Raw genomic sequence first — 113,567 nt, forward strand, 5'->3', positions numbered from 1 at the left:
CGAAAAATCAAAACCAGATCAGAGCTAGACTTGCTCTAAGGGACTCATTAATGGCATGTTTGACAGTGGGAGAAGGAAGAGATGGGGAGAAGGGATCCGATGTTTGGTAGTGGGAGAAGGAAGGGGGAGAACGAGAGCAAAGGACAGCCGAGACCCCTCTTAAGGATCTTCGCAAACACCTCCAACATTCAGTTGATTCGGTGGATAAGAAGACTGAATTAGCCCTCCAAACTCCTCAACTTTTTTGGTATTCCAATACAACGATTTAACGAGGGCAACAAGTAATTTATCACGTTATTCACCAAACTCTTATTTACACATATTATCTAGTACTTTACTCAAACCAGATGAAGCATAAGCTAGTTCTCCCTTCTTAACAGATCCTATACAATGTCTACCTCTTATACAATAAAATTATGGGTACACCATTTGGTATACACCAAATGCACATCGTGTTGTGCGGCACCCATCTCGGAGTCCCATACAAATAATCGGAACCGCTCGATTTATATAAAATGTATTTTTAAGGATCCTTATATATAATCAACTCAATCAGATATCGTTAAGAACTTAACCAATTCTTTACTCAAATACACTTCGATTATTTGTATGAAATTCCAAAATGAGTCTCATACAATGCGGTATGCTTTTGGAGACCAAATGACGTACCCATAGATGAAATTCCGAAGTGAGTCTCATACAATATGGTATGCATTTGGTGACCAAATGTTGGACCCATTGAATGACTCGCCTCTTGTATCCGCGAACGAGCCATTAAAGGACTTTTTTTTTGGGCCATATTTTATAGTTAGCGAAGTTAGTGGGGAGTCAATTAACGAGGGGGCTCAAAGACTATTCATAGTCCTAAAATCCCAAACTTCGCCTCTCGTGAGACTCGAACCTTGGTCTCTACAAAGGACATCAGCAAACCATCTCACCAAATAAAGTTAAAAGGACTTGTACTGGTACCGTTATCGTATAATTACGGAGTCTACCATCCACGTCAACTAAAACATTCACCTCTCTCTCTCTCTCTCTCTCTCTCTCTCTCTCCAAATTAACGAAGACACTCAACGAGGCCAGATCTACGATTAAGTAAAATAAAAACCCTCCCATCTCTCGCGCTCTCTATCTCTCTCTCTCTCTCTCTCTCTCTCACATGTCTACGAGCCTGTAAATTGGTCTCCCTCTCTCTCTCTCTCTCTCTCTCTCTCTCTCTCTCTCTAGATACGCCTGCGTCCCTTGCTCCCCTCGTGGCGATTTCACATGTGGTAGTCTACCCAATCCGATCCACCGTTTCGCTTCACAGATCTGAGGTACGCTTGTGTATTGTTAAACGAAACGTTTGATTTCTCTAGATCCCCGATCAACGCGAGTTGCCTTGGCGTTACCGCGATTTATTACTCTCCTCGTGTCGCGCGATCTGCTCCGAGCGCTTTCCTTTCGTCGAATCGGTGAGGTTTTGAGTGTGAGAATTGTGTCGACTTTGCTGTTTATTAGTGATTGTTTTGCGTGCAGAGTTCGCGAAAATGTTGACGAAATTCGAGACGAAGAGTAATAGAGTGAAGGGACTGAGTTTCCACAGTAAGAGGCCGTGGATCCTCGCGAGCCTTCACAGCGGCGTGATCCAGCTATGGGATTACCGGATGGGGACTCTCATCGACAGATTCGACGAGCACGATGGTCCCGTCCGTGGCGTTCACTTCCACAAATCTCAGCCGCTTTTTGTGTCTGGAGGTACTGATTTATTGAATGCCATTGTCGATTTGAGTCCCTATTTACGCTATGCTTTGATGCCCATAATCTTAAGCGGGAATGGAAATCGAACTTTGGAAATTTAGGAATCAAATGTTTGGAATCTTGGGATTGATTAGGAATGTTATCTTGGAAATATGTTATTGTGAGGAACTCAGGGAGAGTGGGTCTCACCGTATCGGATTCCTACTTAGTTTTGGAATTCGGAGATATTGATTTATTGAAGCCAATTCAATTTTAGTCCTTCTTTACGCTAACGCCTGTAATCTTAGGTGGGAATGGCAGTCGAACTACTAGGAATTGAACTTTCGAAATTTAGGAATCAAATGTTTGGGATCTTTGGATTAATTAGTAATCTTATCTAGGAAATTTATTACTGTGGAGGGAGGGAGAGTATCCGATTCCTACTTAGTTTTGGAATGTGATTCAGCATTGGAAAAGCCATCTGGCAAATCGCAGTCTGTCCCAAGTGCAGGGATCTTGGGGATACGAAATCACATTCTAATTCCCTCTCAAGGTTCATGCCATCCAACTGAAGCTTAGACTTTGTTTGGATTCCTGCTTGGACGCCTGTAATCTTATGTGGGAATGGAAATCTAACAAATAAGAATCGAACTTTGGAAACTTAGGAATCATGTGTATGGAATCTTTGAATTAAATAAGAATCTTATATAGGATATATATTATTGTGAGGGAGGGTGGGCATCGGATTCCTACTTAGTTTTTGAAAGTGAATAGGATTGGATAAGCCATCTGGCAAATTGCGGTTTGTTCGAAGTGCAGGGATCATGGGGATTGGAAATCACATTCTAATCCGTTCTCATGGTTCCTACCATCCAAATGAAACTAAGACTCAGTTTGGATAGATCTGAAGTTCATATAAAGGGATTTGACAGAATTATTTAACAAGAATAGCTCAATTGATTGGGACACAAGGCTCAGTTTGGTTTTTTTAACAAGAATAGCTCAAACACTGTTTTGATTACTTTTGTATTGATTCAACATTGAATTCGGGAGGTTTATCGTCGTGGATTTGAAATGACCATATGCTAGGAGTCTTTCTACAAGGATTGTAGCTACAAAAGGAACCATATAAAGTGCATCACTGTATGTCTAGACCAGTTGCGACTCTACTGTCTACCAATAGTTAAACCTCTAATTGTTTCATCCAAACCGGATATCAAATCCTCGCTTTATAAGTTTTCATTATCGAAATTGAACCTTGCTAACCATATGCAAATAGGCTGCTTTGCATTTTAAATTGTTCCTGCACTATACACCAGGTGATTTGGTCTGGCCTTATTTGTTGCTATCATAACGTGTCCAAATGCATATCTTCAGGCCTGTTGGTTGGGATTTTCCATGGATCTATGATGACTGGTTTGTGTAATGCATTCATGCCTAGATTTCACATTGGATATCCCAAACTGTCCTCCTTATGCCCCAAATTCTAAATGTGGACTATGCTGCATAGGTGTCTGTGATTCAGACCTCTTATCTGACTTTGTTTTTGAAATTTCTACTCTCTTAACAGCATGTGTTCAGTCTAAGAAAATTTTGTGTTGCGGGAATATGAAGACAGTAGATGTATGAAAATTCTGTTTAATATTCTTACTGAGGTAGTCTGGCTCTTATGTTACTTCTTTGATGTGCTTTTGTGATAGTGAGCTTCAGTGTTGGCAGTTCTGTCCATGGAATTGGAGGTTTTAAATTTTTTTTTGAAGTTCTTGACTAGCGTACCATTTGAAACTGAACTATTCATTAAAATTTGAATCCCCTTTTATAAGGTAAAAATAAGATGGGCATGTTGCTTCTGTGGAGAGTTTTGTTTGTGGCGGTATGCCAGTATGTGCCTGATTTTGTAATGTTGCTTGTGCAGGAGATGATTACAAGATTAAGGTTTGGAACTACAAGTTGCATAGATGTCTCTTTACTCTTCTTGGACACCTTGATTACATTCGTACAGTGCAGTTTCACCATGAGTATCCGTGGATTGTTAGTTCAAGTGATGATCAGACTATCAGAGTCTGGAATTGGCAATCTCGTACTTGTATATCTGTTTTGACCGGTCACAACCACTACGTAATGTGTGCTACATTCCATCCTAGGGAAGACCTTATTGTGTCAGCCTCGCTTGATCAGACTGTCCGCGTCTGGGATATTGGTTCACTGAAGAAGAAGACTGCATCCCCTGCTGATGACATTCTGCGGTTGAGTCAGATGAATGCTGATCTTTTTGGTGGGGTAGATGCTGTTGTTAAATATGTCTTGGAAGGTCACGACCGGGGAGTCAACTGGGCTGCGTTTCACCCGACTTTGCCCTTGATTGTGTCCGGAGCAGATGATCGTCAAGTGAAGCTGTGGCGTATGAATGGTAATATCCTGATCTTTTCTTATGCTTTCTTTCTTGTAGTCCATGAGGTAGTTATTGGTGTTTCTCCGGATATTCTGCTCAAATGTGTAGGATGATCACTGCTTGTTGAACCCAAGTTATTGTTGAGTCTCAAGATAGTTCTCATTTTGGGAGCCTGGAATGGTTCCACCTGGTTTCAAATTGTTGGGTCGTAGGACGCAATACACATATTGTTTTATACTAGGAACGGGGATAGGAATATGATACGCCACGTATCCTAATTTGTGGTACGATAGAGGTAGGCTTCTATGGTTAAGTTATGATTTACTTCTTTGAATGGCAAAACATTCATTGAGCAAAATGTCTTATTTTAACAGTTTATAAAGACAAACTCTGCTCTCCCTAGATTTGAGTTTGTTATGTAACTTATGTTTGATTTCCTGGGTAAACTTTCCGGGATTGTTTTGGGTTGCTAAAAATTCACTGTACTGGAACGAAGGTAGACCATGTTTCAGAACGTGCACTTCAATTCATAATTTGCTAGGGTATTAACCATATTATCATATTAAGTGACTGATTTCAATTCACTCAGTCAAAATTTAAACTTCCAGGGATGATCTTGTGCACTATAAGGTTATGCATTTATCTGAGCAATTACTACTGTTGAGGCATGCTATTCTTTTTTTCCAGAGACAAAGGCTTGGGAAGTGGACACACTGAGGGGTCACATGAATAATGTGTCATGTGTCATGTTTCATGCCAAACAGGACATAATTGTTTCGAACTCAGAAGACAAGAGCATTCGTGTTTGGGATGCAACAAAGCGAACAGGTGTTCAAACTTTCCGCCGGGAGCATGATCGATTTTGGATTCTTGCAGCTCACCCTGAGATGAATCTCCTTGCTGCCGGTCACGATAGTGGTATGATCGTGTTTAAGTTAGAAAGAGAAAGGCCTGCGTTCTCCGTAAGTGGCGATTCCATGTTCTATGCCAAAGACCGCTTTTTGCGGTTTTACGAGTTCCCAACGCAGAAGGATACCCAAGTGATCCCAATTCGACGCCCTGGTTCTATGAGCCTAAATCAAGGTCCTCGCACTCTTTCATATAGTCCTACGGAAGGTGCTGTTCTTATCTGCTCTGATGTTGATGGTGGCTCTTATGAGCTTTATGTTGTGCCTAAAGACAGTATTAGCAGGGGTGAAATAGTGCAAGAGGCAAAAAGGGGTATGGGAGGATCAGCTGTCTTTGTGGCTCGAAACAGGTTTGCTGTTCTTGAAAAAAGCAGCAACCAAGTGTTAGTCAAGAATCTTAAAAACGAGATTGTTAAGAAGAGCAGTCTCCCTATCGCTGCTGATGCAATCTTTTACGCCGGGACAGGGAACTTGCTCTGTCGAGCAGAGGATAAGGTGGTTATATTTGACCTTCAGCAGAGAATGGTTCTCGGTGAACTTCCGACTCCTTTTGTTAAGTATGTTGTTTGGTCGAATGATATGGAGAGTGTAGCCTTGCTCAGTAAACATGCTATAGTTATTGCTAGTAAGAGACTTGTGCATCAGTGCACTCTTCATGAGACCATTCGCGTGAAAAGTGGAGCCTGGGACGACAATGGGGTGTTTATTTACACAACTCTGAATCACATCAAGTACTGCCTCCCGAATGGAGATAGTGGAATTATAAGGACCCTTGATGTCCCAATATACATCACAAGAGTTTTGGGATCCAAGATATATTGCTTGGACCGGGACGGAAAGAACAGGGTGATTGCTATTGATGCAACCGAGTATGTCTTTAAGCTTTCTTTAATGAAGAAGAAATACGACCATGTTATGAGCATGATAAGGAATTCTCAACTCTGTGGGCAAGCAATGATTGCTTATTTGCAACAGAAGGGATTTCCCGAAGTCGCTCTTCATTTTGTGAAAGATGAGAGAACCCGCTTCAATCTAGCTCTAGAAAGTGGAAACATACAAACCGCGGTTGCTTCAGCTAAGGAAATCGACGAGAAGGATCACTGGTATAGATTGGGAGTGGAGGCTCTTCGCCAAGGAAATGCTGGAATTGTTGAGTATGCCTACCAGAAAACAAAGAATTTTGAAAGGTTATCTTTTCTGTACCTCATTACTGGAAACATGGATAAACTGTCCAAAATGCTCAAAATTGCTGAAGTCAAGGGTGATGTCATGGGTCAGTTCCATAACGCTTTGTATCTTGGTGATGTTAGAGAACGCGTAAAGATTTTGGAAAATACTGGGCATTTACCACTTGCTTATGTAACTGCTTCAGTCCACGGCCTATCTGATGTTTCTGAGCGGCTAGCATTGGAGTTGGGAGATAATGCTCCTCAATTGCCAAAGGGGAAAGCACCACCCTCTCTTCTGATGCCTCCCACCCCTGTCTTGTCTAGCGGAGATTGGCCTCTCTTGAGAGTAATGAGAGGGATATTCGAAGGTGCGCTTGATAACATCGGACGTGGGGCCCCTGAGGAAGACGAAGAGGCTGCAGATGCTGATTGGGGTGAAGAAATTGAAATGTTAGATGCGGACGAATTACAAAATGGGGATATTGGAGTGGTTTTAGAGGATGGGGAGGTTCCAGAGGGAGAAAATGAGGAAGAGGGAGGATGGGATCTTGAGGATTTGGAGCTTCCTCCTGAGGCAGATACTCCAAAGACTTCTGTCAATACGCGCTCATCAGTTTTCGTGGCCCCCACTCCTGGAATGCCCGTAAGCCAGATCTGGACCCAGAAATCTTCGCTCGCTGCCGAACATGCGGCAGCTGGAAATTTCGATACGGCAATGCGGTTGCTTAGCCGACAACTGGGAATTAAAAACTTTGCTCCTTTGAGACCCATGTTTCTCGATCTTCACACCGGAAGCCATACCTTTCTGCATGCCTTTTCTAATGCTTCAGTGTTGTCCCTTGCTATTGAGAGGGGATGGAGCGAGTCTTCTAGCCCTAATGTGAGGGGCCCACCGGCGCTCGTGTTTAGCTTCTCTCAGTTGGAGGAGAAACTCAAGGCAGCTTATAAATCGACGACTGCTGGGAAATTCACGGAGGCTCTTCGACTTTTCCTGAATATTCTCCACACCATTCCATTTGTTGTAGTGGAATCGAGACGGGATGTTGATGAAGTTAAGGATTTGGTAGTCATTGTGAGAGAGTACGTTTTGGGTCTGCAAATGGAGGTGAAGAGGAAGGAAATGAAAGAGGATCCTATTCGCCAACAGGAGTTAGCTGCATATTTCACACACTGCAACCTTCAAACCCCTCACTTAAGGCTAGCTTTGCAGAACGCAATGTCTGTTTGCTTTAAGGCTAAGAACCTTAATACAGCTGCTAATTTCGCCAGGCGGCTGCTGGAGACCAATCCGACCAATGAGAACCAAGCGAGGCAGGCCCGCCAAGTGCTGCAGCAGGCTGAGAAGAACATGAAGGATGTGGCTCAGCTGAACTACGATTTCAGAAACCCATTTGTGATTTGTGGAGCCACGTATGTGCCGATTTACCGTGGACAAAAGGATGTCTCGTGCCCCTATTGCGGGTCCCGGTTTGTTCCGAGCCAGGAAGGGCAGCTTTGTGCTGTTTGTGATCTTGCAGTGATTGGGGCAGATGCTTCGGGCCTACTCTCTTCTCCTTCCCAGATAAGATGATCTAGTCAGTGAACCAACAGCATTTTTGTAATCATCATTCCGGTGGTGGGGATGTTCTTGTCCATCGTCAGGCGGTGGGGATGTTCGTGTTGAACTTTCATCTCTTTGGCAAAAGGTAAGAAATATTGACCCAAGAGTTTTAAGTTTCCGTCGAACTGTTTTTTTGGGCTATCGTTAGTTTTTTTCTTTCTCCTTCTCTGCTTTATAAAGTTGATTATTAATTTCCATGTAATAAACCAAATGAGAATTTTGGCTGGGGCTATTCTTGTTAGTTGTTCATAGACAAGAATGGCCGAGGGTCTTCCGCGAAGTAGACGTTGGTCATAGCTAAGACAGCTGCTTCTATTTTGATATGATACGCAAATGTAGTGCTGCAAATTTGCTCATATTGCCGTGATGATTTGGTATCAATTTGTTCGTATTACCAGAACAACTCTGACGTTATTGTGTTTGCTCGTATTTTTTCCTGCTATGGAATTTCATGGCAATGTTGTTGCGTACGGAAAGTTCCAAAGTTCGGTAACAAATTTGAAGTGGACACTGCATTGTGATGAAAATAACTCGAAACAATAGGCATTAGATGCTGAATGATGGTTTCGTTTCAAAATAGTATGTTTTCTTTTTGCTGAATATCTGTGACTAACCCTTGCTTTTTGGGTTTAGTGAACGTTGGTATTACGTATTGGTAAAAGAAAGGTCCATCTTGCTTATCAAGTTACAATATGATCTTCTGCACGTTGGGAACTTGTTTTATGCCATTTCTCATGACGTGTATCGTCACAAGCTTAGTCACATAATCCTTCAAAATGCACAGTCTGTGCACTGCGCTCTCGCAGATTGTAGTAGTTTGAGATGTAATTCAAAGGCATGCTCGCAAACCTGTTCACGCACCCACACGTGAATGATGTAACTTATGTCATGAGAATGTTTATATAGGAGTATACATTATGGCTGGTTTGCAATATTTGCAAAATTGCAGCGGTTTTAACTCATAGGTGAGAGTGCTTTAAGGTCTTGATGACAAGCAGTTTCGGATGCCCATAGATTATGGTTGGTGAGAAAGGATGGGAAATGAAAGAAAATAGATTTCTCTCTCCATTTATTTGGATAGTTACAGGACATGGTAAATAAATAACAAAGGTGTATCTATATTGGTTCATTTTGTTTCTCACCAACAAAGCAAAATTTTTTTTTTTTCCCCTCACCAAAATTATCACTTCTGGTTAGAAACCACCAGGCACCATCCTTTCTTTTCTCTCCCTCCTCCGCAATCCGAAGGGCTTGTCAAGAAGAATATCTAGGCGTATTTAGAGATTTCAAATATGAAATTCGCACTCTTTTGGTCGGGGACGAATGCAGAAGTTCAAGGTCGGGTAGGCGAACATTCAAGAAGGTTTGTAACATATCGAAGGCGATATTATTGTTTGGCTAATAAAAATTGTAACAATACTTTCAAAAAGATTGTCGATGAACCTATTCAATTACTGAAATATAATCATCTATGATAGTAAATACATACTCCAATCTTGTGCAGCCCTATCCATCTATTTTGAACACTAAGATAAATACACTACTATAACAATCGATAACATTGGGCAGGCGAATTTACGTAATTCCAAAATTTTTGAGAGAAGAACTACTGCCCCTTGGCCCGTCCTAGCTTGCTTTGGTTCGAAGATTGAATCTAAGTGCGGAAGTGTAGCTTGTATTTGGGAAATGAGTTACTCGTTGAAAGAAAAGCAGCAGCTAAAATCACCAGAAGCTTAGGGATTTTATTATTAAGTGAAAACAGGTCAGTGTCTAAACCAAAAGCCCTAAACTGGTAAGAAATTTAGAAAGTCTCTCTTAAATGGACATTATTCCAATGAAGTTCATCTTTAAACCACCCGCTAAAGCTCAATTCACCAGCAGTGTTACGTTCACTGCTCTATTTCACCACTCAATATGTCACCGTTCGTCTCGGTAATCAATAGTCCGGAAGAGTTAGACTCTTCCCTGAAAGAGTTTTTTAAAATTTAAACCGTCCAAAACACTTTTGGATGGTGAAATTAAGAGCGTTGGGGGAGCGGTACATAATATCCTTGTTATAACACTGATTTTTCTCACTCTCACCTAAAACCTCTTTTCGTATTTTGGTTTTTTTTGTTACTATCATTCACCTAGAAGCTTGGTACATAATTTTTGCATAAACTAGTTGGCTCTAGAGCTGATGGACGATCTAAGAAATTCGAGTTCGAGCTCTTGCTTGCTCCTTAAAGCTTTATTCAAGAGCCGTTTGGATAACGTTCTGAAGCTCGTTAAGTATTGAAATCAAATTTAAACAAGGTATTACTCTTACTTAACTAGTTCATCTTCTGATATTCAAAAAGATCAAAATACTTGAGACCAGTTCAAACAATTCAGTTCTTAGCTCGTTCATCAGCTAAATTGGCTCTATTGTATTACAAGTTAATCAGGACAGCAGTCCAGGTATTCTCAATTATCAAAAGGTGTTTTTAATAGTACTTGGATTTTGTTGACAGACTCCTCGCGGGAAAGAATATCTCAATCATCAAAATGTGTTTTTAATAGTTAGATTTTGTTGAAAGACTCCTTGCTAGTGAGATTACCTAGACAGCTTTTCTTCCTGTGTAGAGTTTTTAAAAAAATAAATTTGAACAATTAATTGCTAAAATGAACGGACGAGATGAGACTGTAAAGACTTCTCTATAGTCCAATTGCAGAGAAGCCGGATCCATGAATAAAATGGCACCGCCAGTTATTTTTTGGATTGCAAGGAACAATTGTTTGTATATTTTTTCTTCCAATATGATATACATTGTGGAGTTAGCGGAAAACTTATTGTGAGATGTCGAACTTGAACCCTAAACCTCCCTCTCGAAAGTCAGTGGGTACAACCAGATGGGCTTAAAGGCTAGAGCCATGCGTTTGTGTATTTAGGTACACCTCATCTGGGCCTTCATGATAATGAACGATTTAGATTTTATCTCCTCTGAATGGCTATGTTTTATGGGTTTGAACTTTTTAAGAGAAATGAAAAATCCGAATATTTGCGGATAAAAAAAGAAAAAAGAAAATTCTGAATATTCCACGCGACGTTTCCATAAGATAAGCAGAACGAAAATGACCCCGGCACGAAACGAGCGCGCACACGGGGAGAGAGAGAGAGAGAGAGAGAGAGAGAGAGAGAAGGCCGAAACCGAAGTCAGATTCATCAGAAATGGAGAAAATCCTGGCAAGAGTGATGACAAACAAGAAATTGGGGGCTCCAACAACGACAACGACGACAATGGCCAGTCCTGCTTTGCTCGAAGCCGTTTTCGATTATTCCCAAACGGCCCACAACAACGACTTATCCTCCTGGGAAGTCGTCAACCCCTCCTCCTCCTCCGACATTGAAACCTTCTCCTTCGACTCCGACTCCGACTCCGACGAAGAAGATGAAAACACCTACGCGTTGGATTCTACGTCATCCGAACAAGACCTCATCGATCATCATCAAAGTATCGAATCTACCGATGTAAGAGTCGTGTCGATCGATGAACCGAGCGGATACGACGATTACAACGATTACGGTAACGGAAATTACGATTGCGACGTCAATGAAGACGAGGAGGATTATGATCACGACGATGATTATGACGATGAGTTGGTGCCGAGGAGTTTCAGCGACCGATTCGGCAAGCAGAGGTTGATGAAATTGGGGAAAAGGGCTTGTAACCCTAAAATGAGCAACCCTAAGAAACTGCCTTGCTATTTCTACAATCGACCCGGTGGGGTCCACGCTGCCAGGGATGGTGTCGCTTGGAAGCGTAAGGTCGGAAGAAAGAACGAGGCGTGATCGAAGGACGTCCGAGAGGGAGTAATCGGGGGTAATTCCGGTAAATTATCTGTGTGAATAAACCTGATCTGATTTATGTCTGTTTAGTTTAGGTTCTTGGTCTTTTCTAGTATGTCGTACTCTCTCCGTTCCAAACTCTTTGTCCGGTCTGAATTTGGATTTGGTGTATTGGGTTATTGCATATATGAACATGTCTATCTATTATGAAATTGGGGAAAAGGGCTTGTAACCCAAAAAGGAGCAACCCTATTAAATTGCCTTGCTATTTCCATAATCGGCCTGGTAAGGTCCACGCTGCCAACAACGTCGTGGCTTGGAAGTGTAAGATCGGAAGAAACAGAGAGGTGTAATTGAAGAAAATGTGAGAGGGAGTAATCGATGGTTATTTCGGTAAATGATCTCTGTGAATAAGGGTGAAATGATTTAGTGGGTCTGCAACTCTCTATAGGTGTTGCCGTATTGGTTAGTTTAGGTTTAATTTGGGTTCTTAGCCTCTTCTAGCATGTCGTACTTGAAATGTTCTAAATTTGGATATGGTATATTGGGTTATGCATATATTGGGTTTTGCTTTGATTTGCAATATGGAACCCTATCGGTTAGTTTAGGTTTAGTTATGTTTCGTAGTCTCTTTCTATTAAGTCATATTTGGATTTGGTGAAAATCAGCAGAAGAGAGTAAGGTAAATGGGGGGCATAGAATTATACTGCTAAAAGTCACTTCAAGCACTGGCGTAGCATTGAGCCACTGCTTGCTCATGTGTCTCGTGCAGTTCGGGGACACTTTAGTCAGCCGCCGGCGCCGGACAGTTCTCCCTAGAATCGAAGAATTTTGAAAGTTGGTAAAGACCTGCTCCTTGTTTCAGTCAGCCTACGGGGTATTAGCAGAGCAGTTGTCATTCTTGCCCCAGGGCAGCATATTGGGCATAATGGCAATGAAATCATAAATTTTATCTCAATGTTCTAGAAGGAACAATAGAAGAAAAGGCTGCCCAGCTACGATCTATGACCATATTATGATAACTTTTCGTATTTCGCTTGACTTCCAATGTGGGACCCTTTCTTGTTGGAAGGATGTTGAAGTATTTGTAGTGGGCATTGGAAACCGTTTCTTAGCTAGCTATAATCGTGGATTATTTGCTCCTCTATTTCAATGTTATCCTCTCTCATTCCTTGCTCGAATTTTATGATTCTTGGTGCTCGTTAGTGTACGATGGTTCCATGTTTGATTTCCAATGTGTAACCGTTTCTTTGTTAAAAGTATGTTGGGTTATTTGTATTGGCATCATAGTTGTCAGAATCGTACGATTCACGATTCGTATCGTACGATTCAATACGATTCGGTGGGTAATCGATACGAATAGGCTGCCGAATCGGAAATAGCTGAGAATCGTAAGTGAATCGGTGATTTACGATTCGTATCGTACGATTCGGTGGGTAATCGATACGAATAGGTTGCCGAATCGGAAATAACTGAGAATCGTAAGTGAATCAGTGAATCATTCGATTCACTTAAAATTTCCGAAATTCATTTTTTACTCTTGTTTTGCTTCTTTTGTTGTTTAAAAAGGGTTCAAATATTTTTTTAAGGTCTGGTATTGTTATATGTCATTTTTTGTCTATGTTATATGGATAGATAATAAGAAAAAGAGATTTATTTCGAGAGTGAATCGAAAATGAGGAAGATAAATGGAATATAACAACCCTATAGACCTTTTAAGGGTTTGTTTTGTACTTATAACTCTTTCGTACAAAAAGAACCATAAGTAGGCTTTACGAATCATCATCTCTTGGTAGTTGCAACAGAGGCAACTTACCTAATATTCCACGTTATTATCAAATCATCATTTAGAAGAAAGTATTTATTGATTTAGGCCTAAATATCTTTCATTTGTAGTATATATTGTTGATACTCTAATCAATAACCATAGGTTTCTATGCATTATAGAAGTCATGACCGAATCAAAGCGATTCACGATTCAAAAAATGACCATTTCGATTCTCGATTTGATTCACGATTTGACAACTATGATTGGCATAGGAAATCATTTCCAAACTATAAATATTGTAGATAATTTTGCTCTTCTATTCCTAATTTCATTGTCTTTGCTCATTTGTTACTCTAATTTTTGATATAATGTGTTCTTTCGTGGATAGTGGTTTTATGTTTCTCATTTTCTTTCAATGTTCATTGCATTATGTCTTCAATGGCTTCACCCCTGGAGCCTATACGAAGTCATTGTGTTCCATCGCATGTTCTGGAAGTTGGGGCTCAAAAAGGCTTGCAAAAACTACAAGCCTTTTTCTATGTTTTTGTCCTCGTTTGTGGTTTTGTGCAAAATGGTGAAGTGATGGGTTAATCTTCAGATGGGGGGGTCCAACATGTAGATTGGTTCATACTTGATGCTAACTGTAACTTTTCTAATGCTGCTTCTACTTGAAGAAACACTATTCTTAGGAATATGAAGTGCATAGATTTTCGCTGCAAAAGGGTTTTAGTTTGGAGAGGAAAATTTTGGAATGGAAGTTGGGGCTCAGAAATCCAGAGAGAACTATGCACCATTTTCTTGCTTCCTTGCATCTTCATTAATCATTGTCCCTATTCCGTCCTCTCTTTTGTTTTGGGAAGAATGTTTTAGTTGTGGGTAGTGTGCTGAATTTCTATATGCTGCTACTGCTACATGAAACACTTGTTTCAAGAGTAAGGACAATGACATGCTAAACGCGGCTATAAGGACAATGACATGCTAAGAGCATCCGCAATGGTAATAATCAAAACCAATAATCAAAATGTGCCACGTCAGCATTTGATTATCCATTTAGTTCATAATCAAACTTAACAACCTCTACCTCCACATTGGTTATTTTTGCATCCCTAACCAAAAAAAACCCCGCCAAAAAACCCCCCACAATACAAAATGCACATTTGTCCAATCACAAACGAATTTCAATTACGCACCCGACCACACCAAATTATTCGTCTCGATGAGACGATTCCAATATGAGTGTTTTTGAGTTTTGAGTTTGGTTATTAAGTTTGGTTATTGAGTTTTGGTTATTGATAAAAGTTGTTAAGTTTGGTTATGGAATGAGTGAAATTTGATTATTTACTAAAAGACTTGTAACTTTGCTTATTACAATGTGGGGTGTTTTTTGAACATTGTTGTTAAGTTTGATTATCCAAACTCATTTGCTTATTACAATGTGGATGCTCTAAACGCGGCTATCTTTTCTGTCAGAGGTGTTTATTATTCTTGGTTACTCCTATCATTCATATAATCAAGATGATGCTGTGAACAGAGGAGGCAAACCCCGCACTATGGAGACAAATTGTCTTTGATTTGGGAGCTTGTCTTGGAGTTTGGAAGCAATGGTTTCATGTGAAATTCTGATTACGGTAGAAAATATTCAATTTGCTAGCAGAATAGGCCTGAAAATATACATTTCCTAGCATGGCTTGGGTTTGGTTCAAAAGTGCTGCATAGGTGATTGAAATTATGGACTGAAGAAAGTTTGTGGTTTGGCTGAGTTTGACGTCTATTCTGTTCGGGGGAGAATAGCGGCCTTAGATGTTGCCTTGTTTTTGCAATCTACGTAGTACAGTTACGTGCATAAAGCACATATTTTATATCGGTTCACTATTTTTGCAATCTACATAGTACAGAGGGGGAGAAATTGTAGATGACTTTAACCACTTCTGAGAAAGGTTCATGGAAATCAGCATCCCAAATTGGATAAGTAAGAATCTGAGACTCTGAATCTTGAATTTGTTTCGAGTCATCTATTATATCATGTGCTGCTAAACATTAGGATCTGCCGGAACTCATGTATTGCGCTGAAATGTCTCCATAAGACGTAGTGGTTGTTGCCTTTTCTGGTTCCCCTTTTTCTACAACGCTGGAGAAGTTTAACAAATTAATGTCTTACATTTCATCTTACCTCCCTTGAGTCACTATGTTTCATCTTAACCGCAAGGAAAATAGTTTACTTTTATCTGCAACTGCCAAGTGTGGCTTTCGTTGCATTCTCCTGCTTTAGTTGAGATGATAACTGGTATTTTTGCTTGGTTGCATTTATACATCAGAAAAGTAGTATGGTCGTCTTCTAGCCTTATTGTTCTATTGGAATCTTTGCACCATCCCTTCTGTTTCCTCAAAGTGTTGGATCAAACTTCAATCATGTCACGAGGTTGCAATGGCAGAGAACAGCCCCCTGCACTCCAGCGCCTTACGATCTGTAATACGGATCATTTACCCAATAAATTTTCCAGTTGTGACTTGTGATTGCATTAAGAGGTTATGTGGGTGAATCCACAACTTTTTTTTAAGGGCCTTACATATTTCGTTTCTTGATTTTGGAAACCCCTGAGTTTCGTTTCCTGTTCTTCGGCATTTGTACGCAAAGTTCTAAACCGACGGATGTGGCAAATAGCTTTACATTCTATGACCGTTGTTGGCAAATGCAGGGAGGAAGAGGTAAGTATCGTTTCTTCGAAGAAGAATTCCCTCTTCTTCCACTCCACTGTCTGAACTTTGTTGTCTTCTTCGGCATTTTCACACAGTTCTAATCAGACGGATGTAATAAATAGCTTCTGATAAACCATGGAAGTTCATGTTTGCACTTTATTGTCATGGTTGATATTACAGAGTGCCTATGATGGATATATTGCTAGTATGTATGACGTTGCACCTAAAGTAGCTAGCATGTTTTCCTAGTTAAAAAGGCAGCGAATGGTAGGAACACCACCTGTCAAGCGGCCGATCCGGCCGTTCATCTTGACAATCGACGGTTCGGATCTTGACAAAGCAATGGATGGTTTAGATATGTATGCATTCAGATTCAATCCGAGTTGTCCGTGCTAAGATGAATAGCCGGATGCTGATCGGCACCTGCTCGGCAGGGGGGATGCTTGGCAGCATCCCCGGGTTCAAAAACCCACAAGCCAGGGGAATAAATTCCCGGAGGAAAACTAATACGATGGAAGTGTGATTTTGAAAGTTCCAGCCATGAAGCCAAGAATATGTGGGGGGGAATACTTTTGGTTTCTCTGATGAGTTGCTTGGTTGATCACAATCGTGCATATCTAATGCTTGTACAATACTCCTTGTACTGTTTTCACCTCCCACAAATAGCTAGGGCACATAATGGACAGAGAGAGGAGTATCGTGGCTCAAACCCAGATTCTGTTAGGGACAGCACAAGTGCCGCCGCCATCAGGGAGATCAGAGCTTTGGTGCTAGGACACATAATGTGAAAACGCAATTCATTTGTGGGTTGTTTGATAGGCGGACTTCTACAGTAGCGGATAATTTTCTCATAGAGCATCCACGCCGCATGCCAAAAATGGCAAAATTTCTTGCTATTCCTCTAAAATAGCAAAAGAAATGGCAAATGGGGTGCTACACCCACAAATAAAAAATTCTCTGAAATTTGGCAAATGCCAATTCCTCTGTCGTATCGAAAATGTTAAGGTACATGAAATTCATCCATGAAAATATCCAATAAAGTATAATTGACTGTTCAAATTTTTAAAAAATGTTAAAATACATGAAATCTATCCATAGAAATATTTGACAAAAAAGAATAGACGATATTCTAAACTGTTCATTCTCCTTTGCCAGACGTTTTCATGGAACCCCTACCAAACCTCTATAGACCTAATTGTCCCGGGAGTACTAGTGGGTAATTATGGTAAAAATTCTGAATGTTGCAAAAAAGGAAGAGAACTCGAAGTTTAACTCTATTGGTTCTGGTACCTACGTAAGACACTGGTACTCCAAGCACGTGGTGTTGGGCAATCATTTCATTTTCTTCAGTCAGCCGGCCCCCTTTAGCTATTCTTACTGCCAAAGCAAAGGAAGGGGTCCCAAAAGCTGCAGCTTCCTCCTTGCAAGCCGGAGGAGCAGAAGATGTTGCACTGCACTACACTCAACTTGGGGGGCCCGATGGGGCAACCAGGGTGTATTTAACGACGGAGTCAGGATTTTTGATAAATAAAGTTAAAAATTTAAACTATGTGTGATTTATTTTTTTAGTTGTTAATTGAAAGAAACAATTAGGATTAACAAATTAATCAAAAAGTAGATACTCCTTCAGTTTTTTTTTAAAGTTCAGTATTTTATTTTGGGCTATTCCTTAATAAGTGTCCATTTTGTAAAGTTAGTGGGTAAAAGTTGATATATTTTCTATTTTGCCCCTAAAAGTAGATTCCATTTTAAAAAGTTAGTGAGTAAAAATGTAATGATGATGTCTCTATAGAGGGTAAATAAGAAAAGTAGAGGTAAAAATTGATGTGAAAAGTGTAATGATGATGTTTTCTTAATAAATTAAAGTTACGAAGCGGGATATTTAAAAAGAAACAGAGGGAGTATATATTAATAACAAAATGTAGCTTCGATTTACAATTGACCTTGACGACTTTTCATACTTTAGAAACGATGGATGATAGCCTCGTTTATAATGGTTTCAAAAACCCTTGATTTACTTTGAGGAACGAACAAACTAGCGTTACATTTGAGAATTTTGTGGGTGGAGAACAAATTAGCACTACTTTTGAAAATTTTGTAGGTGGAGATTCTACTTTAACTCTTTTTTTTCCCAAGTACAAAACCCTCTATATGGGTTGGGGAAAAATAAATTTTAAAGTGTGGTCAAATTAGTAAAAATAGAGTCAGCTACTCACCTTTGTCTCCATGTCCCTCCGCCTATAATGTATTGTGAAGGAAGGTGGACCCAAAACTTGGGTCCAACGATTTGATTGAAATTATTCGTTGATTTTGATGGGCTCATTAATTTATGCATACTTAAAGGGCTGGATTGATGGTCACAACATGAGATTTTGGAGTTTATTCCTTTTTAAAATTTTATATTCGAAATCTCTCAGGTGCTATTAACTCTTTTAAAATCAGTCCAGGGGAAGCTTTGCCTTGAAGTGCTATAAATTGGATTCCTTGCAAGTGGACAATGGAATTGAATTCGAAAGACTAATCGAAATGCGCATAAACAGGTCTGAATACCTAAGTTATCAAGAAACACTAACTACGAATAAGTGATTCAAGCAAAGAAGACTACGATACAATTATCTAGCGATTTGGTTTAAAAAAATAAAAAATTACACTAATAGCTTGCTCTTCGCACGATAAATCGTACCATTTATGTACGATTGGAGCAGAAGATGGTCTACTGCAAGCCGGAGGAGTCGTGTCGATATCTCAGGACCCGGGATGCTGCAAGCAATTCTCCGTAGAGCGCTCTGTAGGGAGCATTCGCACTGTTCATCTCAGTAATCAATGATTCGGGTTGAAAACAAACTCCTCCAAAGAAAAGTTAGGAAATAGTTCGTTTTAATCCGAATCACTGAAAAAACTTTTGAACGGTCCAGATGTACTCTACAGCGCTCTATAAGAGAACTCCTCTGCAGCATCCTCCTGGATTCTTCCTTATCACTAATGATCAGTAACTCCTAATGCTACCTGTAGAACAACAGCAGGCCGGGTTCCCCCAATCCCACTAGACCATTAGGATGGAATTTTAATATGCAAAGAATTTTTCAGCTTTAAACTGTTTTTATGTCAAGAGATCATGGATTGGGGACGGTGTTCTGTAATGGTGTGCGCAGCATCGCGCTGTGCACTTTTAAGCCGTCGGATTGTGCATCCAACGGCTTGGATCTCATCTCGGCAATGAACGACTCTCAATCGTCGGTTGTCGAGATGAGATTCGAACCGTCGAATACACGATCCGATAGTTCGGAATTGTACAACACAATACTGTGCATCCCACTAGACAGCACAAACCCGAAGTCCAATCGATCTGTGAGAAACAGTCAAAGAGAGACAAACGAATAGTACGGGTCCAATCTTTTCCCATCCAACCTTTTTTTTTTTTTGCCTTTTACACTGTTTCAATGCTGTCTGATTCAATTGCTTCGATCAACAAGGAGAACCTTGAAGCCGTTCAAAAAAAGACAAAGAGAACCTTGAAATTTTCTACACTTTTTTCTTTTCCTTGGTTGTGTCGTCGTACGTAATGGTAATTCCACTTTCTTTCTTCGTCTTCATCATTCCGGCAGGATTTATTTCACAAGAAAGTATACCGTGAAAAAATTAAAGTTGAAGTTGTGAATCCCACAATATTCTAACGTGACTGAACGGGACCTATATCTCATATATACGTACTGAAAATCCAAGCAGCTTACCTGTTTCGACTAACCCTGAAATAATCAAACGGACATACCCAACAGCCCGGCCAATAATTTTCTTTGCTAATTAACAGTAAGAGTCGAGCGCGCCATGGGGAAGTGATGATTCCGGTGAGGTCGTCAGAAGATGAAGGAAACCGTTGGCCTATCCGTTGAGGTCGTCGGAAGACGAAGGTGGTCTTTTCTTGGCCGCCGCCTGAGGTTGCGAGTCCACTGAGGTCGTTTATGACAAAGGCGGGTGTTTTGGTCACCGCCGGAGGTGGTCCGATGGTGTTGCGGCGAGTCCGGAGGATGTTTGACAGCGGTGGAGGCGCGGTGCGGTCGAGGAGCTGCATCGGTTGGGGGTTTGAGCTAGTTGGGTGTTGGCTGTTTTGTTGACTAATACGTAGTATTTCATTTCGAAGAGGAACAAGATTACAAGAATGGTTGAATAAACCCAAAAGGGTTGTCGCAGCGGTTAATCGAGTTGCTTTGGCCGGACTTATCACCTCGAGATTGCAGGATCGATTTCCTTTGACGACAGTTTTTTTTTGGAGCCATCTCATCTCACACAAATGCGTGAAAAGGGTTGGAAAGATTAATCACTCTTCATTACCAAAAATAAATAAATTCGGATGGTTTCTTTTCTTTCGTTCTTTTTTCTTCCATTCAACTTTTGTTAGATTCCTCATCCCCTTTTTCCTTATTCTGTGCATCCTTATTGAATTTCTTTTATAAAATACTTTTGTCGATAAAAAAAAAATAGACGAGCGCGAGTTTTGGAAAGCAAGAGTCAACCTGTGGGGTTTTCGTTTCCTCACTCTTTATTTGATGGATCATGCTATAATTAGCAGAGGTCGTTTTTTTCACGGAGGTTCCGTGAATAAGTTGTTTACAAAATGGCGTGATCACATGCACTTGTCCATTTCCACAATCAATGGTTGAGATTCGCTTTCAATTCTTATCGGTAAGAATTGATTTTCAATCTGGACTGTCCAAAAACACTTTGAACTGTCGCGGTTGGGCTCCATAACTTAATCTTTACGGAAACAACCGTCCTGTAATTAGTAACTTAATCTTATGAACAATTGTTAATGTGAGATTAATGCCATTAGAATAAAGAACACTAATTTCAAAATATTTTTCACACCTCTTGTTAATTCTCTCCCCTGATGATATCCTTTGCTTAACTTCTTTTGACGTCACTCAACTGATAAGCTTTTTTCTTTGTCTTTTTTCACACTTTATACATCAACGAGGGCTAGCGAGATGTTAGTATGTTAGTCAACATGGAATTGAAAGGCTGTTCATAGCTTTGAACCCCAAACCCGTCCCTCGTGGGGCTCGAACTCTGACCTTCACTGAGGAAAATGAGACAACCAACTGAGCTAGCTAGCTTGGTTTCTCACTGATAAGTTGATAACCGAACCCAGTTTTGTTATCAATTTGCAACACATTTTAATTACGTGTATTTATTAAAGGTTTACATTTCCCTTGTGTAATTAGTTCATGAATTCAGCAGCGGGCGAGTGGACGGTGGTACTAAATCCCTGGATTAATTGAAGTGCGTGCGTAAACTGACCTGAACACCTAAGTTACCACGAAAAAAAAATGACGAAGTAATCGAAATCCTGTATGGAAAATTCATTCAGCATAATGTGACACTTGCCTTTAAGTGATTTATGGTAATTTTTTTAGTAAGAAACAAAAAATAAATAAAAATCTACCAAAGGCCATATGAATCTATATAGTATATATACAGTATCCTACAAAACCCCACAGCTCAACATGCAGTGGCAGACAAATGGGCGTCTGTTAAAGCATCCCACTCCAAATTAATTGGCAAAGAGTGGAGAGGCCGTCCAGGCTCATATAACCGATGTGGGACAAATTCCAACACTCTCTCGCACGTATGACCCCTGACTCACGTGTAGAGATCAACAAAAGATCCGGAACACACAGATCACAATGAAACAGAGTGCAACTACGGCAAAAACAAAAGGAAAAAAGCTCCTAAAATCTAGCTCTGATACCTGGTTAAAGCATCCAACTCCAAACCAATTGGCAAACAGTGGAGAAGCCGCCGAGACTCGTATACTAGTTTTGGAAGAGATAATTAACCGATGTGGGACAAACTCCAACGGCACCAAAGGATGCCCACCCCTGAACAACTCTAGATATTTTAATTAATTATACTAGTTTTTCAAATTATTTTGGGAAAAATTTAGGTGATATACCTGCAAGTCCCTTTTTTTTTTTTTTTTTTTTTTTAGAACTAAATTCTAAGTTACCAACTGGTTTTTACCGGCGGGAATAAATTAAATGATGGCTTTATACATACACTAAACCAATGAAATTACTGGTAATTTCACGTTCCATAGCTTTAGTACTCTTTTCCTCAAATTGTACTCAGTATTAAATATTAATTTCCAATTAAAGAATAAAGTATTTAGGGACATAAATTTTAAAAATCTTTTGCATCAATTTAGAGAGCTTGTTAAAGCTTATATACATTTTGAAAGTTGCACTTTTGTTGAATTTATATATATATATACATACATACAGTTCTTTTCATATCCGGTCGTCCGGATTTTATTTGGTCCGGATTTGGGGGCCCCCCCACTGTTGTGGGAAATAAAATAGAAAGAAAAAAGACCTCAGCCTCCCTCCAGTCCCATTCGTTCCACAACTAGAGAGAGAAAGAGAAAAAGGGAGGGCGACCCCAGCCTTCCTCCTGCCCCATTCGTTCCACAACCAGAGAGAGAGAAAGAGAAAAAGGGAGGGCAACTGTGTACGAACGGCCCGATCGTAGACGACGAACGTAAGGTCTCTCTTTCTCTCTCGTTCTCTCTCTCACTCTCTCTCTCTCCCGGTTCTCTGTGATTTTCAAAACCCTAACCGTGATTGTAGAGGCTAATTTCTGTGATTTGTACATAGAGGCGACGATATACGAGTGACCCAAGTGAAGACGAAGAAGAACGACCCAAGCTAAGGTGTCTCCCTCTCTGCCTCTCGTTCTCTTTCTCTCTCTCTCGTTTTCTATGATTGTCGAAACTCTAATTCTGATTTTAGGGCTAATTTCTGTGATTTGTACACAGAGGTGACGATATACGAGCGAAGATATACGAAAATCCAAAGCCGAGATCAGCTCTAAGGTCTCTCTCTCGTTGTTGTTGTCAGTAAATTTTTTGCATTTTTTCGGATATACGAGCGAATGATTCTGTTTTGGTGATATGGGAAAAAAAAAAAGTTTCTGGAGATGTCCTTACTGATGTTGGAAGTTGGAACAGTTTCTTATGAATCAAAGATGATAATTTGTGCTAGGGCAATTAAACTGGTTACTATTTGTACTAGTTGAAAACAAAACGATTATTTGGAATAGTTTTTGTGTGCCACTTATGCTAATTTTTTTTTTTTTTTTGGTAATCTTTGAGATAATGTCTGCAATTGGCTGCCATTGGTAGGTTATCCATAAGTAGCTTAGAAATTGATAGAATGGAAGAACAAGATCGAACCAATATTGATCCAACCCCCTTGTTTAGAGCACCACCACCGAGGTATCTCTTTCCCTCTCTCAAAAATTTGTTGCATATTATAGCATAAAGGGAGACACATAGACTGGTATTTGTTGTAATTGTTTGTTTGCATGTTAGTAATTGCTTTGTATTTTGATTTTTAGAATGCAATCTTTGGATGACATAGCAGTATCACCGTCACCATCCTAACCGTGTCAATCATCTGTGAATTCTTGTCAAGAATTTTATACTCCTCAAGTTAAAAATGAAGTGATACCGAAAATTGACCAACAATTTCTCAAATTAGACGATGTTTGGAAATTTTACAACGAATATGCTAGACAAGCTGGATTTAGTGTCCGAATCAATTCTAGTAGGTTGGGTGAGAATGGTAAAGTAATGAGGAAGGAGTACGTTTGTTTTAAAAAAGGGGAGAGAAAAAATTCTAAGGCCACTATACGCCGTCGGGGTTTAACTAGAGAAAAATGTGGTGCAAAACTTGCTGTCGTAAGAAAAGGTGAAGTGTTTGTTGTATCAAAATTTGTCGAGGGTCATAACCATGAGCTTTCAACGCCAAGAAATGTGCATTTGTTAAAATCTCATCGCCGAGTATCAGCCGCACAAAAAGCTTTAACGCAATAATTATCTGCTGTTAATATGCCAACTTGCCAACAAATGAATATTTTTGAGTTGCAAGCGGGGGTATTGAAAATGTTGAATTTTTAGCACGAGATCTTTACAATGATAAAAGAGATAGGAAGAATGTAGTACATGGTCATGATGCAAACATTTTGTATGAACATTTCGAGATGGAACAACAAAAGAATCTGGGCTTTAGGTTCACATTTGAGAGAGATGATAAGGATAGAATGACTCATTGTTTTTGGGCGGATGCGACATCTAGAAAGTCATATCAATATTTTGGGGACGTGGTAGTGTTTGATACTACGTACTACACAAACAAATATTTCTTGATATTTGCACCTATATTGGGGGTCAACCACCACAGGCAGACAACACTTCTTGGGTGTGCATTCTTGAGTGATGAAAAAACTGATTCGTTTATGTGGCTCTTCAATGAATGGTTAAAAGCGATGCCAGGTGGACCACCCAAAATGATCATAACTGATCAAGATCCGGCAATGACAAGAGCAATTACTTCTGCTCTTCCAAATACGTTTCATCGATATTGTATTTGGCACATTGTGAGCAAATTTTCTGAAAAATTGGGTGCACTGTCATATAAGGAACATTATGATGAGTTGAAGAATTGTATATGAAATTCTGAAACAACTGGAGAGTTCGATGCAAGATGGGCAACTATTGTAGGAAACTCTAAGTTGTCTAATAATAAATGGTTGCAGGACATGTATGAAATTCGTGATAGATGGGTTCCCGCATATACGAACCACATGTTTTCTGTCCACATGACTAGTAGTCAACGGGCTGAAATTTCTCATTCGTTTTTCAAGAGATATGTGTCCAAAAAAAATTCAATGATGGATTTTGTGACGCGATTCAATAGGGCACTTGCCAAAATCCGACATAATGAATTGAATTTGGACCATAAAGATGTAAATGAGAAGCCTCTCTTGAAAACCTCGTGGGCAATGGAAAAGAAAATGAGTGAAATATATACACGGAGCATATTTGAGAGGTTTCAAGAGGAGATCTTTCAAATTAATGCGTATATGGTTACGTTCATACGCGAGAATGAACATTGGTGTTTGTGGAATGTTCAGAGAGAAGAAACAGAAGGTGCGAGAACCTGTGAGATTTCGGTGGATAAGTCATCCAACCTTGTGAGTTATAGCTGTAAGTTGTTTGAATTTGATGGAATTCCATGTCGGCACCTGTTGGCGTACCTTTTTAGAATGCAAATTAGGGAACTCCCTAGTGAATACATCTTGCATAGGTGGACGAAAACAGCAAAAGCGGGCAGGGTGATGGATGACTTAGGTAGTGGTGTGAAAGAAATATGTAACAGTTCATTTCTTGTGAGGCGACAAGGTCTCTTCCAACTTGCTTGTACAGTTATCGATGATGCTGTATTAGATGAAGAAGAAAGTGAAGTTGTGCGAGATGCTTTGAAATCTAGTCAAATGAAGATTGCATTGATGAGGAGTTCTCGCCAAGATGGTTCAACGAATTGTATCCAAGTGCCGCCTTCTCTCGGAAGCCAACATAGTTTGAAAGAACCACTTTAAGTTAGGGCAAAGGGTTGTGGTAAGCGTTTGAAAGGAGGAAAAGAGAAGGCCGTCAACAAGATGAGAAAATGTAATGGTTGTGGGTTAACGGAATAATCGCATGACAAAAGGAATTGTTCAAAACTTATGAACATGTAAGTGAATGTTAATTTGTACTATGAATTTCATTGTTTATACATGGAATACATCTTAATTGTTGTCTTATTTTATTAGGTCTTCACAAGATGTTAGGTTGAGTGATGACGAGGATGATGACAAGGATGACGTTGACGATGAGTGTAAGTGTTTGTGATACAACTACGTTTAATTGTTTACTTGTTCTTGTCTTTTGTTTCGTCCATTCATGTTAGTATTTTTTTTGGGTTGCAGGATGGATTAGTGATTGAAGGAACAGATGACACCGTTGTCCGATTACGAGTAATGTGAGAGAATGTTTGATAAGAGTAATGCAGGACACTATAATTTTGTTGATTTTTGTAAATTCTCATGCTTGTCTGTGAAGTACATTTGGTTCGCGGGAATTGATTATCAAGGTCTTATGTTTCCCTGCCATTTTGAATGTAGTTATTTTGTTGTGACGAAAGAGGCTATAGACATGTAAAAGTGTTTTACCAATTTGTTTTAAAATGTGATTTGTCATTAGCAGTGGAAGGTTAGCTTATTATTGATTTTTAAATTTGGTTTCGGAAACATCTCAAAACAGATGGAAGACAGATGGAAACTTTATTTGTGTTTGTGTGTATAGAATTTTTTTTGAACAGATTTCGAGATTCTAGCTTATAGAAGAAGTTATTTTTTTTAGTCTAAAGTGTGATTTTATTAGTAGGGTCATGAGTGCCAGCGTGCAATATCAGATTCATGAGTGCCAGCGTGCAATATCAGTCTACAGTGTGATTTTTTTAGTCTAAAGTGTGATTTTACTAGCTTATACAAGAAGTTAGGAATTTGTAAATTTGGTTTCGGAAACATCTCAAAACAGTTAGGCGTTTGTAAAACATTTTTAGAAATTCTTAATTGCCAACGTGCAATATCAGCCTGCAAGAAATGCCTACTCAATAAGTGAGTTGCAATTCTAATTCAATGTCCAGGTTCTAATTCCATTTTCAGGTTCATCAAAATGTACATTTGGAAGGCCCACGAAATGTAATACTGTGGCTGCAGTGGTTTCTATTGCCATAGAGTAACATGGTAAAAAATGGACACTAGACACAAGCACTTGTACAGTTAGCTAACAGATACCAACTTAGTTCAGTCCAATACAAATTGACAACTAAAGTTTCAAACAATATGAAAACATACAACTCAATATCTGCCATGACATCCTACCGGTTACAACAATTACCAACAAATAGAAATTACATTCACTTAAGAAGTGCAATGATAGCCACTACGAAGGCTAATCCACTTAAGAATTGAAATACAAACAGCATTTGCTTTAAATTAGCCACGGTGACTTCAATGGCGTCAAGGCGTGCATCATTCTTGACCAGTTTCACATCTGCTGCAACATGTGGGTTGGGTTGGTGACACTCAATTGGATAGCACCACTCCCACATCTTGCATTTACCTTTATCCTTTGAATCCTTTGGACACATGTGGTAGAGCCTTCCAGGATTCTTTTCTGACTCTGAAATGTGCACAGCAGCTCTCAATCCACACCAACATGTCTTGTTTCAAATGTAGGGTGACGAGATTGAATGGTACTCCTGTTGCTTGAACTGGACATGACTATTTTAACACAATTACTGCACACACTCACACAATGTATACACACACTCACACTCACACAATGTCTACACACACTCATACAAATGTCCAACACAACTATAAACTAGAAGTAACTCATTACAAATTTAGAGAGTTTTGGCTCAAAATATTTTCATCATAGCTAAATAAAGTGAGTCAAATAAACGAAATGTTCAAGACATCACATTTTTAAGGCACTAAGGCGACAACATTAGTTGCCAATTGACCATCTAATGTTTCCAAGCCTTAGTACACATTGCCTGTTAATATATCGTCATAGCCAACAAATAGGGCAAACCAATCTAGAAATAGGAACAAACTCTCTCAACGGCTCAGAAAATTTTCATCATAGCCAATTAAAGTGGCTTAGATAAATGAAATGTTCACGACACCACATTTTTAAGGCACTAAGGTGGCACCATTACTTGCCAATTGACTATCTAATGTTTCCAAGCCTTAGTACACATTATATATACAGTTCTTTTCAGATCCAGTCGTCCGGATTTGAGGCCCCCCATTGCTGTGGAAAATTAAATAGAAAGAAAAAAGATCCCTCCAGCCCCATTCGTTCCACAACCAGAGAGAGAAAGATAAAAAAGGAGGGCGACTGTGTACGAATGGGCGACAATGTCCAACACAGTTACAAGTAACTCATATAACAAATTTAGATAGGCGATTTTGGCTCAGAAAATTTTCATCATAGCCAAATAAGGTAGCTCAGATTAATAAAATATTCAAAACACCACATTTTTAAGGCACTAAGGCGGCAACATTAGTTGCCAATTGACCATCTAATGTTTCCAGGCCTACGTACACATTGCATGTTAATTTATCGTCATAGCCAACAAATAGGAGCAAACAAATCCGAAAATAGAGGCAAATTCTCCCAACGGCTCAGAAAATTTTCATCATAGCCAACAAATTGGGGCAAACTCATACAAAATCCGATCCGAACCATAGCAAAATCCAACCGACTGAACCTGAAAACAACTGATATACAGATCACAGTTCAAAATCATACACTGATAACACCAAATAAACACCACTTCAAAATTATTTGGCCAAAATCAGCATAAGTTACACACAAAAACCAGTCCAAATAGCAACTTATCATAAGAAAATCCAACGATTCAAACACAAATCCGGACCATAAATGCCCCAAATCGGGTATCATACATACAACCCCAAAATACTGTTAGGGTTTCGAAAATCAATCAATTAGTAGAAATCAGCCTTCCCGATATCCAAAGAAATCACCACACAAACAAATCACAGAAATCAGGCCCTGTTCTTCATTTAGGGTTTCGAAAATCGAAGATCTTCTTTTAGGGTTTCGAAAATCATAGAAAACGAGCGAGAGAGAGAGACCTTAGGGCTGATCGTAGCTCTGATTGTTCGTCGTCGGCCATCCCGAGATCGATCGAAACCACACAAAAAATCACACAAATGAGTTCGAAAATCAGTGAGAACCGGGAGAGAGAGAACCGAGAGAGAGAGAGAGAGACAGAAAGAGAGAAAGAGAGACCTTACGTTCATTGTCTACGATCTGGCCGTTCGTACACAGTCGCCCTCCCTTTTTCTCTTTCTCTCTCTGGTTGTGGAATGAATGGGGCTGGAGGGAGGCTGGGGTCTTTTTTCTTTCTATTTTATTTCCCACAGCAGTGGGGAGCCCCCAAATCCGGACCAAATAAAATCCGAACGACCGGATATGAAAAGAACTGTATATATATATATGTGTGTGTGTGTGTGTGTGTGGAACGGTTCAAGAGACACCTAAAAAAAGACTCCAAATCTCAATCTCATAGTTTTCGATTAAATTTTTATGATCAAATTTCAAAATGTTTTTCTTCCATTGGAAGAGCTCATAGTCGGGGATTTGGTATCACGAAAGTGTGGCCGAGGCACATGATGCAAAAAAAAAAGTTTTTAAAAATATGCACGAAGGTTCTTTATTTCTTGATTCAAAGGATGGCATAACTTTAATTTTTTTTTAAAAACGACTAAGAATTATGAAAGTGAAAGTTATGGGGTATTTCGTATTGGGAAACCCGTTGTGCGTGTTGTATAACAAATTCTGGCTATCCATATGTGTTTTTGGACGGTCTAAATTTTGAAAAAATTATTCGCGCAAATAGTTTATTTATTTCCTGAGTAAATTTGGACCATACATTATAACAATAGACAAATAGCGATCGGTTGTGCTAAAGAATTTGCACAAAACCATTGTGCGTGTAGCATTTTGGTCAGGAAAAATGGTGGAATATTAACCACAGCAACAGCAGCAGTACATGTCCGTACAGGCATGACGTACCATTTTATCTCTTTCAAAAAAGGAGAGAATTCGCCTATTATTGGTGTAATGTAAAGCTGTTTCTCAGAACAAAAAAAGGCTCAAACACTCCACCAGCCAAAACATTAGTGAGAGAAGAAGAACATCAACAACAAAACCAATCTTCAAATCATCACTACCACAAAAAACCCAACAACAAAAAAACCAATTCCCACCATTTCCTTTTCTTTTTTTGTTGGATCTTTCCCAAAATCGTCTGTTTCACCGAGCCTCTCTCTGGGACAGTCCCCAAATCGTTGTGCCTTTTGCGCTGGTCGGAACTTGCCCGACAATGAATTTCGCTACGGTATAGGACCGTTATAGTTACGGCCGCTGTTCAGTCGCCGGCTCCCCTATCATCAGGTTCCAAACTTCGAAGAATGAACCCATATGACAAATGGTATGATACATCAACATCAACAGGAATAAGCAGCAGCAGCTCAAGATCGAGCAGTAATAGGTGTCAAGACTGTGGAAACCAAGCAAAGAAAGAGTGTGTGTTTGTGAGGTGCAGGAGTTGCTGTAGGAACCGAGGGTATCAGTGCCAAACCCATGTCAGGAGCACTTGGGTTCCTGTTTCCCAACGCCCTCAGTCTTCCAGGCTTCAACAACAGCAACAGTATTTGGATCCACAGGAGGAGCAGCTTCAAGAACCAGTACCAAACCCTAAAAGGTTCAGAGAAGGCCCCAACCCCTCCTCATCATCAGGTAAGAGAGAGAGAGAGAGAGAGAGATGAGAGAGATGAGATGAGATGTTGCTTGGCTCATATCAAAACAATACTGCCATTTGGGTGTGAAGAAATATCTATTTAAAGAAAACCCAAAACCCTAGCTAGCTAGCTAGCTGCTGCTGCTGCTGATTGTTTTTATCTACTGTGAATTAGCTGGTGTTTTTAATTTATTAATTATTCTAGAAAATACCCATTTTCTCATTTCAGGTCCAGCTTTGTTATTTTTGCTTAGTTAGTTGATATACCTGAAGGCAGATGTAGCTTAGCGCAAAGGGGAAGTTAGTATTTTTCTTAAGGTGAAATTATCCATTTTCTCATTTCAACTTCAGATTTGTTATTTTGCTTAGCAATATTTACCTAAAGAAAAATATTATTTGGCCCAATTGGGATGACCGACAGCATTTTTTTTTTCTCAACGAGAAACTAACCATTTTCTCATTTCAAATTCATCTTTCTTATTTTGCTAAAGCTAAATTTACCCAGAAAATGATATGGTTTAGTACTATTTTAAGAATAAACTACCCATTTTCTTATTTCAATTTAACCTGCTTAGGTAAATTTATCCAAAAATAAAAACAGTTGGGAAGGCAGATTTTAAAAGTGCAAAGGAAATTTGTGGGATAAAAAAAGAGTGACCATGGTCCAGATTTAAAACGATCTAGTGACTAGTGAGGATAAATTTCAACGAATCTGAACCACGCACTAATTTTCCTGTCATTTTTTTCCTTTTGTCTATTTAGTATTGCTCAAACAAGATATTGTTTAGCTTCAAATATGTGATTATAGTTCTATTCGTAATTCTTTCAGGGCAGGAAATGGGGAATTTTCCTACTGAATTGGAAACGCCGGCAATATTCCGGTGTGTTCGAGTCAGCTCACATGATGATGCAGTCGATCAATATGCATATCAAACGTCTGTCAAAATTGGAGGCCATGTATTCAAGGGAATTCTCTACGATCAAGGCCTTGAGGAAAGTTCATCTCAATTACCTAATTTCAGATCTGATATTTCTACTACCGATTTAATCCCTACTTTAACCGAGCCTTCCGCTAATGAACAATGGGATTAATCTCATAGAAATTAATCAAAGTACACGTAAGTCATTTTGGTACGCAATACTTCCCCTATACCCTAAATCTTGAAACAACATTTGTTTCCTCCCTCTCTAACAAGCTCCTCTCTCTCTCTAACCTTGTCATGGTGCAAGAAAGGGAGAGAGAAAGTAGAATAGGAGAGGGAGTAATTAACATTAATTGCAGTCCGAATTCCAATGAAAAGAATTATTTGATCTGGTCGGTGCATTTTAATACATGGTTTTGTGTTTTTTTTTAAAATATTTATTTTTGTTCTTTTTCTAGTGGGTTCTTTATCAACTTCCAAGCTACTTTTTCTCCCGATTTTCCGATTCTTGCCGGCCAATCTCTATCTAGGTGCATGGATGGGCAATTTTGTGTATTTTCGTGGTTATTTAATTTTTATTTGAGTATCATTGGCTTCACAAATAAATATTCATGACCAAATTCAAAATTTGGAGAATGAAATATTTTGAATCCTAAGAAAAAATAAAATGAAACGATTGGAAATGCAGAATAAGGTGGACTTTGTGCAGTATCGTGCAATTTTTTAAAATTGTGTTACAATTTTCTTGGCTCTAACTTGATGCGTACATTTTTTCCTACGTGCATATATGTGATCGGGTCGTGTCCTTTCACGTTTTTAGTCGGTTTATTATGTTAAAGTTTTTTTCTTAAGTTTCATCAAACTATATCTCTACCACATGAAAATGGACATCAAAATATTTAATTTCAACTCAACCCCTTTCTTTGAATTCTCAAAATAAACGTTGTTTATTGAATCTTTTTTTTTTTCTTACTAGCTAGATTGACTCAAAAATATTGCACAATAGAACATCGTCTTAACTTCAATCGTGAGTCAAGATCAAGATCGAATTAGTACATTAACCCAAAAAGTCCATCTTGATGTGGGCACATATATATTACTTTATTTATGCTACAAAAATCCTTGGTGAAAATAACATAGCAATCTCTGTGTTAAATAGTTTTTTTTTTTTGGTAATCGAGGTGTCCGGGTCAACTTACGCGCACTTCGACTAAATTCTCGGGAGAGACTAACACATTAACCCACCGCTATGACCCTCACTTAAATGCCATGTTGCGGGCACAGATTTGCCCTTACCACTGGGACAACCCATATGGGTGGGTCTGTGTAAAATGTTGGGAAAATTTCGGCATATATAGAAAATCCAGAGAATAATTTCATTGATAATGTAACAATTAAATAAATCGAAACAAAATAAAAATACAAAACAGATTGAAACAGTCGAGATACAAACTGAATTTCTAGAATAGCAAACCGAGTCCTGTGTGATACCACAGTCTCCTTAAGAAAGATTCGCCACCTACCGTGGGTGTTGTAGGGTCTTGTTTGGTGTTTTCCTCCCAGGGTTGGCTCGGCTAAACCGTAAGCCGTCGACACACCACCGTCGACCGCCTTGGCGAACTGACTACCGCATGTCTTCTCTCTCAAATAACAATATGCTGGAATTGAAGGATGTAAGTATACTTGAATTTCCTTATGCTTTCTCCCAAAACGTGAGCCTCATTTTACAGAGTGAAGGAGGTATTAGAGGGCTGCCATCAATTGCTGTTATGAATCTGCTATTTGAATGAGGGAGGTTACAAGAGTGAATAGCCATCATGGATAGAGGTTACGGGAGCTACGAAATCCACACATCAATATGTCTATTAATTGTGGTGCGTTTAGATACAATGAACCCGAAACGTGCACGATTGCCTCAAGAAACTCTCTGGTAGACCCGATTCATTCATCTGAAATTCCGTAAAAATTTCCAACATAAAATAGGTTAAACATACCTAATTCTAGGTTTGGGTTACATGGGTTTGACCCGAACATCATGGCATCCTTTGTGAGAGATGTGTAATTTCGTATCAGGTTCAAAAAGTGATTTCAACCTAGCTAGGTCATCATATTCATGCCAAAAATTCTCCATCCAATAAGCGACATCTCTCTGTCAATTAATTCCCCTACATAGACAGGCGTACTGCAAACACACATGTACAACTTAGAACAATAAATACATGCAACACATATATAGTACTACAACTTTGCGGGTGTTTAATTTTACTAACCAACAAGTTGTGGACCACAATCCGAGAGGTCGTCTCAATTGGTTAAGGCTTGGGGTTTGCTCCCCCAAGTCTCCGGTTTGAGACCCCTAAGGGCCACCCCATGGGCTCCCATAATTAAGAACGCCCCATAGGCTGGTGTGGGGCCGTAGAGACTTAGTTCCGTGGTGCACGCAAGCTGTCCTGAGGACACTCTGCGTTATCAAAAAAAAAAGTTGTGGACCACAATTTTTTGGTTTTGTCCTTATTTAAATTTTTTTTGAGTTTGTTAATTTTGTGGCAAACTTTTATGTATTATTGATTCGTCTCGACGGAAGCAATTGAAAAAAGTAAAAAATTATGACTGTTATACATGTATCTTTTGAAATATCCAAGAATGTGAGACCCCATATTCAGCTAGGAAGTCCCACATTGGTGGGTTTACTAAAGTTGAAATAGTATATAAGTGATTCCCACCATCTACTGTAAAAACTTAAGATTAACCTTTTAAGCCACGTGATTGGACGAATAGTTAGCTAGGGCGGGTTGTTACATAGAAAACACAGAAGAAGAGGCCTTTGACCTAGCGGCATTAGGGGGCGCACCTCCTCTTTTGAGGTGCTAATCTAACTACTGTCATTAGGGGGGCGCACCTCCTCTTTTGAGGTGCTAATCTAACTACTATAATAATATTGACTTTGCAGATGGAAAAAAAACATTCACCTCACGTGCATCCGTTTATGTGGTCTTTCGCATAGTTTCCTTTCGGATTTATGATGTGACTTTTTTTGTCAAATCTGTAATCGCAAAGCGTGGTAATTTATTATTTTACAAACGTGAGATGGAATTGAATAACCTCGCTCTGATTCCATGTAGAAACTTATATCCAACCAAAAGTTTTAAATTGGACAAATCCCCACATCATGTTATAAGATGTTCAATCATGCATTCCATATATATCCAATGTAGAGCTTATAATATACAAAACACAATCTTGATCATGAACTTTTTATTTGATGTGATGAGCTTTAGCTTTCTGTGATTGAAGCATTTAAATTCTATCAAAGCTATTTAATTAATTATATATAAGAAAAATATTTGAAGGGAATCACTGCACACCATAAAGATAAAGAAGAACCTAAGCCCCCTCTACATTTGGTTAATTATTTTATAGTTAGGGCAAAAAAGATTCATTGGGTGGGCATCTTGTGATTTTGCAGTTGATAGCGACCCTAACCAGAAAAGTGAAACACAAAGCTTAAGTTTAATCTTAGATTTTATTCTAAAGGACACTCACATGCACTCCAAACAAAGGAAAAAGATTGATACTCTCTCTCTCTCTATTTATTGCAACCATGGAATATATGCATGGTACGATATTATACAAAAAAAAAAAAAAAAATTGGGTACCAAATCTTCGTATAGGATAATTTTTTTTTTTTGAACAGGAAAAGAAAGTTTTCATTAATCGGAAAGATGCAAAGATGAAAACAGTACAATAATTCATTCCCTAAAAGTAATTCGTATAGGATAAAAAGGGAAATGCTACAGTACACACTCTCGTACCATATGCACCCGTATAATCAAATCATTGAGAAACGTAACCAAATCATTGAGAGACATAACCAAATCATTGAGAGACGTAACCAAACACTTCCTTCAATTGTTATGCTTATTTTGTAAAATGTTACGCCTCTCAATAGTTTGATTAAGCTTCTCAATGATTTGCTTATATGGGTGCATATGATATGAGGGTGTCCCGTAGAATTATTGTGTGGGAGCGTTTGGTGGAAATATGTACTCCCTCCGTCCCTTTTTAAGTGTCATGCTTTGTAACTCCAACTTATTAAAAAGATATCATCATTATACCTTTCACATCAATTTTTTCCTCCACTTTCCTTACTTACCCATCATCATCACACTTTTACTCACTAACTTTTCAAAATGAAATCTACTTTTAGAGACAAAATAGACAATGCACCAACTTTTACCAACTAACTTTATAAAATGAACATTTATTAAGGGACAACCCAAAATGAAATACTGTCCTTTAAATAAGGGATGGAGGGAGTATTAATTAGATTATAGCTGAAGATTCCGCATTTTAGATTTTATATTATATATTTAGTAGAAGCACATATATGTTTACTGTAATGATTAAGTTGTAGTAAAAAAAAAATTTTTTTGGTAATAAATGAAAGTGCAATATTGGAAACGGAATCAAGAGTTTACATCGCTTGGGTACTCAGCCGCAATCAAATCCAAAAATAAAAAACACAACTAGGAATAACACCATAATAATGTAGGTCTTTGCCACCATGATACTTCGGTCGTTCGCCAATGCATCTGCGCACTTATTTTCTTCCTTTTTGCCTTATAGTTTCGTATCTCCAAGTCATTATTCTAGATTAGTTACGGATACGGGGTTCTGTTTGCAGATTATTTTGACAAAGTAAAAAGTTTTTTTTTTTTAAAAGTAAAACGTTAATTGGGCATTGTGGCTTTTGTTCTTTAATTCTTTTAATGTTAATGAAGTAAAAAAGCTTATAACTTTGACTTGTTTTAGTTGTTAGGTTGAACAAGAATCAATTAAGCACCGTAACTCTAAGGGGTTGGTCGAGCCATAATTAACGAGTGGGAGCATGATATCAAGTAACGGGTTTTATCACCGCCAAGCTTGCATGTTCGATTTTTATCGCCAGCAAAAAAAAAAAAAAAAAACTCTCAAAGCCACTTGAAATTTGTCCGGTCGTTGACATATATCAAAACTTTGGATTTAGTTGAAGTGCAAGTAAACTTATTCTGGCAGCTGATTCTAGAAAACAAAAAAAAACAAGAATAGACCAATGCAAGAATCCTCATAGTGCTCTCCACGCCACTAACTCTCCTAGCTAATTCTAGATGAATTCCTCATTTAGCCATTTTAAAATCTCCTTCTTAAGGAATGGGATACTTAATTTTAACGGGTTTTATCATCCCAAGTTTGCATGTTCGACTTTCATCGCCCGCAAAAAAATTCGCTGAGCGACCGGAGATTTGTCCGGTCATTGACTTCAAGATTCTAGGTTTAGTTGAAGTGTACTTACAAAAATTTGTTTAGACAAACAGAAATTTGTTTAGACAACTAATTGTGAAAAACAAAAAAAAAAATTAAAGACAAGAATCGACCATTGCAAGAATCCTCATACTACTCTCTACACCACTCACTCTCCTAGGCGAAATTATACAATACTTCGAGAGTACCACCACTGAATAATTATACAATACCCCGGACTATTGAATAATTACTCGTCTCCTAGCTAATTCTAGATGACTTCCTCATTTAGCCATTTTAAAATCTCCTCCTTATACTTTTTATGGAAGGGTTCCAAGCATTTTGTAGGTGGGAAAGAGATACGAAAGGGGCATTTTAATTAACTAATTGATCTCACTTTTCTAATACTAAATAATTTCTTCTTCAAAGATTAATTAATAAATTCGTATTGATGTTTGTTTATTAGTATGTTAGAACTTGATTTAAGAAGTAAGAACCTTAACACGTACGCAATGAGCTTTGGAGAAAAATCTGAGAGGGGGGGCGGGGGGGTGGGGGCGGGGGCCGGGGGGTGGTTGCATCAAGAGCTTTCTGGAAAGGAGATAAAATGATAAAGAGGGACTTTCCAAATTAAATAATGAAGGGGATATATATTTGCATAAATTAAAGAGGTTCTTGGGGCCTTCATTTTTTATTTTTTTTGGTCTTAATTCTTCTGGAAGCAAATAAAAAAAGAAACCTACTAATGTTTGTGTTTCGGGTTAATTCATTGGTTCTCATGGCCCCTAATTTACGGGGTCAGATCCGGTCAAGTTTGGTCCGATCTGTTTGGTCAATTTTTTTTATCTGAGCTGTCCAAAAGTATTTTGAACGGCCTAGATTTGTTCGGAGTATTTAGAATATTTTTAAAAAAAAATTTACACGAACAAATCTAAATCTTCCAAAACACTTTTGAATAGTTCGGATGAAAAAAAATGGACCAAACTTGATAGGATCCAACTCCTTAATTTACTATAATTTAGCTTTAAAATTGATAGCATAAGTTGGATACTTTCGCACCTACATTCATCAGGGTCCACCATACAAATTTTTGGGTGTTCGATTGCCCTGGGGCCGGCTCTGAGTTTACCCTAGCCTTGTCCAAAAGTGTAGAAAGAAACAGTGATTTATTTGATAACTCAGGTGTCTGGCCAGCTTATGTGCACCTCAGGTAGACTCACTCTTGTGCAATCTGTTTCATCAACCATCCCTACTTACTCTATGCAAACCATGCACCTACCTGCTTCTATCTGTGAAAGACTTGACAGGTTGAACAGAAATTTCCTTTGGGGCGATTCTCCTGACAAAAGGAAAATTCATCTTGTCAAATGGGATAAGGTGTGTAAAAGTAAAGAATGTGGTGGATTGGGGATTAAAAAAGCCAGAAATCACAATATGGCTATCCTCACTAAGCTTGGCTGGAAAATTTCCAGTCAAGAAGAAGGAGGATTGTGGGCTGCCATTCTTAGAGACAAATATTTGTCTAACCATTCCATATCATCTTGGCCAAGAAACCGGCCTGCCTCATATATTTGGAAGAGCATTGTGGACACAAAAAAGGTACTTGAACAAGGGATGAAGTGGGTAATTGGTGATGGTAAATCTGTGAACATATGGCACGACTGGTGGTGTGGGGACAAACCCTTGGCACTAGCACACCCTGGTGTGCATGTTAACTCCAATCAAAAGGTAGAAACGTTAATAGTGAATGGTACTTGGGTTCTGAAAGAAATAGCTCCATATGTAGATGTCGATACCCTTGAATGCATAAATGCTATAAACATTCCTGTCTACACCCAAACTGCTGATCATACTACCTGGGTAGGATCTGGAAATGGCAATTTTACTGTTGCTGCTGCTTATGATATTATTAACAAGGATGCTCTAGACTTGAAAGGTTGGAAATGGTTTTGGAAACTTAAAATACCAGAAAAATTCAAAACGTTTTTATGGATTATCTTTCACAATAGCCTTCCAACCAATCTTCTCCGGGCCAAAAGAGGTATTGCAACTTCGGACCTATGTCCAAGATGCAGTATTTTTTCTGAGAGTATCAATCATTTGTTTAGGGAATGTAACAAAGCTAAGGAGCTTTGGAGACACATCCCTTTTGGCCATCTATTGAGAGGGGACACGGATATACCAATACAAGATTGGATCTCTCTTAATATGAGAAGCCAAAGACTTGTAGGGCATGGTAACAATATTCCTTGGCACATCTTGTTTATTACCTCGTTATGGCAGCTTTGGAAAGATCGAAACAAAAAAAGCTTTGATAACATTGACATCCCACCGCTTACCAGTGCCAAGACTATTATTGCTTATGCCCAAGAAATTGTGGATGCTTTCAAGTCCCCTCTCACTAATGGCTCGACAAGAACTTGTCTTAATTCTTGGTCTAACCCATCTGCAGGAAATGTCAAACTGAATACGGATGGATGCTGGTATGAATCGAATGGAACAGGAGGGTTTGGAGGATTATTTAGAAATCATATGGGAGATTGGATCATGGGATACTATGGCAAGCGAAGCTTTCATTCAAGCTTGGAAGCAGAGCTATGGAGTATATACAAGGGGCTGGAAGTCATACTAGAAAGGAAGCTGGAAAATGTGAAGATTGAATCCGACTCTCTCGTAGCGGTGAACCTCACCATGGAAGGAAACCCAAGCAACCACCCCCAGAGTGTGCTGATCAATGAAATCCATGCCCTTCTGACTCAGACTAACACTATGATTGGGCATATCTCTCGTTCGGCCAATCAATGCGCCGATCACCTTGCCAGGATGGGTGCGGAACGCACAGAAGAGCTCGTGTTTGTTATGGACATGCCTATCGCGATAAGGGAATTTGTAATTAGAGATAGCCTGAATATCAGGCAAGTGCTTGACTAGGTTGCGAGTTCTTATGCTCTAGTATTTACAACTCTGGTTGTACTCTTATGTGGTACTCTTTTTAAGTTTTATTGAATTTTCCGCTTGACCGAAAAAAAAAAAAGCTTATGTGCACCTCGATCGATTAAAACTGAGGTCCAATTACACCATTCTTGTGGAGAGCCCAGTTAAAGCCATAGTAAAGCTCTATATGAATTGGCATAAATTAAGAAATTGATAACACCTAAGAGGTTTTTGAACCAGAGATATTAGAAGGAAGCAAACCCCAATCAAGTGTCAAGCCCTTGTCCAACAAACCAAAATAGTATTTCCGAGCTATTAGGTCACGCGGTGTACAGTTTTGATTTCAAATTACTTGATTTCACATCACTTATTCAAGAGAGAGATAAGTTTATAGCTATCATTCTGTCTCCAACCGATGGTTTTATGTTCCTAATGATGTTATAATATTCCTCAGCTTTGAGATCCCTTCATTTCAAATCTACTCTTTTAGATGGAGCATATATATATATATATATGTCCGCAAGTGTATGGTGGGATTAGCCCTCAAAATTAGTCGCGAGGTATGTGCGTAAGCCGACTCGAATACCTGATCAGTTCAGCATCTGTTCTACTCATGCATTTTTAATTGTTCAAATCACTTGTTAGTCTTGCATGTAAATCCAGTTGCAGTTGTCAATTAATGAACTCATCTTGAGGAACATTCTGAATTTACAATTAATTGAGACAGAAGGCTTTGTTTGATTTTGGTTTTGGTTTATATACTAGTACAAGTTACTGGTTATCCTTTTAAAGTTTTTGTGATATATATAATTAGCTACTTGTCCAAAATTATGTTTCCATATCAGCTCAGTTAACGCGTGAAAGTATCACATTTATTTTTATTTTTATTTTTGTCAAAAGGTAGAAAAGATTGTATTGATAAACTCTCAGCGGCACTTACAAAATGAAGATTATTACAAAGAACTTTGACAAAGCCAAATTAATCATCTAACAAATAAAAAACAAGTAAATCACAAGGCAATTGATATCTTTCATCCTAACCCAGGCATGACCGGCCTAATGCAACAGCGACACTTTTAAACTGCCTAACATTTAATTAGGAGTCTCGAACGAGAAAAAGTGCAAAGTTAAAGACAAAAAATACCAAATACCCAGACTATTAGACACTTCAACCAAGTATGAACGTACCAATGAACTCCCAAGAATTACAGATCTGTCAAGCCGCCAAGAGTTACCCCGCCAAAAACATCGTGTAGGGATAAAAAGTATCACATTAATTATGAGCTATTAGGTCACGTGGTGTACAGTTTTGATTTCAAATGGATTTCACATCACTTATTCAAGAAAGAGATAAGTTTAGAGCTATCATTCTGTCTCCCAACCGATGGTTTTATGTGCCTAATGATGTTATAATATCCTCAGCCTTGAGATCCCTTCATAATTCAAATCTACTCTTTTCGATCTTTTTTTTCGCCGATTTTCGCGGGTATCTTTAAAATCACATTCTGAACACATTGAGGGGTTTAGATCATCGAAATTCGATCGGAAAATGGAAGAAATGAGGAAGTCCGCATTTTAACTAAAATACGGACTCCCTCATTTGAGACTGACCGTGTCTATATATATATATATATATATATATATATATATATATATATATATATATGTCCGCAAGTGTATGGTGGGATTAGCCCTCAAAATTAATTGTTCAAATCACTTGTTAGTTTTGCTTGTAAATCCAGTTGCACTTGTCATTTAATGAACTCATCTTGAGGAACATTCTGAATTTACAATTAATTATGTTTCAATATCAGCTCAGTTAACGCGTGAAAGTTCTTCTTTTTTGTCAAAAGTGAGAAGATTGTATTGATAAACATCCGGTGGCACTTATAAAATGAAAATTATTACAAAGAACTTAGGACAAAACCAAACTAATTGATCATCTAACAAATTAAAAACAAGTAAATCACAAGGCAATCGATGTCTTTCATCCTAACTCAGGCATAACCGGCCTAACGCAGTATAACAACACTTTTAAACTGTCTAACATCTAATTAAGAGTTTCAAATGAGAAAAAGTGCAAAATTAAGGACAAAAGACACCAAATACCCAGACCATCAGATGCACAATAACCAAATATGAACGCACCAATGAACTCACAAGAACTACAGATCTGCCAAGTCGCCACGAGTTGCCCCACCAAATACATCGTGTAGGGATAGAAAGTATATCACATTGACAATGTTCTTTTTTCATTGCAAATATGGACCAATTATTTTTTGGTTCTTCGATGGTCAAAGGTGTCCAGGCCAATTTATGCGCATCTCGACTAATTTCCTCTCCGGTTCGATAGAAGGCAAACCATCTACGTCAGTACTAAGGGATTCACAAAAAATTATTTTCTTACGACCTGATCCCAAGAATCGAACTCCGATAATTACGTAGGGAGCAAACCCTTACCCACCAACCAACTGGGTTAACCCTAGAGGTAATATAGGCCAAATTCTGTCGTTATAAACAACTAAACAAGCATTGCAACCATATATTATATATAGCTAGGGAGCTCTATTTTTCTATCACGTTTTAGAGTGGTAGCTAGGGTGCATGTGATCAACCAGTTAAAACATACTAATTCAAGCACAGAGACAAATTTCATACTAGGGAGAAGAAGCCTTAATTTTGGAGAGGGGTTTCATACACTAGCGCTCGAGGGTCCAGGGATAGGAATTGCAGAAGCTTTTTTTTTTGGTAAATACAGAAGTTGCTGTTAATTAACCTTTTCATTTTTTTAAGAAAATGCTAACCATCACCAATAGAGTAGTATTGGATAATGTATTAATGCCTAAAATGTACCCGTATCAATATATATTCGAGAAAAATGTAATGGTATAATGACCAGTGATATCTTTGAGATGAATGACTAGTGATATCTTTAAGATGTGCACGTATTTCAATCATTGCCGGCTCTGGGCTAAGGCCCAAGAGGCGTGGGCCTTAAGTTCCAAAAAAATGTCAAAAAATAGGGTCCTACTTATTTTTAGGACCTAGTATATATGTGTTGTTTTAGGGTCCAATTTTAAACCCAAGAAGACATTTTACACTTAAGGCCCAATGACCCGGAAAAATAGAACACGCAATGCAGGAAAAAACAAAACAAAAAAAAAAAACAAAAAGGAGGAAAAAAAGGTCGCTGAATCGCAAAAATCTCCGGGGCCCTTCAAAATTATTCAGTGTGGTGGGTGCATGGATACATCTTTTTTTCCCCTTAAATCTACTACTCCAGCACTTTCCATTACAAACAAATACTATATCCGAATCAAAATTACTCAGTGTGATCGACTTTTTATTTGATTCTCGTTTACAATTATTAAGAGCTTTATTTTCGAAGATCGTCTCAGGCCTCCAAAATCTCAGAGCCGGCCCTGATTTCAATGACATACGAATATTATCTGCGGCTAGTAGGAGCACGGCACGGTGATTAACAAAATCATTTTTTTCTAAACCTCTCCATTAGAAGGTGGGGAATTAATGTGGTCCTATTGAATGTTGACATGCTCTATTGTTTGGTAAAGGGAAAAGAATATTTCATACGTAGTTTATAAAAGCAATAAATGAGAGCGTGATTGAGTTGAAAGACAACACAGAAAAGTAACTTTGATCAATTTCAAAGCAACAAGCAGGAGATTGCAAAAATTACTATTGAGTTTCTGGTCCTGAAAACAAAGGGAATATAGTACCCAAAAATTACTATTAAGCCATATGCATTTGGCTTTTCTTTCAAAAATTCAACTCGTGCGCGTGTCTGTAGTGAACTTTCGTACAAAGGAGGAGCGAAGGAAGGTAATGTCGCTTTCATTTTCTTATGGCCGTTGGGTACAAGGTTAGCGGGTCCCATTCCGATAAAAAAATACTACTACCATCTCTCTTCAAGTTAACCAAAATAAATATATAGCCCATTAAAAATACGCTCTTCTTTGCCAGCTAACTAAGTTTTTAACACATAAAATAAGGTCTCACACGTGCTTAGGCGTGCATTTAACAAACAAATTTTAACTCTCCCACTAGAGAAGCTCTTAGATAATCGACATGTATGGGCATCTGCCATCCGGGCAGCTTGAATGGCAGCATGTGATTGTCGGACCGCACCACATGGGAGCGCTGAGCTGGTAGTCCGGGGACTTGTGAATAATTTTTCCAGCCCAGTAATCGGACAGATTTGGGCCCAAAACTCCACTTCCAGATCAAGATATTCTCTCAAGTTCAGCCCACTTTCTTCCAGCCCAACAAAAGCCCATCTAGTAGACTCTTCCCAACCAATTCTGGCGGGAAGGCCCAACAGTTTCCCGCCAAATCCTCAACACCTTCACCCCCAAAACCCTTCAACCACCACTTCGCGTTCCCGCCAAATCCCTCTCTCTCTCTCTCTCTCTCTCTCTCTCCCCTCCAGCCATGGCGTCCGATTCTCCTCCAGCCAATATTCATGACCGTAAGTATCTCTCTTTCTGCGCTTCCATACGCCTATTTACATACATCCATGTTCCAATGTCTAAGTTGTTGCAATTAAAGAGCTCGGAGTTGGATTTTGGGTTCGGTCTGTCGGCCCGCTAAACATTTTTAATGTATCGGATTTACAGGGCCTTCCTCTCCGGACGACTCGATCTCGAGTCCAATCGGTAACACGTTCTCCTCCCCAGGCGGCGCCGCCGCCCGCCGTGGTCGACGCGGCCGATCCTCCGCCGCGGACGCCACCCCGACTCCGCCGCAAAACTCCCGGTTTGCCGCCGATGCCGCCGCGACCCCGACGCCCCCCACCTCCCGCCGACCGCGTGGCGGCGGAGGAAGAAGAAATACGCCCTCCACCCCCGCCGCCGCCACCCCTTCGTCCGCCGACGAGGCCCCGCAGTCTTCCGAGGGCGGGGAAGGCGACGATGCCGACGAGGCCCCGCCGATGTTCGTTTGGGGCACCAACATAAGTGTTCAGGACGTGAACGCTTCGATTTTGAGGTTTTTGAGGCATTACAGGGAGAATCCGGCGGAGACCGAGGGGAAGTACATGAGGGCCATTCACTATGTGATTGAAGTTGAAGGAGAGAGTCTTGAAGTTGATGCACACAATGTGTTTGATTATGACACTGACCTGTATACCAAGATGGTTAGGTATGTAAGAATTTACCTCCAATTTGGCTGCCTATGATTGTACATTTTTAGGCTAGGTAGGGGCCCCTGTAGGGCATCACTATGGGAATGTAGGGTGCCCCGGTGTGCTAAAGTACGCTGAGTAGATCATTCAGGAAGAAAATTATATTGATCGCATTTCATTAGTCCTTTGGTCAACAACATTAGTTATACGAAAATGATGGTCGGTATAATTTGTAAGAATGTACTATGAGACAAATCTACAATATCTTTTATCATGTAGATATCAAAGTCTCATTAACTTGATTTTTGGTAAACAAGTAGTGTTCAACAACCCTTACAAACTGAACCAAACTGAATGGATTTAATGATAAAGTTTTGATTGAGCAAACCGAGGCGCCCGAAATCCCATAGTGCATTTGCGCACTATGCGGACCTAGATGTGGATTTCAAGTGAAGAGATTTGTCATTCTCTTTCCCAGAAATAGCTTAAATTTAGGCTAAATAGTATATTGTGAATTTCAATTGTTGAGTGGTGGAGCTTTATCTGATGGATTTGAGTATGCTATTTGATTGCAGTTATTGGAAATAGTTTGTGGTGTTTATATGTGTGAATGTGGTCTGAAAATGTAGGTACCCACTTGAAGTCCTTGCAATTTTTGATATTGTGCTGATGGACATGGTTAGTCGGATCAACCCGTTGTTTGAAAAGCACATTCAAGCTCGGATTTTCAATCTCAAGGCCTCAACATGCATGAGAAATCTCAACCCATCTGGTTGGTTCTGTTTGATTAAATATGCCATTTTTTTTCTTCTTCCACTTAGGCAGTGTTTGGTTCGCTGGAGCCAAGCTCGAATGGAATGGTCATATGCTAGTTCAGATGCTTGGTTTACTAGAAATTGCAGGAATGTACAGTATAAATGAAATAATTATTAATCAATTTTGGTGAATGACCATTGCATTGGGAACCCATTCCAACGAACTGAACAATATCTTGGAGTTATCAGAAACGATTCAATTTGATTTTTTGGACTTCTTTGATAGATATTGAGAAGATGGTATCGCTGAAAGGAATGATTATCCGGTCTAGTTCAATTATACCTGAAATCAGAGAAGCAATGTTTAGATGCCTTGTTTGTGGATACTACTCTGATCCCATTGTTGTAGATCGAGGTAATTCCCTTTGACATTTTGAGTATGTGTTGATGTGTTCATGGGATGCGGTAGGTTAACCAATTGAGTCTTTCCAGGGCGAATTAGTGAGCCCACTGTGTGTGGGAAGCAAGAATGTCTTGCCAAGAACTCAATGACACTCGTTCACAACCGGTGCAGGTAATACACTCAATCACAACTGGTGGGGTATTAAGGAGATCGCAATATTGTAACTACAAAATGTGAACTTTCTTATGACTATTTTTTTTTATCCAAAAACCTCCCTAGATCCCCATTAGTCATCAAAATTTGGGAAAATGCCCGTCGGTACCGAAATTGTAGGGACAGCCGCGTCGGGCCGTCTCCAGCCACCGGATTGCCGATCCGAGCCGTCCAAAAATTCTATAAAAAAAAAAAACGAGGAGGCCCACACGGGAATCAACGGCATCCGAGGTGCATATACGCATATAACATGAAAAATGGGTGCTCAGATCAAGCACCCTACACACCTCGGATGCCGTTGATTCCTGCGTGGGCCCCCTCGTTTTTTTTTAATATATATATACACGAAAAATGGGTGCTCGGATCAAGCACCCTACGCACCTCAGATGCCGTTGATTCCCGCGTGGGCCCCATCGTTTTTTTTTTTATAGAATTTTTGGATGGCTCGGATCGGCCGTCCGGTAGCTGGAGATGGCTAGGCGCGGCCGTCCCTACGATTTCGGTACCGACCCCGTTGGTACCAATAGTGCTACTCCAAAATTTGGAAGTTCAATGATTCAAAACTGGAAACAACAGAAATCAATATAAGATTATTCAAATCAAGGACAGTTAACACAGATTGCATCCATTTGCTTGGAAGTGAGACTATTTAAGCTAATTCAACACCTCAAGTCAATTCATTTATTTTCTTGCAATTGTAGTTAAGATCAACAACTGGGTTAAGAACTAGCTTGGGAGGATTGTGAATTGTTAGTAATTGTTCATACACCAAAATGCAGGTTTGCTGATAAACAGATTGTGAGACTACAAGAGACACCGGATGAGATACCTGACGGAGGTACACCCCACACAGTAAGCTTGTTGATGCATGACAAGCTGGTTGATGCTGGGAAGCCAGGTGATAGAGTTGAGGTGAGTTCATACATGCCATTAATGTGTCCAGTGCAAGAAATGTAACTTATTTTTCATCTGATGTTTTCTTTTCCCTATAATCTGCTGGAATGATGTGTTCCCTTTTCCATTAGGTCACTGGGATTTACAGGGCCATGAGCGTCAGAGTCGGGCCAATGCATAGAACGGTCAAATCTCTATTCAAGGCATGTGTTTTCTTCCTCTCTTTGCAGTTTTGCAACGATTTTGCAGTCTGAGGATAATCAATTTTTCTTCTGATTGCAGACTTACATAGACTGTCTTCATATTAGAAAGACTGACAAGTCAAGAATGCAAGCAGCAGATCTCATGGATACTGAAAATGGCTCAAGTAGAAACGAAGAAGACAACCCTGCTGACCACGAGGATAAGGTTCTTTGATTTCCGTTTCTCTGGAAATACTATTCGCTTGCATTTTTTACTTCGTTCACTTATTCTTCTTGATGGAATTGCAGGTGGAGAAACTGAGAGAGCTATCAAAGCATCCGGATATATATGAGAAATTAACTAGGTCTTTGGCACCAAACATATGGGAGCTTGAGGATGTAAAGAAAGGCCTTCTATGCCAGGTATTCTAATTGTCTGATTTTTTAATAGGGCTGCTACTTGATGCTATTAACCCGGATAATATTGCTTAACTAAAGTACAAATCAGTGAGATTCTTCTTCTAATTAGAACCAGTAAAGGGTTGGCCGAAATTTTCTTATCTCTCTAGGTTTCTAATGTTTCTAAATGGGACCACAAAGAGCTTCTCCATTGCATTTCCATAGCCATATGTCAGCATAAAGCTCCAATTTTCCTTCTCCAATGGCGAGCTAAATTGTGTCTTGTAGTTTTACTTTTAAGCCAAACCTTGTGCCAGCAATTATCAAAAAAAAAAAACCTTGTGTCAGGCATCCAGAAAGATATAGGAATAGGTAAATTTAGCCAGCATTGTTCACAGCCATTTGAGAGCCTGTTTTTGAGGTTCATCTCATAATTTATTTATCCATTTTTGTTCTGATGTTCGATTTAAATGGCCTCTTTGTAGCTTTTTGGTGGGAATGCACTTACCTTGGCATCTGGGGCTAGCTTCCGTGGTGACATCAACATTCTTCTTGTTGGTGATCCTGGAACCAGTAAATCTCAGCTGCTCACATACATACACAAGCTATCACCTCGTGGCATTTACACCAGTGGAAGAGGAAGCTCTGCTGTTGGATTAACTGCTTATGTTGCTAAAGATCCTGAGACTGGGGAGACCGTATGATACAATTGCTGCGTGGTCTTTTTGTTGTCTTGTTCTCATTGGAAATATGAGAAACTTAATCTGTATTTGTGGAATGTTTTCTAGGTTTTGGAGAGTGGAGCACTGGTTCTGAGTGACAAAGGCATCTGCTGTATTGACGAATTTGACAAGATGTCTGACAGCGCAAGGAGCATGTTACACGAGGTCAGTTGTTTTTCTTTATTTTTTACCCCAAAAGTCTCATGTTGTTGGATTTCAAAATGGAATACTAGTTGAGAGAGGCATTAAATAGCATAGATCATTCCAACGTTTGCCTACAAGGTGTAACATTGCACTGGACTGCATCTAACACTAAATTTCTGCCTTTAGTTAACAATTTGTTTCAGCCGCTCAATTGCTAGTCTAACGGTAATAAGTTTTTCAGGTGATGGAACAACAAACAGTTTCAATAGCAAAAGCAGGGATAATTGCTTCACTTAATGCCAGAACATCAGTGCTGGCTTGTGCAAATCCCAGTGGTTCACGATACAATCCCAGATTGTCAGTAATTGACAATATACACCTTCCTCCTACCTTGTTGTCCAGGTATAACGATACTATTCTTAATACTATGTACTGAGATTATATAGCATGATTAAACCTTGCAAGCTGTAGGATGTTGGGATAGAACTATTAGTTATGCAAAGAAATAAATGGAAGTTTTCAGTGTATTGCTTTAGACAACCAAATGCTATATCGAAGGGATCAAACCTTTAAGAGTCCAGCCTAAAGGAACTTCCTCAGGTGCTGAACAGGATTATATGGACAAATAATTATCTTATATAACACAAAGCGGAACCTTTAGTCACACCATAATTTTGATCATTGACAACAGCAGCCTCTTCACTATTTTTTCCGTCTTTAAGGCGCTATAATGTTAGAAAACCAATAGGTGAAGCCCACTGTTACATTGGGTGAATCATATCAAAATCAAACTGATTCTACTCTTCGGCTAATTATCACTTTTCCAGGTTTGATTTGATCTACTTAATTCTTGACAAGGCTGATGAGCAGACAGACAGGCGCCTTGCGAGGCATATTGTTGCATTGCACTTTGAGAATCCTGAGGTCTCAACAATTTTTTCAATTCCTATCCCTAAAGATCTAAATCTATGAACTTCCTTTTTGAACCCTGAATTTTTTCCATTTTTATGCTTGCAGAGTTCACAGGAGGATGTCTTAGATCTTCAGACATTAACTGAATATGTGAGCTATGCTAGAAATCATATACATCCACAGTTGTCTGATGAAGCTGCAGAAGAGTTGACCCGAGGTTATGTGGAGATGAGAAGAAGAGGAAATTTCCCTGGCAGTAGCAAAAAGGTATCATGATCCCTGTGTGATTTCTTTACCATCAAATATCCATGTTTAGACAAAACTGTGGTTGGAGTCCAGATTTTCTCCACTGCATCCAGCCAATGTTTTGCATCACGAACTGCTGTTATATCCATAGCAAGTCTATCTGTTTACCTTTTATGTGATCACTTATTGTATCCATGTTAGTTTTATTGCATTACCCTTATCTTTATTTTGGGTGAGTTGAGTTTTGCTATCTGTGCGATTACACTTGTCTTGACCTTTTCATTATTTTATGTTTTCTAATTTACCCTGATTTCTATCAACAGGTGATAACGGCAACCCCTAGGCAAATTGAGAGTCTGATACGACTCAGTGAAGCCCTGGCTAGGATTCGCTTCTCAGAATTGGTAGGTGAAACCTGCTTGGTGTGGAAATATCGAATGGTTTATCATGAGTGCACTTGTTATATTTTTTTAATTGTATTTGCAGGTGGAGAAGAGAGATGTTATGGAGGCTTTTCGTCTTTTGGAAGTTGCATTGCAGCAGTCTGCAACAGATCACTCCACTGGTAATGCTCAGCTGCTTCATTCGTGTCTTCTTCACATGTTCTTTCCAACTATATGCTGTTTGCTTGAGTAGGATCCTTATGTGAAGGTTTTCTTTACTAGGAACCATTGATATGGATCTCATTACAACTGGGGTCTCCGCTAGTGAAAGGATGAGAAGAGAAAATATGTTATCAGCGACTCGCAATGTAATTATGGAGAAGTTGCAGATTGGAGGACCTTCTTCTCGATTGTTGGAGGTGCATTAAGCTCAATGCTAGTGGTTTGAACAATTCCATTCATTTTAGTGCAAATCATTACCTAAAACCTTTCTTCCTCTGGCATTATGCTGCAGTTATTGGATGAGTTGAAGAAACAAAGTTCAGGTGCTGAAATCCACCTTAATGACGTAAGTATTTGCCTCCTCTCTCCTATGTTATGCTATGGTGATACGTCCTGGATACTTATTTGTATTGAGTACTTGAATGTTGTTGTGTAATATGCTATATGGTATTGAGAAATGCGCTTGAAATCAAGTAGAATTGGAAACATAGATAATCTTCATGTCCCATCTGTGTGGAAGTTAGAAATTTTTGTAACAAGTGTGAGCTTCTTTCTCCATGTATGATATATCGATCCAAGTGTCTAAAGTGGGTATGTGCCAAGCGCATATGCTACACCCTTCCCTAATCGCCGGGTATCACTCAGGGTTATGCGACACAGATACTTACATTCATATAGAATAGTCTACATAACATAGCCTAGCCTCTCTCTCTCTCTCTCTCTCTCTCTCTCTCTCGTGTGAGTGCGGTTTTGTTTGTGTGCTGATGGGTTCAGCTTGAATGGTTTTTTCAGCTACGAAATTCACTCCATACCCTTGCAAGCGAGGGATTTGTTTCTTTCCACGGCGACACTGTGAAAAGAATATGATAAAGATGACAACAGATGATCAGAGCGGCGGCAGCCTGAGTCAAGCGACTTTGTTGCAAAAGTTGCGTACTTATGCTAAGCCTGCTACGGCCAGGAACTTGTTTTCTTATGCAGAATGAGAAGGAAGGAGCATTTGGTGCCTAAAGAAAAATGTTATCAGACCTCAGAATTAGATTCAAGCTTGTAAATGCCTATTCGATGTGGTTTGTTGAGCTGTTGATTGTAGTTACTTTACCTCTTGTTCCTTAATGATTGAGAAGATATTACTGCTCTCCGTCCCCTATGATCAGTTATTAGTCTGCTATGTGGATTCAGAGATTTTCTCATTTTTTGAGTTGTATGGATTATTGGTTGGTGAAGAGATTTATGCCAAAAAACAGTAAAGGAAACAAATTTGGGACCTAAACGTTTTTAACTATAATGGCGCCATAATCAGCAAATATATATATATATATATATATATATATATATATATATATATATATATATATATATATATATATAAAGGGTAAAAACACAACTTATATTTAGAAAATTATATACAAATGCCCGGTCTATAGGCTTAAAAACAAGAGATACAACAAAGGACGCAAAAGGTCCGAACCAAAAGGAAAACAAAATAGAAGTTGCAAAAAAACAAATGCAATAATTGGCAATTTATTTGAAGTTATTGAGATATTTTTGTAAAGCTTTCGGTATGCCTCAGTGGTAAATTTGATACAAATTGGATGTCCGAGTATGGGTGTGTTAAATCAATTTTGTGAACAAGTCCAAACTTCACAAGGGATAAACCAAAGACCTAGAGTTTAGAGGTGGAGAAACCCATCAAACTCAATTGATATAGAAATTGTAGCATACAAATCTTCCTAGTAGTTAATGTTTTTTTATAATTCAAGTGTGGGGCAAATTTGAGCACACTTCGACTAATTATGGCCATCAAATAACTCAACCATGTGTTATCCCTGTCAAAATGTGGCTTTTCCTATTGGGTGGTCATACCAATTAATATGTGGAAGCATTGTCATATGCAAAATTTACTTGCGTTGTGATAATATCCGAGGTGTTTGAATTAACAAAACATCAATCAATAGTTTGTCTCTAGAGATTTGAACACATTACCTCTCATAAGCTTTTTGTCCAGGGTTGGAAAACTAAAATAAACATGTATTGTTTGCTAATATAGTTGGTTGTCTCATTTTCCCCCTCCGTAAAGGCCTGTGTTCGAGCCCCACGAAGGGCGAGTTTTAGGAGCCAGGGCTATGAATAACTTTCGGATCCCTCAAACTCTAACATCCCTTTAACCCCAGTTAATGTATATAATATTGGAGAAAAAAAAAACGTATTTTTAGAATTGAGATTAATAAAATCAATTCAGAATTTGGATGAGCTTGCTACATCAACTATAACATTCCTTGTAGGAGTATTGTTTTGTAATCTTTTGCCACGTGCGGGGGCGCGGGGAGAAAGAGGAAAACAATGTGGGGCCGGAGTAGAAGGTAGGTGAATACAGGGGGGGCAAATCATAAAGAAGAAAAAAGAACCTGTGCAAAACAAACAAATTTGGGGGGTAAAAACGCAAGAATCTTACCTCAATCGGAGGATACGTGATTAACGAGGTTGATGTACAAGATGTGGCGGTAATCCGACTTCTTGTTCCAGACAGGCAGACAGCAATCGAAGAGAGAGAGAGAGAGGAGAGAGAGGATAATTGTCGGAGGGTGACGACGAACGAATGATGGCGGAACGCGGTGGTGGCAGAGGAGGAGGTTGTTGCCCGCCGATGGATCTGCTGCGGTCGGAGCCGATGCACCTCGTTCAAGTCATCATCCCCATCGAGTCCGCTCACCAGACCGTCGCTTACCTTGGCGACCTTGGCCTCATCCAATTCAAAGACGTCCGTCCTCTCCCCCTCACCTCTCTCTCTCTCTCTCTCAATGTATATTTTGTTTATGTATATACATCTGTGCATTCATCAATTCTACGGGATTCTATGGAAATTAGACAACGTGCACGTAAGCGAGCCGGGACACCTGAGTTATCATCAAAAGAACGAGTTTTTGGCAGTGTTTTCAAACTAGGCATTCCTAGGTTTGATATACGGAACCCCCGTAAGTTAGGAATTGGTTCGCAGAGATTGCAATTTCAGGTTGTGTGTTGCAGTTAGGGTTTTTCTTTTCCTGTTTTCTGTGGATTGTTAGTTTGCGCGACCGATGCTCGATTGATCATCTGGCGAGGTTTAGGTGGGGAACAGTGGGAAAATCTAATTTTGGTTCATTGGCGTTTTCATTTGAAGGAGCTGGACTTGAAATTAGCACATAGTTCAAAAAATCGCTAGGCGCTAGGCTGAGAAGGGGCGCCGACTAGTGGGCTGCCTAGCTCCTAGGCGGGGACTTGGCGCTGACTAGTTGTTTGCCTAATCTAGGCTTTCGACCACCTAGGCGGGGACTAGGCGCCGACTAGTCACAATTTTCTCAAAGTCGCTAGGCGCTAGTCGGGCGGTCAGCCACCTTCGAGTGATTAATCGGTGCATATTAATTAGTAATCGACAATTAATCGTTACTCATATTAATTAGTAATCGACGATTAATCGTTAGTTGGACCTAATTGGGTAGGTTCCGCCAGCGATTAATCACCAATTAATTCCTTATTTTAGAACACTGACTAGTCGGCTGCCTAATCTAGGCTTTAGACCACCTAGGCGGCTGACTTTTAGAATACTGATTTAGCATATTACTCCTCCCCCTGTATATAGACGTATAGTTGGTTTTTGTAGCATCTATATGTGCATACATCGATTCGGAGTTTCTGATGGTGCTTTCAGACTAGGATCTGGGTTTGATTTATGGAAACTGTAACTTACGAAGACTAGGATCTAGGTTTGATTTATGGACTGTAACTTACGAAGACTAGGATCTAGGTTTGATTTATGGACTGTAACTTACGAATTGATCGGCAGAGATCGCAATTTCAGGTTGTATGTTGCAATTTGGGTTTTTCTTCATTTTTTGTGTGTTTGAATTGTATTTTGCGGTGGATGCTCGATTGATCAGCTAGCAAGGCACGTTTTGGGAGATGGAAGCGAACCTTAAAGTTGGGGCCCTTTACATAATTTGATGAACAAAAAATCATGGTAAATAGTAAACAAGATCAAAATAATAGTGCATAGTTAAGTAAATAGATCTCCTAAGGTAGTGACTGTTACAAAAACGTAAATTATAACTCTTCTTGCATTTTTAGCTGCAAAAGTAATTATTACAGACCATGCTTTTGATAGAATTAGTCGTGATGTACTGTAACTTAGTCCTGTTTTTGTTTGGTTGTGAATTGTAGTTTGTGTGACCGATGCTCATTGATAAGCTAGCAAGGTTTAGGTCTTGAACGGTAGTAAAAGCTAATATTGATTCATTCACATTGATTGTTTTCTAAGAGCTTGACTTGAATTTAGCATATTACAAATAGTTTTAACATTGAGGCATTTTTGTTAAGTTATATTGTGTTTTTGAAGGTGGAATACGTCATTGCAAAACACTGGTAATTAAGTTATATTGTTTGCGAAATGGTGATCCTACTTATCAAAAACAGAGTAATAGTAATTGTTTCTGGCACAATGGTCCTGTAAAGTTTCTATGTTTTCCAGAGTCCGGTAATGGTTGATTGTAAATTTAAACTCTATTCATTGCAACTGATGGAATAAGGTGGGCATACGTTGGCGTTGATTGCATAGCAAGATAATGCATGCAAGATAATGCCATTGTAGAAGATTTCCCTAACACGACAACCAGGAAGCAAGGAAGCCGGTGAACGGAGGAGGAGAGAAGGAAGCAGCTATTACCCTTGTATAGAGACTGTGCATGTTCTTATATTTATGTTTCTGTGTGTGTGAGTGTGAGTGTGTTTCCAACATTATTTCTTTAACTCTCAACTGATGGTCTTCTTGTTATGTTTATGCTTCTTATTTCAGCTGAATGCGGATAAGAGTCCATTCCAGCGAACATATGCCACTCAGGTGCATTTTATTTCTCCTTTTGAACTAGAAACCCCAGATTTTGTTTAAAGCATTGTGTATTTCTATCTAGGTACAAGCATTGTGTATTTGTATCTAGGTACTTTTGTTGCCGGTGTATAAAATCAGGTATCTGATTTCACACCTGAATAACAACGGGTTGCTTATGGCGTATCATTAACTTTTGTGAAATTTTATGTGTACACTTGAAATCCCCAGTACCGTGTGTGGAGCCGTACTTTCAGGAAGGATAATCTGAAAGATAACAGTTGACGTAAGTCACGTAATCCTTTTGCACTAAAAGATAACAGGAGGGTGAAGTTAACAGTTTTATCGGGGAAGCTGTGACTGAGTATATATCAGCTATTTCATTCCTTGGTCTTCTCTCGAGAGGTGCCATTGGGATTTCTGTTGGACGATTTTGACTTTTGAATCAATTAAAGCTTAAGTTCCATTCTGAATTCTTGTTCTTAACTTGCATTGATGATTGGTAATCTTGAAACGGTAGCCATATTTTTCCAAGTGATTGTTTAATGCTGCAGGTTTCATTTGCCTTCCATTTTTGCTAAAGAAAATTCAGAAGTTATACTTCTCCTTAAACGTTGGTACTCTTTGTTAGTTGCATCTATTGTTTATTTCTCCTACTTTATTGGTGGCATTATGTGGACGATATTGTTGTTAGATCATCATTGTCTGAAAGCGTGCATATCAACCTCTCCAACACAGTCCCTCATTTGCCACCTTGTCTTGCAAGTAGAGGTTTGAACGAGAGATGGAATACAACTGTGAACAAAAGAAAAGAAGAAAGACTTGAATGCAAGACCTCTCCCCACTAGAGCTATGATGTCCCGTTAGAGCACCACCATTCTTATCTACATCATCAGTATGTGATGGTGGTAGTTCGGTTCAATTTTGCTGATGAACTGTAAACAGATTTGGACTACGAAGTATTTGTTGCCTTGATATGCTAAGTAATCATATTTGAAATTCATATTCAACGGGTGTTTGTATGCTGATATGACTTTATTATCTTTTTAAAGATAAAAAGATGTGCAGAGATGGCGCGGAAATTGCGATTTTTCAGGGAACAGATGTCTAAGGCTGGTTTGTTACCTTCAGCCAAATCTTTGTCGCGAGCTGATATAGATATGGATGACTTGGAGGTAAATGCAAATGTTTAGTACTGCTATTGTTTTATTTGTTGACTTATTGTATTAACCATCTTAGTTGTGAACACTAGGTAAAACTTGGAGAACTCGAAGCTGAGCTGATTGAGTTAAATGGAAATGGAGAAAAGTTGCAGCGTACCTACAATGAACTTGTAGAATATAAGCTTGTTCTAGAGAAGGTTTGGCTTCTTTTAATACTGTAGCTTATAGGTGATTAGAGCAGCGCCATGATAGCACGTTGAGTATAAGCATATAAAGTATATCCTATGATATTAGTTTAGCATATTATGTTTGTTATTTCTTTCCTACTGATGAATGATGAGTTGTAAATTATTTATTCCTAGGTAGATTACAAGAGAGATGAACAAAAAGTATTCGAATCCACAACAACAATGGTAGATGGTTATGACAAGTTGCTTGGTTAGTTATTCTAGTCACAAAACTTAAGCACCAAAGATTGACAAGGAAAACTTCAGCACTAAAACTAAGCACTACTTTGTTTGGTACCATCGTGTGTTTTCCTGATTGTAGCCATGTATGACATTATGCTTAGTAGAGTTAATCAAGTCTTATTTGCTTTCTACTGTAATAATAAGATAATGGGGTCAAAGAACCAAGCGTGTCCCTCGAGATGGGTTGACGGATTTTAGCTTGTATACAGATCTAGGCGTTGTGCTAGTTTTGATTACTTATTTTATAATGGTCAATCGTTAATTACAGTTGAGCAAAGGGTACAGATTTTGTGCATGTTTACAATTATGTATGATCTCGACGTGGGATGTTCTTCCTACTATTCTGCTCTTGGCCAAGCTGTAACGTGTAACTCCTTCCAATAATATCAAATCTATTGTTTCCTTCAGGCTGGTGAGTTTTTCCACTCAGCACTAAGCACTGCTCAGCAGATAGAATTTCGATCACAGCAGACTGGTGAAGAGTCGTTAGACACTCCTTTGCTAATGGAGCAAGTAAAAAACTTGACTTGATGTTCTATGGTATATAATTGAAATTTCTTTGGTTTCCTTTTTGAAAGTATGTTCATGATGGATTTGGTATAGGAAATGACAACGGATTCATCCAAGCAAGTTAAGTTGGGGTTTCTCACTGGACTTGTTCCTAGGGATAAATCCATGGCTTTTGAACGGATTATATTTCGTGCTACAAGGGGTAATGTGTTCCTGAAGCAAGCTGTACTTGAGGACCCTGTCATCGATCCTGTGTCAGGAGCGAAGGTTAGCACTAATATTTTGTAGTTTTTAACAATTAATTTTGGAGAACATTAGGGGCTTCTTGTGCATTGGTGTTTTCATTTAACATGAGGATTTGGTGGTGAAATGTGCTTGAATTTCCTTATCTTGTGTCATATTTTTAGTTTATGTAGTTTATTATCTTGTCTCTGGCTTCATCTTTGACGCTTTGCTTTGCAAGTATTGAAGAGACTCGTAAATAACGTTTCAATAGTGGATTATCTTGACAGAATATACTTAGTCACTTTTGAGTTTGTTGCGAATTGAGTTTTTTTACCATATGATATGAATTGGTGATGGAGTTTCCTTTTTCAGTTGGTAAATCTTCCTCTTCATACAAGTCCATTTGGTTTTATGATTGAACTTTGAATTCTTTGTGTGAGCATTTTCTTGTTTATAGCCAATAGGTAACTGTATATTTGCGTGGTGGATTTTCTCAGATTAAGTCATTAACTCATTGAACCAGCTGCCAGCTTCTGTCAGCCTATCATTCAAACGGGGAGTTCAAGGCCTTACTAATAAGCCGTGGTACTCTATGGTGTGGGCCCACCTCATATGCCTGAAGATTAATTCAGGCACCACAGATGGTGTAAAATATGTATTAAAGGAGTTTACTTGATTTCCATGATGATATACGCCCGCCCATTACGCACCTCATTTAATGTGTATGTTATGGTTGTGAGTGCCTTTATCTGTATCTTCGGGGGCAAAAACTAAGAAAGACGCTTCACAAATCATCCAACAACCGATTGTCTCTCTATACTTTCTAGCAAATTTGGACTGCCCTATTGCTTGAGAATCAGTTTCTTTGATAAGCGGGCTGATCCTTACTACAGCTTTGACTTCTTCTTTTTTGATAGGCAGCTTTGACTTCTCCCCCATAATGGTGTAAATTACCCTCATGCTTAGCTTTATTATTCCTGATTTGTTATGACATATGCGAGTATTTGTATCTATCAATCCATAGTCAAATAAGTTTTGTGTGTTTGTGTTTCTGTTAGTGGTGCTACAGGTCTGATCTCTAGTTGTGCAGGTTGAGAAAAATGTATTTCTGGTTTTCTACTCTGGTGAGAAAGCGAAGAACAAAATTATTAAAATATGTGAAGCCTTTGGTGCAAATCGTTACCCTTTGCCAGAGGAGCTGGGCAAACAAGTCCTGATGGTCACCGAGGTATGCATTGTGTTTTCTTTTGATTGTTTGTTGTCACCACCTCATCGCTCTCACTATCTTGTAGTTTCTTGTTTTTGAAGGTCTTGATCAGTGCTGTAGTTCTATTCTTATTCTTTTTGCCATCTATATTAAAAGTTAAAACTACTCCGTCTGTCCCAACTTGTTGGTCCCTTTTGGGGATTCCAACTTAGTAAGGGGACATAATCATTGCATTTCTTATCACTTTATTTTCCGATTTTACTTTCCGATCATTCACCTTTTCTTAAGTACTACCAACTTAAAAAAGGAAGGGTAAAAGATGAAATTCATTGGATAGTGCGCATTTAGTTTTGAAGTGAGACAATCTTTTTGGGGCAACAAAAAGTGCTAAATGGGACCAAGTGACCAACAAATGGAGACGGAAGGAGTATTTGTTTGTATGTCTGTCTGGCCATGTGCATATATGAAAAGGGTTTTGCTCTTTCTGTTATACATTGTTAGCTAGTTTTGTTCTGTAAGGTGCATTTGAATTTTAAAAGATGATATTGATAACTCTTCCCTACTTAGATTTGGATAATATACATTGGTTTCTTCATGCTCAAAGTATTTCATTTCCTTAACTCCCCTGGCAATTTCTTGATCCTTATTTGTCATTGACACTCTTTATGCATTGGCATTTCAGCTTTTGGAGATAGTGGTGTCACCCTCGTACCTGGGTTGAAAGCCACATTTTGTTTCCGAATCATTGAATATGATAACTAGCTTCAATTGACTTTCAGGTCTCAGGAAGACTCTCAGAACTGAAGACTACAATAGACGCTGGCGCGCAGCTTCGCCGCAATTTGTTACAAACAATTGCTGAACAATATGAACAGTGGAATCTTTTGGTGTGTTTCCTTTTTTACTTCACCTAATGAAGTTTCATTTGCAAGATGATTTAATTTAGAAAATAGCCTTTAAGTGCTTGTATGTGATGCTTGTTCATAAAATTTTGTCCAGAGCCGCATTGTTATTTGCTATGTAAAAAAATCTACTGTTCAGCCACTAAGTTATCTATTTGGTTCCCATGAAAGGTGATGAGGGAAAAATCCATTTACCACACTCTAAATATGCTAAGTATTGATGTGACGAAGAAGTGTCTCGTGGCAGAAGGATGGAGTCCTGTTTTTGCAACAAAGCAGGTGCCTTTAATTGCTCGCTGATTTAGAGTTCATTGGATTGGTTGCTTTGAATTTGTTCATCATGTTTGAGTGCTCATTAGATTGCTTACAAAACGAAGATGAGATTTGATTTGTGCAGATTCAGGATGCATTGCAGCGGGCAACATTTGATTCCAATTCACAAGTTGGCGCCATTTTCCAGATTTTGCGCACAAAAGAGTCGCCACCTACATATTTTCGGACAAACAAATTCACTTCTTCGTTTCAGGAGATTGTTGATGCATATGGGTGAGTTTTTCTTAAGATTGTTCTCAGTCCTAGAAGTTTTCTTCTTCTAAACTAATACAACTGCAATCACCTGGAGGAACATGCATGTGCATGCTGATTTTTGTACCTAATGGCTAATGCTACCAAAACTAAGAGTTATCTAATGATCAGAAGGCTTTTGGGTTGTCAGTTGGCAAAGTTTTTATTTCGCCAGGTCATCAGAACTTGATTCTATGAACCCACCTAAAGTTGTATTCCTTGGAAGTCAGTCTGCATCTCATGCAACATCCTTGAAGAGATTTTAGCATGGCGATCAAACCTATCAATATAATTGAGGAATATGAATGGTGGAGAATGGCCAGGGAAGGCTCTTTTTGAAAGGGGAAGAATATTTACTGGTGATAAATATTTCTGAAAAGAACCGTAATTTTGGTATGCATAACAACAACTAAACAATAACAGTAACAGTAACAGAACCCATCTAATCCCCAATCATTGGGGGTATGGGCAGGGGAGGATTTGAGACAGCCTAGCCTTTGGGCAGTCAATTTTTCTTCGTTTGTTTTAGTTTCTTTGCTTTACAGGATGTTGACAAAAGTTTCCTTGTGCTTGTTTTCATCTTATTCTTTCAATGAAATGAGAGGCCAGATGCAGAATGAATGAGGATATCCAGAATCTTATATTGATTTTCAAGATGACAAGTTAAAGCATTGTTTGTGTCCTGTCTGCTCTTTGCGTTATACTAGTGTGTCTTTCCATTATGGTTGACATTTACCCTAATTAAAATTTAACTAGATTTTGATAGCTTGCGATGAGTGTGGAAGACTTTTGTCCTGTGGGTTGTTCATATGTTTCCCCTTTCGATGAAATGAGAGGCAGAATATCCAGAATCTTAAATTGATTTAAATGATGATGAATGACGCAGTTTGTGATAGCCTGCGATGAGCCAAATGATGTGGTTTGTGTTTGTGTTGCTTGCTTAGGACCTTGGTAAATTCTAATTGTGTAGCTAAACGATTATAGAGCATGAGCTGGATTTTAAAGTGATTAACTCATAGGCACTGACTTTCAAAGTGGAGGCAAGCAGAATACTTTTTAAAAGCAATCAGTGCACCAGTTGTGTTCTTGTCTGTTTGTTCATATGTTGGTCTGGAACCTGTTCCACTTGTTCTCACCTGCCTAATGCAATCCTCCTTTGTGTGAGTTTGGGATCGGCTACATAAAGATGTAGAACTAAGCACACCTATGTGGAGTTAATTTTGAGGGTATGCCAAGAGCAAAAATAAAGAACAAGCAAAACAGTAACACCTATGACTTTGCTGCATAAAGTAAACACCTGTGAAAGCTTTAAGCGATGGTAAAATCTCAAATGAATGGTAAATGGGGGGCGGGAATAAACAAGAGGTGGCATCCCAAGTCTTTGGACATCCAGTGGTAGTTTAGCATAGTTACGATAGATCTCTCATTTAGTTTGATATTAGATGACCTGAGGGCATGATGCCAATAAACCCACTTAAGCATTTGATACCAGCACAGATGTGGACAGTTTAGAAAATTGAGATTACTTCACAGGGGCATATAATTGTAGGATGCAAAGGCTTTCTTGGAGGAATCCTCAAGAGGAGTAAAAAGAGCAAAATCACACCATATATTTATTGCAGCTAGGGCCCTCTTCTAGTTAGATTGGAAATGCCGACAAAGGATGACTGATCTTGACTCGGTTCACTGACATTACAATGAATGTAGATACTCGTTCTAAAACGTGTGTGGAGCCTGTGCTTATCTGAAGCCCTTGATATTAGGAGTATGAAAATAGACAACAAAGTCTGCATCATTTCCTCAAGGAGGCGCAAGTGTTGCGGGAGTGTATTGTGTGCACACTTTTTTGTTGTTATTTTGGTGGAGAGAAGCACATTGATTTTCTGGGACAAAGTTTGATGATGAAGATTCCATCATTGATATAGTATGATCTTTGTTCTACTTTGTTGAGTTCCTGTATCGGCTCCTTCTATAGGGATACCTTGTTCTTGATTTCTAGTGAGCGGAGAGCTGCGCATAAATTGTGGTTTTTGGATATTTTGCTTTATGTTGTATCTTGGCCTTGGTGGACTTTGGTTCTCCTACTCTTTTGTACTCATTCTCTCGCTTTTATCAAAAATTTGTTTGATGCTAATCAAGAAGAAGATGCATGCTTTTCTTGTAGGTTTGTAAAAAACTAGACGAATATCTTTTGTTCTTCTAGATCTTCATTTGCTCATTGAATTTCTTTAAAATGAGGTGTGGGCGTAGTGTACTAAAATCCTGTGAGCTTTGGGCAGTAGTACTGGACATTTACATGCCCATTTTCATTTGCTCATTGTTATCGGAGAGATGATCCCCTTCTTACTGAATTGCTGATGCTTCATCTATTTGCAGGGTGGCAAAGTACAGAGAAGCAAATCCTGCTGTATTTACTATTGTCACATTCCCATTTCTTTTCGCAGTCATGTTTGGTGACTGGGGACATGGTATATGCTTGTTACTTGGGGCAATGTATTTCATAATCAGGGAAAGGAAACTCTCCAGTCAGGTAATTTTGCTTTGCTTGGTTGAAATAGGCTGCCTTTCCGCATAGTATCACCACAAGCTCTTGAAGTAAACTCTCTTTCTTTGTATCTTCCATGATTATCACATGCTCAGCACATTTTCTCCTAGGGATTTGCTGCACCTTTCCCTTTTTCTTGTGCTGAAGCCTGTAGGTTTAATGATGTCTGTCCTGCTGTTGAAATCTGTACTAGGATTACATACCAAGAACCCTTTTATAGCTGAAAATTGTTGGCCTATCCCCCACTTACCAAACAAGGTGTTGGCCCATGACAAACTTGCCACACTTACCAAATTGTTGGCCCATATGCTTGGTGCCTGTATATGTAACCAAACCAACCTAAGTCTTGTTTCCCAAACTAGTGAGGTCGGCTACATTAATCCTTTGTCACCATTCTGCTCTCGCAAGGGCTATGTAGTCCATCAAATTTCATAAAATCATATCCTCTTTTACAATGGCATCGGGCATCCTATGTTACCAGTATTTATCAAAAATAGAAAATGAGAAGTATCTTGCAACCTGGAGGGTTCATGTAACATCCCAGCTATCTGTCCGTCTGCTAGAAAGGGACATAGCACATCTTCTGGTCCTTGTTTATGGTACCTGCTGGAGCTATTGTCCTTTTCCTTTTTTTTGAACGGCAAAAAAAAAAAATCATTAATCTTGAAATTGTTACAAGACTAATAGGAGCAAGGAAACAAAGAACAATCAGTCCAATCCGAGACCCGCTATTGTCCTTTTCCTGTTAGTCTTGGCGAGGTGTTCTTTCATATGATCACGTCTCATCCGTTGTTAGTTGTTTTAAGCACGCATGGGATTTTGTGGACATAGTTGAGTTAACCTCTTTGCAGAGCAATCCGGAGAGCGCATTCAAACTCGTACCTCAATAAGGAGCACATGGAGGTTGCAACCTGTTTACAGAAACAGAAAGTGTATGGTTAAATGACCATGTCTACACATCCAAGCTATACCTGTGTGTTTGTGTGTGAAGACCCAGCTTAGTTTCTTTGGACCCATAACCTCCTATGTGTATGAACTATGCTGCCAGAAGCCTTTTCAGTCCAATTTAATTATTGAAAACGGAGGGAGTTTGGTGGCCAACCTTGTCCTGTCCAGATATCACCTTGTAATCTGACTAATCACAACATGTGTAGTTGTGTCTTCGTTGTTAATTGAAGTAACATGTTGTCTTAAGATTGCAGATTTTGCTGCAGTATCTGGATGAGTTTTGTTCTTTTTTGTTTGGTATCACCCCAGCACCTTCTTCTGATTTTGTGGTGGAACATACTTTACCTCTTTAAGTAGAGATTTGTCTGCTAGAGTAGATGAATACCATATTCAAAAAGTTAGATGATCATCATGCCTCTACTGGGATTGAAGTTTCAAACAATGGAATCTGCAAGTCCTTTCCTCCCAAGCAGAGCCCTGAGTATATCCTTAATTTTAATAGTCATGACTCATGTCAAATCATCATGGTCTTCTATTTGACAGTCATCCGAATCTTCTGTCTGTGAACAAATACTGATTACATTCTGCTTTTGCAAAGTACAGAAGCTTGGAGACATTGCAGAAATGACCTTTGGAGGTCGGTATATTATTATGATGATGGCACTCTTTTCAATATACACAGGCTTGGTCTATAATGAATTCTTCTCGGTCCCATTCGAGCTATTTGGTCGTTCAGCCTATGTGTGCCGCGATCTTTCTTGCAGGTCTTTTGGGAATCCCTTAGATTTTATATGTTCTCTGTGTTTCATCTGCCGTATGCTCTTTACATTGTCTAGCACTTTGTTTCAGGGATGCTACTACTGCAGGCTTAATTAAGGTGGGTGACACCTACCCATTTGGCGTGGATCCTGTCTGGCATGGTTCCCGCAGTGAATTGCCGTTCCTCAATTCGTTAAAGATGAAAATGTCAATACTTTTGGGTGTAGCCCAAATGAACCTTGGAATCCTATTGAGTTATTTCAACGCCAAATTCTTCCGTAGTAGTCTGAATATCTGGTGAGTTTGATCTGCTAAAATCAATCTTTGGTGGGATGGTAACTGTGATATTGGACAGTGTTCGGGATGCATTAACTTTTTGGCATTTTGTTAGATTTATTTTGGTCTTTAGTGAAATATTTTTAGCTTCTTGCCTTCGTTACATGGATTGTTCATTCATCTCGATGAGAGGTATCGGAAAAGTAAAAAGAGATGGACCAATATTGATAAAAATTTCGGAAAAGACAGAAAGAAGGTTGGAAATTTTGGCTTATTTTTATCGAAGTTAAAGACTAAGTTAAGCAGGAAAAAAGCTGAAAGATTAAGAGATGCTTTTAAAGCCTTTCCTATTATATTGTATGCATCTGCAAATAGTCTTTATTATTTATAAACCGGCATATTCATGCGCATTCTTGACTTGCAGTTTCCATTTGTTTGTTTCTGTTTCTTTAGGTTCCAATTTGTGCCTCAGATGATATTCTTAAATAGCTTGTTTGGCTACCTTTCCCTCCTTATCATTATAAAATGGTGCACCGGATCGAAAGCTGATTTATACCACGTAATGATATATATGTTCCTGAGTCCCACCGATGATCTCGGCGAAAACCAGCTTTTTGTTGGCCAGAGAAATGTCCAGGTTGATGTTTTTTCCTCGCCACAGCTCTCTTTTCTATTACACTTAATTCGGGTTTTTTACCTAGTGAAAAATTCTTTTCATGGATGTTCAAAATGTGTATTCATTTCAATTTGTCTTTCCATGACCAGCTTGTGCTACTACTGCTGGCCCTTGTTGCTGTTCCATGGATGTTGTTCCCCAAGCCTCTTATTTTGAAGAAACAACACCAAAATGTATGCCTCTCTTTTCTTTCCCCCACCCCTGAATCTTGCTTCTGAATTTGTGTTGAACCATGAACGTCTTGGTTTATTTCTGTTGCAATGTTATGCTTCTTCAGAGGCACCAGGGTCAGTCCTACATGCCACTTCATGGCACAGAAGATACCTTACAGTTAGACGCAGCTCATGATTCCCATGCTCACGAGGAATTTGATTTTAGTGAAGTGTTTGTGCATCAACTTATACATACCATAGAGTTTGTACTTGGAGCAGTCTCAAATACAGCTTCGTATCTTCGTCTGTGGGCCCTCAGGTATGTTGTTAGCTGCTGCAAATTTGAATTTCATCGCCATGCCTGTTTACTGGTTTCAGGATATTTCAAAATTTAACATTTTAGTGGCATTCTGAAGTTCTATAGCGAGAAATTGATTAAAACTTAGGCCTAGTTTCCCAAAATAAGCCTGGGGCTTTTTTCCATTTTGTCCTTTGTCAAAAAAAAAAAAAATCACATTTGTTAGTTTTGTGTCAATTTCTTGTGGATTATTGGTTCTTCTCGACAGGAGGAATCGGAAAAGTACAATTTTTACCCCAATGTTTTTGGAAATATCCAAGTTTTAGCACTTTTAGCTCACCTTTTTTTGGCTAAAAATGCTAAAAGCTTTCCAAAAAAAAAAAAGAAGGGTAAAAGTCAATTTTTACTTTTTCAATTCCTCTCATTGAGACGAACCTACAATCTACAAAATTTTGACGCAAAACTGAAAAATGCAAAAAATATATATATATATATTGAACAAGGACAACAAAAAAAAGTCTGGGGCTTAGTTTGGGAAACTAGGCTTTTATAGTGGTGAATGTGAAATTTTTTATTTTTTTTTATCAGCAAAGAAAGTAACATTTCATTGATAATAATAAAACAATACAAGAGAAGAGAAGGATGGTGAATGTGATATACTGCTAGTGCTATTAGTACTGAACTATGGAGTAGTTCACTAAAGTTCTAGCAGTAGTAATTTGAAGTCCAAAATTTCTGTGCATTCTGAAGTTTTACATTGAGAACAGGGAAGTGGTGGTATGTGTGACTTTAAAAAACTAAATGATGGAATTAAAGTTCTGGCTCCTGGGTAGTTTTTTACGTAGGTAGGTAGGGAGTGTCATCACTCATCAAGGAGTTTCTTTCTGTCTGGATTGTATTTTTCACTATCTTACATCTATCTTGCTTTTTGATTTCCTTGACATTCATACAATTGGAGAGATTTATTTTTACACACTTAGAAAGAGAACATGAAGAGGAGAACTCCCTGCCTGTAGACTGAATTTGACTGTTTGGGATCCACAATCTTTTGGCTTAGAGTGCTTCCAAGAGATTTCTTATGGTTAAAAATGTATATAATAATGTAAAGTAAGCACTTCCATGAGATGCGAGTCCTGATACTATAAAAGAGCTCCTCAACATGACCTTTTGTCCATTATCAGCAATCTCCTTTTGTATCACTTCATTTCAATTTTCTACACAAGCTAATCTAGCGAATGATTTTTTTCAGCCTTGCCCATTCAGAGTTGTCCAGCGTATTCTACGAGAAGGTTCTTCTTCTTTCTTTGGGGTAAGTGTGAATTTCTTCAGTTGCTTGGCTTTTGTTTACAGCCCCGGTTTGAACTGAGGGGTTTGGTAAGAAAAGAAAAGATAACCCTCAATTGTTTGGATGAATAAAAGAGGTGAGAGCGGATAGAATAGGGTACTCGTAAAATGGTGAGTGTTGGTGAGAAGTTAGAACCCGTACTTTAGTTTTCTCACCAAATTCCTCCCTCCAAATGGACTTTAGTCAGTTATATCCTTTTATGTCATTGATATAATGAATTAGCTTGGGATCCAGTAAATAAAAGAACCCATTGCAACTTTGTGCGACAACTGGTTATCAGATTGAAAAGTGCTAATTGACTATTGTGACGGTCATTTTGACTAATTGTGTTGTATTACCTTGTATGACTACAGGTACAACAACGTACTAATCCTTGTCGTGGGCATCATTGTTTTCATTTTTGCCACCGTCGGGGTGCTGTTGGTGATGGAAACTCTCAGTGCATTCCTCCATGCTTTACGACTTCACTGGGTGGAGTTCCAAAACAAGTTTTATGAGGGAGACGGCTACAAGTTTCATCCATTCTCATTTTCTTTACTCGGTGACGAGGAAGAGTAGAAGAAAACCCTGGCTGTTGAAACAGAGCTTCAGAGTGTGCATATTTTATGAGCTTCATTGATTCGTTCATTCAGAGGAATATGCGTAGAGAATCGATGGCAATCTACCTTATTAGCAGGGGATCGTTTCCCTGGCATTTGTTCGGGATCGTTTCCCTGGCATTTGTTACTTATTTATCCCCAATAAGCAGTCTCTCCTTGTGAGGCCTGCAGCTATGTATGGTGACAATCATGTGTAATGATAAGTTATTGTATTTGCTTTGTTTTCCTTTTCTCAAATATTGCTTGTATTTTGGTGGTTGGCTTGGGTGGCTGTGTTGGTGAAAGTTCATTTTAATCGCTTTTCATTGATGTCGACTTCCCGTTAGATTTATCTGTAATTTCTATTTCTTGGTTTCTGTGGATGTTTGTATGTCTAGTTTGCAGAAATCAAGTACCATTGGAATCGGCTTTATTTTTGGTGTAACAAACTTGGACTAGTGTTTTTTTGTAGCATTGAAGTGCTTCCAAATTTCGGATTTGCTATAGCTTTGCGGTTGAGCAGGGTGACCATCAATACAGAAGAAATTTTGCAGTAATACCTCGTGTAATTAGGGATCCGGCTATGATGCCCCATTTTGGTTTTGGGGCATCCATGCCTCCATTTTTCTTAACCGTTGGATCTCTCTTTTTTAATCTCAACCATTGATTCAACCCTCTAGTAGTAAGTGGTTATACATTGTGGTAAGTGTGACTATACATTGTGATCATGCATTGTGCCAAGTGTGACTATACATTGTAGCAAGTGTGATCATAATAAATGGTATGTAACGCTAGTTTGTGTGGTAAGTAAGATTGCAATTTGTTGCGGCAAAATCACAAATAACATAGGCAGCACATGCTTGCCTTTGTGTGGTAAGTAAGATTGCAATTTGTTGCGGCAAAATCACAAATAACATAGGCTGCACATGCTTTGCCAATGGAAAGAGTCTTTGACAAGCATAGAGACCTGAGTGGCAAAGTGCCCTCTCGACAAGAAGGTATCCCTTGCACGTACTGTGTACTGTGGCATTAGACGTCAGCGGGGGCCTTGGGATGAATTATCATTTCTGCTACTGTGGCATTAGACGTCAGCGGGGGCCTTGGGATGAATTATCATTTCTGCTGCTTAATAACCTGCTTACTCTGAAAACGACTAGGGTCCAACTAGTGGAAGAGCACTGTAGGTTGCGTGGTGTCTGGTGCGCCCTCGGCGGTCCTCGAAAATTCAGAGGTCCAATTTTTTTTTTCAGAGATGGTTTATATTATTATATTGTTCCAATTGATACTTCATACAAATAAATTCTACTATAAAAAAAATCTCCTTACGACTCCTCGGGCAAGGGTCATGTTTCTTCTTGTCACAAAGGGGAAGGCTCATAATGTTGTACTATATAGGAGCTGCCTGCTCCTATTACTGCGTGCGCCCGTGCGGCACTTGGAACTTGGCGAGTGAAAAAAAGTACAGCTCTCAGTTCCAAGTTTTGCTTTAAGTGGCCTCCAGTTCTTAGAAGAGTCGCTCGGTGAAGAACACATGGTGACAGCTGAAAGCTGAACGTAGCCATTTAATAAGCTACTCCTATATAAAAAGCTAGGAGTAGCTTATCTATCTATGAAGTTCTTTTTTAATGTCAAAAAAATAAAGCTACTCCTATATAATTGCAGGTTCCAATTCTAAATCAAAGCAATAAATTGAACACAGGATAAATACGAATGTTGATTCTGATATCTAAACCGAGTCGCAGAACATGAGGATAAATATGATCTTCATTGCATAAGAAACATTCAGTGTCTTCAAATAGTACAGTATAAATGTTTACAAAGCATCCAAGGCAGCCTTAAATTTTTAGGACACAGATGGAGGAATTAGACCAGATAATGGCTAAGGCTTAAGAGACATGTCCCTTATGCTTTAGGAAATGTCTGAGAATGTTGACCAAGTTATACTGATTTATATACAGACACCAACTACCTTTTGGATGTTATTTGAATTTGACACATCCTACTGAGAGGTGGTATGAACAGCAGCAACAGTCGAAACCATGGAGTCGACTCCGCAAATATTGCGTCCCCGACAGATCTTGTAGAATCCATTTTCACCCCAAGTTTCTCCCCACGAGTTCTTTATGATCCAGTATGGCTTCTCCTTCAACCTGATGGGAGCATAGGCACCTGAACCATATCCTACCAACAACACACCATGGTCTAACCGCTTTGAGCATATATATGGGCATGAAACTCCCCCGACGTACGTTTGCATGAAAACAGCATTGATAGCCACTGCACCAGAACACAACAAGAAGTTAGAATCTCAGGGATTTAGGACCACTGCCAGAAAAAGCATTACTCAACATATAGGGGGTGTTTGTCAACTTTTAAATTTACAAAAACTGATTCTGAAAATTGGAATCCAGAAGTTTGGCAAGGGATGTTTCTCAGAATCAACTTTTAAGAGTCTTTTAACACTATTTTTGGCCCAACAACAGAAGCTACAGTTATGGCAAATGCACTAGCACAACTTCCAATGGGACATAATTTAATATCAAAGTGATAGCGAACACAACCGTAACACATGAACCTTCAATTGAACCCTCCAAAAACCATTATATGTGCCTATTTACTTTTGGGTTTTGCTTCACTTGTTTGACAGCTGAAACTGAAATAATCTCAGAACTGACGGACTTCAAAAGCTTGGTTCCAGCAGAAACTTCCCAATGACGTTGCGTTTCCAACACTTTCATTATCAACTGGCTGAGAGAAGCATGCGTAATTGTACAATGTCTTTATTATTGACAGACAATGATTGGATGAATTGAGTTCAGGTCTTAACACTTTCATTATCAACTGGCTGAGAGAAGCAGCCGTAATGGTGTTTGGATATTGACTTGTACACCAATGTCTTTATTATTGACAGACAAAGACTGGATGAATTGAGTTCAGGTTTTAACTGCTACAACTTTTTCTTTTTTGTTTTTCCAAACATGCAAAGTTAAGAAATCTTGATCCCTTAAATGCAAGGAAGATGCTAAGAGAATAAGAATTAGTAACTTGAAAACAAAATACTAACCTGCAAGAGGACCATTCTTCACAAGATTTGCAGCAATTTGATCTTCATCAAGGGAGACAACACTAAAGTTAGCCACCGACGCAACAACCTTGGTCTTGTCAAATTTGCAGGTTCCACGGTCAGTGCCTGTGTAAGGATAGTCTTGTTCTCGCATAAGTCCACCAGCTTTGAGAGTGTACTCAAGGGCACTATTCATCAGCCCACCATTGCAACCAGAGTCGCATGAACCAGGCTCATCTGGATCACACTGTGCACAAGAGTAAATTCAATTAAAGGAAACAATAATATTTTAACCCAATAAACCACCCACTTCTTTATTCCCAAAGATTTAATCTAAAGCATTAGCATGCCTCTATTTGGCATCGATATGTTGTACATCTAAAGGTACACACCACCCCCACCCAAAGAGCTAGCAACAGAACAGGTTTTGATCTCCTGAGCAATCTAGTGGATCGAATGGTCGCATGTATATTCATTGCAAACAAGCTTTTTATATCAGATGGAAACAAAAGTGAGGTGACCTTTTCACTATCTGTGAAACCATAGGTAGATATAATTTCATGAATTTAATGAGATTCAAGGGTAATACGAGATTCAATTATTGTACACGGCACACTGTGCCAATATATAAGCAAGATCTAGGAAATACAAACTCTAGCCCAAACAGTTAACAATACCATGGAGGAGGATAATGGAGCCTGAAGGCCCTAAACATTGTATTTATTTTACATAGGGTTGTCAATCTCCGCAAATATCCCTTTCCGCTTATTATATTGCTTCAACTTTAGCTTTTGTTTTTACTTTTTTCTTGGAAGGTAGGCGGGTTGTTTATCTCCTACATAGGCTATGTAATATCTAAGCAAGTTAACTTTGAAGCAAGTTAATCGAAGCAGATTATCTTAAGTAACCATTTTAATACCTAAGCAAGCTATCTTAGGCATCTATTAAGTCGGAAGCATCGCAAGAAAGTCCATCAACCGATGGAAGTAAAGGAACATGAAATCCAAGGGACAACTTCACCCAATTTTTCCAATTTGGTACACGTCATCACTTTCCAGGGGCAAAACAAGTCAATTCTAATACTCTTTCCCCCTGTGTCCTTTTTCCCATCCAGCCGTCCGTCCTTTTTGGATTCTAGCATGGGGGTATGCTGGACTTTTCGATTGCCGAAGACTTTTGTTCCTCGCATTTCGGTTGTTGCTTTGAATGCAACACTATTGGACGCGTGTCTGAAATGGGAGACTTTTGGTTTTCTATTTTTTTGGTGTGAGCAATATTCACTCATAACATCAAAACTAGAATTAACATTACCATATTGCATAGTAACAAACAATCCAACATATTCACTCCTAACTTCCAAGCAGGATCACTTCTATTTGACATCTACGATATATACAAAAACAAAGAAGATTTGTTTTTCATGGATTTAGTCTTGTTACTGGGGCACTTTGAAAAAGTAAAATCTCGTCCTGTTGACTTGCGATGGCTACAGTCCTCGAATGTGCTCAACAACGAGAAATATGATTTGAATGGTGATCCGGTGCCGCCACTACCACCGCTACGGCGCTACCAGAAATGCTACTTGGAACTCCTAGGGCTTCGATCTTTCACTGTAAGTTTCCCAGTACCCTTTCTCACTTCATTACCCCACTTGGAACTTCTTCCAGCAAAATTTCTGGAATGGTGATCCGGTGAGAGATGTAGGTGCGACCATGGAGTCGCAGGTGGACCCGAGATTGTAAAATTTTAGCCAATTGGTCAAAGAAATCTAAGGCTTGAGCGGGGTTTTTATCAGAAAGTTCTCCATTGCACATCATGTCTATGAAATTCTCGATATCAATTGGAGCTCCAACTTGTCTAAATTCTCCGTTGAGCAATGCTTCATCATAATCATCCCAATCATTGTATTGTCTCAACGGTCTCAAAATGACTCAAAGGAGCATGTTCTTTAAAGCCCTCATATCTTTTAGGACTTCAACCCGGTTCCGAACATAATCCACTCTGGTGAGGAGTTCTCCCACTGTACTATGCTTACGACGTATTTGTCGTCTTTTGCCACCATCCAGGTTACAGTGTCATGCCACTTACACCATTTTGGCAAACAGCGCCACGCCGTTCACGCCACACCGGTTATGGTGTCACGTCATTTTTACTGAGCAAAAATTAGATTTTCTCGGGTATTTGCCTTCAATTGCTCGTGTTTCACACACCGTGGCTCTTACTTTGAGGAAAAATTCAAAAAATCCTTGCATATAGAGGTATTCTAAATACCCCAACAGCTGGGATTGGCAGAGCATCATACGTACTCCTAAACTTCATCCAATCTTACAGAGGATTCATAGGCAATCATGTTCCCCAAACAGCCGAAAACCAAAATGCCCCTTCTACGTCAGCCACTGTTCTTTTGGAAAACAATACAAATTCAAATCTTATTTCTCGTCGTCGAGCACATTCAAGGACTGTAACCATCGCAAGTCAACAGGACGAGATTCTACTTTTTCAAAGTGCCCCAGTAACAAGACCAAATCCACGAAAAACAAATCTTTTGGTAGAGCAACCCTTGTCATCTTACTCCGTCTACAATCCGGTTTCCTCCACACACAAATGTTGATGTCTTGTTCGCAATACTCATCGTTGGGCAACCGAAGAAGGCAAGGGGATCTTCCGTCATGGACATGAAGGTTATCGATTAAGGGTAATAGCAAGTAACATTATAACTCACAAATAACTTTTCAACTAAAAAACTAACATTACATTACTTGAACACAGAAGGCGCAAACCGATATCACTATCCTTGTGGGATCAATTCAGCGAAAGTGAAGCTACAGCGATGGCCAATCTTCCTGGCCAGTTTCCTATGGCAATAGGCTAGCGACTTAAAATTTCAACATCTTATGATATCGCATCCATTACAAAACAACTATAATCATCATTGCTATGACTTGCTCAACTTCACAAAGCTACATGTTGTCTAGGTCTCGCTCTTGCTACAAAGACTTCCGACTACCTTTATTCTAAATCCAACAATACCAGAGAATTTTCTTGCAGGACAACACCATCACGAATTAACAAGCCAACTATTCCGCTAAAAGAAAAGGGAAAACGAGCATGATATGAACGTGACACAAAAGTGATAAGACACTAGTGCAATCCAAAAAAATCTGTCTCATGCTTCAATTAGCAAGAGAATTTTCTTGCAGAAAAACACCATCACTATCAAGTCATCAGACTCAACACATACCTATTGCAAGCAATCTAGGATTTTATACAGCCTCCATGGTGTTTCAAATATAGTCACATCCTAGAATTTAACATAGAAGCAATTTTCACCCCGCAACGGCACAAGTGGATTTATAAATCTCATTGCAAAGAGTAATCCACCTACCTTCTTGCATAATGACTAGTGAAAGCAACTAGCACTAAATTACCGGGCATGCCATTCCAAAAAAAGAAAAAGAAAAATTCCCGTGGATACAAAAGCTCAGCCAGAATGCATATCGCAGAATAGGAAGTAATATTTACCTCCATGGTAGCTTTAACAAACTCGAAGACCCCATTAATCTGTAGTACTATTAGCCCCTAAAAATCTTTAATCATTGCTCCAATTATTTCTGAAAGGCCAAAGATTTCAGTTTACCCCTCCAGTCCATGGGACAAAATCCCGCTCATGCCAAAACCGGCATTCTCATCCTGTTGGACTAAGCTTTACCATTTTGTGCAGCAGTCCATGCTCAACGTGGTATGTGTTATCTAAACTTGAGCCCAATAACTGAATCAGCCCCATTCTTAATGGATCTCATAACTGATCAACAAAATGATTCTATTCGCCAATCCAACAACTGAATCAATCACGAAATAATGAAACGCGCGCATACACATAAATAGTACAGTAATTCCTAACTAGAATAAAGAAAAGGGCAACATAACCAAACCTCATGATCACAATCCACAAGCTGTTGTTCACTGAGGCTCTCCAGCTTCCCTGTTGCAAGGAAATGGGCACCTTCCATTGCTCCAGTGGTACTAAACGACCAGCACGATCCACATGAACCCTGGTTAGCATCATTTACACCAACAACGCAATCAGTTACCAACACCATAATTTACAAAGACACATGCCAACCAAATTAACCATAAACTACCAAAACCAACAGCTAAATACAAACCCCAACCCCAATTCCTTAAAAGTCAGGGAAAAAAGCAATAGCAAACAAGAAAGCACCACAAACAGTTATAAGACCAAATATCCTATGTCTAGGCTTATACAAGTTTTTACTTTATTATTCTCGAATAGAGAAGTGTACAACCCCAATTGCTAGGGTAACCAACAATATATACTCTAGTCTACACCAACAAGTAGTCAAAACAACTCGTTGCAAGGTCCTAATCATGTATTAATCTACGGGCTGAGAAACGAACCAAACCGCTTGAGTTCGAGCTCGTATTTGCTAGTTAAAAGTCCGTTAGGGATCGGTTTAAAACATAAATAAACCAATGTTTTGGAAGCTTGTTAAACTTTTGAATCAAGTTAAAGCAAACCACTACTCATCTTGTTCGACTTATAATATTGAAAAAATTCAAGCACCCGACATCCGTTCATCATAAGCTCGAATAAAGCTCGTTTGAAATCGGTTGGCCTCATAAACCTGCCAAACTCAAACATATTTTCAACGCTATATGTTTTCAAAACAAGCTTGAACAATTAACCATGCAGTTCGTTTATCAGCCTCGGTAACAAACAGATCTTGAACGAACTTTTAACGAACGAATTCGAGCTCAAATTGGAGTAGCTTGAGCCCGTAACCAACATCTGCGTATCACCATGTAATTCAACTATATATAATACCTGATTCTTTACAGTTGAAACGGCTCCGTGGTCTCTCCAATCATAATCAGTCGGTAAATCTTTGGTCGGCAGGATTGGAGCCTTATTAGCGTCAGAAGGAAGCCTAAGGCTGCCCTTCAACCCAAGGTGATTCCTCCTGAACTCAGACTGAGTCAGATCGGAGAACTGAGTCACGCCGTGGACCGCCGACGGGTCAAGCTTCTGGTGCCGACTCGCCCGGCGCATGTTAGCCTTGAACACCGAGAACCTGTAAATGTCATGGTTTTAATAACGGTATAGGGACATGTAACATCATAAGTGTAACTCAGAATCAGATGTACCGGTCGTTAAAATTTTAAAACTAATTTCCAAAGGAAAAAAAGTGCCTAAATCACCGGTATAGAGTATACCGATAAATTATAGATCGCCCTATGATTTTTCATCCCATCGGTATATAACGGCTGATATATACGACCGATATTTTAAAACCTTGAAGAGCATGTAACATAGCGTGTAACTCGAATACAGGAATCAGATATACCGGTCGTCAAATTTTAAAAGTAATTTTTCAGAAGAAATACTAAAATTAAGTGCCTAAATCACTAAGCCATAACGTCCGTGACCCGGTCCGCTTTATCAGAAACGGGACTGACACATAGTAGGAATCGTCCGATCGTCCGATACACATGCGATTTTCTATCTCACCGGTATATCGTCCATACCAATACCGCAAGTTTTAAAAACCGTTAGGTATTGGCCGATCTGATACGATACATAACGACCGATATTTAGAACCTTACCTGTAATTGTGCTCCGTTTTATCATAAATCGACCGACACATTATAGGAATCGGCCGATACACATTCGATTTTCCATCTCACCGGAAGGTTTAAAAACTTTTAGGTATTGGCCGATCTCATACATAGGATACGTAATTCTGATATTTAAAACCTTACCTGTAGTTGTGCTCCTCCTCGGAGGCGTACGACTTTCCAAACCTCCGCTTGAAGAGCCTAAAGTGGTGGTGCTCGTCGTTCGGCTCGTGCTCGCCGCCGACGACCTGCCGGATCATCAGGTCGCCGTCGTCGCTCGACTCATCGGCGGCGGTGAACGAGACGGCTACGAGGAGAGAGACAGCGAAAAGGAGAGAGAGACGGCGATCCATGTTTGTAGAGAGAGAGATGGATTGGGAGATCTAAAGCTATGTATGTGTGCGTGTATATATATATATATATATATATATGGATATAGGTCTCTCGGGGTCGGGGTCTGTATCTACCAGTCGCGTGGGGAGAGGTTTCTTTGGAGAGAAGGTGGGGTGTCTGGGCCAATGGGGAGTTAACACCTGTGTGGAATTTTGAGTGCAAGGAATGGTAGTTGCTTTTGCTTCTGGGGTTCGGTTTAGTTGGTTCTTTTTGTGACGTCGTTTTATGGGCGTGAGCCGTGAGCCGTGACGATGAGGTTGTTTTATTCAACGGAAATTGTTGTTGGGGCAAGGAAGGAATGGTGTTTTGTTCTTTTCCTTGGGAATTAGTAGTAATTTTAACTTATGACTATTCAAGTATGCAACACAGGATCCGCTGGGCGCGAGTGTCATTGTTTGCGTTAGGCTCAACGTCGTCGGAGTGAAAATATCTGTTGTCTTGTGTTTTTTTTTTTTTTTCTAGGCAAAAGAAAGTTTCATTAACTCACAACACAAAGTACAGAGCTAATAGGATCATGAATACACTGGTCTGACCATTCATGACTCTCTTCTTCTAACCACGTGGAGGATACTGATTTAGGCTCAACAAGCTGAACCCAAATCACGAGGAAAAATCCTAAAAAAACCACAAGCAGTTGGTAAGAAACCAGATAAAGCCCAAAACACCTATTAGGCCAAACCCAACACCTAAAACAGCAAAAAACTATCGGGACAAAGTTCAAGCACGCCCAAACGAAAACGAGCTAGGCCCCAAAAAATAAAACCTGAAACAGCACATGGGTCTGGCCCACATCTCAAAGGCCCAGCCCAAACAAAATGGGCCAAGCCCACAAAAGAACCAAAACCTAACTCTACCTTAGAGCATCAACAGCCACCGCCGCAAACAAGTCGAGCACCGCCGCAACCTGCCAAAACCCACCCCCACAATCGAGCCCCCACCTCCACCACAAACCGCAACTGCCCACCACCACTCCCACCAAACCAACGAAACAAAACCAGTGAAAGACGACGAAGAACGGTGGCCCGAACCAGCGTGAACCTTGCAAGATGCCAGACCTCAGAGACAGCTGCCAAGCAGCCGCAGATTCGATTCTAGTAAACGACCAGAGGAAAACGACACCTGAGCACTTCCGTACGTCCCCGCAACATCACTACCATTGCCGCCAAACACCAAAGCTCCACAGCCGCAAGATCCCCACAATGCCGTTAGGCCCTTACCAAAATCGCCCAGGAGCAAAGACAGTTGGAGATCTTGTTGCGATGCCTCCGCCCGATACCACCAACACACCTAGCCGTTAGGACAACCGGTTACCCCCAGATGTGGTAACCAGCCGGCGCAAAGCGGCACCGAGAGAAGACTGCAGGGAGAAAAGCGGCGAGAAAAGCACGGGGAGGGAAACACATGGGTAAAAATAGGGGATGAGAAAAGAAAGGGGAGAGAGAGAGGGGGACAATCGAAGCCCGGGGGGAGGAGGCCAGAGGGGGCGCCTCCCCTCCCCCGGGACAGAGGTGGCGGAAACTAGACGCTAGGGTTATTGGTTTTTAGAGTGTTGTATTGTGTTGTTCTCGTTTATAATAGTTAGATAATTAGTTTTGCTTTGTCCAATATTTTTATAATAAAACTCTGTTATGTAAGTTCCGTTGAGTTATTATTAATATAATCTTCTCCATTTTGAAAATAAAAAATAAAAAAACTGAGCATCCAACCGCTTGCTAAATTTGGCACAATTTGTTGTTATTTTTAAAAAATGACAAAAGAAATTGTAATTACCATCCCACCCACCCCCCCAAAAAAAACCCTTTAAATATGGCAAATACCAATTTATTTGTCAAATCCGAGAATATCTATGGCAAAATTGCCATTTTTTATATTGAGGGTGAAAAAATGAGAAAGGGGAAAAAACAAAGAGAATGGCCAAATGGCATGCAGGTGTAGCACCCTTGTCATTTTTTGTGGCAAAATGACATTCATTATTCAAAAAAAAAGGAATGGCAAGAATAAAATGACTAATATCGGTGTGGATGCTCTAATGAATCGAAAGAGTCTAGTTGTCAAGAGTCGAGCCAAAGAGACACGTGGTGACAATAGTCACGGATTTAAAAACTTTTGTGTTATATTTGTATAGTTTATAGTTACTCTCAAACTATATAAATCTGCCACGATTAGGTTTTTCATGATTTACTGTATTATAGTATACTACTTCTTTAATCCTTTGACTTTTTTTTGCAGATAAGTACTCAAAAATCAAATTTATTAACCTAAGTGAAATATCTAGAAGCACAGGGTCTGAATTTGGAAAACAACTAAACTTAAATACTTTGACATCAATGCAAACTTTTTCATTACTAGAAAGAATACTTTGCTCTAACTATAAGATTGTATTTGACAGAAAAACTCGTGGCGCTTGTCAGATGTGTAGCTCTCGAAGTTTATTGGTGTTTTCATACTTGGCTAGAGTCTATTTGGTTATCTGAATGTTTGTTGTCTTTATCTTTGGCTAGCAAATAATCTTTTTTGATACCACTATAAAGATGTGAATTTTTGGCACAATGCGTGTCAAGCGAAAGGATGGGTTGGGGTGAAAGACATCCGACTTTCTTTATGTTTCTCATTTTGCATTAATTAGATGATTAGTTTAGCTTAGTCAAAGATATTAACAATGAATTCGCTGTGTAAGTGTCACTTGGCTTATATTAGTATAATCTTATTGATGAAAAAATAGTATAAATCATTTAAGTTGTTCTATCATTTTCTTTCCACTTTTCAACAAAAATACAACAGGCAAATGGACAATTTCTTGTCACTTCCATTGGATTCTCTTTGCGAAGCCAAACGGAGAGAAACAAAAGAATTTTTAAAGAGATTATTTTTTATAATTTAGGTGTCTGGGTTAGGGTTTACACCCGTTTTTGGCATCCAGTCCTGGGAGGGTCATTTAATTGTTAATTAATTAAATTGGGCCATGAAATTGAGATATATTGGGCTGAAATTAATGGGCCAGGACAATATTAATTGGGCCCGATTAATTTCGATTTAATTTGGTCACGGGCTCAAAGTTCTTGGGCTCTATCACTAAGAAATAATTTGTGAAGGCCTGTGATCAGTGGAGAATGGCCAGTAGTTTCGGGAATAATCCCACGAAAGAAGGGATTTGGTTTGCTGGCACTTGGTTTCAGAAAAGTGAGCGAAGCACCTATTTTACTTTTCTTGTACCAACTCAATTACTTCTTCAAGTAATTTAGATTTTTTATTTTCCCGTTGTGCGCAAAACTTTATTACACGATTAATAAAGTTCTTTTTACGTTATTACTTCTTTTTATCACATGGTTGGGAAATTCTAAGTCCACTTCGTTGTGGCAAACCACGAACCTCTTTGAGGCCTCACCCTTTGGGTCACACGCAGTCGCACTATATATGAAGTTAGATCGAGGCGCTCACGCCATTCATACGTTGGATGACGACAAGTCCTGGCATGCTCACGCTCGTATCGCACATGCCATTGATTTTCCGCTCATGCCTACGCGGCGGAAAGTGGGAAACAGCCAGTTTACGCGTACCTCAACTAATCCTAAGGTTCAAATCCTACCAATAAAAAATGGAGCAATTTGTCCGTATAAATTGACCCCAAAAAATCTCTCTCCCAACTTCTTTCTCGTCTTTCTTTGCCAAAAGGCTTGATACGGTCCATGAAAATAAAACATGAAAGTATCCATGAAACGAAAATAATGAGCTTAGATTCGCAGCACTCTGAACCCTTCGTTTTTGTTTCATAGACACTTTCATGTTTTGTTTTCATGTCTCCAAACGATTTCGCTGCGCCAATGGTCCAAACGTGTAATTTTTTCACAATCTACAAATGGAATTGCTAGTCCAGACCAGACAGTATGTCTAATGAGCTGAAAGGCCCACCCGTTATACTCGATTGTGATGTAGATAGACCCAGACACCAATGATCGGCTTGGAAACTGAGTAATAAGCTGAACTAAATTTTTTTAGTTTGACTAAACACAAACCGGACCAAATCGTTTACCTCTGGAAACCAAACCAAATCACCTGTTCGGTCAGATTTCGATTTTTGGTTCGATTTACTATGGGGTTTTTTTTTTTTACCCCAAGATGCCGATGTCTATCAATCTCATTTTGCGTCGAGCAACAAACAAGACTATATGAACGAAATGAACAAGTCCGATCACATTCATAAGCCCGAGATGGTATCCATTTAAAGGCCCAGCAGGCCCAACTTCTCAATGGTAAATTTGGCTCTCGTATGGGATCTAGGGTGGACTTGCTCTAACACCTTCTGCATTGTTGTTGTCAGGTGAAATACTTTAGCGCATAATCAAACGTGGCCTTGATATGCCTTCTCTACCGGCTAAGAGCATCTCCGACCTATATTCTTTTAATTGACTCGTAATTAAAATTTGAGTAAAATTTCTGTAAACCCACTCCAGTCTGTGTATGACCCTAACTCATACTATATTGAGTTTTCATCAATTTTTAACCAAATCAAGGAGACTCAAAATTTACTCATATTTTAAAGATTTGTTTTGCTCTTCGCAATTTACAAGTATTCCGTTAATGAAGCTTTTGTTCAAATTTGTGCCCAAGTTTCGATTTATTCATATGAGAGGTTCATATCCTAATGAAAAATTTTACTCCAATTCAGGGCTTGATATGTGCTCTAATAACTGTAGAACTGGGATCGGTTCTAATTGTAAAAAACAAAAAAAAAATACTATACTAGATGGAAATTGATATTCACATTTCTTTTTTTGATCTCCATATTATCTTTTTTGTTCTTTAGTATTGAAAGTATATGTATTTTTTTACTAAAAGATAAAAAAAAAGAAGAAAAAAAGAGTATGAATAAAAAAGAAAGGAGTATGACTGAATATCAGTTTCCTTTCCTACTAGATACAATATTTTATTACATACAAATACTATACAATATGTCCTAGCTAGAGGCTAGCTAGATACATGAAAATCACAGCACAGCCCTTCTTGAAGTGGGACCACATGATCACTGGTGAGTGGTGATGCTCAAGTCAAGAGTCTTCTCTGGGGCATCTGGTCCAGCCGTGCATGGCACGGGCTAAAAGTCTGGTCCAATGCCAGTGCTTCCCCACTCGAGCTTCCCATTCACCATTTTCCCCAACTAAGTGCTTACATAATTACATTGATAATTGATTGAGGTGCACGTGCAATGCAAGTGGAGAGTAGTACTTTTCCCCCTTATATAACCGTACCTGTCATGATTTGAAATCTAATAATGGAGTAATTTGGGTTCGTGGTTGGCCAACTAGGAACTCTGTTACAGGTACAGCACTTGCTGCATAGCAGCCATGCACAAATCCGTTTTGTGCTCGTTTCGAGTTTCGCAAAGATGATCGGAGCCGCTCATTTTGTTCCAAATGCGTCGTTTATGGTCTCTGTAAAAAATCACCTCAATCCAATATCAGAAAGGGTGTTTACGATAACCATTGAGAAAATATTTTATATTTAATAAACGATTTGAATTATTTTTATGAGACCCATAATAGATCCCACACAAAAAACTGTACACAAATTGTCTGTGTGATTAGCAGCGTTGGTCAACAAAAGTCCGCTCCTGCCTCCTAGTACGGTCCATTCCCAAATTTCCACAATGACTCGCTTTTTTCCCCTTAAAAATAATCGTTTACTGGGGACTCCACCTCAAAAGTCAATTTTCCCAAATAAAGTCTACTCCATCCATCTGTTTCATTGCTCCCATACCGTTCCTTTTGGATTGTCCGCAATTTAAAAAACCTCATTCAGAATTTTTTTTTTTCGAATAAATTGTTTAAACATCCGGACCATTGATCGTCACCCTTAAAATTGAGCACTGCAGTCAGAAAGTGGTGAAACAGAGAGCGGTAGGCGTATCACTGCTGATTTTCCCTTCTCTTTATCTAACTTTCACGGGTTTTCTCAAACACTGCAACTGGTAGGGAATTACTGAAGAATCCCAATCCCTCAAGAATTCCATTCCCCCTCGCACACTCTCATCGACAAACCCGTGCGGATTCTCTTGGATATTCCCCCGATTTTTCATACCAAACCAAAGAAACCAATACAGGACTCACATACCTATATATATTGCCTGTATATGTGTGAAGGATAGGGGATTTGGAGGGGCGGAAGTGGGTCTGGAGCGCGCAGGATAACATGGGTTCTCTGGGTTTTTCTTCTCCGGTTTCTTACGCAATTGCTGTGCTGGGTTTGTTGCTGAATGCTGTGGCTTTCTGCAATGGAGGAACCACCAGTGCCTTCGTTAGGAAAGTCGAGAAAACCCTCGATATGCCCCTTGACAGTGATGTCTTCCGCGCGCCTCCGGGCTATAATGCGCCTCAACAGGTTTGAGTTCTCTGTTTACTCCTTTTTCTCTATTTGTTGTTTCTATTCGTTACTTTGAGGATTCTCAACAAGCTAGAATTTGTTGTCACTTAAACGGGTAGTGTTTTGTTTTGGGCCTTTTTTTATTTTATTTTATTTATTATCTTATTGCTTTTCTTGTAACTTCCCACCTTCCCCTTTTAATCATGTTTGCTAGATTTGAACAAGGTTTTAAATATCGGCCGTAACTGTTTTTTAAGCCTTCCGATGAGATAGAAAATTGCATGTGTATTGGCTGGTTTCCGTTACATACATATTGGTCCGTTTCCAATTCACCGACTGGTTTACGGCTGATAATCGACTGTTATGGGGTAATTTATGCACTCTGATTATTTTCCGTCCAATATGGGTTTTAAGAATTCACGACTTATACAACCGATTCCCATTATATATCCTGATACCGTTACACTGTGACCGTTGCCATTACGGTCACTATTACACTGAGACCGTTACCATTACGCGTCCCGATACCGTTATTTAAAACCTTGGTTCTGATGCTCTTTTTACCAGAAATAATTTTGCCTTTTCTTCTTAGAAATTTGATGGGTTGTGTTCAGTTTTTAGTTTAGTACTTTAGTTGTGTTTGGCCCTTGATTTTGAGGATGGATTTATACGAAAAAGGTTAGATGATTAGCTAAAGTTATTCAGTATGTTTCCCAATCATCGTCCTTTCCGATGATAAGCTAAATCTATGATCCAAACAGTCTTAGTACCTTTATTTTATTATTTATTTATTATTGACTTTTGGATCTGTATTTAGGTCCACATAACACAAGGAGATCATGAGGGGAAGGGGGTGATAGTGTCATGGGTCACAATGGATGAACCTGGTTCGAGTACAGTCCTATATTGGAGTGAGAATAGCAAGCAGAAGGACAAGGCCAAGGGCCGTTTTGTTACCTACAAGTTCTACGACTATACTTCTGGTTACATTCATCACTGCAACATTAAAAAGTTGAAGGTGAGTGTTTCCAATCTCAATCATTTGATGATGTTCTTGCATTCATGGGCATTTTCAGTTTTCATTCTCCATTCTTTTTAATTTCATATGTGAATTAGAATTAGGCTTTTAAAGTGATTTGATTTGTTGTTTTGTTGGCAGTTCGATACGAAATACTACTATCAAGTAGGGATTGGCCAGACTACTAGGACTTTTTGGTTTACAACTCCTCCTGAGGTTGGACCGGATGTCCCGTATACATTTGGTCTCATAGGTAAACTTCTTCTTGACTGTATCGATGATTTAATGGTTGTTGTATCTCCCAAGCAAATTTTGATGTCATATGTGACATGTTGTTTGAACTCATCCATCCAGCTTTGGAAACTTAGCATCGGATACTTTTGGTTCTTAAACGGACTATTTGGTAACGATGAAGGTGTAGAATCCCTTACCTTTTCCCTTACCTTTTCCTTAACAAACTCCTACACAAATGCAAATCCGAACGCGCCTTAGTTGGACAGACAAATAAATAACTACATGAGTAGATTTTGAGAATATTGTGTGCTTTCTTTTCAAAGTTCTCGTCGTTTGCCTCTTTTTCTTAGATCTATCTATAATTGACTCTAGTTATCTTGTAGGTGATCTGGGTCAGAGTTATGATTCAAACTTGACTGTTACTCATTACGAATTAAATCCAGCAAAAGGAAAAGCAGTGTTGTTTGTAGGGGATCTCTCTTATGCAGACAACTATCCAAACCATGATAATGTCAGGTGGGATACATGGGGAAGGTTCACTGAGAGAAGTGTTGCCTATCAACCTTGGATATGGACGGCCGGAAATCACGAGATCGATTTTGACCCTGAAATTGTAAGCTTCACCAAATAGGTTCTTTCATTTTTTCGATGGGATTCTATACCATTTAGGTCCAATGAAATCCACTTTTGACTCATGGGTTAAATTTAGCTACTTTGGAAGTGCTCACGTCCACCGTTCCTGTTCTAGAATACATTTCAGAAAACTCATTTAGTTGGCAAATTTTTCAACTTAATTCTACGGAATCTTATCTAAAGGAAACAATATGCATATTTGCAAATACCAATTTTTCTGAGAACATTAATACAAAATGAAACGATGAGTGTTAATGTTTTTAGAAAAGTGTTCTCAAAAACTGATCCCAATGACGTAACTAAACTGAGGTTATCTCAACATGCTTGGCAAGACATTTCTATTTTCACTTCAACAGCTAAATATAGCATCTATGGCTTATTTTTCTCAATAAACAGGATGATGTATTAGCTTCTTACCTTCGGCAAATCATTTATGTCACTTCTTTCTTCATCAAATTATGATCCTTTTGACTGTTGCAGACAAATTCCAATAAAAAAAACCTTGGAACTTATCCTCTTTGTGAACCCATGTCAATATGCAGTGGCAGGAACCAAGTTTTATTTGGTAGGGCAAAGAATGAAATTAAAACTTCTATGTGCCATAAGATGGCGCTCACTGAATTCTAGTCCATATGTTGTAGCTAGGCTTGCTAAGTTTCAGTACATATTGATCGAAAATATAATGTGACAGGAGTGGGGTTGTTTTTGCAGGGGGAAACAAAACCGTTTAAGCCTTACACTCATCGGTATCCCGTCCCATATAGAGCATCAAATAGTACTGCTCCCTTTTGGTACTCAATCAAGAGAGCTTCAGCATACATCATCGTCTTAGCTTCATATTCAGCATATGGTAAGCATGTTGTTGCATTTCTATGTTTTATTACCCCTAATAGTACCCCGAACATGTGCACATATGTGGCAAACTGGAAGCCAATGAAACAGGATTTTAAAGCATTTTCCATTGTTTGAACTCCAATGCAGTAGTTAAGAGAGCGGATAGGATAGCTCTAGGTAACAATGTTATGGGGAGGGATAGACCTAAATTGACATTAGATGCTATAATGCTCAAAGATATGAGTATAATGGGTCTGTGTGAACAAGTGGCCCTTGACAGAGCTCAATGGAGGAAACGGATTTATATAGCCGGCCCCAAGTGATTGGGACGTAAGGCTTGGTTTGGTTTGGTTTGAACTCCAATGCACATATGTGGGCAGATGTTTATTACTATCTGTCCAGTATTCTTGGTCCTTTTTCACTATCCCGGCATGCCATTTTAGATGATTTTCAAAACATTGATTACAAAAGTAATTGTGGTCTTTTGATTGGTGGACAAATTGTGATGCTTGCCCGCCCAAGGACGATGGATATAGGACATGGAGAATATTAATGGTTGTTAAGAGACATAACCAGGGACAAAGATATTACAGCTATCTAGTACATACTGTGTATTGCTTTGGACATTTCGTAATTTTGTGGACCTATTGACTGCCTTATAGGCAAATACACTCCTCAATACAAATGGCTCGAGGCGGAGTTCCCAAAAGTTAACAGGAGTGAGACACCGTGGCTGATCGTTATTATGCATTCTCCATGGTATAACAGCTACAACTACCACTACATGGAAGGGGAATCCATGAGAGTGATGTATGAGCCATGGTTTGTGAAGTACAAAGTTGATGTTGTGTTTGCTGGTCATGTTCACGCCTACGAACGATCGGTAAGCACTCTCTACCATCTCTCTTACGTTCTTCGAAAATTAATATTATGGACGAATTTTTCTGTTGTCTAGTGATCGTTTTAAGCTTCCACATCTGCAAGAATTCTATCCACCTTAGGATATGTACACTCGGTGAAATATTTGACATTGTCAAACATGCAAGATTGTTGTGGTGGAAAATTACAATTGCAAAAAGAAAATAGTTTTTGTGTTTTCTGAAATGGTGAACGATTTTGTTGATTTTCCGTTGAAAGCAGCTCCTTAATTTCGGATGAGCTGCTGGACTTCAAAAACAGATTGCTTTACCTGTTTCCATTTCTCTAAAGAGCGTTTCAATATTTCAAGTTTGTTGACAACTTTTTTGCGTCCATCACAGGAACGTGTATCCAACGTTGCTTACAACATTGTAAACGGCATCTGCACGCCTGTAAAAGACCAATCTGCCCCGGTGTACATAACCATTGGTGATGGTGGCAATCTTGAAGGCCTGGCGACCAAGTAAGATTCCCATATACCATAGGATTGTTCTTGCTACATTTGCCTCCAACTTTTTGGCATATATGAAATTCAATGCTTTTTTTTTTTTGGGATGCAGCATGACGGAGCCACAGCCAGAGTACTCAGCTTTCCGTGAGGCCAGTTTTGGTCATGCCATTTTCGATATTAAGAACCGAACTCACTCTTATTATGGCTGGCATCGTAATCAAGATGGTTACGCAGTTGAAGCTGATTCCTTGTGGTTTTTCAACCGATTTTGGCATCCAGTTGATGATTCTACAAGCACCAAATGATGATTATAGTTTGTCCAATAATGTAATAGCAAAGAAAGCAAGAAATGAATATTTTTTCTTCATACTCAAATAAAGAAGAAGTGATGCAGGATAGATGTTTTTTGTTTCTGTTTTTGTTACCATTTTTTTTTTAGTATAAAGTTTGCAATTGATCTGCCCGCTTATTCTTCACATTGTCAGTTCATATTGTCAATGATAGAGTCAATTGCAAAGAAGCCTATGTAGTGCAATCTCAACCGTTCATTTCGAAAATCAATGGTTCAGATTTATTCTTGCATATAGCATTGCTTTCAGCAGCTCTGAAATATTGAAATTCGAAAACACTTTTGGACGGCTGCGATTATCTGACTGCCCTCTTAAATCCAAGTGCGGACTGCAGACAATCCATATTTTACAATCTACAGTTAATGCATATTTTCTTTAATTGTTCACGTAAATTTATTTTCAACAGTACTGTTTATTCTATATTTCAAAACTACTCTTAATTAAGGGAAATTTATATGAATGGTTCTCCTAGTTTCATCTGAGACTCATTTCCGTCCTCTAAGTATCAATTACAACTATTTTGACCTTCAAGTTTGGTTTTCATACAAATTTGGTCCAATTGATAACTTCTGTTAACCAAACTGGACGGAATAAATCAGATTGATGACAGTTTGGACGTTGCAATTCGTACAAAGTTAGTTCAATTGATAACGTCTGCCCTTAATTTGATTTTTTCTGTTCAGTTTGGCTGACAGACGTTATCAATTGGACCAACTTGGTACGAAAACAAAACTGAAGGTCAAAAAAGTTGCAATTGATACTTGAAGGATGAAAACGAGACTCGGGTAAAATTAGGAGAACCATTTCTATTAATTTTCCCTTAATTAATAATAAAACCTATATATTTATTTTCAAGATAGAATAATAGACAAACAATAGCGTTGCTAATGCCAAAATTATTTTTGTTCTAAAAAGTATAGTTCATCAAAGACTTGCACCACATATCGGGGTGCGTGTTGTCCCTAAGGGACAACATGGGTGTTGGACCAATCTGCACTATCCATACTTGGCAATGGACGGCCCAAAAGTAGGACTCGTTTGGTTCGATTGGTTTTTATTTTTTTTGGAGTAGTATTTTCTTGAACTGCTGGTTCGCTTGGTTAATACTAGTACTACTAGATTATTTATTTATTATAGTATGCTTTTCTCACATTAACAAGTAAAGTTGATTTTTTAGACTTCATTCAATTTTTTTTGCATTTCTTAATTTTACGTAACACTTTTGTCAATTATTGATTCGTCTCGACAAGTAGAATCGAAAAAGTAAAAAATTATAATAAAAACTTATAATTTTTTGAATAACTACACAAATAAATAAAAAAGACAGTCTTTTTAAATTTTTGAATAAATACACAAATAAGTAAAAAAGACAGTCTTTTATTTTGTTTTTTCAAAAGAAAATTATGAGTTTCGATCATTAGTAATTTTTTACTTTTTCGATTCTTTTCAGTAAGAGGAATTAATAAGTCACAAAAGTTTGTCGTAAAACTAATAGATGCATAAAAATTTTGAAAAGAAACAAAAAAAAAAAACTGGTCTTTTTAATCCAAAACCACCCATTGTTTGGGAAGATGATAATACCAAAACTATAATATATAATAGCCTTGTAGCTTGCACATGGTGTCTTTACGAAGGCACATGTGCGGTGACGATAAAACTATTTCACAGAGCTTTTCATAAATAGTATTTTACGAAGGTAAATCGCGTGTATTAAACAGTCCAGATTTTAATAAATTTTTTTTGTGAAAAAATTTCATTAAAATCCAAACTGTTTAATGCCGAAACGGATGACTAAAATGAAATGGCTTCGTAAATTATAGTATCTATTTACGGTAGCTCCGTGAACGACCCATACTCGTGCAGTGGACATATATTGCTCGTAAACCGTCGCGCGAAGAATTGAAAATTCCACCACCGCCCCGCCCCGCCCCGCCCCGCCCCCAGAAAATCCCTCGGATTCAACTGTCAACCAAAATACATTATTCAAATCTTCTCCAATCTCAAAATTTCCACACAGATAAATCTCAAATCTATTACAGGTATATATATAGTTATATATACATCCATATATACACGCGCACACGAAGAGTGATTGCGGAGAGGCTTTGAGTGGGAACTGTCTTCTGTGATCGGCTGATGACGGATTCATCAACGGAGGTTCCATAGAAATGGCAGAGGATCAGGCGATGGAGAAAATCTCGTCTGAAGATGAAGACGACAAGAATCAGAAGAAGAAGAAAGAGGACTACCTTTCAGATCCAGAATTATTCAGCTGCGTGCTCCAACCTTACCCCGCCGACTCCGATCCCGAGTACATCGGAATACGCCGCCTTCTCCTCCATCGCAAGGCTCAGTCCGGCATCGTTCTGCGCAAGGTTTGCTTTACATGCGTAATTGGTGTTAGAATTAACCTAAGTCACATTAATGCGGGTGGGATAGCGAGCGTGAAAAATGTATTTTAAAAATGTGCCGAACTACTAAATCGGCTTTGCGTGCGTGAGCGTGACTGCGAGCGTGAAAATCTCTTTCGAAAAATATTCCAAACTGCTAAAATTTACAGATTGAGAGTTTGAGCGCAGAGTAATGATTGAGAGCGGGATTATGTGACTAAGGTATTAATATGTGTGTGTGTGTTAATGTGTGGATATCTGTGTTGCTATTATAGTGTTGGATCCGAGTTTCGAATAGAAGAATTGATCGTGGAATGCGTTTGATCTCGTTGTATGTTTCTGTCCGATTGGCTCGGAACTACGAATGTCGAGGAATATATCTATTTTAATACAGAATGGGAGAACACCAATTGGCATGAACAAATTTTTGAAGCTGTCACAGAAGTGATTTCCGACATTGTCTTGATAAGAACAACATTTTGCAACTGCTTTTATAGTTTTATTACTAACATGAACTAACTGCTAGGGCAAAAGAATAAAATCACCTACTCCCACACCCCTTGTGTTCATACGCGCACTGCATGTGCCCAACTTCTAGTACTTTAGAGAAACAGAACGTTGATCAGTTGCCGTGGTGTATTGTGAAGGCACCTAGTTTCGTTAATGGCTCCATTTGAGTAATGAATTTGCATTTTGCCATGCAATTAACAATTAGGCCTAAGGAGTCTGAAAAACTGAAGGAAAATCCAATGATGCCTTGATCACACGGATAGAACCGCTATGGTAAATCAGAAGTTCCTTTCTATGCAACAGTAGACCAAGGTTATGTATAGGTTGTTCAAGGGAGAAATCTCAGAACAAATGTCGAGTAATTTGACATTTTTGTGTGTTCATTTCCTTTTTTCTTTTGTCATCTTTAGTGGGATTAAAACCCTGTTCAATTTTTAGCCCGTTTTCTGTCTAGAGTCTAGAGATTGGACAACTCCGAAGCCATGAGAAGTGCGACAGACTTACTTCACTCACTGACTTCAAGAAAGACTTAAACATACTAGGGTAGTCCGGCCCTATGTTAAATTTTAGATCCGTCAATGCACTTACTGAAAAGTTGAAACTTGTTTTTTGGTTTTTCAATTTTATTAGCTGGATACATCATGACCTATGTGTGGACGATTAAACGAGATGCCATTAAAATGTGGTAAACTACAAGAGAGTTATATTCCGTGAAGTATTGTTCATTGGTTAGACTGTATATAGACATCATTATCAGAATTCTCGAACATTTATTGACTAATTGAACTTGATTGTTGCTTACTTTGGTTTGTGTGTGTTAAAGCATTGATTCGGACCAACAAAAAGCAGGAATTTGACTTTCGGCACTGATTTGTGTTGAAGGACTGGAGATGCAATGGAAAAGGTTATGTGGGCTACCGCAATTATATCAATAGGCCGAGGAACTGGGAAAGTATGCATGTACCTAGCCACTCGAGCACTCCTGGACAAAGGTTGCTGAAATTTCATACATGTTACAACCAGTTGTAATGATAATCTTGTATATGGAAGTTCCTGTCACGAAGTGAGATCTTTTCTCAGTAGACGATTGGTTTTCTTTTCATTGTTGATAATGGACCGAGTTTACAACAAGCAAAGAATCAGGATATCTGAAAACCATTAATTGGTGAACCTCTCGAGAGACATTGACCACCCCTTCACTTGATCCATGTTCTTTTCTTTTGATAGCACATGAATAAATGTCTGCGCGATATAGGTAAGTCTATGCATGATTTATTGCTTAGTCACCAGAAATAAGGATTTAAAACCCTTTTTTCTTCATACAAACGACTGTAATCACAGAATCTCTCTCTCCATATGAGTTACAGGCAGAAGATACTAGAACTGTTCAATCTCTTCTTAGTGGAGGGACTTTTCATGTCTTTATATCTTGTGGCTACATCACAAACTGATTGCTAAATCTTCATCCATGCACCTTTTGACAAGTTCAGAAATTACTCAGCACATGCTTCCATTTACCGTGTATTCATAATTTGTGAAGACCTTTTACAACTGTGAAGCATTCTGATTTACAACTATTATTTCGAATTCATGTCTACACACAATTCTGACATCAGGGTAATTTACTGGTTGATGCATCAGTGGGCGATGGATATCATCTTCGGCTCCATTCTCTCTTTCATTTGAGGTGGACAGCTGTACTTCTAGCCGGGTATATATCATGCTTTTTTATATTTTGTTGTGAATCTTTCTGAAATTTTGCTTTCTGGCTTGAAATGCAGCATATATTGCCCATGAGAATCATGTGAGCTTTCTTATTTATCTACAAGAGGAAATAGCCGGTACAGCTTGATGTGGCAATACTAGGGATGGAATGTTCAAAATTCCAATTGCCATTAGACGGGAAAATCAAAATATCGCCCCGTCTCCCAGTCTGGGAGAAAAGGGAAAGTAAATTATTCAATCGAACTTAATTAAAAAATAAGCACCCTTTTTTATCATTGGTATGCATCTGACGTTTGATGTTGAGATCATTTAAATTTGGGAAGTATCCCGGATTGAGTTGAGGGACTTCTTGAGGCCAAATTGTAGCATGGCTCTGTTTTATATTTGTCCGAAGGAAATTGCTGTGTGTGAAAAACCACCTACAATCTACAATTTCCATATATTTCATACATTCATGCAGAGAAAGTTGTGCATATACAATTATTTTTAGGCAGTTACCTTCAAACCACCCCCCACCCCCCCCCCCCCCCCCATTCCCCCAAAACAAAATGATTTTTGCTCACTTTTTTCTTCATAGTTCTATGAATGGTATTTTGGCTTTGATATGACAAACAAAAAGTAACACAAAACTTGATTTTGGATGGTTATTCTGTCTCTCCTTTCTTTCTGTGCCTTGAGGATCTACATCACATTCCGGAATATTCATATAAATATCTAGGTTTTCGTGATGTCTACTATGCGTTTATGCAATAGAGTTATAGACCTCATTATTGGTTATAACATATTTAAATAATTGCCTATACAAGAGAAATATCCATTCGTGAATCGTGATAGCTGGATAATGACCCCCCAGCCCGTGGGTCCTGTTCCTGTAATCAAGGCACATTTTTCTGAACCAAATTTTCTGTATCCATTAAAAGGTGGGATTTGCATAACTGAAAAAAAAAATTTTGAAGCTGCTTTTGATGAAGTCCTAATCCACCACAATAACAAGGCTGCAGTCAGCCAAGAGCACCCTTTCAAGTTATTAACCTAGTTGCCTGCAGGCTGCAGTACAAACTTGGATAATGTTGTCATTTCAGATATTGCAATTTTTTCTTGTTTCCTTTATTTTGTTCTTTGACTTCTTTTCTCAATGACCACACAGTTGTGTATCAATCAATCCATCATCTCAAAACAGTTTTTGTGTTTACCTTTCCTTTTATTTTCTAAATTGTGTTAATACATGTTCTCATTATTTACAGGAACTGAGGAGTGGAAATCAAGCTTTGAGCCACAGGCTAAGTTTCAGCACAAATGCAAGTGATAGTGATCGCCCACACATTAAGAGAGCGGAACCTGCATATTCCTTCGTAGGGATGCATTGCATATTTGATCAATGCAAAGCCATGGGTGACCTCCTTGATCAATCTATATAGATTTGTAGCCATGTTTTTAACTTTTCCATATATCCTTTCTGGGGAAAATAACCTTTTATCCTATTTTCAGTTACAGTTGTAAAGTTTGGGCACATGAGTTCTGATATACTTGCATATGGGGCATCAGATGGTACCTTGACAGTTTGCAATGTCTCTGAGCCACCTTCAGTTATCAAGCAGTTAATAGGGCATTCAAAAGATGTCACAGGTTGGATTGACTGGTATTGATTCTGTATGCTTTTTATATCATTGTGCTGGTATTTTTTGTTTCCCTGTATCTGTAGTTTGCTTTAAGCCAATTTTGTGAGATATTTCTGTTGAACGTGTTGATTGTAGTGTGCAATACAAATTTGACCTTAAGCATTACTGTGATTTTCGGGAAACATTGGGCAGATAGGAGGGCCACATCTAATGTTATTCCTGTTTTGTAGTGCACATAGGATAAGAGTGTTGGTGGTGAGATGTAGAGAACCAATTATGCATAGGTAGGAGTACTATGTAGATATGTCTCAACTCGACTTGTTTTCCTTTCTCACAGTGCTATGTAAATAATCCAAATATGAAGAGCTTTATTAGTGAATGTAAATACGCTACGGATCAAACCTAGTCTATGGTTTACATTTCGCATGTCCTTAATCACCTTCTTTTATTGTTCTTTCTTTTTTTTTTCTTCAGATTTTGACTTCACCTCCAGCAATCAGTACATTGCATCATCTTCAATGGACAAAACGGTCAGAATATGGGAAATATCTAAAGGCCTTTGCATTCGGGTGATATATGGAGTCACTTCTCAACTTTGTATCCGATTTCATCCGGTAAGTATCTACTTTCATTTATGAGCTCCGCCATTTGAGAAGTTATACTAAAAAGAGTTTGCTTTTTAAATGTACATGACTTTCTTCCTAGGCTTTGGCATTTTAGTGTTTGTTTGGCAAGTACAAAGTTATTCCACTTCTGACCTTATGATTCAGGTCATTAATTTCGGTGTTCTCTTTTTATCATCTTTTCCGCAGGTGAATAACAACTTCCTTTCAGTTGGCAACGCAAACAAGGAAATCACTGTAATATTCTCGTACCCTATCTTCATGAAAATTGCATGATAATTGACGGATTGTAGTGTTCTTGAATTGATATCTGGTTTTTCAACTCCTTTTTTATTTGTTGTGGGGTAGAAAATCTCTCTCTCCCTCCCTCTCTTGGTTGTGAGGTGCTCAACTGGACATAGTGTAGGAGAGGAAACAAACTCTAATGTCATTACCTGTCAATTCCCTGATAGATTGTTTCATTTTTTCGTCCAGAGTCTGTTCCAAATGCCCTGGTCCTGGGACCTGAATTGCAAAGCTGGCTGGTTTAGTCCACTGACATTAAATTTGCTGGGAACGATAAACGCATCCTGTCCACTCTTAGAGTCAAGGTATCGACACTCACCAGCAGCCTAGTATAGCCCAGGGGGAGGGAGGGAGGGAGGAGAGAGAATGAAGAAAGGGAAAAATGTGCTATGAAAAGGAAAAGAAAATTATCTACCACGAAAACCTTCAAACAGAAAAAGAGTGTTTGATTCGAAACTCTTGGCTCATAATTCATATGTTGAAGCATTGCATCTGGTACTTTGGTTTTACTTCAAAGGTTCAACCTTTGTGCCATTTTCCTGAATTCCATTGAAGCTGTTGTGTTTGGAAGCCTATATGCTCAGAAAAGGTTATTGAGAACTCAAATCATTACTGTGTTTGGAGCACCATAAGATTCCTTTTCCATATTAGATTTTATAGTCTCCAAATGAAAGAAATCAATTCTCCTTTTATTTCTTGCCTTTTTTCCAGGGATGTAAGCCATGTATGCATTTTTTATTCATCAAATACTATGATACCTTTATAGTAATAGTGTGCATCAGAATGCATGACTTGTCATTTCTTGCATCTTATCCTCTATTAAAATGTGTGAGATACTAATACTGCCAGCTTCTGGTGCTTTCATTCTTGCCCATAACATTTAACATGCTTCAGAAGCGCATAGCTTTTATGTTAATCTCTGTAATTATTATTTCAGGTGTTCAATTTCAGTACCGGTAGAGTAATTTGTAAAACTGTCTTTGACAATGAGGTTACTGCGATGGACCATGATCACACTGGTCAGCTTATTTTCTGCGGGGATGCTCAGGTTAGCTTGTTTGTCTCTATTTATCATTTAATATCTGTTGAACTCTGATGTTTTTTCTTAGAAATAGTCCAAACTGGTAAATTGTGCAGGGAAGTGTATACTCAGTTTCTATGGACTCTCGCACAGGTTCATTGTCGCGGGCACATACCCATCGAAGTGGAAACAAGCACAAATCTCCAGTCTCAACTATGCAGTATAGAACGTTTTCCCTTCTGGCGCGGGGTCCTGTTTTGCTGGCTTTTACTCGAGACGGAAATTTGTCTTTCTTTAGGTCTGTTTGAAAAAAAATTATTTTCTCTTTTTTTTGGGTTTAACTTTCTGGTGCTATTTTTGATGCATTGATAACAGAGTTGTGTTGCTGATATTGTAGTGTTGCCTTGGAGGTACAAGGTTATTTAACTATTCGGTGCTCGCTACAATTGTCTTCTAGACTACACAGCATCCGTGCTTCCTTCTGCCCTCTACTTTCCCTTGAGAAAGGAGAATACATAGGTTTGTACATCAAATCTCAAATTAGCTTTTCAACTCATGACTGTTTCACATTTGAAGGGCCTTTTTCATGCGGTTCTTTCTGGAGTTTCACTTTTACATGCAGGCACTTCCGCACTAACAGCATAATCCTATTTCGTTGAAAGAAGGTTTAAAATGTGTTGGAATGACACTTCTGATCTTATAAGTGAAAATAACCTTTTGAGGTGTAATCTGAAATCTAGTGGATTTTGTGGGTTTGTTCAAGTGAAGGCTGATATTTTCCCTGTTTTCTAATACTTTGTCCTCAGTTACCCATGGGTGCTGCCATCTTAGACTTTTATTTAGGGTACCTTCAAATATTTCTTTGATGCTTGAATTGTACGAGTATCTGTATAAATGTTGAACCTACTCTGTATAAATGTTGAACCAGAAGATTGTCTCACAATATAATCTCTGGTTTCTCTACCGTGACAGAGGAGCAAAAAGACTCCCTAAATTTAGGATTTAGGTACAGGATTCATCTCAAATAATCAGAAAATGCAAAAGTTGACTTTGTTAGCCAGTTTAGTTTGAAGAAGTGACAACTTTATTGTGGATTGGTCTTAGTATATCTCTTACCATATTTTCTCTGAATCATCGATTTCTCAGTTCTGAAATATCTGTCTTGTTGACATCACATCTGTTTTGTGCATGAAGTTGTTGGAAGTGAGGATGCAAACGTTTATTTTTATGACTTAACTCGGCCAAGGCACCCATGCGTAAACAAGCTACAGGTCCATTTACTGGCATTCCGCATTTTAATGGTTGTCCAAATCCGCCTGTTTCTTCTCTTTTACTGATTAACATATTTTACGACGGCAGGGACACGGCTATCCGGTCATAGGTGTTGCTTGGAACCATGGAGAGAACTTTTTGGCATCTTCTGATTTTGGTGGCACTGTTATTGTTTGGAAAAGAGCCAAGACAAGTTAAGGCCGATCACATTCAGAGGTAAATTTCGAATGCATACCAGAGTAATGTGAAACATCGTTCAATTTTGTTTTGCACAAATTCGACGTTCTTTTGCAGAACCGCGACCGTTTTCTGTGTATCATGTAACAAGTAAAATACCTGTACATTAGACAGATTAAGATTAGGAAGTGGAGCGACCACAAGTCGTACTCAATTCTTTGTACTCTTGGATTTGTACTTGGATCGGGATATGAAATCATTCTTTGTGCCTCTTGGATAGAGAGTTCATACTTCAGTTGCTATTTGATCAGTTTTTAGAACTACAAATACCCGATTGTTTGCACAAGAATTTTTTAAGGACGATGATGAATAAATAAGTGAACTGGATATATTGCTGCTTCTGTTGTTCTTATGTACGTAAATCGTTGGATTCGTAGTTAATCTTGTGGAATGAGTCAAATGACCATCGTATGTTTCATTTTGTGTTGGATTTTCATGTTCAGCTGCTTGTACTTGTATACTCCTACATCCAATTTGGATTGCGATTACCCAATTTCCGTCCAGTTTCTTTCCAACCAGTTTCTTCCAACTAGTCCGGTCCAGTTTGGACCATTTGTGGGCCCACAAATATGATCAAAACCATTCATTTTTTAAGCCCGTCGAGAACATTGATCACGTTAAAAATCACATTGATCGGATATTGTTTTTCGATATGTATTTAGTTTGTAAGAAAAAAAAGTATGCTAACACTGGATTGCAACTCATTTGACACAATTATGTGAAAATCAATACAGTCATCTGAAACTCGTTCTCTTGAACTCAACTTAAATATAAAAATTGTCCTTATTTGAATTTTTTTTCTTATTTGTTAGTTTTGCGCCAAATTTTTTTGGGTTATTAATTCGTTTCAAGTAAATTTTTTTAACTTTTACCCAAGTATTTTGATAAATAACCATTTTTTTAAGCAAAAAAGTGACATTTTGACACTAAAAAAGTGGTTATTTCTCAAAATATTTGGGTAAAAATAAAAATAAAAAATACTTTTTCGATTCATATCATCGAGACGCATCAATAACCTATAAAAATTTGGCACAAAGTTAACAAATGAGAAAAAAATTCAAATAAGGACAATTTTCAAATTTAAGTTAAGTTCAAAAGAACGCAGTTTGTAAGAAAAAAGTGTGCAACACTAGGTTGCAACCCATTTGACACAATTATCTGAAAATCAATACAATTATTTGAAAATCAATGCATTTCGATATCATATTTTGATATCCGATCCATGTGATTTTTGACGTTGTCAATGTTTTTGACGAACTCAAAAAATGAACGATTTCGATCACAGAATCATTATTGTGGGTCCAAGAAGGACCCACAAATGGTTCAAAACTATACCTGACTGGTTGCATCCCAGGACTGGACGAGATCCTCCCCACGCATTAGGTGGATTCATTCGCTCAGATTTCAGGACACAAACTACTCATAGAGAGTCTGGTCAACATCATAACCTGAGTTTCTGTTTTCAAAATTTTACTACACCGGAATCCAATTTTAAGAACAAAATGACTTGATCATTTCTTAACTCATTTTTCAGTTCACATGATCTTTGAAAAATGAAAACATCTTTCAATTGATCTACAAAACAAGTTCCAAAAAATCGTCAGATCAAACAACTTCATAAAAGTGTTTCTGCACAACTGGCAACCAAAAAGTTGGCGAGTTCAAAATGTGAGAAAATTTGTTTTGGTAATTGGTGAGCCATATTCAGCCCACAAGGCCGACGGAGCGATGCAAGCTCCTTCTGAATGGCCGTTTCAGGTGAGTTGAAAACGCTGCAAACATAAGAAAGACACTTCATCTTTTGCTGGGAAGAGAAAATCATTCTAGATAACAATGTACAGGTAACGTTCGTCAAAAAACAATGTACAGGTAACCGTAGAAGTGGGGAAAAGATCGAGAAACAAGGGAGATTTTATATTACATAATTACAGACAATCAAACACATCCTTGACTTTTGAAAGGAAAACCCTCGAACACCAATTAGATATACAAAATGTTTTCAAAACCAGTTTCCCTCTCACATCAGCTCACAAATACTGTTGCTTGTGACGCAGATACGGCCTCTGTGTTTGCTTGAAGCCAAGTTCACTCCCAACTTATGCACATCTCAACAGTGTTACCTCCGACGGCGTTTTGTATCCACCTGGAATGTCCATCAAACATTCATATCGAGAACTAGTTTTTTTTTTTCTTCATTTATGTTTAGTTAGAAGTAGCAGTAGCAATGATGATCATAAGCATCATTTAAAAAACAATGTTACAATGCTACCCATGAATCCTCACAGGAAAGACATTAGTCATTAGGAAGCTGAGATAACAGATGAAACCTTAGCAACAGTTCAAGGCTGTCTTTGGAGCATGGACTTGCGGAGAGAATTATGGATATTTTAGTTGTCTTCTTACCTTTCCTTGACCTTTTCGTTTTCCTTTCCCCTGCATAAAATCCCTCCACGGGTCCATGAAGCCATGCAGCAACAAGCAAAACCTCAATAACCATAAAACAACAAATCTCCTACCATCAATGAACAGCTAATCACTTCCGAGAGAGCTTAATTCCCCAACCACTTAGGAACCAATTGCTTGGTATACATTCGTCAGCAGTCACCTCATGGTACATCAGGAAAGAGTTTTCAATACCATATCTATACCTCCACTTTTTGATGAAGGGAGAAAGATGACTTTAGAAGGCGAAGAAACCATATCAAATGAAACATTTTTTTTTTGTCAGAAAGTCACCTGAGTTGCCCATTTCAAGAAATGGACAATCTATCTTCAAAGAGGGAAGAAGTTTGGAATAACTGGTATGCCTACATCGTGAAGAAGCCAGAAAGCATATGCCCTTGCACTTGAGAAAAAGATAAGTACACAATTTTGGTCCTACGATACCGATATTTCCTACGTATTGCCGGTATCGGTCAAGCTGTATCACTGAAACTCAAAGGAATCCCAATACCATGATTTAGAACCTTTGAAAATCCTTTAAGTTTAAAAGCACAGACTGATCTTATGTGTGATTTGATATTTGGATAGTACTAGAAGAGCGGACAGATAAATGACAGAGTAACCTGTTACTGCAACTCTGTGAAGACATACATTAGATATTTACCAACATATGGAATCCTTGTTCATATCATTTTTAAGCAATTGGGAGGTTTTTCTATTTCAAGAATCTAAACTCTTCTTCCACTCCATGTGTAACAGTAACTATAATCCACAAATCACTTTTCCTAGTTCCAATTGACCAAAAAATGAGCTGACAATAAATGAATAGAGAAAGTAAACTAATACAGATGACGGGGGCGGAGGGACACAAAGTCACAAACAAACTCTAATCGAGTGAAAATCTCATTGGAGAAAGAAAAGGGGGGAATACTAGCCGCTGCAAACAAGAAACAAGACAAAAAGAGCAACCCTCTGAAGGGACAAGGGTCCCATCTCAGAAACTGTAGGTCGATCAAGAAAAAATTGGTTCATTTTGGCAGGTTTGACCTATTTAGCTTGTTTGGGTTGTAAAAATCTTTTTCCAAGAACAGCTGTAAAAATCTTTTTCCCTTCTCTTTCTTCCAAAATCCCTCATAACTCCAAGATCCAAACAAAGCCTGGACGAGCGATACATCAACTTTTGACGAACGCCCCTTAAGACCATCTTCATAGTCAAACTTGCACAATTGACCCGGAGGAGGAGGAACTTGGGGATGATTTGTGTGCTATGATGCACGGACAAGGACACATAAATTCTAAAAAAATGGGGACACAGACATGGCGGGGGACACGCCACGTGTATATTTATTTATATATTTTTTTTCAAGTTTAAATGGCAAAATATGAACAAAACAAAAAATCCATAGTTCCAATACCATTCAAACAAAATAAGACATCCATAAGTTCAATAAAACCCAATTGAAAAATTACAGTTTGACCCTTAATTTTTTAAAAAAATTACAGTTTGAGCCCCCAAAAATTTAAAAAAATTGCACTTTGACCTCGTGTCCCTAGTAAAAATTTAAATTAAATTATTGGACATGCCACCTGGCATGTGGGACACGTGTCTGACACTGCAATACATCGACCTATAGAGGTGTCGGTGCTTCATAGTTTGTGTGGTTAAACAAGGAGGGTCAACACTAAGCCCATAAATGTCATATAAGCCTGAAAAACCCAAGCTCAATCTATCACGAATTTAGCATATTGTCAACTAGCAAATACAATGCAGGTTTATTGCACACGACTATTAAGATTTGACAACACTAAGGAAACACATTTCCACTTCATGTGTTCATCGTCTATACAGTAAGCACTATGCAAGGCTTAAATTGACAAGCCAAAGTTGTAATGATGGCCAATGAAAGCTTATGTCTAAATCACTAGTAAAAAAGCCATCCATACACTCTACACATTAGCTTTTGCTTCTTGTTTCACTCATTGCACACAAAATGTCAAACCAAAACACTCTTCACTAGGATTTTTCCAACCATGTTTGCATGGAGGTGGGAGTAGAGTGAGTTTTGGGATCATATGTGGTCTGCGGGAGAGCGGTTACGCGACGCCCGCCCTTTTTCAGGTTGGCAACTAATAGGGGGTGAAGGTGGCGGGGTGAAGGTGGCGGACTACAAAAATGAGTAGCCTTGTTAGGAATGGATGAGTTACTAGCATTGTTAGGAAGGCTTTATGGCATCGGCGTCTCCGGTATGGGCGAGGATGGCTTGAGATGGAGACCTTCAACCACAGGGGCTTTTAGGTGAAATCCTATTATCGGACGCTAAGGGGCAAGTCGGTCTCGGATTTCCCCTGGAAGGCTATTTGGGTTACTCGCTACGTAGCACGGACACAGATATGAACTCGGACATGGATACAGACATGAGATTTCTTAAGGGGGAACGTACGCAGCAAGAGACATGGCAAAAATAAATAATATTTATTGCATACAAGTGAAAATATGGTTAGGTGCAGTGTTTAAATGGCGAAAGACGCACCAGTCCCCTGGGGCTTTTGCGCAAGGTGCGGTGCGCACTTTATTGATGCGAAACACAAATTATTATTTTTTTCTTTCGCAGTGAGGCAAATTTTATTAGAACAAGTTTTCAACACAAACACACACTTGTAAAACTTTCAAATGTCATAGAACATAACATGTCAATGGTTAAACGTACTAAACACAACATATCATCCATGAAAAGCTAACATAATAATGTTTAGCCTTAGACATAAACATAAGGATTAAAGGCAATAAAATCTAGAGGCGGCATACAGAGACGTGGAAGGGACAGAAATTTCGATTTCGATTTTCTACAGCCTAACTAATATGAAATTTTGATTTTCTATTATGGAAGGGACAGAAAAAATAAAATAAAACAGAGACGTGGGAGGAGGAGAAGAAGAAGAAGGAAAAAAAAAAAAAACAGAAACGTGAGAAGAAGAAGAAGAAGAAGAAGAGGAGCAAAAGCTGCTCTGCTGGGTATGATTGATTAGGGTTGAAATCGACTTAAAAGAAAGAATTATTCAGTGCATCACGAACATGTTATGTATGGGTGAGAGCCGTCAGATTTGATTTTTGGCTCACTGATGAAAGGCGATCGCCTTAGCGCCTTTCGCGCGCCTTAGGGTTCGGCGCTATAGCCCACATCTTTGAAAGCGCATGCCTTGCGCCATAGCGCGCACTTTTTAAAACACTAAGGCGTATAAGCTTGAAGATTCAATATTTATAGCAAGCATCATATATATACATTGTAAAACAAAATATTTATTCCAAAATATTTGAGGCAATTACACATTTACCCCCCAAAATTTTAAAATTTTCTTTGCATATTTAACTCTTGCTATGTCCATCCCATGTCTCCCCCTAAAAAAGTTAATTAAATTTATTGGACACGCCATATGTATTTTTCCGTGGCCCCCGCATGTCTCCTTGTCGGACACGGGGACATGCCAACCTCTAGGAGTGTCTGTGCTACATAGGTTACTGGTGCGCCGTCTAAGGTCTTTTTTTACATGGTTGCAACTAAAAATAAAATCCTAACAATTGACATTCTTATTCGGCATAAGATGGTGATGGTTAATTGGTGTTGCATGTGTCTGCAGGATGGTGATCGTTGTTCATTGTTCTATAGCTAGGGAGTTATGGTCTTCAGCCCACATGGTTTGGCATCTATTGTGTTTTCTTGGTATCTGTGAAAGATGTTCTTAAAGGTTGGAGTGGGGCTCGAGTTGGGAAAAAAAGAAGAAAGATTCCCATTGTGCGTGATGTAGATTATATGGAGAGAAAGGAACAAAAGGCTTTTTTATGGCGGGCACAGTTCTGTGCAGGCTTAGAGTATTTTGGTTTATTTTTTGTGTATAGTTGAGAAGACAAAAGAAGGAAGCCCTTCTTGATTGTGGTCCGTAGCAGTGGTTAGGGCCTTTTTGCCAATGGCCTATCTTTTTGTACTCGGTTGGCATCGGGCATTCCCTTTATGCCTATATTTTTTTTTATAAAAAAAAATCTATCACCCCGAGGATTAAAACTAAATAAAGGGCCAGACTTTCCACCAACCAATTTAGAATCCATTCATTTAAAGGCGAAAGGGGCCAAACTCGGTGTGAAACAAAATATATCTAAATTGTAGCAACTGTGAGAGTTTAGAGAGAGAATAATGTTAACAAGAAGGTCCAGAAGAGCCTAATAACATGACTTAATTTAAAAACCAAAAAAAATACTAATAAGATTACTTAATTAAAAGAAGTTCTAGAATAGCCTTCTCTTCATTAAGTGCCTTCAATGTTCATGAAGATAATCAGATTTGGTTATCTTCTCGAACAGGTCCTTCAGTAATTTTGTGACATAATCTGCATGGAAAAGATGCACTATTAGTTACCAAGTTGTAGATTAACCTTGGCTGAAGTGTGCTAGTATATTTGAAAAAAAGTAGCAAAGCCTATGAAAGCAAATTAGGAAGTTGAAATTTCATAGCATAGGAAGTTGAAATCTCATGTCAAATTTTGATTCTTAATCTACCTTTCTTTGAGGAGGCTAAGATTTCCTCCCCACCAGCTCTGCAGAGCTGCAACATTCAAAATTTTAGTTAGTGTACAAGCAACAAGGATATAAGTTAGTTTACAACAAAAGCAAGGATGGCCTATACAAGGACTTTAAAGTAATCTACTAACAAAGTTTGGGATTGAGAGCATTGCCCCAAAGCATTTTATGTGGGTTCTTTCTGGAAGAAAAAACTCGAAGATTTAAGGTACTAGAAACCAACAAATAGAATATGTTGTTTTGTGACTTTTTCTAAGTACTCTTAACTCACAATATGGGGTAGCATGACTCAGCAAGTAACACGGTCCGTTTGAATATTTGCTGCTACGCCGGGTAGGAACATGTAGCCTTCATGGCCCCATTTGCCTCCCCATGTATTCCTCATAATCCATACAGGTTCATCCAGATAGAAACCATAACCTACCAGCAATCCAGATGCCTCCTTATTGCTTTTGGGTCAGGGTTATACTATGGGTTGGGGTGATACCATGGAGGACGATAGATGCCCTATAATCATTGTATAAGTTCAAATAAGTGCATGTTAATTCGTTGGTAGAGGTAAATTGATTTTTTAGCCAGGTTGGAACAAACAGTCTTTATAAAGGGATAAGCCAACTAAAAAAAAATCAATTTACCTCTACCAACAAATGAACATGCACTTATTTGAACGTATACAATAATTATAGGGCATCTATTGTCCTCCATGGTATCACCCTAACCCACAGTATAACCCCGACCCAAAAGCAATAAGGAGACATTCTGGATTGCTGGTAGGTTATGGTTCCTATCTGGATGAACTTGTGTGGATTATGAGGAATACATGGGGACGCAAATGGGGCAATGAAGGCTGCATGTTCCTACCCCGGCATAGCAACAAATATTCAGACGGACAGTGTCATGCTGCTTGCTGAGTCATGCTACCCCATATTGTGAGTTAAAGAGTACTTGGAAAAAGTCACAAAACAACATATTCTATTTGTTGGTTTCTAGTACCTTAAATTTTCTCCAGGAAGAACCCACATAAAATGCTTTGGGGCAATGCTCTCAATCTCAAACTTCGTAAGTAGATTAGATTAAAGTCCTTGTAAAGGCCATCTTTGCTTTTGTTGTAAACTAACTTAAATCCTTGCTGCTTGTACACTAACTAAAATTTTGAATGTTGCAGCTCTGCAGAGCTGGTGGGGAGGAAATAGATTAAGAATCAAAATTTGACATGAGATTTCAACCTCCTATGCTATGAAATTTCAACTTTCGCTTTCATAGGCTTTGCTACTTTTTTTTCCAAATATACTAGCACATAAACTTCAGCCAAGGTTAATCTACAACTTAACTAATAGTATACAAAAAATAAACAAAAATACTCTAAGCCTGTACACAACTGTGCCCGCCATCAAAAAGCCTTTTGTTCCTTTCTCTCCATATAATCTACATCACGCACAATGTGATGAGCACCCATATCTTTCTTCTTTTTTTCCCAACTCGAGCCCCACCCCAACCTTTAAGAATCTCTTTCACAGATACCGGAAAAACACAATAGATGCCAAACCATGTGAGAGCTGAAGGCCATAACTCCATAGCTATTGAACAATGAACAAGCAGGTGACCAATCGACTCACCACCCCGCACACACATGCAACACCAATTAACCATCACCATCTTACGCCGAATAAGATTGTCAATTGTTAGGATATTATTTTTAGTCGCAACCATACAAAAAAATGACGACCTTAGACGGCGCACCAGTAGCCTATGTAGCATAGACACTCCTAGAGGCCGACTTGTTCCCGTGTCTGACAAGGAGACACGCGGGGGACACTACAAAATACGTATGGGACATGCCATGATAAATTTAATTAACTTTTTTAGGGGGAGACATGGCAGGGACACGCGATGGGCATATGGGGACATGACAAGAGTTAAATATGCAAACAAAAATTTAAAATTTGGGGGGGTAAATGTGTAATTGCCTCAAATATTTTGGAATAAATATTTTGTTTTACAATGTATATATGATGCTTGCTATAAATATGAATCTTCAAGCTTATACACCTAACTATATTTTCACTCGTATGCAATAAATATTATTTATTTATTTATTTTTGCCGTGTCCCCAGCTCTGTACGTGTTCCCTTAAAAAATCGCATTCCTAACAATACTAGTAACTCATCCTTTCCTAACAAGGCTACTCATCCATCTCCCAATCTTGTACCTCTCTTCAAAGAGTGAGATCCCACAATACCACATTCCCTCATTTTTGTAGTCCGCCACCTTCGCCCCCTATCAGTTGCCAACCTGAAAAAGGGTGGGCGTCGTGTAACCGCTCTCCCGCAGACCACATATGATCCCAAACTCACTCTACTCCCACCTCCATGCAAACATGGTTCAAGAGGAAGTATCCCCATACCTGAAGTATGTTAAATAACTTCCCATCTATTTCTAACTTCCAATGAATGGAGCCATATTAAAAATCTTGTATTGCCACTTGCTGATCTCAACACGTTAGTTGTAGACTTGTAGCCATCACCTAAATCTGGACTGGCTTTATAAATTTGACCATTAAGTTGACATGTATTTGAAAATAAAACATGACCTCTTAACAGTCATGCATTCCGTACTGGATGTGAGGTTGCAATATGGGCACAAGCTAGTTTATGTGGAACTCTCTTGTTAAGCACATGTATGCCCAGACCATGGTTTCAAAAAACGGCTGTTACGTAACACAACGGCCATTATGAAACGGGATTTCAACGGGTCGATACGGTAACACTTATGAATAACGGTGTTACGGGAAATCATGTGGGTAATGGCGGTAACCTAACGGGAATCGGTGCATAACGGCCGTTATGCCCCGTTTCGCAGTTTCAGTCGACAACTGGGTCTGGGAAGAAAAAAACTTCAAATGCATAGCTTTGAAGGGGGAAAAAAACTTCGAATACATAGCTTTGAAGGGGAGAAAAAACTTCGAACACATATCACCTTAGCCAAATAGCTTCGATTTAGGCGAAAATAAGGAAGAAACAGCTTCGATTTCAACTACTTCTTCAACTTCGGCTTCATTTTCACATTCTTCTTCGATTTGGACTCCTCGGAAGGTAATTTCTCTTCTTTGGCTTTGATTTTGAATGTATAGGCTGGGATTAATGTTCTTTTCTGATGGATTAGGGTTTTTTGGGGGTTTGATTGAAGGTCTGAGACTAAGTAGTCGTCGAAGAACATGACTGTAGAGTTGTCGACTGGTGTGGTAAGTGGCTGTGCAAAAAGTATACGTGTATGTAGGGCTGTTTAATGAATGGAAATTTTATTGTGTGAGTTGCGTAAAAACAATAGTGTACCCATTAGTTTAGATTTGTTTTAGACACTTCTAGTAATTTCTTTATTAGACGTATGTAGTGATATTTAATGAATGAGATTTTATAGGGTGTGTTGTGTACCCATTAATTTAGAATTATTTTTCTAATGTATATTTTTTCTTGACATTGTAATTAAGAGGGTGAGTGTGACAGAATTTTTTGAAAATTAGAGTTTTTCTTTGATAAGAAAATTAAAGAGATTTGGGATAAATAACTAAAATATAAAATCCTAATGGCTAAAAATAAAGGGATTTGCATACATATCTATCATAGTACCAATCCTAGTTTGTTAGATACTGAAAATTTATCCCTTACAAAATATCAGCATTAAGCGCCTCAAAATGCGACTTTTGATCCAATCTTATTAACAAAGCTACTTCTAAAAGTCAAATATTAGTAAGATATCGCTAAAAACATCCAATTTTTTCAAAAATAAGGTTAGAACATGTGTATTAAATTTTTTTTTAGCATTTGCTATTGCTTTAAAAAAATTCACGACTACGGTCTCCGATTCCCGTTACACAGTGATCGATACTCCCGATACCCCTTACTCACGACGGCGACCGTTACGCTGACCGCAACCGCGATTTAAAACCATGGCCCAGACATATAGTTATTATATTGCTCATTCATCTAGAAAGATCATAAAACCAACCCATATTTTAGAAGAAGAAACAAGATGCACACAAAAAATTACATAAGATTTGCGGGAGGACATGCAAGTAAGCTTCATTAAGAAAAATACGAAATAACTAGGACAAGATAGAAATTTCTGTTTTTACCCAGCGGAGAGTAGTTACCTTCGTATCTGTTTTCCTGGACGTAGCATGAGAGTTTTGCAGCTTCTTTTTATCTCCAGATGAACAATTTAGGCAATAGAAGTGGTCAAGTTTTCTGGCTTCCTCTGGGGTCATGTCAATACAAGTTGGGTGGAACCTATAGTAAAAGCAACATAGGAAGACTGTGTTTGTTTAAAATCTATAACTAACAAGAGTTGCAACATATTCTCAGTAGATTGAATATATGTGATGGGAAATGTTTGGTTTCAAACATGCTATAACAATGGACAAACATAAATCATGTTAGGATCATGCCTTCATTCTAGCACAGAGACTAGGCTCCAGTTGTAACGACCTGACCCGGTTGACCATGGACCCCCTTTTGGCCCAAACACTTGGCCTGAAAAGGTATACCTAAGAAGGTACCATGTAGCCTAGGTGGGTGTTAATATACCACATGAGGCTTTAGCTCCCAATAAATGTGGGACTAACCGCTCTCAAACCCCCAAATCCGGGGTATTACAATCTTCCCACCTTAGGGATGCAACGTCCTCGTTGCATAGTCCCAACAACCTCACCTGGTGTCTATGGTGGCACATCCTACCCAATTGCAAATAACATGGGAGAAATTAATACTTTTGTGCACAACAATCAACATGAACAAATGGTGCCAGCAAAGAACCTTTGTTTTATTTCTTTCCCTTTCCAATGTTTTCACCATTGAACCTCTTGTATTAGGAAAGGTTAACACTCATAAGGTGTAAAGCCACACCAAGCTTTAAATCTATATGCCCCTTGGCAATTTAAAAAAAAAAAGTTTTGAAAACCACTAGCTAACTAGGTCGAGAAGGGCAGCTCGAATTCAGTTGATTCCTTAACCCATAGTTGGGGTTCAATCCTCTGGAGGCAAAAAACTAGCTGAGTGGTGTGTGCTTCAAGGCACCTTTCTAAATGAAAATTAGTCTACTTCTGAAACATTACATCCTGAAATTGAATGGATCGGGATATCAAAAGGAGAATTATTTAACATAAATGGAGAAATCTCCAAATTTTGGACCATCCAAATTGGGCCAAGCCAATTTTAGACCACAAACATACCTCTAGGGGCAGGTTTTGCCCGCAATACTAAATAGGTTTCCTGTAGTTAAACAAAACAATAGTTATTTGTCTTCCATTTCTCTAGCTTTTCATCCTTCTTTGTTTTGTCTTGGGTAAGAAGAGCACCCTAGGCTCAATCACTTGTCTAATGGTGTTTTAGTCAGTACATGACAGCTTTGATAGTTCACCGTTCACTAAGGTTGCAACTACTAACAATTCTCATTTTACCCCTCATTCCCAGCTCAACTGAAAGTCGCCATGACTTCCATGAGCAAAATACAAGGCATATAATTTGTTCGATTTTCCATGGCACAAACAAGTTGTTGAGCAGTTTATCTACGTCGTTGTTTTCTTGCTTATTTCTAATAGACAAGCACAACAGATCACACAACAATGTTTATACAACTGAGATAGTTATATACTTAGAACTTATCAACCTGCCTACTCTTAGCAAGGAATGTTCTTCCATCCACCAAACAGAACACAAAATACTAAAAATGCTTTGCTCACAATAATGAATACGAAACCAACCAACTTACCAATCTGCGCAACCTTCACATTGGACCATTAGATCATCAGGGTTGTAGGGCATCTCACACTTACAGTACCTGCGGAGTAAAGATAAAACCAGAACACTCAAACTACTGAAATACATATCAACAATGTTTCGCAACAATGAATACCAAAATAATGAAAGTTGTCCATTTATCATACACATATATACACACACACACAATACCAAATTCAGTGCCATAAGTAATAACTACATGGGTCATGCAAAGGACTGCCTAGGCCAGTGGTTAAGGTTAACGTGAGGATAAAGCCAAAAGGCCCAAAATATTCACAACACCAGCGCATTTTTCGTGTGTTCTCCTCAACAATTACCTATTTCCATACACATTTCACATATCATGCTACATTTGGAACAGATACATCAGTCCGCATTAGCATTTTTCGTCCTCTTATAAATAAGGTCACCCAAATATCCCATGGCAACTGAAGTCTCGCCAATCTACAGCGTATAATTCGAGGTTAAATTGCACCAAATTCACATGCAGGTAACAATAACAAGTTAAAATAGCCTAAAATCCAGGTTTTAAAATGCCAAACCTTGACATAAAAGGAAACCAGAATCCTATCCTAGCAACCAGTAAAATTCACAAGCAAAGACCAATGACTTCCAATTTGAATCCACTATAGATATATCACACAACAAATTTCCCCTAAAAACTCCATGTAAGAGTATCTCCGGCCCTTACCCTTTTTTTTCACTTAAACTAAAAACTTGAGTAAAAACAACTCAAAACCAACTCCACTACTCGACTAGAACTTACCTCATAATAAGTTTAATTCTAAAATCAAGGGAGACTCTTGCCTCACTCAAATTTTCGAAGGGTATTTTGCGCCTCGGTAATTTACAGCTATGCCATTAATGAAGCTTTTACTCAAATTTATGCTTAAGACTTTGTTTGGAATGTTTTGAAAAGTAGGGGAAGAGGAGAGAAAAAGTTAAGAATGAAAATGAAAGTAATACACACGGAAAATATTACTGCGCTGAATAGTCTATTTTGCCCCATTTTCCGTTCTTTTCTCTCCCAAACCAAAAAGGGGAATGATAAATTTTTTAATCTTTCTTTTCTTTCCTCTTCATTTCCCTACATTCCAAACAAAGCCTAAATTTAGGTTTGTCTATTGTAGTCCTTCATACTTCATATCAAATGAAGCTTTTACAAACCCCAAGGGGTTGACAGTCTCAGGTCTTAGGGGTTGCTTCGTCCTAAGGTCTCAGGTTTGAAACCTCTAAGGCATTATAAACTCCTTTTGACCAGTCCATATATATAGAGCTTTGCTCTGGCTTTAATTGGCACCCCACAAGTGGGCAGTGGGATTAGTCCCACGGTTAGTCGAGGTGCGCCCGGGCACCCAAAAAAATGAAACTTTTACTAAAATATTTGCCGAGTAAAGTATAGGGAAAGAATGGAGATGCTCTTAAACATATCAATTGAAGTTCAAATTGATCATTTAAGAAAAAACACGAAACTTTTCGGAGATCGAAATCGACTTACACGGCAACTCTATCGGGATCGAAAGCACCAGTGGACGAGTTGTACTCAAAACGGCAGAAGAAGTCCTCGTTCCCGACCGCATCGAGCTTCGTGTACCCCTTGAAGGTGTGCACCGTGCACTTCCCCTCGATCGTATCAGCGCTCTGCAGGTCATAATGATCAGACAAAAACAACTCCTTCGAACCGTGGAACTGCCGCCGGCCTCCGATCGACTCCTCCGGCCGGTAGTACCACCGGACGTGAACCCTAACGTTGGCGCCCCTGCTGTCGCCCTCGATCGTCTCCACCCGCGCCACGTACGACGGCTTCGAGGAGTCCGAGGGGCGCATTAGAACGCAGTCACCGGCTACCGGACACGTCATGGTTAGAATTTTTGTCGATGATTTTGTTGAGAGAGAGAGAGAGAGAGAGGGGGGGGAGAGAGAGGAGAGAGAGAGGGGGGATTACCTCGGATGATTTTGTTGATGGATTTGACAGTGAAGGAGTCTAGGTTGCGTCTGGTAGCGCGGGCTTTGGCCATGGACTGGAGGAAGAGTACAAGGAGAGCATGCACGGACAAGTTTAGAGAGAGAGAGAGAGAGAGAGAGAGAGATTGAAGAAGGAGAGAGAAGGATATGAGAGGATTCTCTGGAGAAGAAAGACTTGATCCGGTGTTTCGCGAGTTTACGGTAGGACTTCAGCCTCAGTTGCAAACCAGCTGAGCCAAGCTCTTAAAGCTTCTTTGCTAACCGAGTCGAACTTTTGAGTATTGAAGTCAACTTGTTTACTAACCGAGTCTAAAGCTCAGTTTGAATTTGGCTTGATTACTGAAAGAGTCGATTTGAGCCATAAGCTATTCGTAAGCAGCCCAGTTCCTCTGCAGCATGAGAGATGTAATGGATGGTGTAGTGGAACGAGGTAGTATACGTAACATTCAGGTGATTTTAGGAAGGCAAGCAGGAAATAAATTTCCTAAAAAATAAAGTGAAGGAAAAAGAGAAGGAAAATTGAAGTGTTATGTTGCTAAAGGGTTTTACATGGAAATTAAACACATTGTCAATTTTGAGATTTTTTTAGCAACATTTTTTTTTTTTACTTTTTGAATAAAGGTACGTTATATATATTCAAAATGTAAATGCTAAATAAAAAAATACTAGACGAAAAACACGTAATATATTTTGTAGGAAAGCATCTTCGAGTGAGTTTCGATGCTTTTCTTGACAATTGAATACTAGAAAAAACTAAATGAAATTTTATTTTCATATCTTTTCTGTACAACTAAACGGGATCTTAGAGTTTAGAAGGACAAAAAAAGAGGTCAAAATACATCTAGAAAATGTTCTGCAAATTTCGAAATACATCAACAGTTGTACTATTTAACAAAAGAAAAGAAAATAAGAGAACTAGAAGTGTAGAAGGGTGTTAAGTTAAAATGATTACAGAGGATGTAAAAGGAAGAAAATTCCTATAATTAACGATGGAGATTTAACTTAAGAGCCCATCGAGAAAATTCCTATAATAATCTTAAACATTCTAGGGAAAATAATTGTCAATGACATGTTTTGATAATTAATACCCGCCAAGAACATGCTGAGAACATTTGTTAATGCTGAAAATGTCATTGACGGATATTAATTATCAAAACAAGTCATGAGCCGTCATTTTCCAAACATTCTATGCTTCAAATTTAATTTTGACCGTTTGACGTGGAATACTTGAACAAAAGGTTTGGTAGTATAATCCTCCATTTTTTACCATTTTTAAAATTTGAAAACGTTAAAATCTAGTACTTGTTAAGCTTTAAATGAGGTTGAAAACTGTAGCATTCGAATAGGGCAAATGTGGATCTGGAATTTTCATGTGGGAGAGCGCTAAGTACAAAGAAAATGTACTCGGAATTTACCTCGAAAAGACAAATCAACGGTACAGATGCACTTCAAAGTGAATCGTACGTTTTCTTTGCATTTATAATTTCCCTTTCATGTGTGTGTTGCATTTTTCTTTAACATTTTTTTAATGCAGTGCCTCGGACAAATTTGCGCGCGCTTCGGACTAATCCCTACAGCTCCTTCTATAGCCGTTTCACTTGCTTACGCGTGGGGTGAGATGACGCCAAGAGTTGTTAATAAAGAGAATCGAATCTAAAACCTTAAGATGAAGCAAACACCTAAATTCCAGATCAAGACTATTTGGCAAAAAAGGGG

General features: G+C 38.8%; 10 protein-coding genes across 14 annotated transcripts; 8 read left to right on the forward strand and 2 right to left on the reverse strand.

Annotated features, from left to right (window-relative positions):
• The first annotated feature begins 1,074 nt into the window (after positions 1-1,074).
• LOC131325157 (coatomer subunit alpha-2-like) lies at positions 1,075-8,144 on the forward strand. Its single transcript, XM_058357246.1, has 4 exons — positions 1,075-1,316; positions 1,519-1,737; positions 3,635-4,129; positions 4,799-8,144. Exons 2-4 carry the CDS (start codon positions 1,530-1,532, stop codon positions 7,756-7,758), a joined length of 3,663 nt encoding a protein of 1,220 aa, XP_058213229.1. The 5' UTR covers positions 1,075-1,316; positions 1,519-1,529; the 3' UTR covers positions 7,759-8,144.
• Positions 8,145-10,894: 2,750 nt separating this feature from the next.
• On the forward strand, positions 10,895-11,808 carry LOC131325164 (zinc-regulated protein 8-like). Its single transcript, XM_058357256.1, has one exon. The coding sequence runs from the start codon at positions 10,979-10,981 to the stop codon at positions 11,597-11,599; it is 621 nt and encodes a 206-aa protein (XP_058213239.1). The 5' UTR covers positions 10,895-10,978; the 3' UTR covers positions 11,600-11,808.
• Positions 11,809-23,688: 11,880 nt separating this feature from the next.
• Positions 23,689-25,496, forward strand: LOC131327520 (protein FAR1-RELATED SEQUENCE 5-like). The gene is made up of 3 exons (XM_058360678.1): positions 23,689-23,806; positions 24,016-24,494; positions 24,654-25,496. The coding sequence occupies exons 1-3, from the start codon at positions 23,689-23,691 to the stop codon at positions 25,494-25,496; spliced, it is 1,440 nt and encodes a 479-aa protein (XP_058216661.1).
• A 4,121-nt stretch (positions 25,497-29,617) lies between these two features.
• Positions 29,618-31,830, forward strand: LOC131325165 (protein SHORT INTERNODES-like). The gene is made up of 2 exons (XM_058357257.1): positions 29,618-30,279; positions 31,110-31,830. The coding sequence occupies exons 1-2, from the start codon at positions 29,952-29,954 to the stop codon at positions 31,370-31,372; spliced, it is 591 nt and encodes a 196-aa protein (XP_058213240.1). The 5' UTR covers positions 29,618-29,951; the 3' UTR covers positions 31,373-31,830.
• Positions 31,831-43,751: 11,921 nt separating this feature from the next.
• Positions 43,752-51,174, forward strand: LOC131325158 (DNA replication licensing factor MCM4). The gene is made up of 19 exons (XM_058357247.1): positions 43,752-43,903; positions 44,052-44,574; positions 45,187-45,329; positions 45,599-45,727; positions 45,805-45,886; positions 46,708-46,840; positions 46,954-47,025; positions 47,105-47,230; positions 47,314-47,427; positions 47,889-48,101; positions 48,192-48,290; positions 48,511-48,671; positions 49,097-49,193; positions 49,287-49,448; positions 49,751-49,831; positions 49,914-49,992; positions 50,093-50,229; positions 50,325-50,378; positions 50,825-51,174. Exons 1-19 carry the CDS (start codon positions 43,867-43,869, stop codon positions 50,897-50,899), a joined length of 2,517 nt encoding a protein of 838 aa, XP_058213230.1. The 5' UTR covers positions 43,752-43,866; the 3' UTR covers positions 50,900-51,174.
• Positions 51,175-52,456: 1,282 nt separating this feature from the next.
• On the forward strand, positions 52,457-67,838 carry LOC131325160 (V-type proton ATPase subunit a3-like). The gene is made up of 18 exons (XM_058357248.1): positions 52,457-52,793; positions 54,861-54,905; positions 55,943-56,065; positions 56,143-56,250; positions 56,932-57,036; positions 57,127-57,300; positions 58,349-58,486; positions 59,245-59,352; positions 59,539-59,646; positions 59,765-59,913; positions 62,308-62,461; positions 64,028-64,188; positions 64,274-64,480; positions 64,913-65,096; positions 65,225-65,308; positions 65,413-65,606; positions 66,835-66,894; positions 67,284-67,838. Exons 1-18 carry the CDS (start codon positions 52,632-52,634, stop codon positions 67,486-67,488), a joined length of 2,469 nt encoding a protein of 822 aa, XP_058213231.1. The 5' UTR covers positions 52,457-52,631; the 3' UTR covers positions 67,489-67,838.
• Positions 67,839-69,254: 1,416 nt separating this feature from the next.
• Positions 69,255-76,737, reverse strand: LOC131325166 (probable cysteine protease RD19B). Its single transcript, XM_058357258.1, has 5 exons — positions 76,354-76,737; positions 75,419-75,665; positions 74,505-74,624; positions 70,573-70,819; positions 69,255-69,785 (listed from the first exon to the last, which is right to left on the reverse strand). Exons 1-5 carry the CDS (start codon positions 76,560-76,562, stop codon positions 69,508-69,510), a joined length of 1,101 nt encoding a protein of 366 aa, XP_058213241.1. The 5' UTR covers positions 76,563-76,737; the 3' UTR covers positions 69,255-69,507.
• A 5,609-nt stretch (positions 76,738-82,346) lies between these two features.
• LOC131325167 (purple acid phosphatase 2) lies at positions 82,347-87,437 on the forward strand. Its single transcript, XM_058357259.1, has 8 exons — positions 82,347-82,977; positions 83,777-83,977; positions 84,119-84,230; positions 84,595-84,824; positions 85,556-85,694; positions 86,341-86,561; positions 86,938-87,059; positions 87,157-87,437. Exons 1-8 carry the CDS (start codon positions 82,789-82,791, stop codon positions 87,350-87,352), a joined length of 1,410 nt encoding a protein of 469 aa, XP_058213242.1. The 5' UTR covers positions 82,347-82,788; the 3' UTR covers positions 87,353-87,437.
• Positions 87,438-89,303: 1,866 nt separating this feature from the next.
• LOC131325168 (uncharacterized) lies at positions 89,304-97,292 on the forward strand. Of its 3 annotated transcripts, none has more exons than XM_058357260.1 (12): positions 89,304-89,772; positions 91,180-91,289; positions 91,939-92,008; positions 93,267-93,414; positions 93,511-93,648; positions 94,116-94,255; positions 94,454-94,501; positions 95,487-95,597; positions 95,687-95,868; positions 95,968-96,089; positions 96,765-96,841; positions 96,930-97,292. In XM_058357260.1, the coding sequence occupies exons 1-12, from the start codon at positions 89,566-89,568 to the stop codon at positions 97,038-97,040; spliced, it is 1,464 nt and encodes a 487-aa protein (XP_058213243.1). In that variant the 5' UTR covers positions 89,304-89,565; the 3' UTR covers positions 97,041-97,292. The 3 variants fall into 3 exon arrangements, with proteins under 3 accessions (XP_058213243.1, XP_058213244.1, XP_058213245.1); XM_058357261.1 differs by having other exon boundaries at positions 89,340-89,772; positions 93,517-93,648; XM_058357262.1 differs by lacking the exons at positions 96,765-96,841; positions 96,930-97,292 and having other exon boundaries at positions 89,341-89,772; positions 95,946-96,082.
• Positions 97,293-98,878: 1,586 nt separating this feature from the next.
• On the reverse strand, positions 98,879-112,063 carry LOC131325170 (chromatin remodeling protein EBS-like). 3 transcript variants are annotated; one of them, XM_058357264.1, is made up of 6 exons: positions 111,832-112,063; positions 111,385-111,730; positions 109,858-109,926; positions 108,242-108,377; positions 104,071-104,116; positions 102,118-103,901 (listed from the first exon to the last, which is right to left on the reverse strand). In XM_058357264.1, exons 1-6 carry the CDS (start codon positions 111,902-111,904, stop codon positions 103,831-103,833), a joined length of 741 nt encoding a protein of 246 aa, XP_058213247.1. In that variant the 5' UTR covers positions 111,905-112,063; the 3' UTR covers positions 102,118-103,830. The 3 variants fall into 3 exon arrangements, with proteins under 3 accessions (XP_058213248.1, XP_058213246.1, XP_058213247.1); XM_058357265.1 differs by lacking the exons at positions 102,118-103,901; positions 104,071-104,116 and adding an exon at positions 98,879-99,222 and having other exon boundaries at positions 111,832-112,048; XM_058357263.1 differs by lacking the exons at positions 102,118-103,901; positions 104,071-104,116 and adding an exon at positions 99,264-99,525 and having other exon boundaries at positions 111,832-112,054.
• Positions 112,064-113,567: the final 1,504 nt, after the last annotated feature.

This window comes from Rhododendron vialii, chromosome 5a, assembly GCF_030253575.1.
Source record: "Rhododendron vialii isolate Sample 1 chromosome 5a, ASM3025357v1".
Classification (NCBI taxonomy): Eukaryota; Viridiplantae; Streptophyta; class Magnoliopsida; order Ericales; family Ericaceae; genus Rhododendron; species Rhododendron vialii.

What these genes read in the sequence shown, in the direction of transcription:
- LOC131325167 (XM_058357259.1), top strand. Translation starts at nt 82,789, where the DNA reads ATGGGTTCTCTGGGTTTTTCTTCTCCGGTTTCTTACGCAATTGCTGTG. An exon ending in GCTATAATGCGCCTCAACAG is followed by an intron (nt 82,978 to 83,776) that starts GTTTGAGTTCTC and finishes ATCTGTATTTAG; the next exon opens with GTCCACATAACACAAGGAGA. An exon ending in GCAACATTAAAAAGTTGAAG is followed by an intron (nt 83,978 to 84,118) that starts GTGAGTGTTTCC and finishes TTTTGTTGGCAG; the next exon opens with TTCGATACGAAATACTACTA.
- LOC131327520 (XM_058360678.1), top strand. Translation starts at nt 23,689, where the DNA reads ATGAGGAAGGAGTACGTTTGTTTTAAAAAAGGGGAGAGAAAAAATTCT. An exon ending in ACTTGCTGTCGTAAGAAAAG is followed by an intron (nt 23,807 to 24,015) that starts GTGAAGTGTTTG and finishes TTGAATTTTTAG; the next exon opens with CACGAGATCTTTACAATGAT. An exon ending in GATATTGTATTTGGCACATT is followed by an intron (nt 24,495 to 24,653) that starts GTGAGCAAATTT and finishes AAATGGTTGCAG; the next exon opens with GACATGTATGAAATTCGTGA.
- LOC131325164 (XM_058357256.1), top strand. Translation starts at nt 10,979, where the DNA reads ATGGAGAAAATCCTGGCAAGAGTGATGACAAACAAGAAATTGGGGGCT.
- LOC131325170 (XM_058357263.1), bottom strand. Translation starts at nt 111,904, where the DNA reads ATGGCCAAAGCCCGCGCTACCAGACGCAACCTAGACTCCTTCACTGTC. An exon ending in CATCAACAAAATCATCCGAG is followed by an intron (nt 111,731 to 111,831) that starts GTAATCCCCCCT and finishes CGTGTCCGGTAG; the next exon opens with CCGGTGACTGCGTTCTAATG. An exon ending in GATCCCGATAGAGTTGCCGT is followed by an intron (nt 109,927 to 111,384) that starts GTAAGTCGATTT and finishes TTTACTCCGCAG; the next exon opens with GTACTGTAAGTGTGAGATGC.
- LOC131325157 (XM_058357246.1), top strand. Translation starts at nt 1,530, where the DNA reads ATGTTGACGAAATTCGAGACGAAGAGTAATAGAGTGAAGGGACTGAGT. An exon ending in GCCGCTTTTTGTGTCTGGAG is followed by an intron (nt 1,738 to 3,634) that starts GTACTGATTTAT and finishes TTGCTTGTGCAG; the next exon opens with GAGATGATTACAAGATTAAG. An exon ending in GAAGCTGTGGCGTATGAATG is followed by an intron (nt 4,130 to 4,798) that starts GTAATATCCTGA and finishes CTTTTTTTCCAG; the next exon opens with AGACAAAGGCTTGGGAAGTG.
- LOC131325158 (XM_058357247.1), top strand. Translation starts at nt 43,867, where the DNA reads ATGGCGTCCGATTCTCCTCCAGCCAATATTCATGACC. An exon ending in CTGTATACCAAGATGGTTAG is followed by an intron (nt 44,575 to 45,186) that starts GTATGTAAGAAT and finishes CTGAAAATGTAG; the next exon opens with GTACCCACTTGAAGTCCTTG. An exon ending in ATCCTGAGACTGGGGAGACC is followed by an intron (nt 48,102 to 48,191) that starts GTATGATACAAT and finishes AATGTTTTCTAG; the next exon opens with GTTTTGGAGAGTGGAGCACT.
- LOC131325160 (XM_058357248.1), top strand. Translation starts at nt 52,632, where the DNA reads ATGATGGCGGAACGCGGTGGTGGCAGAGGAGGAGGTTGTTGCCCGCCG. An exon ending in TGCCGCGATCTTTCTTGCAG is followed by an intron (nt 64,189 to 64,273) that starts GTCTTTTGGGAA and finishes ACTTTGTTTCAG; the next exon opens with GGATGCTACTACTGCAGGCT. An exon ending in CTTCGTCTGTGGGCCCTCAG is followed by an intron (nt 65,607 to 66,834) that starts GTATGTTGTTAG and finishes GATTTTTTTCAG; the next exon opens with CCTTGCCCATTCAGAGTTGT.
- LOC131325165 (XM_058357257.1), top strand. Translation starts at nt 29,952, where the DNA reads ATGAACCCATATGACAAATGGTATGATACATCAACATCAACAGGAATA. An exon ending in CAACCCCTCCTCATCATCAG is followed by an intron (nt 30,280 to 31,109) that starts GTAAGAGAGAGA and finishes TAATTCTTTCAG; the next exon opens with GGCAGGAAATGGGGAATTTT.
- LOC131325168 (XM_058357260.1), top strand. Translation starts at nt 89,566, where the DNA reads ATGGCAGAGGATCAGGCGATGGAGAAAATCTCGTCTGAAGATGAAGAC. An exon ending in ACAGCTGTACTTCTAGCCGG is followed by an intron (nt 92,009 to 93,266) that starts GTATATATCATG and finishes CATTATTTACAG; the next exon opens with GAACTGAGGAGTGGAAATCA. An exon ending in GCATTCAAAAGATGTCACAG is followed by an intron (nt 93,649 to 94,115) that starts GTTGGATTGACT and finishes TTTTTTCTTCAG; the next exon opens with ATTTTGACTTCACCTCCAGC.
- LOC131325166 (XM_058357258.1), bottom strand. Translation starts at nt 76,562, where the DNA reads ATGGATCGCCGTCTCTCTCTCCTTTTCGCTGTCTCTCTCCTCGTAGCC. An exon ending in GAGGAGGAGCACAACTACAG is followed by an intron (nt 75,666 to 76,353) that starts GTAAGGTTTTAA and finishes TGACATTTACAG; the next exon opens with GTTCTCGGTGTTCAAGGCTA. An exon ending in TTTCAACTGTAAAGAATCAG is followed by an intron (nt 74,625 to 75,418) that starts GTATTATATATA and finishes GATGCTAACCAG; the next exon opens with GGTTCATGTGGATCGTGCTG.